Here is a 144179-nt window from a genome sequence, read left to right as displayed (position 1 = left end):
AGGACTGATGCTGAAGCTGAAACTCCAATACTTTGGCCACGAAGAACTGATCTTGGAAAAGACCCTGATGCTGGGAAAGATTGAAGGTGGGAGGAGAAGGGGACAGCAGAGGATGAGATGGTTGGATGGCATCATCGACTCAATGGAGATGACTTTGAGTAAATTCTGGGAGCTCATGATGGACAGGGAGGCCTGGCGTGCTGCAGTCCATGGGGTCGCAAAGAGTCAGCACAACTGAGCAACTGAACTGAACTGAACTGATGTACTTATTGTCATTTTGTTCATTGTTTTGAGGTTGTTTTTGTTGTTCTTTTTTGTTCCTTACTTCTTTTGTTCTCTGGGTTATCAATAGAAACAATTTCAGAAGGCTTGGCTCTTTTAACTGTGGAGACTGTCACAACAGGCTGGCTCCATATGACATCTGTCTGTATGCTTTGTTGCTATTTTCACCCTAGTTATTCTAAGACTGAACCACTTTTCTCCTTAAAATATCTCAATGTTCATAGTTTTATCATCTAGATCTCACATATTACTAGTTAAATTTATCCCCAAATATCTTTTTTTTATTGTTATCATGAATGGAATATTTTCATCCATTATGTTTTTTAACTTGTTATTTAAATAAAAGGGAGAGTTACTGATTTCCATACATACAGTTTTGTCTCATGTCCACTGTGATGGGTTGCAGTTTTTTCTTGATTCTAAAGGAATAGGAATAATATACAAAGAAGAGAGTATTCCTTCTCTAAGATTCCAAGAGAGCAGAACCAGAAACCCAACTCTGTTGCAAGCCTAACATATGAAGGAAGACAAAGCCATCTTACAGTTAAAAAATGGCTGAGTCCAGAACAGGATTGGGGAAAAGGAAAGAACAAAATTGCCTGTGAAAAGGCTTAATGTGTTGCTGAGTGAATTGCTCACCCATGTGGAGACTAATGTATATGAGACCTATTATGGGTTGAATTGTGTCCCCCCAAAAGATGCTGAAGTACCAATCCCTAGTACCTCAGGATAGGACCTTATTCAGAAACAGAGTCTTTGGAGAAAATCACATTAAGATATGTCTTTAGGGTAAGCCCAAATCCAATATGACTGATGTCCTTATGAAAACGGAAAATTTGGACACAGAGACAGGTACATCTTGTGAAGTGGGAGGTGAAATCTCAGTGATGCATCTACAAGTTAAGGGATGCCAAAGTTTGGTGGCAAACAACCAAAAGTTAGGGGAGAGGCATAGGACAGATTTTCCCTCACACCCTTCAGAAGGAACTGCTGCTGCTGCTGCTGCTAAGTCACTTCAGTCATGTCTGACTCTGTGCGACCCCATAGATGGCAGCCCACCAGGCTCCCCCATCCCTGGTATTCTCCAGGCAAGAACATTGGAGTGGGTTGCCATTTCCTTCTCCAATGCATGAAAGTGAAAAGTGAAAGTGAATTCACTCAGTTGTGTCCGACTCTTTGCGACCCCATGGACTGAAGCCTATCAGGCTCCTCCGTCCATGGACTTTTCCAGGCAAGAGTACCGGAGTGGGCTGCCATTGCCTTCTCCGTCAGAGGGAACTAGCCCTTCTGAAATCTTGATCTTAGACTTTCAGATTCCAGAACTATGAAACAACACATACACACTAGTCACTCAGTCGTGTTCAACTCTTTGAAACCTCATGAACTGTAGCACACCAGGCTCCCATCCATGGAATTTTCCAGGCAAGAATACTGGTGTGGGCTGCCATTTCCTTTTCCAAGGGATCTTCCTGACCCAGGGATCGAACCCAGGTCTCTTGCATTGCAGGCAAATTCTTCACCATCTCAGCCACTGTCTGCTGTCTGAGCCCGCAGTTTGTGGTGTTTTTCTACAGCAGCTCCAACAATCTGATACAAGATCCTCACTATAGAAAAGAAATTGTTCTCAAAGTGTAAGTGCTTCCAAGACCAGCAGCATCAGAATGACCTGGAACTTGCTACAAAAGCAAACTCCTGGGTCCTCCTCTGTATCTGCTGAATCAGCAACCTTGGGATGTTCTAAAGCACCTTCCACATTATTCTGATGCACTACAGTTTGAGAACCACAGCTCTGGAAAAATTCCACATTCCTGGGCAGTGGAAGGACTCTGAAAAATGGGAATCCGAAGCTGTTGGAATACACATAACAAAATTTACCATCTTTGGCCACCTCATGCGAAGAGTTGACTCATTGGAAAAGACTTTGATGCTGGGAGGGATTGGGGGCAGGAGGAGAAGGGGACGACAGAGGATGAGATGGCTGGATGGCATCACTGACTTGATGGACGTGAATCTGAGTGAACTCCAGGAGCTGGTGTTGGACAGGGAGGCCTGGCGTGCTGCGATTCATGGGGTCGCAAAGAGTCGGACACGACTGAGCGACTGAACTGAACTGAACTAGAACATTTTAAGAGTGTATTTCAGTGGTATTAATTACATTCTTACTGCTGTACAACAGTCGGCACTGTTTGTCTTGCAACACTGAAATTCTATACGTATTAAATAATAACTCTCCATTTCATCCTTCTTCCAGTCCCCAGGGACTGCCATTCTACTTTCTGTCTCTATGATTTAAACACATTTAAGTACCTAAGCAAAACTGTACAGAATTTTTTCTTTTCTCCACTGGCTTACATTACTTCACACGATGCCCTCAAGGTTCATCTATGTTGTAGCATTTCAGAATTTCCTTCCGTTTAGAGGTTGAGTAATATTCCGTTATCTGTATTTACCACATTCTTGCTTATTCATTTATCTATCAGTGGACATTTGGTTGTGTTCCTGTTTTGGCTACTATGCAGAATGCTTCTATGGACAAGATGTACATATGTCTTCAAGACCCTGCTTTCAATTCCTTGGGGTATATACCTAAAAGTAGAATTGCTATATCATATGGTAATTCTACCAATATTCTTTTGAGGAACTGCCATATTTTGTTCCATAGGGGCCATACCATTTTTTTTAATTTTATTTTTACTTTATTTTACTTTACAATACTGTACTGGTTTTGACATACATTAACATAAATCTGCCATGGGTGTATACGAGCTCCCGATCCCCCTCCCACCTCCCACCACATATCATCTCTCTGGATCATCCCCATGCACCAGCCCCAAGCATCCTGCATCCTGCATCGAACATAGACTGGCACCTCGTTTCCTACATGATAGTATACATCTTTCAATGCCATTCTCCCAAATCATCCCACCCTCTCCCTCTCCCTCACAGTCCAAAAGTCCGTTCTATACATCTGTGTCTCTTTTGCTGTCTCGCATACAAGGTCATCATTACCATCTTTCTAAATTCCGTATATATGTGTCAGTATACTGTATTGGTGTTTTTCTTTCTGGCTTACTTCACTCTGTATAATCGGCTCGAATTTCATCCATCTCATTAGAACTGATTCAAATGTATTCTTTTTAATGGCTGAGTAATACTCCATTGTGTATATGTACCACATCTTTCTTATCCATTCGTCTGCTGATGGACATCTAGGTTGTTTCCATGTCCTGGCTATTATAAACAGTGCTGCAGTGAACATTGGGGTACATGGGTCTCTTTCAATTCTGGTTTCCTCAGTGTGTATGCCCAGCAGTGGGATTGCTGGGTCATAAGACAGTTCTACTTGCAGTTTTTTAAGGAATCTCCACACTGTTTTCCATAGTGGGTGTACTAGTTTGCATTTCCACCAACAGTGTAAGAGGGTTCCCTTTTCTCCACACCCTCTCCAGCATTTATTGCTTGTAGTCTTTTGGATTGCTGCCATTCTGATTAGTGTGAAATGGTACCTCATTGTGGTCTTGATTTGCATTTCTCTGATAATGAGTGATGTTGAGCATCTTTTCATGTGTTTGTTAGCCATCCGTATGTCTTCTTTGGAGAAATGCCTATTTAGTTCTTTGGCCCATTTTTTTATTAGATCGTTTATTTTTCTGGAGTTGAGCTGTATAAGTTGCTTGTATATTTTTGAGATTAGTTGTTTGTCAGTTGCTTCATTTGCTATTGTTTTCTCCCATTCAGAAGGCTGTCTTTTCGCCTTACTTATAGTTTCCTTTGTTGTGCAGAAGCTTTTAATTTTAATTAGATCCCATTTGTTTACTTTTGCTTTTATTTCCAGTATTCTGGGAGGTGGATCATAGAGGATCCTGCTGTGATTTATGTCAGAGAGTGTTTTGCCTATGTTCTCCTCTAGGAGTTTTATAGTTTCTGGTCTTACATTTAGATCTTTAATCCATTTTGAGTTTATTTTTGTGTGTGGTGTTAGAAAGTGATCTAGTTTCATTCTTTTACAAGTAGTTGACCAGTTTTCCCAGCACCACTTGTTATAGAGATTGTCTTTACTCCATTGTATATTCTTGCCTCCTTTGTCGAAGATAAGGTGTCCATAGGTGTGTGGATTTATCTCTGGGCTTTCTATTTGGTTCCATTGATCTCTATTTTGTGTCTTTGTGCCAGTACCATACTGTCTTGATGACAGTGGCTTTGTAGTAGAGCCTGAAGTCAGGCAGGTTGATTCCCTCAGTTCCATTCCTCTTTCTCAAGATTGCTTTGGCTATTCGAGGTTTTTTGGATTTCCATACAAATTGTGAAATTATTTGTTCTAGCTCTGTGAAAAATACCGCTGGTAGCTTGATAGGGATTGTATTGAATCTGTAGATTGCTTTGGGTAGTATACTCATTTTGACTATATTGATTCTTCTGATCCATGAACATGGTATATTTCTACACCTATTAGTGTCCTCTTTGATTTCTTTCATCAGTGTTTTATAGTTTTCGATATATAGGTCTTTAGTTTCTTTAGGTAGGTATATTCCTAAGTATTTTATTCTTTTCGTTGCAATGGTGAATGGAATTGTTTCCTTAATTTCTTTTTCTACTTTCTAATTATTAGTGTATAGGAATGCAAGGGATTTCTGTGTGTTGATTTTATATCCTGCAACTTTACTATATTCATTGATGAGCTCTAGTAATTTTCTGGTGGAGTCTTTAGGATTTTCTATGTAGAGGTTCATGTCATCTGCAAACGGTGAGAGTTTTACTTCTTATTTTCCAATTTAGATTCCGTTTCTTTCTTTTTGTGCTCTGATTGCTGTGGCCAAAACTTCCAGAACTGTGTTGAATAGTAGCGGTGAAAGTGGGCACCCTTGTCTTGTTCCTGACTTTAGGGGAAATGCTTTCAGTTTTTCACCATTGAGGATAATGTTTGCTGTGGGTTTGTCACATATAGCTTTTATTATCTTGAGGTATGTTCCTTCTATTCCTGCTTTCTGGAGAGTTTTTATCATAAGTGGGTGTTGAATTTTGTCAAAGGCCTTCTCTGCATCTATTGAGATAATCATATGGCTTTTATTTTTCAATTTGTTAATGTGGTGAATTACATTGATTGATTTGTGGATATTGAAGAATCCTTGCATCCCTGGGATAAAGCCCACTTGGTCATGGTGTATGATCTTTTAAATGTGTTGTTGGATTCTGATTGCTAGAATTTTGTTGAGGATTTTTGCAACTATGTTCATCAGTGATATTGGCCTATAGTTTTCTTTTTTTGTGGCGTCTTTGTCAGGTTTTGGTATTAGGGTGATGGTGGCCTCATAGAATGAGTTTGGAAGTTTACCTTCCTCTGCAATTTTCTGGAAGACTTTGAGGAGGATAGGTGTTAGCTTTTCTTGAAATTTTTGGTAGAATTCAGCTGTGAAGCCGTCTGGACCTGGGCTTTTGTTTGCCGGAAGATTTCTGATAACAGTTTCAATTTCCGTGCTTGTGATGGGTCTGTTAAGATTTTCTATTTCTTCCTGGTTCAGTTTTGGAAAGTTGTACTTTTCTAAGAATTTGTCCATTTCTTCCACGTTGTCCATTTTATTGGCATATAATTGCTGATAGTAGTCTCTTATGATCCTTTGTATTTCTGTGTTGTCTGTTGTGATCTCTCCATTTTCATTTCTAATTTTATTGATTTGATTTTTCTCTCTTTGTTTCTTGATGAATCTGGCTAATAGTTTGTCAATTTTATTTATCCTTTCAAAGAACCAGCTTTTGGCTTTGTTGATTTTTGCTATGGTCTCTTTTGTTCCTTTTGCATTTATTTCTGCCCTAATTCTTAAGATTTCTTTCCTTCTACTAACTTTGGGGTTCTCCATTTCTTCCCTTTCTAGTTGCTTTAGGTGTAGAGTTAGGTTATTTATTTGACTTTTTTCTTGTTTCTTGAAGTAAAACTGTATTGCTATGAACCTTCCTCTTAGCACTGCTTTTATAGTGCCCCACAGGTGTGGGGTTGTTGTGTTTTCATTTTCATTAGTTTCTGTGCATAATTTTATTTCTTTTTTGATTTCTTCTGTGATTTGTTGGTTATTCAGCAGCGTGTTGTTCAGCCTCCATATGTTGGAATTTTTAATAGTTTTTCTCCTGTAATTGAGATCTAATCTTAATGGATTATGGTCAGAAAAGATGCTTGGAATGATCTCGATTTTTTTGAATTTATCAAGGTTAGATTAATGGCCCAGATGTGATCTATCCTGGAAAAGGTTCCGTGAGCCCTTGAGAAAAAAGGTGAACTTCATTGTTTTGGGGTGAAATGTCCTATAGATATCAATTAGGTCTAATTGATCTAATGTATCATTTAAAGTTTGCGTTTCTTTGTTGATTTTCTGTTTAGTTGATCTGTCCATAGGTGTGAGTGGGGTATTAAAATCTCCCACTATTATTGTGTTATTGTTGATTTCCCCTTTCATACTTGTTAGCATTTGTCTTACATATTGTGGTGCTCCTATGTTGGGTGCATATATATTTATAATTGTTATATCTTCTTCTTGGATTGATCTTTTGATCATTATGTAGTGACCTTCTTTGTCTCTTTTCACAGCCTTTGTTTTAAAGTCTATTTTATTGGAGATGAGTATTGCTACTGTTGCTTTCTTTTGGTCTCTATTTGTGTGGAATATCTTTTTCCAGCCTTTCACTTTCAGTCTGTATGTGTCCCTTGTTTTGAGGTGGGTCTCTTGTAGGCAGCATATATAGGAATCTTGTTTTTGTATCCATTCAGCCAGTCTTTGTCTTGTGGTTGGGGCATTCAACCCATTTACATTTAAGGTAATTGTTGATAAGTATGATCCCATTGCCATTTACTTTATTGTTTTGGATTCAGGTTTATATGCCCTTTTTGTGTTTCCTGTCTAAAGAATATCCTTTAGCATTTGCTGGAGAGCTGGTTTGGTGGTGTTGAATTCTCTCAGCTTTTGCTTGTCTGTAAAGCTTTTGATTTATCCTCCATATTTGAATGAGATCCTTGCTGGGTACCGTAATCTGGGCTGTAGGTTATTTTCTTTCATCACTTTAAGTATGTCTTGCCATTCCTTCCTGGCCTGAAGTGTCTCTATAGAAAGATCTGCAGTTATCCTTATGGGAATCGCCTTGTGTGTTATTTGTTGTTTTTCCCTTGCTGCTTTTAATATTTGTTCTTTGTGTTTGGTCTTTGTTAATTTGATTAATATATGTCTTGGGGTGTTTCGCCTTGGGTTTATCCTGTTTGGAACTCTCTGGGTTTCTTGGACTTGGGTGATTATTTCCTTCCCCACTTTAGGGAAATTTTCAACTATTAACTCCTCAAGGATTTTCTCATGGTCTTTCTTTTTGTCTTTTTCTTCTGGGACCCCTATGATTCGAATGTTGGAGCGTTTCATATTGTCCTGGAGGTCTCTTGAGGTTGTCCTCATTTCTTTTAATTCGTTTTTCTTGTTTCCTCTCTGATTCATTTATTTCTGCCATTCTATCTTCTACCTAACTAATCCTGTCTTCTGCCTCCATTATTCTACTATTTGTTCCCTCCAGAGTGTTTCTGATCTCACTTATTGCATTATTCATTATATATTGACTCTTTTTTATTTCTTCTAGGTCCTTGTTAAACCTTTCTTGCATCTTCTCAATCCTTGTCTCCAGGCTATTTATCTGTGATTCCATTTTGTGTTCAAGATTTTGGATCATTTTCACTATCAATATTCAGAATTCTTTATCATTTAGATTCCCTATCTCTTCCTCTTTTGTTTGGTTTGGTGGGCATTTATCCTGTTCCTTTACCTGCTGGGTATTCCTCTGTCTCTTCATCTTGGTTATATTGCTGCATTTGGGGTGGCCTTTCTATATTCTGGGAATTTGTGGAGTTCTCTTTATTATGGAGTTTCCTCACTGTGGGTGGGGTTGTATCAGGGGCTTGTCAAGGTTTCTTGGTTAGGGAGGCTTGTGTTGGAGTTCTGGTGGGTGAAGCTGGATTTCTTCTCTCTGGAGTGCTATGAATTGTCCAGTAATGGGTTATGAGACGTCAGTGGTTTTGGAGTAGTTTTGGGCTGCTCAGGGCTATGTTCCTGTGTTGCTGGAGAATTTGCGTGGTATGTCTGGCTCTGGAACTTGTTGGCCCTTGGGTGGTGCTTGGTTTCAGTGTAGGTATGGAGGCGTTTGATGAGTTCCTATCGAATAATGTTCCCTGGATTCAGGAGTTCTCTGGTGTCCTGAGGATTTGGACTAAAGCTTCCTGTTTCTGGTTTTCAGTTTTATTTTTACAGTAGCCTCAAGACTTCTCCATCTATACAGCACCGATGATAAAACATCTAGGTTAAAGATGAAATGTTTCTCCACATTGAGGGACACCCAGAGAGGTTCACTGAGTTACATGGAGAAGAGAAGAGGGAGGGGGTAGTTAGAGGTGACTGGAATGAGATGAGGTGGTATCAAAAGAGGAGAGAGCAAGCTAGCCAGTAGTCACTTCCTTATGTGCACTCCACAGTCTAGACCGCTCAGAGGTATTCACGGAGTTATACAGGGAAGAGGAGAGAGAGGAAGTAAACAGAGGTGGCCAGGAGGATAAAAGAGGGAAATGAAAAGGAGAGAGACAGATCCGGCCAGTAACCAGTTCTCTGAGTGTTCTCCACCGTCTGGAACACACAGAGATTCACAGAGTTGGGTAGAGAAGAGAAGGGGGAGGGAAGAGACAGAGGCCACCTGGTGGAGAAAAAGGAGAGTCCAAAGGAGGAGAGAGTGGTCAAGGTAGTAATCTCGCTCTCAGGTAAAATTGGGTACTGAAGATTGGGTTTTCAAATGTACAAAATTGACAACAAATACCAAAAAGCAAGGATTAAAAATCTGGAGTAGAGATTGGATTTTCAAAAATACAATATTAAAGAAAAGAAGAAGAAGAAAAATAAAAAACAAACAAACAAAAAGCCACAAGAATTATTAAACAACCACAACAACAACCACAAAAAGACTACATACAGCGTTTGCTTTAAAAATAGGGTCTTTTTTTTTGAGTAATAATAGGTTATAAAAATAATAATTAGAGAAATAGAGAACTTAAAAATTTAAGAAAGTTAAAAGAAAAAGAAGAAACAATCACGCAACCACATCAACTCAAAAAAAAAAAAGTGATCGTAAAAGTAGTAAAAGTATATTTGGCCCCTTCTCTGGTGTTGTGGGCTGTGTGCGGTCACTTCCAAGGCGGTTCCCTCTGTTTAACTTCCTCTGTTTGCTGGTCTCTTCAGTGTCTGATTTCCATCTTGACACAGGGAGGGTGGTGGTGGACACTTTTTTTTTCAGGCTCACTGTTCAGTCGTGCTTTAGGGAGGGAGGGATGCTGCAAACAAATACTACTGGCTTGTGCTTGCAGTATCTCATCCAGGCTGGGCTTGCCCCTGCTCGCGGCACACACTGCTCGGGCTCTACATTGCTCCACCGGGGAACCGTCTGAGGCTGGCCCTAGGCTGCATGCACCTCCCCGGTCTAAGCCGCTCAGGCTCGGCGCTCAGGAAGCCCTCAGAGGCACAGATTTGGTTGGGCCTGCATTTTGTGTCCTTCCCAGGTCCGAGTAGCTCAGGAGTTTGGCGAGCGCAATCGCTGCGGCTTATGGCCATAGGGGCCATACCATTTAACATCCTCACCAACGGAGCATAAGGGTTCAATTTCTCCACGTTTTTTTTTCATCATTTATTATTTTCTTCTTTTTTAATAAAGATCATCCTAAAGATATGAGGTGATATCTCATTATAGTTTTGATTAGCATTTTCCTAGTGATTAGTTGTGTAGGACATTTTTTCTTGTGCTTAATCAGATTTTTATATCTTCTTTAGAGAAATGTCTGTTCAAGTCTTATGCCCATCTTTGAATTGAGTTTGTTATTGTTGTTGCTGTTATTTAGGAGTTCTCTGTATATTGGACATTAATCTCATGTCAAATATAAGATTTGCAAATATTTTTCCCATTCTGACTTTTTTCGCTCTGTTAACAGTCTTATATAATTTTTTTTAATTTTCATGAAGTGCAATTTGTCTACTTCTTTTTTTCGCCTGTTCCTTTAGTATTCTATCCAAGAAATCATTGCCAAATTCAGCATTGTGAAGCTTTTGCCCTATAAACTCATATACATCTCTCAGCACTCAGCTCAGAAGTGCTGTGGTCACCAGCCCTTATACTCCAGCAGAATTAGGTGTCATGTAACCCCTCAGTAATATTCCGGTTATACCTAAGATCCTTCATATTATCCTTCTATTTTTGTGTGAAAGTCTGCCCTGCCAGACACTGAACAAAGCACGTGCAATCTTTGTGTCTCCCATACCAGCAGACTGTAGCTGCTCCTTGCATGCTTGTTAAAGCACATGGAGGTACATGTGCACACAATTTCACATCTGCTTTGGACCATGGTTGGAAGGAGCTATGGGGACCAGGCTGTCACAGGTAGGAGGAATGCACACGAATTTGGCTCCAGACTCTTTATTCCCCAACTTCAGCCCCTTGGTGACTTGTTAAGACCAGCCTGGAGTCATGTGCACAGAGCAGAATAACCAGCCCAATGGAGAGACCAGTTTATTTCTACTGTAATGGGTAATAGTTTATTTCAGTGAACCAGAAGTTGGCAGCATAATATCCTTCATGGGGGATGCCACACATGCATCACTGCCCCATCAGACCTGAGTTTCTCCCTGACAGGTGAGCTGCCTCATCTTGCCTGGGAGAGAGACAAGCTGAGGAGGAAGAAGAGACAGGATCTCAGCATCACATGCCAGCAGCTAAGGATCCTTGTCTCAGACTGTACACTTGTGGAGGGATGGGTCCTAAGTAAACTCGCTTACTCTTGACAACTCAGACCCTGAGCAGCCCAAGGGCTCCCTGCTCATCCTGCCTCTGGCCATGAGACATCCCACAGCGACTAGGAAAAACAGGAGTTGAGTGATGTCTGGCCTGGGCAGACGCGAAGGCTGCCACAGGTGAGAGCTGAGTCCACCTGCTCTTGGCATCAGGGCACATTGTGACTGACAACCGGAGAGAGAGCACACGGTTGGGAGGAGGGTGGCCTGCGTGAGGCCAGGGCTGTCCAGGATTCTTCCAGTAAGCCCCCGACCCAGTGAGAATCTGTGCAGACACTGGTCAGGAACGAAGAGGTCAAGTTTTGCTCTGAAAAGCTAAACCTCGGATCAAATATGACAACATCTTGTGTTTCTCAAGCAATCTCAGCTCCAAAAGTTTTCCACAGGATGCTCCTGCACACAAGCCTCACCCAGCTCACACAACTGAGCAGCTTATCCCAAGGTTGAGCAAAAACAGTGGTGCTTCTGAGGCCCCAACCCTTCCAGTTCAGTCCTCAAAGGTACACGATGTCAGTGCCTGGACAGAGGATCCTATAGCCCTGGCCCCGGAGACCCAGCAAGGAGTAGAGGAAATCACATTCCCACACACATTCACACCATGGTCATACCATACTCACACACACAGAGACACCCCGAAGCACCCAGTGAGCCCCTCAAGGATTCACATGATCCACATTACACCTGGCGACTCTGCCTCCAGCACACAAGGCTCTGACTACTCTCTCATTACTAAATACATGCACTAGACAAATCCATAGTGAATTCCTGTGAAAACAAGAGGCAGAAAACAGTATTAAGAAATGTGCTAGAAACAGCCTGTTTAGGTCGCCTTAGAGATTCTGTGCCCAGTACTCCAGCCTGACTTGGAACAATTCACTCTGTGGACAATGGTGGTGCATCTGGCCTCAGACTTGGACTGTTTCCACCCTGAGACCAAGAACCAGTCCTCAGAGAGGGCCTCTGGTCTGCCAGAAGCTTGAAAGGAGAAACTCACGTGTACAGGAAGAATATCCCCAAACACCTATGAAAGCGCCGTGACCATGTTAGCAGGTTTACTACTCTGACCCTGTCCACACTTTTCTTGTTCCCCTTTAAAGCCTCAGATTCTCAACAATAAATTATGACTGCTTTGCATTTTATATCAAAGGCTCAGCCCCCAAGAAGAATATTATGCTGCCTACTTCTGGTTCACTGAAATTAACTATCACTCATTACAGTAGAAATAAACCTGTCTCTCCATTGCGCTGGTTATTCTGCTCTGTGCACATGACTCCAGGCTGGTCTTAACAAGTTACCAAGGGGCTGAAGGTGAGGAATAAGGAGTCTGGAGCCAAATTTCTTCATTCCAAACCACGACTCTCCCATGTATACCCTGGAATGTGGGATGAGGTTCCTGAACCTCACAGTGCTTCAGCTTCCTCATCTATAAAATGGATCTGGTAAAAGCTCAGAGGTCAAGAGTAGATTAAATGAGACAATACACATATACCCATAGAGGAGAATCAGGCTGTAGTAAAATAAATGTTACCTAACATAACTGAATTTTATGCCTTTTCTATTATGAGTTCAGAAGGGCAAAATGACTCGCAATCGCCAAGGGGTAAGTAAAAAGATGCAGCTTTCTGGGCATCACAAAATCAGACCACAGGTATTGCCAGGCTGTGGTCAGTACATTTCCCCCCACATTTCACAGGGAGTTTTTACGAGGTACCAGTAAGTCATTACATGAGACCCTAGCTTTCATTCTCTGATACATTCTGCCATTCTTTGAGGGAAAAGGGGAAACAGTGCTTGCTCCGTAACTGATACCATTTCAAGACCAGTCAAAGTAAGATCTTTCCATTTTCCTGGATTCAGTCACTTAGCAGCTCTGCATTCCCAACAGCCTAGGGCACCATATATGCTCTTACTCGTCCTCAGCATGCTCTCTCTCTCCCCAACCCCCAGCCTCCACTGAATGCTTCTCTCTCACAGGTCTCTCCCCTTGCCTGGCTCAGAATTTCAGAGAGAAGCAGAACAGGAGCCATCAGAGAATCTAGGTCAGGGGAACATGGACCATAGGACCATATGCCCAGCCTTAGTCACTTCCTCAGTCTCTACACTCAGGAAATCACCCCGAGCCAGCAGCCCCATGTACCTGGGAGAACCAAACAGATTATGCCCCAGTCTCCGGAAGAAGCCAGTGTTGGTGTGGTACCTTAGCAGGGAGCTGTTCCTCCAGTGCTGCAGGGGGGATTTGTTGGGCACGTGCCAGATGCCCAGGTCCTGGGCCTGGATGTCATAGTAGCCAGGGTTCTGCAGAGGGACACACACTCAGCCTTACTGACCTGGGAGGTGCCACCAGCCAAAGACCCACACACACAGCCCTCACTTGAGCTGAGAGCTCAGGGCTCCAGGGGAGCAGGTGGCAGCAGTGACGGATACCCACCCTCCTCTAGCAGATGAGGAGACTGCACCACCCAAACAGCCTTGGTGGGAGGAAGCTGTGATTCAAGACATGGACTTCTGTCTTTCTTCTTCTCCAGCCCCACCTCCACATCCCCATCTCCCACCCTCCCTTCCACACGCTCTGTTCCAGCCGCACCCTGCTCCCCATCTTCTCTACCTGGAAACTCAGTCCACCCACCTTGTAGTCATCGCTGGTGGCTGCCTCTGCAGACCCAGACGTGTTGTAGTTGGCCTAGTTTCTGTCACCCTCTGTGTAGCCAACCGTGTTGCCCCACTGACTGGACCAGCAATCGTCCAATGTGCATTTCCCACGCATGTTGTTCTCATAGACGCTGGCCGCCAGGGTCCAGCTGCCACCCCCAGAGGTCATATCACAGAAGGTCTGGTAGATAACACCATTCTCAGTGTGGAGGTGATACAGGCCATCTGCAGAGGGAACGAGCCCAGAGACCCCCCTGTCTGAGAGCACAGGGTCCATCTCAGGCCCCCAACCAAATGATCCAGCAAACCAGAAACATGGCCAAAGGGTTCCTCTACTGAGTCTTATCACTGAGTGTCCCTACTGGCGCAAGAGTTTCCCTGAGTTCAGAAGACCATGCCCCATGACTGAGGCAGAGCATAGAGCTATCAAAACTTCCAGTGATATTCCTCAACAACTTAAACATGGAAACCCAGCAATTCCACTCCTAGATATAGACCCAAGGCAATTGGAAACAGCAACTGACATGCTTGTACACCAGTGTTCACTGCAGCATTATTCACAAGAACCCACCAACAGATGAGTGGATAAACAAGCTGTGGTGTATACATACAATGCATAGGAAGGAGGACTTCCCTGGTCATACAGTGGATAAGAATCCCCCTGCCAATATAGGGGACACAGGTTCAATCCCTGGTCTGGGAAGATTCCATATGTTGTTGTTGTTCAGTCACTAAGTTCTGTCCGATTCTTTGTGACCCCATGGACTGCAGCACACCAGGCTTTCCTGTCCTTCACTGTCTCCCGGAGTTTGCTCAGACTCAGGTCCATTGAGCTGATGATGCCATCCAACCATGTCATCCTCTGTTGCCCCCCTTCTCCTCCTGCCTTCAATCTTTCCCAGCATCAGGGTCTTTTCCAGTGAGTCAGCTCTTTGCATCAGGTGGCCAAAGTATTGGAGCTTCAGCTTCAGTATCAATCTTTCCAATGCTTTTCTTTGGGATTGACTGGTTTGATCTCCTTGCTGTTCAAGGGACCCTCAAGAGTCTTCTCCAACATCACAGTTCAAAAGCATCAAGATTCCACATAGCACAGAGGAACTAGGCCCATGTACCACAACTACTGAAGCCCAGACACCCAGAGCGTGTGCTCCACAATGAAAGAAGCCACCGCAGTGAAGAGCAGGCCCAGTTGCCACAGCTAGATAAAATCTGCTCAACAACAGAGACCCAGCATAATCAAAAGCAAGTAAATAAATTATTTTTAAAAAGGAATGAGGTTCTGACACTGCTACATGGGTAAGCCTTGAAAACATGAAGTAAAATGAGACATTAAAAGCAAGTGTTAGTCACTCAGTCGTGTCCAATTCTTTGTGACCCCATGAACTCTATAGCCTGCCAGACTCTTCTGTCCATGGAATTCCCCAGGCAAGAATACTGGCATGGGTTGCCATTTCCTTCTCCAAATACTCCATTATTCCATATATATGAGGTACTTAGAAAAGTCATCAAGAAATAAAGTAGAACAGAATTTACCAGGGACTGGGGTAGGAGAGGAATATGAAGTTATTGTGGATGAGTACAGAGTTTCTGTCTGAGGTGATGAAAAAGCATGGGAAATCGTGATGATAGCTGCACAACACTGTGTAGACAATGCTACTTAAAGTGATAAAATAGCGATTTTTAAGCTATCTAAACTTTATCACGATTTTAAAAAATCTCCTAGTGGGACTTCCCTGGTGGTCCAGTGGTTAAGAATCTGCCTACCAATGCAGGGGACACCAGTTCAGTCCCTGGTTCAGGAAGATTTTACATGCCGCGGAGCACTAAGACCATGTGCCACAACTGCTGAAGCCCCCATGCCCTAGAGCTCACGCTTCACAACAGGAGGAGCCACTGCGATGGGAAACTGGTGCTCCACAACTAGAGAGTAGCTCCCACTCACTGCAACTAGAGAAAGCCCTCACTCAGCAACAAAGATCAAAAATAAATAAATAGGCAAAATTAAAAAAAAACTCTCAGTGGACATAGACCTTACTGTCCTTCTGGGCTCAGTGTCAACACTCCATCACCTACCACACGCACTGCAGCACCTCACTCTGATTTTCTTGTAGCTTCTAGGTAGAGATGGAGAGAAAAATGACAGGTCTATTACTCTTCCCATGTCATAACCAAAGGGTTGACCACAACTAGATAATACACAGAGTTTTATTCCTACTACTGGTTTGACACATAGGCCTGGGCTCTCCTTGCTCCCACCCCGAACCCATTCCTCCACTGGAGCAAAGCCTCACTGCCTGGGATGTAAGGCCCTGCGGTGTCCAGCATCCCACTGGCCCAGCGTCCACCACAGGCTTATTGCATCCCTCCCTCCACATGACATCATGCTTCTTCTGGGCACTGCCCTGGGCACTGGGCTCTCAAAGAAATCATACATTCCCCCAAGAGTTTACGTCCACAGAAATATATGTTGAGAAGAATAAATTTAAAAAGAGAGACAAGCTGAGGAGAAAAAATGAGAGAATCTGAGATGAGACTGGACTGGCAGCCTGGGGACAGGGGATTGTCTGGGGAAAGGATGTCAGTGGTCATTAAGAGAAGGCCTCCTGGTCCTAGTAACACCTTAGCTAATTGTGAGAGAATGGGCATGACTTTACAGCAGAAAGAAAAGAGAATGCAAAGCAAGAAGTGTAGCATGCCCTCAGGCATGGAAAGAAATGATACAGCATAGTCCACCTGTCAGGAAGTATCAGTAGTTTGATGCAGCTGAAACAGGAGGTATAAGGTAGGAAGTGGTGAGAGCAGGCCAACAGGCTAATAGAGGTATTGGATGAAGAACTTTCCATGCTAGCCTAAATTCTAAAGAAACTGCAGACAATTCTGAAAGAATGGGAGGACAAAACATTCGGAGTTTTTTTGTTTCTGTTCTTTTCTCTGACGAAAAGAGGGTTGTGCTGGTCTTCACCGCTGCTTGGGCGTTTCTCTAGTAGCTGCGAGCGGGGGCTACTCTCTAGTCGCAGCGCTCGGGCTTCTCACTGTGGGGGCCTCTCTTGTTGTGGAGCACGGGCTCTAGGGCACACGGGCTTCAGTAATTGCAGCACATGGACTCAGCACTTGCAGCTCCTGGGCTCCATAGCACAGGCTCAGTAGTTGTGGCACACGGGCTTAGTTGCTCCGAGGCATGTAGGATCTTCCTGGATCAGGGATCGAACCCATGTCTCCTGCATTGACAGGCAGTTCTTTACCACTGAGTCACTTGAGAAGATCATTCCAAGCTTTTGAGGTCAGACGTATTCAATTATAAGTAGCTCAACACTTAGAGTTGAGAGTCCTCGTGATTATACCTAATATATCTGAGCCTGTTTGCTCATAACTAAAATGAAGCTAGTAAAGAGTGATTTCGTGAATATCAAATGAGATGATATTTAGGAACATGTTTTGCTTCTTTCTAAAGATGCATAAATGACAATGAAGAGGAAGACAAATTTCTTAATGCCATTATTATGCTTGTTGTGGGGAGGAAGACTGGGAAGACCGGAGTCCTGGGCACAAAAACAGACATTCAACTTCCTCTGAAAATTGCAAGACCAAGCCCACTGAAGTGGGGAGAGATTGGGAGGGGACACGATTCTTAACACAGGCCTCTGAAGGCCACTCTGAGGGTCACACAGAGGCACACAGCTGGGACCCAGGACATGCCTCAACCAACACCCAGATTAGATCCCACCCGACACAAGAAATCAGACCTCAGCCTACAGACATCTCAAGTCTGCAGCATGAAGTGGCCTCTCTGCAGCTCAAAGACATCCCCTCTGCCTCAGAGACACCAGGACCCTGGGGCCGCCCAGCCCAGTTCTGTTACTGACACTTAGAAGAGAGGGGAGGAAATGTTGCTCCAGGAGACAATGTCCTGCACCGCACCCTCTAGTGGCCAATATGAGAAATAGCAGGAACCTGGGCTGGATCTCTTGTGATCTAAGGAAGTGGAGAAGTGAATGGCAATCCACTCCAGTATTCTTGCCTGGAGAATCCCATGGACAGAGGAGCATGGGCAGGCTACAGTTCATAGGGTGGCAAAGAGTCAGACACGATTAAATGACTAACACACACACACACACACACACACACACACACACACACACACACACACACACTCTAAGGAAGACAAGATGCAAGTTACCTTCCTGATCATCATTTTTCTCTCAGTCTATGCCCTATTCCTATCATCCTATAAAGACTCAGAGACTAAGGACCCCTTGTTCTCCACTTGTCTCTGAGCTGGAATCCAGACTCCCGCAGTCACAGACCTTGTCTGAGTCTCAGCAGCACTCGCTTCTAGCACAGAGACCCCCTCTTTCTCTCCACACTGGGGCCAGGAGCTGAGCACTGTACCTCCAGGTGGACACTGGGAGCTTTCTCTGTAGAAGCTCCACAGGCTCTCAAAGACACATGTTAAAGGTCACTTCTTAGCACAGTGTTCAGATCTGGGGATTTCATGGACCTGGGTATCTTCCAAATGAAAATACATGAGGACAAGACTAATAAGAGTGGTGACGATTTGATTTTTTGCTTATGTCTCTCTTTCTGGCAAAATACAAACATAAAAAAATTATTTAAAATTAAACATTGTGGGGCGGTCCTAAGATGGCAGAAAATAGGACAGGGAGACCACTTTCTCTGCCACAAATTCATCAAAAGAACATTTGAACGCTGAGTAAATTCCACAAAACAACTTCTGAATGCCGGCAGAAAACATCAGGTACCCAGAAAAGCAGCCCATTGTCTTCGAAAGGAGGTAGGAAGAAATATAAAAGATAAAAAGAGAGACAAAAGAGGTAGGGATGGAGCTCTGTCCCGAGAAGGGAGTCTTAAAAAAGAGAGAAGTTTCCAAACACCAGGAAACACTCCCACTGCCGAATCTGTGGTGAGCCTTGGAACCACAGAGGGCAACATACCGGGAGGAAAATAAATAAATAATTAAAACCCACAGATTATGTGCCCAACGGTAACTCCCCCAGCAGAGAAGCAACGCAGATGCCTGCACCTGCCACTAGCAAGTGGGGGCTGGGCAGGGAGGCACAGGCTGCATCGCTTAGAGTAAGGACCGAGCCTGAATGCCCCAAGGGCAACCTGAGGGAACTAACTTGGGCTAGCACACCAGACTGTGGGATAGCTACCACGCGAAAACCCCTAAATTAAGACACCATCAGGCCCACTCACAGAACAAAGGACTGAGCAGACCTAGCTGACTGCAGGCCAGCCCATCCCCTTCCAGTGACAGGCAGGTGAGGGCAGCCAGAGCTGGAAGGGGGCAAGCGCGGCCCCAGAGAGGCATTATCTACCAAACTGCAAGCAGGCTTCGTTGCTCACCAAGACTTCTTGGGATTCTAGGCGGTCAACATCCTCCTGAGAAGGTGCGCCGGTTGTACACCCAGAAAACCGAGCAGCACGGAATGGGGGGTGGGGTGGGGGGGAGGGATGATAAGTGGCAGCAACCACACTCGCCAAACACCTGATCAGCTGAACTGCTCGGATCTGGGAAGGGCACACACACAGGCCCAACCGAGTCTGCGCCTCTGAGGAGTACCCCAGTACTTGAACCTGAGTGGCTTAGACCTGGGAGGTGCACGCAGCCCAGGGCCAGCCTCAGACAGTTCCTGGCAGAGCAACCTAGAGCCTAAGCAGTGTAGACAGGGAAAGCACACACTCCGTGAGTGGGGGCAAACCCAGTGTGGCCGAGACACTGCGAACACATGCCAGTGATATTTGTTTGCAGCATCCCAAGCATGACTGAACAAGGGAGCCTAAAAAAGTGTCCACCACCACCCCCTTGTATCAGGGTGGAAATCAGACACTGAAGAGACCAGCAAATAGAAGAAGCTAAACCAGAGGGAACCTCCTTGGAACTGACAGGGGCAATAGATTAAAACCCTGTCGTTAGTACTGACTACATAGGAAGGGGCCTATAGATCTTAAGAGATATAAGCCGGATCAAGGAACTATCTGAAAATGAACTGACCCCACACTGCCCACAACAACACCAGAGAAAGTCCTAGATATATTTTTACTATTTTTACTATCATTCTTTAAAGAACAATTTTTTTCTTTTAAGTCCACTATTACTCCTTTAATTTTCGTTTTTATAACCTACTATTACTTTGCAAAAAAAAAAAAAAAGGAGACCCTATTTTTTAAAAAAACTTCGTATATTGTTTTTTTTAATTTTTGTGACTTTGATTTTTTATCTTTAATATTGTATTTTTGAAAATCCAACCTCTACTCTAGATTTTTATTCTTTGCTCCTTGGTATTTGTTACCAATTTTGTACCTTTAAGAACCCAATCTTCAGTACCCATTTTTACTTGGGAGTGAGATTACTGGCTTGACTGCTCTCTCCCTCTTTGGACTCTCCTTTTTCTCCACCAGGTCGCCTCTGTCTCCTCCCAAGCCTTCTCTTCTCTAACCAACTCTGTGAATCTCTTTGTGTGTTCCGGACAGTGGAGACCGCTTCAGTTCAGTTCAGTCCAGTCGCTCAGTCGTGTCCAACTCTTTGCAACCCCATGAATCACAGCACACCAGGCCTCCCTCTTCATCACCAACTCCCGGAATTCACTCAGACTCACGTCCATCAAGTCAGTGATGCCATCTAGCGATCTCATCCTCTGTCATCCCCTTCTTGTGCCCTCAATGCCTCCCAGCATCAGAGTCTTTTCCAATGAGTCAACTCCTTGATGAGGTAGCCAAAATATTGGAGTTTCAGCTTTAGCATCATTCCCTCCAAAGAAATCCCAGGGTTGATCTCCTTTAGAATGGACTGGTTGGATCTCCTTGCAGTCCAAGGGACTCTCAAGAGTCTTCTCCAACACCACAGTTCAAAAGCATCAATTCTTTGACATTCAGCTTTCTTCACAGTTCAACTCACATCCATACATGACCACAGGCAAAACCATAGCCTTGATTAGATGGACATTTGTTGGCAAAGCAATGTCTCTGCTTTTGAATAGACTATCTAGGTTGGTCATAAATTTTCTTCCAAGGAGTAAGCGTCTTTTAATTTCATGGCTGCAGTCACCATTTGCAGTGATTTTGGAGCCCCAAAAAGTAGTCTGACAGTGTTTCCACTGTTTCCCCATCTATTGCCCATGAAGTGATGGGACCAAATGCCATGATCTTCATTTTCTGAATGTTGAGCTTTAAGCCAACTTTTTCCTCTCCACTTTCACTTTCATCAAGAGGCTTTTAAGTTCTTCTTCATTTTCTGCCACAAGGCTGGTGTCATCTGCATATCTGAGGTTATTGATATTTCTCCCGGCAATCTTGATTCCAGCTTGTGATTCTCCTAGCCCAGTGTTTCTCATGATGTACTCTGCATATAAGTTAAATAATCAGGGTGACAATATACAGCCTTGACGTATTCATTTTCCTATTTGTAACCAGTCTGTTGTTCCATGTCCAGTGCTAACTGTTGCTTCCTGACCTGCATATAGGTTTCTCAAATGGCAGGTTAGGTAGTCTGGTATTCCCATCTCTTTCAGAATTTTCCACAGTTTATTGTGATCCACATTTAGGGAACCAATTACTGGCTGGATCTATCTCTCTCCTTTTGATTACTCCCGTTATCCTCCTGGCCACCTCTGTCTCCTTCCTCCCACTTCTCTTCTCTGTGTAACTTCATGAACATCTCTGAGCAGTCCAGACTGTAGAGTGCACATTAGGAAGTGATTACTGGCTAGCTTGCTCTCTCCTCTTTTGATTGCACCTCATCTCATCCTGGTCACCTCTATCTCACTCCTCCCTCTTCTCTTCTCCATGTAATTCTGTGAAGCTCTCTGGGTGTGCCTCACTGTGGAGAAACTTTTCATCTTTAACCTAGATATTTTATCAATGGTGCTGTATAGATGGAGAAGTCTTGAGGCTACTGTAAAAATGAGACTGAAAACCAGAAGCAGGAGGCTTAAGTCCAAATCCTGAGAACACCAGAGAACTCCTGACTCCAGGGAACACTAATCAACAGGAGCTCATCAAACACCTCCATACCTACACTGAAACCAAGCACCACCCAAGGGCCAACAAGTTCCAGAGCAAGACATACCACGCAAATTCTCCAGCAACTCAGGAACATAGACCTGAGCTTCAATATAAATGTGGCCCAAAGTCACTCCAAACCCACTGACATCTCATAACTCATTACTGGACACTTCATTGCACTCCAGAGAGAAGAAATCCAGCTCCACCCACCAGAACACCAAAACAAGCTTCCCTAACCAGGAAACCTTCACAAGCCACCTGTACAACCTCTCTCACAGTGAGGAAACTCCACAATAAAGAGAACTCGACAAACTGCCAGAATACAGAAAGGACACCCCAAACACAGCAATATAAACAAGATGAAGATACAGAGGAATACCCAGCAGGTAAAGGAACAGGAGAAATGCCCACCAAACCAAACAAAAGAGGAAGAGATAGGGAATCTAAATGATAAAGAATTCCAAATATTGATAGTGAAAATGATCCAAAATCTTGAACACAAAATGGAATCACAGATAAATAGCCTGGAGACAAGGATTGAGAAGATGCAAGAAAGGTTTAACAAGGACCTAGAAGAAATAAAAAAGAGTCAATATATAATGAATAATGCAATAAATGAGATCAGAAACACTCTAAGGCAACAAATAGTAGAATAACGGAGGCAGAAGATAGGATTAGTGAGGTAGAAGATAGAATGGTAGAAATAAATGAAGCAGACAGGAAAAAAGAAAAACGAATTAAAAGAAATAAGGACAACCTCAGAGACCTCTAGGACAATGTTAAATGCCGCAACATTCGAATCATAGGAGTCCCAGAAGAAGAAGACGAAAGGGAAGACCATGAGAAAATACTTGAGGAGTTAATAGTTGAAAACTTCCCTAAAATGGGGAAAGAAATAATTACCCAAGTCCAAGAAACCCAGAGAGTCCCAAACAGGATAAACCTGAGGCGAAACACCCCAAGACACATATTAATCAAATTAACAAAGATCAAACACAAAGAACAAATATTAAAAGCAGCAAGGGAAAAACAACAAATAACACACAAGGCGATTCCCATAAGGATAACAGCTGATCTTTCAATAGAAACTCTTCAGGCCAGGAGGGAATGGCAAGACATACTTAAAGTGATGAAAGAAAATAACGTACAGCCCAGATTACTGTACCCAGCAAGGATCTCATTCAAATATGGAGGAGAAATTGAAAACTTTACAGACAAGCAAAAGCTGAGAGAATTCAACACCACCAAACCAGCTCTCCAGCAAATGCTAAAGGATCTTCTCTAGACAGGAAATACAAAATGCGTGTATAAACTCAAACTCAAAGCAATAAAGTAAATGGCAATGGGATCATACTTATCAATAATTACCTTAAACGTAAATGGGTTGAATGCCCCAACCACAAGACAAAGACTGGCTGAATGGATACAAAAACAAGACCCCTACAAATGTTGTCTACAAAAGACCCACCTTGAAACAAGGGACACATACAGACTGAAAGTGAAGGGCTGGAAAAAGATATTCCACGCAAATAGAGACCAAAAGAAAGTAGGAGTAGCAATATTCATATCAGATAAAATAGACTTTAAAACAAAGGTTGTGAAGAGACAAGGAAGGACACTACATAATGATCAAAGGATCAATCCAAGAAGATATGACAATTATAAATATATATGCACCCAACATAGGAGCACCGCGATATGTAAGACAAATGCTAACAAGTATGAAAGGGGAAATCAACAATAACACAATAATAGTGGGAGACTTTAATACCCCACTCACACCTATGAATAGATCAACTAAACAGAAAATTAACAAGGAAACACAAACTTTAAATGATACAATACCAGTTAGACCTAATTAACATCTATAGGACATTTCACCCCAAAACAATGAAGTTCACCTTTTTCTCAAGTGCACACTAAACCTTCTCCAGGATAGATCATATCCTGGGCCATAAATCGAGCCTTGGTAAATTCAAAAAAATTGGAATCATTCCAAGCATCTTTTCTGACCACAATGCAAAAGATTAGATCTCAATAACAGGAGAAAAACTATTAAAAATTCCAACATATGGAGGCTGAACAACACGCTGCTGAATAACCAACAAATCACAGAAGAAATCAAAAAAGAAATCAAAATATGCACAGAAACTAATGAAAATGAAAACACAACAACCCAAAACCTGTGGGACACTATAAAAGCAGTGCTAAGAGGAAGGTTCATAGCAATACAGGCATACTTCAAGAAACAAGAAAAAAGTCAAATAAATAACCTAACTCTACACCTAAAGCAACTAGAAAAGGAAGAAATGGAGAACCCCAGGGTTAGTAGAAGGAAAGAAATCTTAAAAATTAGGGCAGAAATAAATGCAAAAGAAACAAAAAAGACCATAGCAAAAATCAACAAAGCCAAAAGCTGGTTCTTTGAAAGGATAAACAAAATTGACAAACCATTAGACAGACTCGTCAAGAAACAAAGAGAGAAAAATCAAATCAATAAAATTAGAAATGAAAATGGAGAGATCACAACAGACAACACTGAAATACAAAGGATCATAAGAGACTACTATCAGCAATTATATGCCAATAAAATGGACAACGTGGAAGAAATGGACAAATTCTTAGAAAAGTACAACTTTCCAAAACTGAACCAGGAAGAAATAAAAAATCTTAACAGACCCATCACAAGCACAGAAATTGAAAATGTAATCAGAAATCTTCCAGCAAACAAAAGCCCAGGTCCAGACAGCTTCACAGATGAATTCTACCAAAATTTAGAGAAGAGCTAAATTTCCTACTCAAACTCTTCCAGAAAATTGCAGAGGAAGGTCAACTTCCAAACTCATTCTATGAGGCCATCATCACCCTAATACCAAAACCTGACAAGGATGCCACAAAAAAAGAACACTACAGGCCAATATCACTGATGAACATAGATGCAAAAATCCTCAACAAAATTCTAGCAATCAGAATCCAACAGCATATTAAAAAGATCATGCATCATAATCAAGTGGGCTTTATCCCAGGGATGCAAGGATTCTTCAATATCCACAAATCAATGTAATACACCACATTAACAAATTGGAAAATAAAAGCCATATGATTATCTCAATAGATGCAGAGAAAACCTTTGACAAAATTCAACATCCATTTATGACAAAAACTCTCCAGAAAGCAGGAATAGAAGGAACATACCTCAACATAATAAAAGCTATATATGACAAACCCACAGCAAACATTATTCTCAATGGTGAAAAATTGAAAGCATTTCTCCTGAAGTCACAAGCAAGACAAGGGTGCCCACTCTCACCACTACTATTCAACATAGTTGGAAGTTCTGGCCAGAGTAATCAGAGCAGAAAAAGAAATAAAAGGATTTCAAATTGGAAAAGAAGAAGTAAAACTCTCACTGTTTGCAGATGACATGATCCTCTACATAGAAAACCCTAAAAACTCCACCAGAAAATTACTAGAGCTAATCAATGAATATAGTAAAGTTGCAGGATATAAAATCAACACACAGAAATCCCTTGCATTCCTATACACTAACAATGAGAAAATAGAAAGATAAATTAAGAAAACAATTCCATTCACCATTGCAACGAAAAAAATAAAATACTTAGGAATATATCTACCTAAAGAAACAAAAGATCTATATATCAGATTGGTTCAGTCCAGTTCAGTCGCTCAGTTCTGTCCGATTCTTTGTGACCCCATTAAGTGCAGCACGCCAGGCCTCCCTGTCCATCACCAACTCCTGGAGCTCACTCAAACTCACATCCATCGAGTCGGTAATGCCATCCAGCCATCTCATCCTCCTGTCCCTTTCTCCTCCTGTCCCCAATCCCTCCCAGCACCAGAGTCTTTTCCAATGAGTCAACTCTTCACATGAGGTGGCCAAAGTGCTGGAGTTTCAGCTTTAGCGTCATTCCTTCCAAAGAACACCCAGGACTGATCTCCGTTAGAATGGACTGGTTGGATCTCCTTGCAGTCCAAGGGACACTCAAGAGATTCTCCAACACCACAATTCAAAAGAACCAATTCTTCAGCGCTCAGTTTTCTTCACAGTCCAACTCTCACATCCATACATGACCACAGGAAAAACCATACTTTCCTTCCAAGGAGTAAGTGTCTTTTAATTTCATGGCTGCAATCACCATCTGCAGTGATTTTGGAGATCCAAAAAATAAAGTCTGACACTGTTTCCACTGTTTCCCCATCTATCTCCATGAAGTGATGGGACCAGATGCCATGATCTTTTTTTTCTGAATGTTGAGCTTTAAGCCAACTTTTTCACTCTCTTCTTTGACTTTCATCAAGAGGCTTTTTAGTTCCTCTTCACTTTCTGCCATAAGGCTGGTGTCATCTGCATATCTGAGGTTATTGATATTTTTCCCAGCAATCTTGATTCCAGCTTGTGCTTCTTCCAGCCCAGTGTTTCTCATGATGTACTCTGCATATAAGTTAAATAATCAGGATGACAATATACAGCCTTGACAAACAACTTTTCCTATTTGTAATCAGTCTGTTGTTCCATGTCCAGTTCTAACTAATGCTTCCTGACCTTCATATAGGTTTCTCAAGAGGCAGGTCAGGTGGTCTGGGATTCCCATCTCTTGAAGAATTTTCCACAGTTTATTGTGATCCACACAGTCAAAGGCTTTGGCATAGTAAATACAGCAGAAATAGATGCTTTTCTGGAACTCTCTTGCTTTTTCCATGATCCAGCGGATGTAGGCAATTTGATCTCTGGTTCCTCTGCCTTTTCTAAAGCCAGATTGAACATCTGGAAGTTCACGGTTCACGTATTGAAAGCCTGACTAAGAGAATTTTGAGTATGACTGTACTAGTGTGTGAGATGTGTACAACTGTGCGGTAGTTTGAGCATTCTTTGGCATTGCCTTTCTTTGGGATTGGAATGAAAACTGACCTTTTCCAGCCCTGTGGCCACTGCTGAGTTTTCCAAATTTGCTGGCATGTTGAGTGCAGCACTTTCACAGCATTATCTTTCAGGATTTCAAATAGCTCAACTGGAATTCCATCACCTCTACTAGCTTTGTTCATAGTGATGCTTTCTAAGGCCCACTTGTCTTCACATTCCAGGATGTCTGGCTCTAGGTGAGTGATCACACCATCATGATTATCTGGGTCGTGAAGATCTTTTTTGTACAGTTTTTCTGTGTATTCTTGCCACCTGTTCTTAATATCTTCTGCTTCTGTTAGGTCCATACCATTGCTGTCCTTTATCAAGCCCATCTTTGCATGAAATATTCCCTCGGTGTGTCTAATTTTCTTGAAGAGATCTCTAGTCTTTCCCATTCTGTTGTTTTCCTCTATTTCTTTGCATTGATTGCTGAAGAAGGCTTTCTTATCTCTTCTTGCTATTCTTTAGAACTCTGCATTCAGATTCTTATATCTTTCCTTTTCTCCCTTGCTTTTCACATCTCTTCTTTTCACAGCTATTTGTAAGGCCTCCCCAGACAGCCATTTTGCTTTTTTGCATTTCTTTTCCATGGGGATGGTGTTGATCCCTGTCTCCTGTACAATGTCACAAACCTCATTCCATAGTTCATCAGGCACTCTATCTATCAGATCTAGGCCCTTAAATCTATTTCTCACTTCCGCTGTATAATCATAAGGGATTTGATTTAGGTCATACCTGAATGGTCTAGCGATTTTGCCTACTCTCTTCAGTTTCAGTTTGAATTTGGCAATAAGGAGTTCATCATCTGAGCCACAGTCAGCTTCCAGTCTTGTTTTTGCTGACTGTATAGAGCTTCTCCATCTTTGGCTGCAAAGAATATAATCAATCTGATTTCGGTGTTGGCCATCTGGTGATGTCCATGTGTAGAGTCTTCTCTTGTGTTGTTGGAAGAGGGTGTTTGCTATGACCAGTGCATTTTCTTGACAAAACTCTATTAGCCTTTGCCCTGCTTCATTCCATCTTCCAAGGCAAAATTTGCCTGTTACTCCAGGTGTTTCTTGACTTCCTACTTTTGCACTCCAGTCCCCTATAATTAAAAGGACATCTTTTTGGGGTGTTAGTTCTAAAAGATCTTGTAGGTCTTCATAAAACCGTTCAACTTCAGCTTCTCCAGCATTACTGGTTGGGGCATAGACTTGGATAACTGTGATACTGAATGGTTTGCCTTGGAAACAAACAGAGATCATTCTGTCATTTTTGAGATTGCATCCAAGTACTGCATTTTGGACTCTTCTGTTGACCATGATGGCTACTCCATTTCTTCTAAGGGATTCCTGCCCACAGTAGTGGATATAATGGTCATCGAAGTTAAATTCAACCATTCCAGTCCATTTTAGTTCACTGATTCCTAGAATGTCGATGTTCACTCTTGCCATCTCCTGTTTGACCACTTCCAATTTGCCTTGATTCACGGTCCTAACATTCCTGACAGAATGTGGTCCACTGGAGAAGGGACTGGAAAACCACTTCAGTATTCTTGCCTTGAGAACCCCATGAAGAGTATGAAAAGGCAAAATGATAGGATACTGAAAGAGGAACTCCCCCAGGTCGGTAGGTGCTGGGGCCCAGCCCCAGTGGATACAGGGAATTCGAAGCGGGGATGACGTCGGCGGGGAGAACTTATTTATTTATTAATATAGAAATATAAGATTAGATTAGGAAGAAATAGTGTAGTAGGAAAATTAAGTGGAGAAAGAAGGCTGAATAACTTAGCTTACGGGGAAGGCCAATAAAGTTCCAGACAAGTAGCTTGCACCATCTACATTGGGCCACTGGCGCCCACTTGAATATCAGGGGGTGCCCCACCTTGGGCTCCCCCTCGCATGGATCTTAAAAGCCGGGACAAGTAAGTATACATGGTGAGCCGCCCCGCTCCAGATGGTAATTCAGCCTGAAATTAGAGTAAAGAGGAGGCACGGGGGAAACCAGTCCAGCAACTGGCTCCGTCCTCTATTGTTCAGAGGGCCTTTTATACTTTTGATAAAACATGGAGATCAATGGGTAACACAAAGTTATGCAGTGTTAGCAGTCCAGACTCTTATCAAAACCAGGCTTTTCTCTCTGCATACTTAATTGTATACACAAGTCTTAGGTGATTTACATCATCTTCTGGCCAAAAAGGGCCAATTAACATTTTATAGCCTTTTTTCTGATAAGCATTTGCTAACTAGAAGACTTATTTTTGTTGATCTTCCCAAAGTCTGGTGCCACTCTCAGAAAGTACTAAATAAAGTTACATTCAGAGAGAAAAGTAATTAACTCAAAAGTCTAGTGTTGCTAACATCAAAACTACTCTTTATCTTTTTCCATATCCTGTTTACATTGATTAACATCCTCCCAGGTGCCTAAAAGATAAAGAATATGGAAGCCTGGCAACAGTCATTGAGTCAACAGTGAAAACCCTCTACCAATATGATTTTTAACTTTTTAGAAAAGGCTCTGATGCTTTAAGCTTTGTGTCTCTTACAGCTGGGGGTGCTGTAAGCAATTCACAAGCTGTAAGAGGTCTTGGGGAACCTGTTAGGCAAGCTAGAGAGTTATCAGAGGGGGTTTGAGCTGAAACATCTCTTTCAAATGCAGAAGACTAAAGCCCTGATTTGACTTTTTCCAGAGAATATCAGAAGAGTGGAAAAGCAGGCAGATTCTTATTTTTGGGGGGTGGATGCTCAGGAAATTCCAGGGGGGAAACCTGAGGTCTGACTAGCCTTGCCATCAGAGCTCTGCCGCATGACCTTGTCATGGGTGGAATTCCTCACACTGGCTCCTGGCAGGTAGGTGCCCAATATGCTACTGGAGATCAGTGGAGAACTAACTCCAGAAAGAGTGAAGAGATGGAGTCAAAACAAAAACAATACCCAGTTGTGGGTGTGACTGGTGATAGAAGCAAGTTCCTTTGCTATAAAGACCTATATTGCCGGGAGCCAGCATGGGAGATCCCATCCACGACAAGGTCATGTGGAGGAGACCTGACAAGCAAGGCGGATCAGGACTCAAGGGACTCCCTGGACCTGCTCGAGCATCTACCCCAAACCAAAATCTGTCTACTGTATACTATATTATGCCTTTCACCAACTCTTCTGACATTAACAGGGGGCTATCCCCGACCACCTTTCTCTGGAGAAAATCAACTTAGGGCTCTAGTTGATAAGTCTCCTGGGCATGAAAGGAGCATTTCAATTCAAACCCCCCTGTTAGCATTCTAGCTTGCTTGGCAGGTATATCCAGACTCTCGCAACTACACATATGCTTGTTCACAACATCCCAACCATGACACGGGAAGCCTAAACATTCTAAAAATATAGAGCCCTTCGAGGAGTAAAAAAGTTTTATTAAAATAATACTGGTGAAGGGTTTCATTGTTGAGCCAATGCTTGCTGCCAAATTCCCATATCCCTTATCCATTGTGTGCCTGGGCGTGAATTAATTAACATAGTTGGAATGTAATAAAAACAAGTAGTAGCCTTGGTATTAACCACATCAGACCTTTGAGCTAATAAGTTCTTTTTTTGTTGTAACCCACTGCACCTTTGTTCCATGAGAATGTAACTTTATTTAGTACTTTCTGAGGCTGACACAGATTAGAGGTATAAAGAAAAAACTCTTCAAGGGAAAACAAGTTTTCTGGTTGGTCAACCTTTATCAAAAAAGGGTCATAAAATGTCAACAGGGCCCTAGGCCAGAAGATAATGTACACAACATAGGACCCTTGTTTATGGGAAAGGTATGCAGAAAAAAATCCTGCTTTTGATAAGGGCAAAACTGCTGGAATGTTTGAGCTGACTCTGCATGACCTTGCATCTTTCATGCTCCTCTATGTACAATTCAGGATATAAAAGCCCCTTTTGAAAATAAAGTTACGGGCCTCGCTCACTGAAGCTTGGTCTCCCCGTGTCATTCATTCATTCGCCAATGCCGTTCATCCTGAGGGTATCCCTGGACTCTGCTGAGGCTGGACCCCAGCACTGTATATAGAAAACTATAAAACACTGGTGAAAGAAACCAAAGAGGACACTAATAGATGGGGAAATATACCATGTTCATGGATCGGAAGAATCAATATAGTGAAAATGAGTATACTACCCAAAGCAATCTATAGATTCAATGCACTACCTATCAAGCTACCAACGGCATTTTTCACAGAGCTAGAACAAGTGATTTCACAATTTGTATGGAAATCCAAAAAACCTCGAATAGCCAAAGCAATCTTGAGAAAGAAGAATGGAACTGGAGGAATCAACTTGCCTGACTTCAGGCTCTATTACAAAGCCACAGTCATCAAGACAGTATGGTACTGGCACAAAGACAGAAATAGAGATCAATGGAACAAAATAGAAAGCCCAGAGATAAATCCACACACCTATGAACAGCTTATCTTTGACAAAGGAGGCGAGAATATACAATGGAGAAAAGACAATCTCTTTAACAAGTGGTGCTGGGAAAACTGGTCAACCACTTGTAAAAGAATGAAACTAGATCACTTTCTAACACCATACACAAAAAGAAACTCAAAATGGATTAAAGATCTAAATGTAAGACCAGAAACTATAAAACTCCTAGAGGAGAACATAGGCAAAACACTCTCTGACATACATCACAGCAGGATCCTCTATGACACACCTCCCAGAATACTGGAAATAAAAGCAAAAATAAACAAATGGGATCTAATTAAAATTAAAAGTTTCTGCACAACAAAGGAAATGATAAGCAAGGTGAAAAGACAGCCTTCTGAATGGGAGAAAATAAAGGCAAATGAAGCAACTGACAAAGAATTAATCTCAAAAATATACAAGCAACTCCTGCAGCTCAATTCCAGAAAAATGACCCATTCAAAAAATGGGACAAAGAACTGAACAGACATTTCTCCAAAGAAGACATACAGATGTCTAACAAACACATGAAAAGATACTCAACATCACTCATTATCAGAGAAATGCAAATCAAGACCACAATGAGGTACCATTTCACACCAGTCAGAATGGCTGCGATCCAAAAGTCTACAAGCAATAAATGCTGGAGAGGATGTGGAGAAAAGGGAACCCTCTTACACTGTTGGTGGGAATGCAAACTAGTACAGCCACTATGGAGAACAGTATGGAGATTCCTTAAAAAACTGGAAATAGAACTGCCATATGACTCAGCAATCCCACTGCTGTGCATACACACTGAGGAAAACAGAATTGAAAGAGACACGTGTACCCCAATGTTCATCGCAGCACTGTTTATAATAGCCAGGACATGGAAACAACCTAGATGTCCATCAGCAGACGAATGGACAAGAAAGCTGTGGTACATACACACAATAGAATATTACTCAGCCATTAAAAAGAATACATTTGAATCAGTTCTAATGAGGTGGATGAAACTGGAGCCTATTATACAGAGTGAAGTAAGCCAGAAAGAAAAACACCAATACGGTATACTAACACATATATATGGAATTTAGAAAGATGGTAATGATAACCCTGTATGCAAGACAACAAAAGAGACACGAATGTATAGAACAGTCTTTTGAACTCTGGGGGCGAGGGCAAGGGTAGGATGATTTGGGAGACTGGCATTGAAACATGTATAATATCATATATGAAATGAATCGCCAGTCCAGGTTCGATGCATGATACAGGATGCTCGGGACTGGTGCACAGGGATGACCCAGCGGGATGGTATGGGGAGGGAGGTGGGAGGGGGTTCAGGACGGGGAACATGTGTACACCCACGGTGGATTCATGTTGATGTATGGCAAAACTAATACAATATTGTAAAGTAAAAAAAAAAAAATTGTGACATGACTGTTTAAAAAAATAAAAAATAATAGTAATAAATAAAATTAAACATTGATCATCATCACTTCCTAGAACAAAATTCTGATCATCTCAGAGTATGTAAAAATCTTCCATTGAAATAAATTTAGCTTTATACAGAGATATTACTTTGTCTATAAATGAAGAAATGATCTCACTTTCCCACAAACTAGTGAACATTTAAAAACACTCAGGGCTGGTGCAATGGGAGAGGGGTTCAGAATGGGGAACACATGTACACTCGTGGTGAATTCATGTTGATGTATGGCAAAACCAATACAATAAATAAATTTATATTTTAAAAAATACTACATGTGAGGATAAGTCAGTACAAACCAATCTGATGACTTAAGCTTATTCTATATTATTTCTCTCTCAGTGGCACTCTTCTGTTCTCAGATTCTTCCTTCAGCTATAATAGAATTGATCAGTTCCTCCACAGTGATACCACATACCTAATACATAATAACTTTATTATACTGCTGATCACATTTCAAGCCATAAGAGAAATTGAGCTTTTTTGTTGTCATTGTCATTAAGCTAACATTTTCTGTCTTTGTAGGTTCAAAGTACAATAAAAATACTAGATAGATTAAGGAAAATAAAACACTGTTAAGAAGAAAACCTCCAAAGAAAAGTTATGCTTCTTGTAGTACATTCTTTTATTTCTTCTAAGACATATTTTTTCATATTTTGACATATTTAATTTCACTGTGTATCTCATCATATGTGGTATGAAATTAAGCAATAACCTACAGTTAAATATAAATAACACATAGCACATAAATATCTGGGAAAATGGTACACCAGTGACCTACCTCCTACTTCCTCTAAAATCTGAATCCCACATCACTACCCTCAAGTCTTACTGCCCCTGACACTTAATTGGTTCAGGTCTAGATCAGTTATGAGGCTTTCAACTGGGACTAATACTAAACCCACCTCAAACTGGCTTAAGCAAAGAGTAAACACATCACCTCATGAAATAGGAAATTTAGAGGCAAGGCAGCTTCCAGCTTGATTGACTCCGCTCCAGCTCAGTGTCTTCAAAGACGGGGCACTTTCAGCCTCTCTGCCCTGGCTCATCCTCTGGCTGAGGATAAAATGTCCTCTGGTGTTCTAAGCAGCACATGTGCAGTAATTTTCTGGGTCTACCATAACAGAATACCACAGACAGGTGGGGACAACGGAGCCTAAACAGCAGCGTATTTTCTCAGTTCTAGAAGGTACAAATCCAGGGTCGAATGTTGACAGCTCTAGTTTCTTCAGAGGCCTCTTTCTTGGCTTGCAGATGGCCACCTTCTCTCTGTGTCCTCACAGGGTATTTCCTCTGTGCATGAATCCCTAGTGGTCTGTGTGTCATCAAAGTGCTTCCTCTAATAAGGATATGAATGAGAGTGGATTGGACCCTCACTTTAACTTCATAACCTCTTTAAAGGCCTGATTCCCCAAATGCAGTCATGTTCTGAGGTACTCAGAGTTAGGGTTCTGGCATGAATTGGGGGAGAACACACTTCAACCCATAATAATCTATAGTATTTTTTATATTTTTTATATTTTTTGAAGTATGGTTGATTTACAATGATGTGCCACTCTCTGTTGTGCAGGAAACTGACTCAGTTATACACACAGAGGTGATGTTTTAAATATTCTTTTGCATTGTGGTTTATCACAGGATATTGAATATAGTTTCCTGTGCTATACAGTAGTGCCTTTTTTTTATCCATCCTATACGTAACAGTTTAAAAGTGCTCTTCCCAAATTCCCAGCCCTTCCCTCGCCACACCTCTCCCCTTTGGCAACCACAGATGTGCTCTCTATGTCTGTGAGTCTGTTTCTGTTTTGTAAACATGTTCATTTATGCCATATTTTAGACTCCATATGTAAGTGGTGTCATATAGTACTTGTCTTTCTCTGAATTACTTCCCTTAGTGTAATCATCCCTAGATGGATCCATGTTGCTGCAAATGACAGTATTTCATTCTTTGTGTGGCTGAGTAGTATTTCATGGTGCATATGTACCTAATCTTCTTTATCTACTCGCCTGTGAATGGACATTTAAGATGTTTCCATGATCTGGCTATTGTGAATAGTGCTGCTGTGAACACAAGGGTGCATATATTTTTTTCAAATCAGTTTTGGGTATATTTTTTGATTACTTACTTATTATTTAGCTTCCTCAGATCTTAGGTGGGGCCAGCAGAATCTTCATTGCATTATGAGGGATCTTTCATTGTGGCACACAGGGTCAGAAGTTGTGGCATGCGGGCTCTCTAGTCGTGGCATGCAGGCCTAGTTGTTCTGTGGCATGTGGGGATCTTAGCTTCCTGACCAGGGATCAAGCCCACAGCCAGTTCATTGCAAGGTGGATTCTTAACCACTGGACCACCAGAGAAGTCGCAGGGATGCATGTATCCTTTTGAATTGTAGTTTTGTCCAGGTATACACCCAAGAGTGGGATTCTTGGATCATATGATAATTCGACTTCTAGTTTTCTGAGAAACCTTCACACTGTTTTCCATAGTGGCTGAACTAACTTACATTTCCATCAACAGTTTAGGAGGGTTCCTTTTTCTCCACACAGTCTCCAGGATTTGTTGTTTGTAGACTTTTTAATGATGACTGGTGTGATGTGGTACATCATTGTAGTTTTAGCTGCATTTTTCTAATAATTAGTGATATTGAGCATCTTTCCTTATGCTACCTGGCCATCTTCATGTCTTCTTTGGAGAAATGTCTATTAAGGTCTTCTGACCATTTTTCTATCAGACAACTTGTAATAAACTATAAGACTAAGGAATATCCAGAGCAAAAACAGGGATCACTTCCTCTGGCTCTTTTGCAGAAGTGAAGTTTTTCCCAGAGGCCCCAGCACACTTTTCGTCAGGTTTCATTGGGCAGAGACAGGACACACGCCTGCTCCTGAGCCAGTCTCTGGCCAGAAGGCTGGAACTATGTTGATTGCCTCAAACAAATCATCAGATGACGCTGGTGACCATAGAACAGAGTCCTGAGGAGGCCTCCATTCCTGAAATGGCCTCCTGCCCCTTCCCAATCCTGACTGTGTTCAGTGTTGGCCCCCTCCAAGCCCTTCCCCACATTGCTGCCAGTAAGGGTCCTTGTAAACCACAAGCTCCTCCACAGTCCTACTAAGAATATGCATGGCATCAGCTGAAGCACCAGGCTCAACCTCCACACCATGGAGTTGGATCAGTTACCAGCTGTGGCACAACAAGCCACTATAAACCCAGGGGCTTAACACAGTGAAGACCCTTTCTTTTGTTCATGAGACTACAGTTCAAGCAGAGCTCAGTGGGGACAGCTTGTTTCCGCCACATTTGGTGTCACTGGGACATTTGAAGGCCTTCTCACTCCTCTCTTCCCTCAGTGACCTTCCCCCAGCACCTCAACTGTGCCTTCTCCCTTCCTACTCTCCCTTCCTCTTTTCCTCCTTGCTCTCCTGACTCCTTCTACCTTTCCCCCTTCCTCTTTCTCTGGCCACCCTTGTCCCCGTTTCTCATAAGCAATCAGTTGTCATCACTCATTCAGCATCCCACCCTGGACAGTGCACCATGGGACCTGGGACAGATTTCAGATCAGGCCTCTGCCTCCTCCATATCTCTTCAAAAATTATTATAAAGAGACAGGTAGAGTGATCACAAATCACATAGCTTCTAGCTTTTGGTTTTTTCTCAATCTCTTCAATTTTTTCCCTAATCTTTATCTTTCTGAATTGGCAGCTCCTAACTCAAGTCTTAGTTAGCACTTTCATTTTTGCCTCAGGCTTTCATGTATGGAGGACCCAGGCTAAAACAAATAGCACTAGAATTGGTTCTGGAAACAGGCTGTCAGGATGGGCTTTAGAGTCAAGTGGCTCACATATCTGATAGGAAGACTAACCCGTTGCTGCTGGTCTCAGGGATTCTGTGAACGTCTGGTACTTGCCCTCTGTACCTTTCTCCTCCCCATTTTGTGCCTTTTATGAGTTTTAGATCAATTTCTCTCACACTGAACTTCCCTGTGAACCAGAAGATAGGAATCAGGGAGAGAAGTTAAGAGGGAAACTGTAGACCCAGCAGGGAACATTCGAGCACTGGCCATGAAAAGGGATAGACAGAGTGAGGGAAGTGTGAGGGGGTGGGGACTGTAGCCCCCGATCTTTCCACTACTGGACAACCTAACCTGGGGAGACAAGGAAACGTTTGAGACTGGATGGTGTCTGGGAACAAGCTGGAACTGTTGAAATGTACAGAAGAGTTAGTAAGAATGTAAAAGAAGGATAAAAATTGATTCTGGTATATTATTACTTTTGTGAATTTAAATTCACCATCAATCACCAGTCCATAGAAAGATAATTCAAAATGTACCTTAGGCAAAAGAAAAACTGATGTGTTTACATAGAAAGAGAATAGTGGGGATAAAAGCCCTGACCCCTGCCACCCTTTCCAGCCCAACCTCTCTAAGTGAATTGTTTATGCTTTATTGTTAAAAAAAAAAAAAAAGAGGGGGGCCGGTCCTAAGATGGCGGAGGAATAGGACGGGAAGACCACTTTCTCCCTCACAAATTCCTCAAAAGAACTTTTCAACACTGAGCAAACTCCACAAAACAACTTCTGTAGGCTGGCAGAGGACATCAGGCAACCAGAAAAGCAGACCATTGTCTTCAAAAACAGGTAAGAAAAAATATAAAAGACAAAAAAGGAGACAAAGGAGGTGGGGAGGGAGCTCCGCCCCGGGAAGGGAAGCCCGTCCCGGGAAGGGAATTTTAAGAAGAGAGGTTTCCAAACACCAGGAAACACTCTCCCTGCCGAGTCTGTGGCGAGCCTTGGAAACACAGAGGGCAACATAACAGGAAGGGGAAAATGAAGAAATAATTAAAACCAAGAGATTACAAGCCCAACAGTGACTCCCCCAGCGGAAAGGCAGCACAGACGCCTGCATCCGCCACTGGGAAGTGGGGGCAGGGCAGGGACGCGCGGGAGGCACGGGCTGCAGTGCTTTGTAAGAATCCGGCAGGAACGCCCCACACGCAACCAGAACGATCTAACTGGGGCCAGCTAACCAGACTGTGGGATAGCTACCATGCGAAAAGCTCGAACATAAGACACCTCCAGGACCGAGCACAGAACAAAGGACGGAGCGGAAAAAGCCGGCTGCAGACCATCCCCCGCCGGGGACAGGCAGCCAGAGCCATAAGGGCTGGAAAGGGGCAATTGCAGACCCGGAGAGACTTCACTTACCAAAGTGCAAGCAGGCTTCTTTGCTAAGACTTCTGGGGGTGCTGGACAGTCACCATCTGCCTCACAAGGGGCGCCAGCAGTCCACCCAGAAAACTGAGCAGCAGAGGCAGAAAAGGCGACAAGTCACAGCTATCATGCTTACCAAACTCCTGAGCTACTCGGACCCGGGAAGGGCACAAAACACAGTCCCAACTGAATCTGTGCCTCTGAGGGCTACCTGAGTGCCGAACCTGAGCGGCTTAGACCAGGGAAGTGCACGCAGCCTAGGGCCGGCCTCAGACGGTTCCCGGCTGAGCATCGTAGAGCCGGAGCGGTTTGTACGCCACGAGAAGGGACAGGTACAGCAGGGCTGAGACACTGTGTGCACACGACAGTGCTATTTGTTTGCAGCATCCCCCCTCCCCACAGCGCGACTGAACTAGTGAGCCTTAAAAACCAGCATAAAGAAGAAGTTAAACAGAGGGAACCGCCTTGGAAGTGACCCCACAATGCCCACAACATCAGAGAAGGGCCAGATATATTTTTACTATTTTTAAAATCATTCCTTTTTTTTTCTTTTTTTTTCTTTTTCTGACTTTTTTATAATAGTTGTCTTCTATTTTTTTTTTTTTTAAGGCAAACACCATATATAGTCTCTGGGTGGTTATTGGTGTTTGTTGTTGTTTTTTTTTAATAATTCTTATGGCTTTTTTTTTTTCTTTTTTCCTTTTTCCTTCTGCTTCTATTCTTTAATATTGTATTTTTGAAAATCCAACCTCTTCTCTAGATTTTTAATCTTTGCTCTTTGGTTTTTGTTGTCAATTTTGTACATTTAAAAACCCAATCTTCACTACCCAATTTTACCTGGGAGCGAGATTACTACCTTGACCACTCTCTCCTCTTTTGGACTCTCCTTTTTCTCCACCAGGTGGCCTCTGCCTCTTTTCTCCCCCATCTCTTCTCTATCCAACTCTGTGAATCTCTGTGTGTTCCAGATGGTGAACACCTAAGGAACTGGTTACTGGCAGGATTTGTCTCTCTCCTTCTCATTCCTCTCTCTTATCCTCCTGGCCACCTCTGTCTACTTCCTCCCTCCCCTCTTCCCTGTATAACTCCGTAAATACCTCTGAGCGGTCCAGACTATGGAGTGCACATAAGGAAGTGACTACTGGCTAGCTTGCTCTCTCCTCTTTTGATCTCACTGCATCTCATTCCAGTCACCTCTAACCACCCCCTCCCTCTTCTCTTCTCCTTGTAACTCAGTGAACCTCTCTGGGGGGATCCCTCAATGTGGAGAAACTTTTCATCTTTAACCTAGATGTTTTATCACCGGTGCTATATAGATGGAGAAGTCTAGAGGCTACTGTAAAAATAAAACTGAAAACCAGAAGCAGGAGGCTTAAGTCCAAAGCCTGAAAACATCAGAGAACTCCTGAATTCAGGGAACATTAAGCAATAGGAGCTCATCAAATGCCTCCATACCTACAGTGAAACCAAGCTCCACCCAAGGACCAAGAAGTTCCAGAACAAGACATACCACACAAATTCTCCAGCAACACAGGAACACACTCCTGAACTTCAATATACAGGCAGCTCAAAGTTACTCCAAAACCTTTGACGTCTCATAACCCATTACTGATCACTCCACTGCACTCCAGAGAGAAGAAAGCCAGCTCCACCCACCAGAACACCAACACAAGCCTCCCTAACCAGGAAACCTAGACAAGCCACTGATACAACCCCACCCACAGTGAGGAAGCTCCATAATAAAGAGAACTCCACAAATTACCAGAATATAAAAAGGCCACCCCAAACGCAGCAATATAACCAAGATGAAGAGACAGAGGAATACTCAGCAGGTAAAGGAACAGGAGGGTTGCCCACCAAAACAAACAAAAGAGGAAGAGGTAGGGAATCTACCTGAGAAAGAATTCCAAATATTGATGGTGAAAATGATCCAAAATCTTGAAATCAAAATGGAATCACAGATAAATAGCCTAGAGACAAGGATTGAGAAGATGCAAGAAAGGTTTAACAAGGACCCAGAAGAAATAAAAAAGAGTCAATATATAATGAATAACGCAATAAATGAGATCACAAACACTCTGGAAGCAACAAATAGCAGAATAACGGAGGCAGAAGATAGGATTAGTGAAATAGAAGATAGAATGGCAGAAATAAATGAATCAGAGAAGAAACAAGAAAAACGAATTAAAAGAAATGAGGACAATCTCAGAAACCTCCAGGACAATATGAAACGCTCCAACATTCGAATTATAGGAGTCCCAGAAGAAGAAGACAAAAAGAAAGACCATGAGAAAATCCTTGAGGAGATAATAGTTGAAAACTTCCCTAAAATGGGGAAGGAAATAATCACCCAAGTCCAAGACACACGGAGAGTTCCAAATAGGATAAACCCAAGGCAAAACACCCCAAGACACATATTAATCAAATTAACAAAGGTCAAACAAAGAACAAATATTAAAAGCAGCAAGGGAAAAACAACAAATAACACACAAGGGGATTCCCATAAGGATAACAGCTGATCTTTCAATAAAAACTCTTCAGGCCAGGAGGGAATGGCAAGACATACTTAAAGTGATGAAAGAAAATAACCTACAGCCCAGATTACTGTACCCAGCAAGGATCTCATTCAAATACAAAGGAGAAATCAAAAGCTTTACAGACAAGCAAAAGCTGAGAGAATTCAACACCACCAAACCAGCTCTCCAGCAAATTTTAAAGGATATTCTCTAGACAGGAAATACAAAATGCATGTATAAACCCGAAACCAAAACAATAAAGTAAATGGTAGCAGGATCATACTTATCAATAATTACCTTAAATGTAAATGGGTTGAATGCCCCAACCAAAAGACAAAGACTGGCCGAATGGATACAAAAACAAGACCCCTCTATATGCTGCTTACAAGAGACCCACCTCAAAACAAGGGACACATACAGACTGAAAGTGAAAGGCTGGAAAAAGATATACCATGCAAATAGAGACCAAAAGAAAGCAGGAGTGGCAATACTCATTTCCGATAAAATAGACTTTAAAACAAAGGCTGTGAAAAGAGACAAAGAAGGCCACTAATAATCATCAAAGGATCAATCCAAGAAGAAGATATAACAATTATAAATATATATGCACCCAATATAGGAGCACCGCAATATGTAAGACAAATGCTAACAAGTATGAAAGGGGAAATCAACAATAACACAATAATAGTGGGAGACTTTAATACCCCACTCACACCTATGGACAATTCAACTAAACAGAAAATCAACAAAGAAACGCAAACTTTAAATGATACAATAGACCCGTTAGACCTAATTGATATCTATAGGACATTTCACCCCAAAACAATGAATTTCACCGTATTCTCAAGTGCTCATGGAATATTCTCCAGGATAGATCACATCCTGGGCCATAAATCTAAACTTGATAAATTCAAAAAAATCGAAATCATTCCAAGCATCTTTTCTGACCATAATGCATTAAGATTAGATCTCAATTTCAGGAGAAAAACTATTAAAAATTCCAACATATGGAGGTTGAACAACACACTTCTGAATAACCAACAAATCACAGAAGAAATCAAAAAAGAAATCAAAATATGCATAGAAACTAATGAAAATGAAAACACAACAACCCAAAACCTGTGGGACACTATAAAAGCAGTGCTAAGAGAAAAATTCATAGCAATATAGGCATACCTTAGGAAACAAGAAAAAAGTCAAATAAATAACCTAATTCTACACCTAAAGCAACTAGAAAAGAAAGAATTGGAGAACCCCAGAGTTAGTAGAAGGAAAGAAATCTTAACAATTAGGGCAGAAATAAATGCAAAAGAAACAAAAGAGACCATAGCAAAAATCAACAAAGCCAAAAGCTGGTTCTTTGAAAGGATAAATAAAATTGATAAACCATTAGCCAGACTCATCAAGAAGCAAAGAGACAAAAATCAAATCAATAAAATTAGAAATGAAAATGGAGAAATCACAACAGACAACACAGAAATACAAAGGATCATAAGAGACTACTATCAGCAGTTATATGCCAATAAAATGGACAATGTGGAAGAAATGGACAAATTCTTAGATAAGTACAATCTTCCAAAACTGAACCAGGAAGAAATAGAAAATCTTAACAGACCCATCACAAGCACGGAAATTGAAACTGTAATCAGAAATCTTCCAGCAAACAAAAGCCCAGGTCCAGACAGCTTCACAGATGAATTCTACCAAAAATTTCGAGAAGAGCTAACACCTATCCTCCTCAAACTCTTCCAGAAAATTGCAGAGGAAGGTCAACTTCCAAACTCATTCTGTGAGGCCACCATCACCCTAATACCAAAACCTGACAAAGATGCCACAAAAAAAGAAAACTACAGGCCAATATCACTGATGAACATAGATGCAAAAATCCTCAACAAAATTCTAGCAATCAGAGTCCAACAACACATTAAAAAGATCATACACCATGACCAAGTGGGCTTTATCCCAGGGATGCAAGGATTCTTCAATATCCACAAATCAATCAATGTAATTCACCACATTAACAAATTGAAAAATAAAAGCCATATGATTATCTCAATAGATGCAGAGAAGGCCTTTGACAAAATTCAACATCCATTTATGATAAAAACTCTCCAGAAAGCAGGAATAGAAGGAACATACCTCAAGATAATAAAAGCTATATGTGACAAACCCACAGCAAACATTATTCTCAATGGTGAAAAATTGAAAGCATTTCCCCTAAAGTCAGAAACAAGACAAGGGTGCCCACTTTCACCGCTACTATTCAACATAGTTTTGGAAGTTTTAGCCACAGCAATCAGAGCACAAAAAGAAATAAAAGGAATCCCAATTGGAAAAGAAGAAGTAAAACTTTCACTGTTTGCAGATGACATGATCCTCTACATAGAAAACCCTAAAGACTCCACCAGAAAATTACTAGACCTAATCAATGAATATAGTAAAGTTGCAGGATATAAAATCAACACACAGAAATCCCTTGCATTCCTATACACCAATAATGAGAAAGTAGAAAAAGAAATTAAGGAAACAATTCCATTCACCATTGCAACGAAAAGAATAAAATACTTAGGAATATACCTACCTAAAGAAACTAAAGACCTATACATAGAAAACTATAAAACACTGGTGAAAGAAATCAAAGAGGACACTAATAGGTGTAGAAATATACCATGTTCATGGAATGGAAGAATCAATATAGTGAAAATTAGTATACTACCCAAAGCAATTTACAAATTCAACGCAATCCCTATTAAGCTACTGGCCATATTTTTCACAGAACTAAAACAAATAATTTCAAGATTTGTATGGAAATACAAAAAACCTCGAATAGCCAAAGCAATCTTGAGAAAGAAGATTGGAACTGGAGGAATCAACTTGCCTGACTTCAGGCTCTACTACAAAGCCACAGTCATCAAGACAGTATGGTACTGGCACAAAGACAGAAATAGAGATCAATGGAACAAAATAGAAAGCCTAGAGATAAATCCACACACATATGGACAGCTTATCATTGACAAAGGAGGCAAGAATATACAGTGGAGTAAACACAATCTCCTTAACAAGTGGTGCTGGGGAAACTGGTCAACCACTTGTAAAAGAATGAAACTAGATCACTTTCTAATACCACACACAAAAAGAAACTCAAAATGGATTAAAGATCTAAACATAAGACCAGAAACTATAAAACTCCTAGAGGAGAACATAGGCAAAACACTCTCAGACATAAATCACAGCAGGATCCTCTATGATCCACCTCCCAGAATTCTGGAAATAAGAGCAAAAATAAACAAATGGGATCTAATTAAAATTAAAAGCTTCTGCACAACAAAGGAAAATATAAGCAAGGTGAAAAGACAGCCTTCTGAATGGGAGAAAATAACAGCAAATGAAGCAACTGACAAACAACTAATCTCAAAAATATACAAGCAACTTATGCAGCTCAATTCCAGAAAAATAAATGACCCAATCAAAAAATGGGCCAAAGAACTAAATAGACATTTCTCCAAAGAAGACATACGGATGGCTAACAAACACATGAAAAGATGCTCAACATCACTCATTATTAGAGAAAAGCAAATCAAAACCACAATGAGGTAACACTTCACACCAGTCAGAATGTCTGCGATCCAAAAATCTGCAAGCAATAAATGCTGGAGAGGGTGTGGAGAAAAGGGAACCCTCCTACACTGTTGGTGGGAATGCAAACTAGTACAGCCACTTTGGAGAACAGTGTGGAGATTCCTTAAAAAATTGCAAATAGAACTACCTTATGACCCAGCAATCCCACTGCTGGGCATACACACTGAGGAAACCAGAATTGAAAGAGACACATGTACCCCAATGTTCATCTCAGCACTGTTTATAATAGCCAGGACATGGAAACAACCTAGATGTCCATCAGCAGATGAATGGATAAGAAAGCTGTGGTACCTATACACAATGGAGTATTACTCAGCTGTTAAAAAGAATACATTTGAATCAGTTTTGATGAGATGGATGAAACTGGAGCTGATTATACAGAGTGAAGTAAGCCAGAAAGAAAAACACCAATACAGTATACTAACACATATATATGGAATTTAGAAAGATGGCAATGACGACCCTGTATGCAAGACAGCAAAAAAGACACAGATGTGTATAACGGACTTTTGGACTCAGAGGGAGAGGGAGAGGGTGGGATGATTTGGGAGAATGGCATTGTAACATGTATACTATCATGTAAGAATTGAATCGCCAGTCTATGTCTGACGCAGGATACAGCATGCTTGGGGCTGGTGCACGGTGATGACCCAGTGAGACGTTATGGGGAGGGAGGTGGGTGGGGGGTTCATGTTTGGGAACGCATGTACACCCGTGGTGGATTCATGTCAAAACCATTACAGTATTGTAAATTAAAATAAAGGAAAAAAAAAAGAATAACAAAAAGAATTATAAAAATTAACACAAATACAGGAAAGGATATAAGGCATAAATATACAGTTTAGTAAATTATTAAAAAAAAGCAAAGACTTATGAAACTACCACCCTGCTTAAGAAACAAAAGGTTTCCAGAGCTCCAAAAATAGTATTTCCAGATAACAAACCCCTTCTAAGTCATACCTTGGAGCTGTTTTGCAGATACTGAAACTCCACCAGGTGGAAGAAGTTAACTGTATGCCAACCACAAGCACACTGACCCCAGACCAGCTGGAACCAGAAGGTGGATAATGCTGATTTCCAATAGCCTCACCATCAACCGATTAGATGAAAGTCCACTTGCTGATCCTGCACACTGCAACTCCCTTCCTCACCCTGTCTTTAAAACTTTTCCCTGAAAGCCACTGGGGAATTCGGGCATTTTGTGGGCATTAGCAACCTAAACTTGCTGGGCACTTGCAGTAAATGTTGTACTTTCCTTCATCACAGCTCCACGTCAGTAGATCGGCTTCCCCGCACACAGGCCAGCAGACTCAAGTTTGGTTTTATAACACCCTGACATGAGGAGAGAGAAAAAAGGCAAGAGGTAACAAAAATGAGGAGAGAAAGAAAGAATAAAGGAGCGAAAAATGAAGTCAGGAATGTGCTAGTAAGGGACAAAGATTTACTAAGGAGGTGAAAGCAAAAGAAGATACTAGAAAAAGAGCAAACACAGGTGACTCTTGAACAATACAGATTTGATTCGTGTTGGTCAACTTATATGCACGTTTCCTTGACACAATATTACACCATCCATGACTCACTGAATCTGCAGTTGCTGACCACAAACTCAGAAACCACAGATATGGAGGAACCATGGTACAGAGGGCCAAGTATGAGCTTTTCAACTATGCAGGGGATTGGTGCCCACAGGTTATTCAAGGGTCAACTATATATTAACAGTAGATGACCTAGTACCATACAAACCAGGTTTAGCCAAGAACAACCACAGGGCTTTCACTTCACCCTCCAGCCAGGACAGCGTCTGCCCAAACCAAAAAAAAAAAAAGCCCCAGGGCCTCAGCTGTGGCTGCAGTTCTCCCCTCAGAAGGATTCAAGGGGCAGACTTGTAGGGCTCAGCCTTTCACGTGGGGATCTGACACTGTCTCCCGGTAGTTAGGTTGAAATTGAGTTGACTTGGAGGACTCCCAGCGACTTTTCAGTGAATTTCTTGGTATTGTGAGAACCCTCCCCAACACACACACACATTGCAACATGTACTAGAATCATTGCAGGGACACTTCCTGAGTGTCAAAGCTGGAGAAATAAAGGAAATGGACAGCTGTGACCTTAGTCTCTTTTTTCCTACTGAATCTATCTATTATTCTTTAAGATGTTTATATGAGAACTTTATCTGATTAGCTAATAAAGGTATGTTACAAAAAATTCATAAGAATCATTTTCCTCTGCCTTTCAGTCTCACACTAGTCTCCAGAAATGGGCAAACTTGTGTTCAAGAACTTGACGTTGCGACTTGAAGTTTGAAACTCAGACTGTTCAAAGAGGTATTCACCAGAATGAGAGGTATTGTTTCAAAACATCCCTTCAGGTCTTCAGGTCTTGGCCAATTTGTAAATAGACTCAAAGAAATTCAAAACCACAAAGTGCACAAAGTGATATGATTTATTCCCCTCCCCTCTTTGTTAGCATTCTATTTTTCCATATCTGAGGGTCTGGGCTTAGGAGCTGGGTTCCACGTCTCACACCACAGCTCTCAGTGGTAGAACAGGAGCACAGCTGCCTCAGTGATCTCCCGGCTGAAGCTATAACCCCAGTGAGCTCCATACCCATCCCAGTCAAAGGAGGAGAAATGCCCACACTGCAAGGGACTGCTCTCTGGGAAGAATCCTCCTCCACTGAGGCAGTGCTGGGGGACAGGGAGAAGACACAGCGTGGGGTTGGCTGTGGACACACCAGTGAGCTCTTAATGGTTGAATCCCCTGTAATTTCTGGCCTTCTCCTACTTGGTGTTGACCCCTCCCCTGCACAGAGCTCACTTTCCAGTGGACTCTGAAATCATGCTCTCCTGAATTCCTTTTTACCTTCTTTCCCATTTATTCTCAGGCCCCTCAGCTCACCTCTTTTCCTAAATCAATCCCCCAAATGCTATTCCTCACAGCTCTGTCCACTTCTCACTCTCCCAGTGAGGCTCATCTTCTCCCATGACTTTTGCTAACACCAGCATAATCATGCATTGTCATGATGCTCCTAAATTCACAGGGCAGCCAGTTATTTTCTGCGTTTGAAACCCCATATCCAACTGTCTCATGGATGTCTCCACCTACATATCTTTAGATCTATACAGAGTGAAGTAAGCCAGAAAGAAAAACACCTATACAGTATACTAACACATATATATGGAATTTAGAAAGATGGCAATGACGACCCTGTATGCAAGACAGCAAAAAAGACACAGATGTGTGTAACGGACTTTTGGACTCAGAGGGAGAGGGAGAGGGTGGGATGATTTGGGAGAATGGCATTGTAACATGTATACTATCATGTAAGAATTGAATCGCCAGTCTATGTCTGACGCAGGATACAGCATGCTTGGGGCTGGTGCATGGGGATAACCCACAGAGATGTTATGGGGAGGGAGGGGGGAGGGGGGGTTCATGTTTGGGAACGCATGTAAGAATTAAAGATTTTAAAATTTAAAAAAAATAAATAAATAATAAATAAATAAAACTCCACTTGAGCAAAACAAAACTAATTCTCCCTTGCTGTCCTTGAATCTATTCCTCTCTCATCACACATCTTAACTGATAGCATCCAGTCACCCAAAACAAAACCCTGAAGTCTGTTCAGTCTTCATCACATGCCATCTCCCATATTCGTTTAATCATCAAGAACTGTTGATTCTACCATCTATGCACCCATCCTTATTCTTTCGGCTTTATCAACAACACCCTAGCTCAAGTCCTTGGTGTCTCACGTCTGCACCTTTACACCTGCCTCATGGTCTGGTTGACTCTTGTTTCCCTGCTCTTGAATCCATGCCCCCCTCCTTGCTAAACCAAAGTGATCAGGTCACTAATCTGGTCAAACTCCTCTGATGTGTCCCATTACCTATAACATAAACTCTATGTCCTGAACATAATGCAAAAGCCCCCCCTTGCCCTACTTCCTGCAAATATTTTCAGCTCTTGATTCTACACCATGTGCATATCATGATACAATTTACACAACAGCTCACTGCCCCCTCAACACACCATGTCTATCAAATCCCAGTGATTTTGGACATGTTAGTCATTCATCCTCAAAGGACACTATTTGCCCCTTGCTGCCTCTACACACATCTTTTGATATTCACCAAAAATGTCACCTTCCTGCAGAATCAACTGTGTGCCATTAGTAGAGGTAGAAGCTCCTGTATTGCCTCCCCAGGGCCCTTTGTTTATGTAGCTATCTCAGGTCATACCACATGAAATTGCAATCGTGCGTTTACAAATCTGTCCCTAACCACTTGAGTTCCTTAAGATGACTCTGTCAGCTTACAGTTCTAATACCCAGCACTTTGTAGGTACCCTCCCATGTATTTTTGAGTCAGTACATACAGGGGTAAATGCAAATGGGAACTTATGAACAGAATAAGGATTCATGGAATCCAGAGTAAGGGGGGGAACACACCCAACCCCACTCCCAGGACCAACACACACATTATCCTCCAGATCAGCATCTAGGGGCCTTGTCATGAGGGCACAGCTGCCTCTTTCTGACTGACACATGGACAAACTGATCATTGCAGGGGGAGGTGAAGATGTCCTTGACTTCAGGGTCGCATTTCTCAGACTGACAGGTGTGGAAGGAAACGTTGTGAGTGAGCATGCTCGTCCTTAGAGCTCTGACTCCCTTTTCCTCCTGCCCCTCCAGTCACAAAACGTCCCTCAAAGACACTCCAGCTGGCACACCTCTGCTGCTCACTTCTACAAGACTGAACATACAACAAAAACATAAAGATTCTAGACGTTAGTAAGAATATTAGATAATATTTTTGTGATTTCAATATATGAAAATACTTCCTAAACACAATATAAAAGTACTAATCATACATGAGAATATAGATAAGTTGTACTTTGATGAAGTAAATTATGTCTAATGGTTAAAGGTACAAACTATCATTTATAAAGTAAGTTCCTGGGTATGTAATATACAGTATGCTTCCGATAGTCATAATATTATGGTGTACATTGAAAAATTATAAAAGAGTAGATGTTAAAAGTTTTCCTCAGAAGAAAAAAGAATTTGTAGCTATGTGTGGTAGTGGATGTTGACTAGACTTATTCTGATGATCATTTCACAATACATAAAAATATAAAATCATTATGGTACACACCTGAAACTAACATAATATTACATACTGATTACATCTCAAGTTAAAATAATAGTAACAATTTTAAAATTATGTCCACAAAATACCAGTGAAAGAAGAAAAATGCAAGCTACAGAGACATACACCAATATACCCCAGAAGGGGTTGTACACACAAACACAGACACACACACACATAAGCCATGATTCTCCCCAAAACTCACGAACTCAGTGTTGCAGCCAGTGATTCTCATCCCAGCACACAGGGCATGAGCTGCTCTCACTGTTAAACACCCTGAACTGGACAAATCCTTCAACAAATTCTCCTGGAAAAGAAGAGGCAGAGAAAGGCCTAAGTATTCAAAGGATGAACTGAAAACAGCTTCCTTTTGACCAGCCCAGGGATTCCCTAAATCAGGGATAGCCCAGCACTCCAACCTGCGTGAATGAAACCCAGCACCTCTGTGGACAGCAGCTGCTACATCCTGGCTCTGAACTTCACTGGAAGAGACCTTCCTCCATCTGGAGTAACAGGACCAAGGCTCGTGTTCACAAGAGTCACTTGTCTGCCTAAAGCTCATAGGTGAAATTAATAATCCACTGAGAGATCAGCAAGAAGACATTCAGAGGTCCAGCAGGAATAAGCAATTATCAGAAGTGGCCATCTGTTTCTGCTAGCACACTTCTCGTGCAATTACCATGACGTTAACATAAAATGACTCATTTTCCCACCAAAAACTTAAGTCTGTGCCTTCTTTAAAATAATAGCTATCCATCATTTGTTGTTCAGTCACTAAATCATGTCGGACTCTTTACAACCCAATAGACTGCAGCACACCAAGCTTCCCTGTCCTTCGCCATCTCCCAGAGTTTGCTCAAACTCATATCCATTGAGTAGATGATGCCATCCAACCATCTCATCCTCTGTTGCTCCCTTCTGTTCTTGCTCTCAATCTTTCCCCAAATCAGAGTCTTTTCCAATGAATCAGCTCTTCCCATCAAATGGCCAAAGTATTGGAACTCCAGCTTCAGCATCAGTCCTTCCAATGAATATTCAGGGCTGATTTCCTTTAGGATTCATTGGTTTTATCTCCTTGCTGCCCAAGGGACTTTCAAGAGTCTTCTCCAACACCACAGCACGAAAGCATCAATTCTTTGGCACTCAGCCTTCTTTGTAGTCCAACTCTCACAACCGTACATGACTACTGGAAAAATTAGAGCTTTGATTGTACAGATGTCTGTCTGCAAAGCTATGTCTCTGCTTTTTAATACACTGTCTAGGTTTGTCATAGCTTTCCTTCTTCCAAGGAGCAAGCGTCTTTTAATTCCATGGCTGCAGTTACTGTCTGTAATGATTTGGGAGCCCAAGAAAATAAAGTCTATCACTGTTTCCACTTTTTCTCCTTCTATTTGCCATGAAGTAATAGGACAGAATGGCATAATCTTAGTGTTTTGAATGCTGAGCTTTAAGCCAGCTTTTTTACTCTCCTCTTTCACCTTCATCAAAAGGTTCTTTAGTTCCTCTTCACTTTATGCCATTAAAGTAGTATCATCTACATAACTGAGGTTGTTGATAATTCTCAGGTAATTTGATTTCAGTTTGTTTATTCATCCAGCTTGGCATTTCACATGATGCACCCTATATAAAAGCTAAATAAGCAGGATGACAATATATAGCCTTGACCTACTCCTTTCCCAATTTTGAACCAGGCTGTTGTTCCATATCTGGTTCTAACTGTTGCTTCTTGATCTTCGTACAGGTTTCTCAGGAGACAGGTAAGGTGATCTGGTGTTCCCATTTCTTTAAATATTTTCCACAGTTTCTGTGATCCACACTAAGGCTTTAGCATAGTCGATGAAGCAGAAGTAGATGTTTTTCTGGAATTCCATTACTTTTTTTATGATGCAGTGGCTGTTGGCAGTTTGATCTCTGGTTCCTCTGCCTTTCCTAAATCTAGTTTGTATATCTGGAATTTCTCAGTTCAAGTACTATTGAAGCCTAGCTTGAAGGATTTTGAGCACTACCTTGTTAGCATGTGAAATGAGCACAACTGTGCAGTAACTTGAATATTTTTGGCATTGCCTTTCTTTGGGATTGGAATGAAAATTGGCCATTTCCAGTCCCATGGCCAATGCTGAGTTATTCAAATTTGTGGGCATGTTGAGTGCAGCACTTTAACAGCATCATCTTTTAAGATTTCAAATAGCTCAGCTGGAATTCTAACACCTCCACTAGCTTTGTATATAGTAATGCTTCCTAAGACCTATGTAACTTTGCACTCTATGATTTCTGCTTCCAGGTGAGTGATGACACCATCATGGTTTTCCAGATCATTAAGACCTTTTTAATATAGTTTTTCTATGTATTCTTGCCACCCCTTCTTAATCTCTTCTCTTTTTATTAGGTCCTTGTCATTTCCATCCTTTATTGTGCCCATCTTTGCATGAAATGTTTCCTTAAAGAGACCTTTAATCTTTTCCATTCTGTTGGTTTTCTCTATTTCTTTGCATTGTTCCCTTAAGAAGGCTTTCTTATCTCTTCTTACTATTCTTTGTACCTCTGCATTCAGTTGGGTATATTGTTCCCTTTCTCCTTTGCCTTTCGCTTCTCTTTTTTCTCATCTTTTTCCTGAACAAAAATGTTCAAATTACTGCACAATTATACTCATTTCGCATGCTAGCAAGGTAATGCTTAACATCCTTCAAGCAAGGCTTCATCAGTACATGAACCGAGAACTTCCAGATGTACAAGCTGGATTTAGAAAAGGCCTCCTCAGACAACCATTTTGCCTTCTTGCATTTCTTTTTCTTTGAGATGATTTTGGTCATCACCTTTGCGACAATGTTATAAACATCCGTCCATAGTTCTTTAGGCACTCTGTCTATCAGATCTAATCTCTTGAATCTATTTGTAACTTCCACTGTATAATCATAAGGAATCCTATTTAAATCATACCTGAATGTCTTGATGTTTTTCCTACTTTCTTCAAGTTAAGCCTTAAGTTTACAATAAGGAGCTGACGATCTGACCCACAGTCAGTCTTCTTTTTGCTGACTGTGTAGAGCTTCTCCATCTTTGGCTGCAAATAACATAATCTGATTTTGGTATTGACAAACTGGTGATATCCATGTGCAGAGCTGTGTTCCGTGTCATTGGAAGAGAGTGTTTGCTATGACCAGTGTGTTCTTTTGGCAAAACTCTGTTAGCTTTTGCCCTGCTTCATTTTGTACTCCAAGGCCAAACTTGCCTGTTACTCCAGTTATCTCTTGACTTCCTACTGTTGCATTCCAATGCCCATGATGAAAAGTACATCTTTTTTGGTGTTAGTTCTAGAAGGTCTTGTAGGTCTTCATGGAACTGGTCAACTTCAGCTTCTTTGGTATTCTATTCATCATTACAAAAACAAATTTTTCTCACCACTTGGCTATTTGTTTTCGCCTCTGAACTTTAACTTACCTCTTTCCTTAACTATTATAAGAGTCATACAGGGTACTGATTAGGAAGACTGAGCTTGTATCCTCTACAATGGAGAAGAGTAATACTAACTTCATTCTTTTCTCATGATGATAAAATGACACAAAATCATGTTAAGTTCCTATATTATACCATGGTACATTGTATGTGTTCAATAAATGCTAACAATCGTTAACTGTTGCTAGTTACACTTTCCCTAAGAGAGCAAGGAAGAGCTGATGACGTGGGCTTGGGAAGGAGGTACTCACGCTGACCATCTGGTGAGTAATAAGATGCAGTTTTATCAGCATCACCAAAGTCATAGTCAACAGGAATGGCTGGGCTATTGTCAGTCCAGCACTTCCCTGCTCCATATTTCACGAGGTATTTCTAGAGACCAAAATATAGGTTGTGTGAGGACAAGCAGGAGATTTAATACCCTCAGGTGTCGTTTTCAGATCAGCTTTAAAATACTAATTCCTCCCCACCCACCCGCTATCATAACTATGGCCAACAACCTCGAGTTCCTCTCTCTTCCCCCATATGCTTCTTCCCTTGCTTGGCTCAGAGCTCCCAAGAGAGGTAGACTGTGAGTTCACTTGACCCAGAGGGAGAATAAAGAGCCAAGAACAAGCACCTGCTAGGGATATGGGACCCAGACCAGATTTATTCTCACTCAAAACTCCTAGCTCTCAGCTCACCAAAAGAAGTGCCCCCACTCCCAGCCAGCAGCCCCAGGTACCTGGTAGAGTCCAAACAGATTATGCCCCAGTCTCCGGAAGAAGCCCGTGTTGGTGTGGTACCTCAGCAGGGAGCTCTTCCTCCAGTGCTGCAGGGGGGACTTGTTGGGCACGTGCCAGATGCCCAGGTCTCGAGCTTGAATGTCGTAGTAGCCAGGGTTCTGCAGAGGGACACACACTCAGCCTGACCAGCCCAGGAGGTGCTACCAGCCAAAGACCCACACACACAGTCCTCAGTGGAGCTGAGAGCTCAGGTCTCCAGGAGGCCAGGTGCCCAGCAGTGCTCAGACCGCCCCCCCCCCTTCCAGTAGATGATGAGGTCCCACCACCCAAACAGCCTTGGTGGAAGGAAACTGTGATTCAAGACTTGGGCTTCTGTCTGTCATCTTCTCCAGCCCCACCTCCAGCTCCCCGTCTCCCACCCTCCCTTCCACATGCTCTGCTCCAGCCACACCCTGCTCCCCATCCTTCCCACCTGGGTGCTCAGTACCTTGTAGTCATCACTGGTGGCAGCCTCTGCAGACCCAAACGTGTTGTAATTGGCCCAGTTGCCATCGCCCTCTGGGTAGTCAGCCCTGTTGCCCTGCTGACTGGACCAGCAATCGCCCACCGTGCATTTCCCAAGCATGCGGTTCTCATGCACATTGGCCACCAGGGTCCAGCCGCCACCCCCAGAGGTCGTGTCACAGAAGGTCTGGTAGATGACACCATTCTCAGTGCAGAGGTGATACAGGCCATCTGCAGAGGGAACCAACCCAGAGACCCCCTTTCTGAGACGACAGGGTCTATCTCAGACCTCACAATCAGAAAGACTCTGGGAAGTCAGAAATGTATCCTGAAGGCTCTCAAACATACCTGCTTATTAGAAGACAATTCTCTATGGGTCATCTAAGAGCAGAAATACTGACTGCCTTTGTTCAAAGCTATCTTTTCAAAAACTTTGTAGAGCAAATATCCAAGAAGACAGAGATGATATCTCCCTCTGGATAGAGCCTCCTTCTGACCACTCAAGGCCTGATAATAGCACCCAATCACATCTCAAGTCTACATCAGGATGTGGCCTCTGCAACTCAGAGCAAAGGAGAGGCATGGTCACTGGCCATTTTATGAGATTCAGATTCCCTAAGTGTAGAGTTCCCTTCCTGGACCTAGCCCTAAAGGAAAATAAACTTTCTGATATGAATTTGGAATTCCAGTTGAGCTGTTTCAAATCCTGAAAGATGATGCTGTCAAAGTGATGCACTCAATATGCCAGCAAATTTGGAAAATTCAGCAGTGGCCACAGGACTGGAAAAGGTCAGTTTTCATTCCAATTCCAAAGAAAGGCAATGCCAAAGAATGCTCAAACTACCACACAATTGCACTCATCTCACATGCTAGTAAAGTAATGCTCAAAATTCTCCAAGCCAGGCTTCAGCAATACGTGAACCGTGAACTCCCTGATGTTCAAGCTGGTTTTAGAAAAGGCAGAAGAACCAGAGATCAAATTTCCAACATCCGCTGGATCATGGAAAAAGCAGGAGAGTTCCAGAAAAACATCTATTTCTGCTTTCTTGACTATGCCAAAGCCTTTGACTGTGTGGATCACAATAAACTGTGGAAAATTCTGAATGAGATGGGAATACCAGACCACCTGACCTGCCTCTTGAGAAATCTGTATGCAGGTCAGGAAGCAACAGTTAGAACTGGACATGGAACAGCAGACTGGTTCCAAATAGGAAAAGGAGTACGTCAAGGCTGTATATTGTCACCCTGCTTATTTAACTTATATGCACAGAACATCATGAGAAACGCTGGACTGGAAGAAACACAAGCTGGAATCAAGATTGCCGGGAGAAATATCAATAACCTCAGATATGCAGATGACACCACCCTTATGGCAGAAAGTGAAGAGGAGCTAAAAAGCCTCTTGATGAAAGTGAAAGAGGAGAGCGAAAAAGTTGGCTTAAAGCTCAACATTCAGAAAACGAAAATCATGGCATCTGGTCCCATCACTTCATGGGAAATAGATGGGGAAACAGTGGAAATAGTGTCAGACTTTATTTTGGGGGCTCCAAGATCACTGCAGATGGTGATTGCAGCCATGAAATTAAGAGACGCTTACTCCTTGGAAGAAAAGTTATGACCAACCTAGATAGTATATTCAAAAGCAGAGACATTACTTTGCCGACTAAGGTCCGTCTAGTCAAGGCTATGGTTTTTCCTGTGGTCATGTATGGATGTGAGAGTTGGACTGTGAAGAAGGCTGAGTGCCGAAGAATTGATGCTTTTCAACTGTGGTGTTGGAGAAGACTCTTGAGAGTCCCTTGGACTGCAAGGAGATCCAACCAGTCCATTCTGAAGGAGATCAGCCCTGGGATTTCTTTGGAAGGAATGATGCTAAAGCTGAAGCTCCAGTACTTTGGCCACCTCATGCGAAGAGTTGACTCATTGGAAAAGACTCTGCTGCTGGGAGGGATTGGGGGCAGGAGGAGAAGGGGACGACAGAGGATGAGATGGCTGGATGGCATCACGGACTCTATGGACATGAGTCTGAGTGAACTCTGGGAGATGGTGATGAACCAGGAGGCCTGGCGTGATGCAATTCATGGGGTTGCAAAGAATCAGACACGACTGAGCGACTGAACTGAACTGAGAGAGCTTCAGGTTTGGTGAATATGTGGAGATTGGGAAGAAACGCTTCAGGGCAAGGAAGCTCTGCTCCCCTCACCTGAACTGACTCCAGCTGTCTCTTCCATGTGGCTGTTCCTGAGTTATACCCTTTTCTAATAAACTCATCATCTAGTAGATAAAATGTTTCATTGAGTTTTCTGAGCCACTCTAACAATTTAATTGAACCCAAGGAGGGATTCACTGGAACCTCCAATCTATAGCCAGTCAGTCAAAGCACAGGTGACAATCTGGACTTGCAACCGGTGTCTGGAGTAGGGGATTCAAGGGACAGACTTGTAGAACTGAGCCCTTCACATGGGGATCTGACGCTGTCTCCTGGTAGACTGGGTCAAAATGGAGTTGAGTTGTAGGACATCCCAGTAGGTGTCAGTGAATTCCTTGGTATTGTGAGAACCCTCCCGAAAACAGAGATGTTGCAAATAGTACCAAATCATTTTAGAGACACTGTCCCAACTGTCAAAATTGGAGGAATAAAGGAAATGGACAGCTGTGACCTCAATTTCTTTTTTTCCTACTGAAACTAAATAATAATCAGCTTTTCCTCTTTAAGATACTTATGCAGAGAGCTTAATTTCACTAACCAATAATAGAATGGTAGGAAAATTAAGAATGATTTTTCCCTGCTCCTCAGTCTCCCATAGGGGTTCCCTAGAAAGAGAAGCAAATGTGTGTCTTGGATACCTGAGACTAGAAGTTCCAAACTCCGAAAGTCTAAAGTAGAAATCACCAGCTTACAAGGTTTTATTGTAAAACATCACTCCAGGTTTCAATTTGTAAAAGGAATTAAAAGGCACTGAGTCACAAAGTGCACAAAGTGATGTAATTTATTCCCTTCCCCTCCTTGTTAGCATTCCATTTTTCCCTTTCTGAGGGTCTGGGCTTAGGAGCTGGCTTTCTGTCTCACACCACACAGCTCTCAGCGGTAGAACAGGAGCACAGCTGCCTCAGTGATCTCCCGGCTGGAGCTGTAACCCCGGTGAGCTCCGTATCCGTTCCAATCAAAGGAGGAGAAATCCCCACACTGCCAGGGACTGCTCTCTGGGAAGTATCCTCCTCCACCGATGCAGTGCTGGGGGGCAGGGAAAAGACACAACAAGGGGTTGGCTGTGGACACGCCAGAGAGCTCTTAATGGTCAAATCCCCTGTAAATGTGGTCTTCTTTCTACTTGCCTTGACCCCTCCCCTGAAAAAACCTTTCCCTCCAGTGGACTCTGAAGCCATGCTTTCCTGAATTCCTTTCTACTTTCCTTCATGCTTATTCTCAGACCCCCTCAACCATGCTTTTTCCTCAATGGATCCCCTAAAAGCTATTGATTCCTCACAATTTTGTCCACACCTCACTCTCCTGATGATGGTCTGTCTTCTCCCATGACTTTTGCTAGGACCAGCATAATCACCTATTGCCAAGATATACTCCTAAATCTGAATGACCAGCCAGGTATTTTCTGGGCTTGAAACCCCATATCCAGCTGCCCTGTGAATGTCTCCACCTACATACCACTAAATCTAAAACTCCACTTAAGCAAAACAAAACTAATTCGCTCTCTTGCTGCCCTTGAATCTGTTTCTCCTGTCACCCATCTTAATTGATAGCACTCAACCACCCAAAACAAAACCCTGAAGTCTGTTGCCTCTTTCACTTCCCGTCCCCCACGTTCATTTAATCATCAAGAACTGCTGATTTCACTGTCTAGGCATCCATGCTTGCTCTTTTAAATTTATCAAGGCCACACTGGCTCAGGTCCTCAGTATTTCACACCTGTACCTTTACCTGTACCTGCCTCATGGTCTCACTGGAGAAGGCAATGGCACCCCACTCCAGTTCTCTTGCCTGGAAAATCCCATGGACGGAGGAGCCTGGTAGGCTGCAGTCCATGGGGTCGCTAAGAGTTGGGCACGACTGAGCGACCTCACTTTCACTTTTCACTTTCATGCATTGGAGAAGGAAATGGCAACCCACTCCAGTGTTCCTGCCTGAAGAATCCCAGAGACGGAGAAGCCTAGTAGGCTGCCATCTGTGGGGTCGCAGAGTTGGACATGGCCGAAGCGACTTAGCAGCAGCAGCATGGTCTCACTAACTCATTTCCCTTCTCTTGAATGATCAGGTCACTAATCTGTTCAAACTCCTCTGATGTGTCCCCTAACATCAGACTATAGGTGTCCCATCACCTATAACATAAACTCTGTGTCCTGAACATAATTCAAAAGCCCCTCCTTGCCTTACTTCTTGCAAGTATTTCCAGCATCAACTCTTGATTCTACACCATGTGCATACCATGATACAATTTACACAACAGCTCACTGCCCCCTCAACACACCATGGTCTATTAAATCCCAGTGATTTTGAACATGTCAGTCACTCATGCTCAAGGACACTACTCTGTCCCTTGCTGCCTATTGAATTTTACACACATCTTCCCACATTCAGCAAAGATCTCACCTTCCTTCAGAATCAACTGTGTGCCATTAGCACAGGTAGCAGCTCCTGTACTGTGTTCCTGGAGCCCCTTGTTTGTGTTGCTGTCACAGGCGATACCACATAAGGCTGCAATCGTGCATTTATATCTCTCTCCCACTCAGTCTGAGCTCCTTAGGATGACTCTGTCAGCTTTGCATCTCTAATAGCTGCACTTTGTAGGTTCCCTAGCCTGTATTTTTAAGGAATCAGTGCTTGCAAGGGTACATGCAAATGAGCATTAATGAGCAAGATAAGGCTCCTTGGAAGCCAGTGTAGGGGGAACACGTCTCACCCTACTCCCAGAGCCCACACCTGCATCATCCTCCAAATCATAATCTAGGGACCCTTCCATGAAGACACAGCTATCACACCTCCACCAAGAAATGGACAACTGGTAACTGAACGGGGAAGTGAAGATGTCCTTGACTTCAGGGTCACGTTTCTCAGACTGACAGGTGTGGAAGGAAAAGGTACTGAATGAATATTCTTGTTCTTAGAACTCTGACTCTCTCTTCCTCCTGCCCCCCAGCCATAAATGTCCTTCAGAGATAGTCTCCACTAACCACAACTACGGTGCTCTCTTCTCAATACTGGGAAAAAATAAAAACATAAAGTTTCTACATTGAATGTAGAATAGCATCATGATCTCGACATAGGAAAATACTTCTTAAATACAGCATCAAAGTACTAATCATACATGAGAATACAAATAAATTGGACTTCAATACAGGAAATTATATCCATTAGACAAAGGTACAAACTTTCAGTTATAAAATAAGTCCTGGGGATGTAAAGTATAGACTAGTGACTATAGTTAATAATACTGATTGGTACACTGAAAAGTTACTAAGAGAGTAGATATTAAAAATTTTTATCACAAGACAAAAGAATTTGAAACTATTTGTGATGGTGGGTGTTGACTAGAGTTACTGTGATGATCATTTCAAAATACATAAAAATATAGAATCATTATGTTATATACTTGAAGCTAATAAAATGTCTTATGTCCATTGAATCTCAATTTAAAGCAATGCTGCTACTGCTGCTAAGGTGCTTCAGTTGTGTCCAACTCTGTGAGACCCCATAGACAAACGCCCCCATAGACGAGGCTCCCTAGTCCCTGGGATTCTCCAGGCAAGAAGTTGGGAGTGGGTTGCCATTTCCTTCTCCAATGCATGAAACTGAAAAGTGAAAGTGAAGACATTCAGTTGTATCTGATTCTTCACAACCCCATGGACTGCAGCCTACCAGGCTCCTCAATAGTAACAATTTTAAAAGTATGTCCACAAAATACCAGCAAAAAGAATAAAATGCAAGCCAAGGAGATTTACATTAAAACATCCCAATCAAGTGTTCCCCTGCACACGTAGACACACATGCACAAGCCAGGGATCATCCCTAAACTCACAAACTCAGTGTTGCAGCCAGTGACTCTCATCCCAGCACACAGGGCATTGGCAGCTCCCTCTTTGTTAAACACCCTGAACTGGACAAATCCTGCAACAAATTCTCCTGGAAAAGAGAGGCAGAGAAAGGCCCAAGTATTCAAAAGATGAACTGGAAACAATTTCCCTTTGACCAGCCCAGGGATTTCCTAAATCAACAGGTCAGGTTACAGCCCAGCACTCCAAGCTTAGGGGATGAAACCCAGCACTTCTGTGGACAGCGGCTGCTACATGCTGGCTCTGAATTTGGCTGGAAGGGAACCTCCTTCCATCTGAGCTAACAAGACCAAGGCTTATGTTCACAAGAGTCACTTATCTGCCTAGGGCTCATAGGAGAAATTAGAGTCCACTGAGAGGTCAGCAAGAAGACCTCCAGAGGTCCAGCAGGAATAAGCAATGATCAGAAGTGGCCATCGATTCATGTCAATGTATGGCAAAACCAATACAGTATTGTAAAGTAAAATAAAGTAAAAATTAAAAAAAAAAAGAAGAAGTTGCCATTGGTTTCTGCTGGCACACTTCTCATCCAATTACCATGACTTTATTTGCCCTACCTACCATTACCTGCTCTCATTGAAACAGTAAATGTAAAAACTGATGGTTCACATTTTCCCACCAAACATTAACTTTAGTAGTGTTAGTCTCAGTCGTGGTCAACTCTTTGTGACGCCACAGAATGCAGCCCGCCAGGTTCCTCTGTCCTAGAGATTTTCCCGGCAAGAATACTGGAGTGGGTTTCCATTTCCTTCTCCAGGGGACCTTCCCTACTGAGGTATCAAACCCACGTCTCCTGTTTTATCATGCTGAAAAAATGTCTTCTTTCAAATAATAGCTATCCATCATAACAAAAACAAATTTTTCTCACTACTTTCCAAGTAGTTCTCACCTGGGAACATTAGCCTGCCTTTTTTCGTGTAACTATTATGTCACACAGTATACTGATTAAGAAGTCTGGCTTTATATTCTCTACAATGGAGAGGACAGTAATTCTAACTCCATAGATTTCTCAGGATGATTAAATGACACAAAACCATGTCAAGTTTCCAGAAAACAGTTTGGTGTGTTGTATTGATATGCATTCCATAAATGCCGGCAATCATTAATTGTTGTTATTTACCCTTCCCCCAAGAGTGCAGCAAAGGACTGATGACTGGGTTTGGAAGCAGATACTCACGCTGACCATTTGGTGAGTAATAAGATGCAGTTTTCTCAGCATCACCAAAGTCATAGTCGACAGGAATGGCTGGGCCGTTGTCAGTCCAGCACTTCCCTGCTCCATACTTCACTGGGAATTTCTACAGGGACGAAAATACAGATTGAGGAGAGTAGAGATACTGCTGTACTGGGAAGTAGAGGATTTCATGCCCTCAGGTGGCATTATTCAGACAACAGTCTGAATGATAGCGATTCTTTGCCATCCCTACTCATAGCTCAGAACCTAACCAGCCTCAAGACCCTTGTTTTTCTCCTTCTTTACCCACTCCCTTCTTCCCCGGAGCTTCTTGTGCTCCCTGGCTCACAGTTCCTCTGAGAGGCAGCACCTTAGTTCACAGGGACCCAGAGGTAGGAGAAAGCCAAGCAGAGGTTCCTCTTAGTGCAATGACCAGAGCAGACTTACTCCTCATTCAAAACATTAGTTCTCTGTTCACCAAAAGACCACCCCCTACCCCCAGCCAGCAGCCCCATGTACCTGGTAGAGTCCAAACAGATTATGCCCCAGTCTCCGGAAGAAGCCCGTGTTGGTGTGGTACCTCAGCAGGGAGCTGTTCCTCCAGTGCTGCAGGGGGGACTTGTTGGGCACATGCCAGATGCCCAGGTCCTGGGCCTGGATGTCGTAGTAGCCAGGGTTCTGCAGAGGGACACACACTCAGCCTTACTGACCTGGGAGGTACCACCAGCCAAAGACAGACATACACAACCCTCACTTGAGCTGAGAGCCGTGGACTTCAGGAGGCCAGGTGCCCAGCAGTGCTCAGAAACCCAGCCTCCTCCAGCAGACGATGAGGCCCCACCACCCAAACAGCCTTGGTGGGAGGAAGCTGTGATTCAAGACATGGGCTTCTGTCTTTCTTCTCCAGCCCCACCTTCACCTCCCCGTCTCCCGCCCTCCCTTCCACATGCTCTGCTTCGGCCGCACCCCGCTCCCCATCCTTCCCACCTGGGTGCTCAGTACCTTGTAGTCATCACTGGTGGCGGCCTCTGCAGACCCAAACGTGTTGTAATTGGCCCAGTTGCCATCGCCCTCTGGGTAGTCAGCCCTGTTGCCCTGCTGACTGGACCAGCGATCACCCAGTGTGCATTTCCCACGCATGTTGTTCTCATGGATGCTGGCCACCAGGGTCCAGCCGCCAACCCCAGAGGTCATGTCACAGAAGGTCTGGTAGACGACACCATTCTCAGTGCAGAGGTGATACAGGCCATCTGCAGAGGAAACCAGCCAGAGACCCCCTGTCTGAGAACAGGGAATCCCTGTCAGGCCCCATCACCAGAAAGAATTTGAGAAGTCAGAAATGTATCCTGAAGGCTCCTACACACACCCATTTCTTGAGGACAATTCTCTGTGGGTAATCTTAGAGCAGAAACACTGACTGCCTTTGTTCCAGGCTTCCTTTTCAAAAAGGCTTTATAAAGCAAACATCCAAGAAGACAGAGATGGTATCTCCCTCTGGATAGAGCCTCCTTCTGACCACCCGAGGCCTGATAAGAGCACCTGACCACATCTCAAGTCCACATCAGGATGTGGCCTCTGCAACTCAGAGCTAAGGGCAGACATGGTCACTGCCCATTTTATGAGATTCGGATTCCCTAAGTGCAGAGTTCCTCCTCATACTCAGCCCCAAAGAAAATAAGCTGTAATATCAGAAAAGACTTGTACTTGCTTGATGATTCCAATTTATGAGCTGCTTGGCAAACAAATTACATGTGCAGATATCTCCTGGACCTCTTCACATCACTGTGATGGGACAGGACCAGGGAAACAGCACAGGAAAAAGCTGATGCTCTGGCTACTTCTGCATTAGCGAGTAATAAAGGACTATGTCTCTGCCTGCCAGAATCTATGACACTGGGGCAGACTAACTATTTAGCTTACTTACAAGAAGGAGAAAATCTTAAGTCATCAGAGCTCTGGTCGCCAAACTAAGAGTCACCAGGAACACCAGCAACATTCTCCCTGTGTTCAGAAAATCATGTCTCCTACAACTAGATGGGACCCAAAAGCCTCAAAATTCCCACTGGAAATATCCTAGACTGGAACCTGGAGTCAGAGCAGACAGGAGTGGTAGGCACACCCCTTTTGATCTCCATGACCAGGATCTGTAGCGAAAAAGGGGCCAAAAGGAGAGGATGCTGAGTTGGTTTATTACTCACCACCTGCGCTATGGCAAATTTCTTTGATTTCCTTGCAGGTTCTGGGCAGGAAAGACAGGAAAGGGGCACAGATTTCGTTCCCCCAGAACTTCCCAACAGAAGGGGTCACTGTAGAGGATGTGAGGATAATTCTCATTAATAGTGTTGCACGGCTCACTCCAGCCTTCCTGGTCATTGACTCCCAGCTCCTTTCTCCTTCACAGGCTCATCACTGGGCTTTGCAGGCCCAGAGGTCAGTGTCTTCTCTGCTAAGACTAGCTGAGCCACCATCTAGTACAGGCTTAACTCAACCTGCATTCTTCTCCACAACTAATTAAACACGAAAATTCTCTTTATGCCTATTGTGATAAATGGAATTGTGAGGATGAGGATTAGGGAAGAATGTTCCCTGGACACAACCCTGACCACCAAGCACCCTCTGGAAATCCCAAAGCCAAGGCCATGGGAGCAGGAGCAGCTAGAAGAAAACAGTCTTCGTCTCTATAACTCCCCTGAGCCCCCTCAGCCATACAGAGACACAGACTGGGGCCCCAGGACAGGGCTTAGCTTCAGACCAAACATCCAGAGAGACAACAACCAACACTAGGCCACAGCTCAATTTGGCTGCAAAGCGCGGCTTCTCTGCATCTCCACGACTCCCCTCTGGGCCAGAACATCAGCATCCAGCCCAGCTCCACTCCTTCTGCTCCGCTGTGCACCTGGGTGAGCTCATGAAACTGCTGCTCCTGAGTGACCTACCTGCACCCCGCCCTCTGGCGGCCAGAGCGAGGAACAGCAGGAGGCAGAATCTGGCACCTGGCTCCTAAAGAAAGCAGGTGCAGAACATCATTGGCGGGTTCATTCTTTCTCTCCCTTCCACCCTTGTTGATCCATCGTTTTTCATCTTCGCATTATGATCTCTGAACTTTCTGCATATGGAAACCTCAAATGGAAAGTGATGGGATTCTGAGCATTCTCGAACCCCCTCGAATAGACCCCACCTCATCCAAGAGACTTTGCAGCAGCATCCCATCCTCAAATCCTTAAGGGCCCACAGGTTCCTTTCTCTGAAACTCTGCATCCCTGAGACCAAGATCAGACCTGAGCGGGCATCGTGGCTCCCCACACACTCGGATCTTGTCTCAGACTCAGTTTCCTCACAGCATGGAGAGCTATCCCCTTCCTTCCTCGCAGATGCCAGGAGCTGAGACTTCCCTGCCAGGTGCAGACTCAGAGCTACTGCCTCTGCAGAGAGTCCTGACATGAGTGAAGTGCTGAGCCTTTATGGGGAGAGCAAAGCATGTGGGCCCTGCCCATCCCAGGCCACTTTGAGCTGCAAGCCCCTCCCTCAGGCTTTCTTCCCTTGAAGGTTCCTAAGCCTCGGCTCCAGCAATGAGAAGGATTGTGTAACTGTCTGGAGGGGCAGGAGGCAGCAGTCTTGGTCACACAGGTGACACTCACCATGAGGAGGGCGAGCCCTGCAGGGTTAGAGCACACACAGTGTTGCCTTCCGTAACAGACTCTCGGGATGGATGGGACCTCAGGGTTCTCCCCTGCAGCCTATCCTGCTCCCACCTCAGTCAGATGCCCCAGGGCCTCACACACCTCCATCAGGTTGTCATCCTTCCAGTCTCTCCTGAAACTTCTCCATGAAGCCCGCCCTGACACCCCCACCCCAGGCAAGGCTGACGGATACTCCCCTGGCCTAATAGGGACTTTGTCACCCGAAATATGACATGTGCCACACTGTCACATCATTCGGTTTTAATTTGGAGGCTGAAATCATTGAAAATTTACAGAATATTGCGAAAATAAGAGCAGTGCAAAGACACACATATAGCCTCTACCCAGATCCCCTGTTAGTTTGTATTCTACCCAATTTGCTTTATCATGCATGCCTTCTCTCTTTATGCACACAAAAACTCACACAGCCTTTCTTTCTTCAACATATTGAGGATAAGCTACATATATGAAGGCCTTTTCCCTAGAGAAGTATGTCCTTTCCCAATACAGATATTCTCATATTAACCACAGTGCAATTATCAACTTCTATCATTAATTCTTTTTAATGTAACTGGTACTTTGCTAGGGCCCACTAGCCTGGGAGTTCTACTCAGCTCAGCCAGCATTCATCAGACTAAATTTTCTCTGGCTTTCATTACCTACCATTATTAGGAGATTTCCTGTCCACACTGAAGCCCAAAATCCCCAGGGGATGTTCTTGTTATTCAGTCACTCAGTGATGTCCGACTCTGTGATCCCATGAACTGCAGCAAGCCAGGCTCCCCTGTCCCTCAGTATCTCCCAGAATTTGCTCAAACTCATCTCTATTGAATCAGAAATGCCATCCAACCATCTCATCCTCCATCATCCCCTTTTCCACCTGCCTTCCTCCTTTCCCAGCATCAGGGTCTTTTCCAATGAGCCAGCTCTTTGCATCAGGTAGCCAAAGTATTGGCGTTTCAGCTTCAGCATCGTCTTTCCAATGAATAGTCAAGGTTGATTTCCTTTAGGATTGATTGGCTTTATCTCCTTGCAGTCCAAGGGATTCTCAAGAGCCTTCTCCAGCACCACAGTTCAAAAGCACCAATCCTTCAGTGCTCAGCCTTTTTTATGGTCCAACTCTCACATCTATACATGACTACTGGAAAAACCATAGCTTTGACTATATGGACATTTGACCATATTTTACTATATGGACTACAGGGTCAGAAAACTGATATCTCTGCTTTTTAATACACTGTCTAGGTTCATCATAGCTTACAACTAGATTTCACCATTCCACACCCATGTCAGCCTGACTCCTTTCAGCTCTGTCCACTGCCCAGGCTCTGGCTGACCACTGATACCTCATTTCCATCACCTCTGCTGCTGGGGCTGCTCTTGGGGTCAGATGCTGATGTTTAGGGTCCTGCTTCCTCTCACTCCTAGGCCTCCAGCCCTACATCTCTTTGCTGTCCAAGGTGCAGAAACCATCCAGCCTGTTCAGTGCAGAGGAAACCAAATGCCTTACACACATATAAACCACTATCTAATCCAAGGCTTGGAATGTTATTAATAACTTACACTTACCCGTGCACTCTACTACATCATAACCACCTGAATTTGTTTTCAGAGAGGACAGAGTTGGAGGGAGAGATGGAGAGAGGACTGACCTGTCTCCCATACATCTCTGCTGTTTGCTACAGCCATAGGGAAATGACCACTAATACAACCACTTAATCAGGCAATTTCTCAGGTAGTCATTTGGGTTGTTCACTGTGATTAACTCCCTTCTTTTTGGAGGCACAGGAAAGACTGCACCTCTCCTCTGTGAAGTTAAGTGGGCCATGGGACTTGTTCTAGCCAAGAAATGTGAGCAGAAAGGGTCACTTTCAGGCTGAAGCCTTAACCAGGCAGGGCACAAGTCCACACCATCCTTTTTCCAGCCTCAGGAAATGACCCCATAAAATATGGGGCCCTGGCTTGGTGGTATGTTTATGTCTGATGAGGAAACTAATCTTCAAGGTTGGAAGGATGGCATTCTGTGTTCTGTTTTAGGGGAAATGCTAAATGTGTTGCCTGTGGTGTCTCAGAAGGTGTGTGATGTACTGACTGCACCGGGGCCTTAAAGGAAGACCTCAGGGAAACAATGTCAGCACTATGTGTCAGGTGTCTTAGTTCTGTATAACAAAACAGATGGTCTGGGAGAAAAAACAGTCTGTTTTGCAAGGAGAGATGAAAGGAATAACAGATTCTGGGTCTTCAGCAGGCAAATAGTGTGGAAAATTTTCGTCATAAATCATCTTCAACAAGGACACACACACATGAACACACATAATAGCTCCCGAAACATTTTCCCATATGCACCTCAGTAACGAGCAAGTATTTTTCTATTTGGTATCCCATGTACAGGGCTTCCCTGGTGGCTCAGACAGTAAAGAATCTGTCTGCTGTGTGCGAGACCTGGGATCGATCCCTGAGTTGGAAAGATCCCCTGGAGGAGGTATGGCAACCCACTCCAGTATTCTTGCCTGGAGAATCCCCTTGGACAGAGAAGTCTGTGACACCTACAGTTCACGGTGTCACAAAGAGTCAGACACGACTGAATGACTAAGCACAGCATATTCCATGTAAAATAAGCTGACTAGTTACACAGAACCAACCTAGCAGCTGAGAAATGTTGCTGCTACATGATATCAAACTTCTAAAATTTGACTAGTAAAATTTGAGGGAATAAAGCAATATATTTGGATTGAGTCACCTTCCAGATGTTCATTCTTTGGCCATCAACACATGGTATCATCCTCTGCTGAATACTGTCTCTAACATGAGACAATTGAGAATATGTGGCCAAAGGCATATTCAGTAACCTCTACCAAAAGGATATGTAACTACTAGATGACACCTTAGAAAGTCCAAAAACCTCGGCCAGGGAAGGAAGGGTTGTGTCTGTAACTGACATTCTGAAATAAAGTGTGGCTAATATCCAAAATCCTAATATTTGGAGTAATAACATGTATTACTGTCTTTTTAAAAATTATGAAATCTGATTTTATGTAACAGTATATATCTTGAGGATCATTTTGTATTAAATTTTCAAACTGAATAATTCTACACGCCTTTAAAAAAATGTTATCATATCTATTCTCACTTAAAAGCCCATCCTGATTTTATCCCAGTAAGTACACTAGCATTTCAACCTTACAGAATATCACAGTGTCAGAGAGTGTTTTGCCTAGGTTCTCCTCTAGGATTTTTATACTTTCTGGTCTTACGTTTAGATCTTTAATCCATTTTCAGTTTATTTTTATGTATGGTGTTAGAAAGTGATCTAGTTTCATTCTTTTACAAGTGGTTGACCAGTTTTCCCAGCACCACTTGTTAAAGAGATTGTCTTTAATCCATTGTATATTCTTGCCTCCTTTGTCGAAGATAAGGTGTCCGTAGGTGTGTGGGTTTATCTCTGGGCTTTCTATTTTGTTCCATTGATCTATATTTCTCTCTTTGTGCCAGGACCATACTGTCTTGATGACAGTGGCTTTGTAGTAGAGCCTGAAGTCAGGCAGGTTGATTCCTCCAGTTCCATTCTTCTTTCTCAAGATTGCTTTGGCTATTCGAGGTTTTTTGGATTTCAATACAAATCGTGAAATTATTTGTTCTAGCTCTGTGAAAAATACCGCTGGTAGCTTGGTAGGGATTGCATTGAATCTGTAGATTGCTTTTGGTAGTATACTCATTTTCACTATATTGATTCTTCCAATCCATAAACATGGTATATTTCTCCACCTATTAGTGTCTTCTTTGATTTCTTTCACCAGTGTTTTATAATTTTCTATATATAGGTCTTTAGTTTCTTTAGGTAGGTATATTCCTAAGTATTTTATTCTTTTCGTTGCAATGGTGAATGGAATTGTTTCCTTAATTTCTTTTTCTACTTTCTCATTATTAGTGTATAGGAATGCAAGGGATTTCTGCGTGTTGATTTTATATCCTGAAACTTTACTATATTCATTGATTAGGTCTAGTAATTTTCTGGTGGAGTCTTGAGGGTTTTCTATGTAGAGGATCATGTCATCTGCAAACAGTGAGAGTTTTACTTCTTCTTTTCCAGTTGGATTCCTCTTATTTCTTTTTCTGCTCTGATTGCTGTGGCTAAAACTTCCAGAACTATGTTGAATAGTAGTGGTAAAGGTGGGCACCCTTGTCTTGTTCCTGACTTTAGGGGAAATGCTTTCAATTTTTCACCATTGAGGATAATGTTTGCTGTGGCTTTGTCCTATATAGCTTTTATTATGTTGAGGTATGTTCCTTCTATTCCTGCTTTGTGGAGAGTTTTTATCATAAATGGATGTTGAATTTTGTCAAAGGCCTTCTCTACATCTATTGAGATAACCATATGGCTTTTATTTTTCAATTTGTTAATGTGGTGAATTATATTGATTGATTTGCAGATATTGAAGAATACTTGCATCCCTGGGATAAAGCCCACTTGGTCATGGTGTATGATCTTTTTAATGTTTTGTTGGATTCTGAATGCTAGAATTTTGTTGAAGATTTGTCTTCTATGTTCATCAGTGACACTGGCCTGTAATTTTCTTTTTTTGTGGCATCTTTGTCAGGTTTTGGTATTAGGGTGATGGTGGCCTCATAGAATGAGTTTGGAAGTTTACCTTCCTCTGCAATTTTCTGGAAGAGTTTGAGTAGGATAGGTGTTAGCTCTTCTCTAAATTTTTGGTAGAATTCAACTGTGAAGCCATCTGGACCTGGGCTTTTGTTTGCTGGAAGATTTCTGATTACAGTTTCAATTTCCATGTTTGTGATGGGTCTGTTAAGATTTTCTATTTCTTCCTGGTTCAGTTTTGGAAAGTTGTACTTATCTAAGAATTTGTCCATTTCTTCCACGTTGTCCATTTTATTGGCATATAATTGCTGATAGTAGTCTCTTATGATCCTTTGTATTTCTGTGTTGTCTGTTGTGATCTCTCCATTTTCATTTCTAATTTTATTGATTTGATTTTTCTCCCTTTGTTTCTTGATGAGTCTGGCTAATGGTTTATCAATTTTATTTATCCTTTCAAAGAACCAGCTTTTGGCTTTGTTGATTGTTGCTCTGGTCTCTTTTGTCCATCACCAGATGAATGGATAAGAAAGCTGTGGTACATATACACAGTGGAGTATTACTCAGCCATTAAAAAGAATACATTTGAATCAGTTCTAATGAGGTGGATGAAACTGGAGTCTATTATACAGAGTAAAGTAAGCCAGAAAGAAAAACACCAATACAGTATACTAACACATATATACATGGAATTTAGAAAGATGGTAATGATAACCCTGTATGTAAGACAGCAAAAGAGACACAGATGTATAGAACAGACTTTTGAACTCTGTGGGAGAAGGCGAGGGTGGGATGATTTGGGAGAATGGCATTGAAACGTGTAAACGATCATGTAAGAAACAAATCGCCAGTCTATGTTCAATACAGGATACAGGATGTTTGGGGCTGGTGCACGGGGATGATCCGGAGAGATGATATGGGGTGGGAGGTGGGAGGGGGTTCATGATTGGGAACTCATGTACACCCATGGCTGATTCATGTCAATGTATGGCAAAACAAATACAGTATTGTAAAGCAAAATAAAGTAAAAATAAAAACAATTTTTTAACAAAAAAAATGAATAAAATAAAATAAAATCACATTTCACAGGACACATATACATGAAAAACTAAAAAATAATAATAATATCACAGTGTACTGGGATACTGAGAGCTTGTTTTGTAAAGAAGGCTGAGAGTCAAGGAATTGATGCTTTTGAATTGTGGTGCTAGAAAAGACTTTTGAGAGTCCCTAGGACAGCAAGAAGATCACCAGTCAATCCTGAAGGAAATCAACCCTGAATGTTCATTGGAAGGACTGATGCTGAAGGTGCAGGTCCAATACTTTGGCCACTTGATGGGAAAAGTGGACTCATTGGAAAAGACCCTGATGCTGGGAAAGATTAAAGACAGAAGAAGAAGAGGGCAGCAGAGGATGAGATGGTTGGATAGCATCACCAACCCAATGGACATGAGTTTGAGCAAATTCTGGGAGATAGTGAGGGACAGGGAAGCATGGCTTGCTGTTGTCCATGGGGTTGCAAAGAGTCAGACACGACTTAGTGACTGAACAATGGCAACAATGGGTTACTGAAAGCTTGTTTTGTAGTCACAACTTCCTGGTGGCAGACCCAGGTTTTAGACCTACAAGTAGTCTATTCTTGCAGTTGCTAAATATTCTTACTCCCAGATGCCTGTCTTTTTCTTTTGTAATTAATCTGTATATATTGAGTAATTCATTCTTTGACATTCTCAAAATATAAAATATTAGCTTACGGATATGGGAAGCCATCAACCCTTTCCTGGGAATTGCTATAAGAGAAAAATAAATATTTGATTGCACTGTTATCAATTATATAATAAAGGCTTGCCTCAAAATTATGAAATTATATTGGAGGAAGTGGTTGATTCTGTCATGGGGAAAGGGAGGTCAATCTTTTTCTCAAAGAAATCATTGACTCCAGTGTATGAACAATATCAAATATTTAGACTATAAGGGGAATTTAAACTGAATCAAATATTAACAAAATGTCATCTAAAGATTGTGGCAGGTAATAATACTTCAATTGCTTGACATACAACATACAAAATTCTTTCCCCAAGAACTAGATATATTGAAGCTAAAGAAGTATATTTATTCTGTGGTTATGGCCTTTCCATTCTGTTAGTGTTAAAATTCTTTCCACTTTGCTATACACCTAAACTAACACAACAGTGTAGATCAACTATACTCCAATATAATTTTTTTTAATGTCTTTCATGTAAAATGATATGGATTATAGATGACTGCCGGGGGCCAGCGTGACGAACTCTGCCCATGGCAAAGGTCATGAGGAAGGAGGCTTGGCATACGCAAAGGCGTGATCAAGCCTCAGGAAACCCCCTGTTCCTGAGCATCTAACCCCAAAACCAGAGTCTGTTTTATGCTCTCACCTACACCTCTGACTTTACGGGGGGCTCTCCCCCATAACCGTTTCTCTTGGAGAAGGAGTAAACGTGCAGCTCCAAGGCAATAAAAATTCTTGGGCGTGACAAGAGTGTTTCAGCTTACGGACTCCTCTGAAGGTTATCTAGCCCACCTGTATAGGTTCGTCCGGCCACATGTGATTTACAGCCTCCCAATCTGAGAGGCACGAGATGTTTTAGACTTACTAAAGGCAAATTATTTGGGGGAGTTAGAAATTATTACTATAGTGGGTTGGCTAGGAATTATATTGGTGAAGGGTTTTTTCATTTGTTGTGTCAATAATTGCTGCTAATTCCCTGCTCTGGTTGGGACAAGGATGTCTCAGGTCAAACCTCTCTGCTGACAGACTAGCTTGTGTGACAGGATTATCCATACTCCTGCCACGTGATTGTTTACTACCTCTTAACCATAAACAGCACAGAGTTTTGGAGTATTTTGAGAGTCTTAATTAGCATAGGGCTTTTTCTTCTTGTTGAGTCAATGATTGCCGCCAGGCCTCCATATCCTTAGGCACTTGGGAATATATTAATCAATGTATTTGGAATATAGAAAAGGAAATACAGTAGTTTTTGATGTTAGCAATACTAGACTTTTTGAGTTAATGGATTTTCTCTTTTGTAATAGATCACTGTACTTTGTTATAAATCACTGTGTCCTTGCTATGTAAAAATGTAACTTTATCATATCTTAAGACTAAATAGATCTTAAGGGGAACATTGGTGAATGGATTTTCATTTGTTGGGCTGATGTTTGCTGCTAAATCTCCATGTTCCCTACCCTTATAATGAATATAACTAACATATAGGAGAAATAAGTATTGACCTTTAAGCATATAGGAGAAATAAGTATTAACCTTGGGTTAAATAAATTCCTTTCTTGATTGTAACTCACTACACCCTCACCCTATAGGAATGTAACTTTATTTGGAGGGTGATGCCTGGTTTAAGAAACAATACCCTTGGAAGAAATAAGTTTTTTGGTTATCAGAAAGAAAGGATCATAAAATGTCAGCAGGTCTCACTCATGGCCAGAAGATGATGTACCTTTTTTTATACATTTATGTGAAGCACCTGATTTTGGTAAAGGTCAGGACTGCTGACCCCCGCGTGACTCTATTCATCCCTATGTGTAACAAAAGGTATATAAGCAAACCCAAAAATAAAGAAATCGGATCAGTTTCCAGAAAGACTGATTCCCCCATGTAGCTTCTTTCTTGCTCCCGTTTTTTCTGGCTGAATTCCCATCTGGAGCATGGTTGCTATTCCACGTAATCCAAGTTATGCAGCCTCCTTTTCTCCACTAATCTTCCTACTACACTATCCATTTCTAATCTCTCTATATCTGTGATTAAATATGTATTTTTCCAAAGACGCCGACTCCGTCCCCACCTTCGAATCACCCTGGATCCACCGGGGCTGGATCCCGGCAGATGACCAATATTAGCTTCTTAGCCTTTGACAAATTCGGTAACATTATATTGTTTCTCATGAAGTAAATGAATTTTATATAAGTGGTAAGTTTATGATTCTGTGCTGAGCCTAATCTAGTCCTGAGAAAACCAAAGTCTTCATCTCTAATGAGCCAGTATTTGGGCAGGAGCACAACTAAACTGTCCTCCTAAATGACACAGAAGCAACCCTAGAGAATTTAGAAAACAAGCAAAATTCTCAGCTTCGCAGGGAACACTTCATTCCAATAAGCTCATGGAAGGAGAGAAAGATAAGGCAAAGCTCCTTCACTCCTTACAAGGAAAATTCAGGGGCTGTTACAGTTTTGCGAAAAGTCTCCCATCCCTTTCCCTTTGGGGTTACATGCTTATTGTACAACTCTCTCTTCTTTCAGTGATGTCCATCTTTGCTTTATATATTTTGAAGGTCTGTTGTTAGTTGCATAAACGTTTATAATTGCTGTATCTTCTTGCCATATTGAACCATTGTTAATAAATAATGTACTTTACTTCCTACAAATTTTTAAGTCTAATTTATCTGATGATACTATACCATCCCTGCTCTCTTTTTATTGTCTTTTTTACTGTTGTTCAGTCACTCGATCCTGTCCAACTCTTTAAGACCCCATGGACTGCAGCAAGCCAGGCTTCCCTATCCTTCACCATTTCCCAGAGATTGCTCAAACTCGTGTCCATTGAGTTAGTGATGACATGCAAACATCTTGCCCTCTGTCATTCCCTTCTCCTCCTGCCTTCAATCTTTCCCATCATTGGGATCTTTTCCAATGAGTCAGTTCTTCCCATCAGGTGACCAAAGTATAGGAACTTCAGCTTCAGCATCAGTCCTTTCAATGAATATTCAGGATTGACTTCCTTTAGGATTGACTAGTTTGATCCCCTTGCAGTCCAAGGGACTCCCAAGAGTCTTCTCCAACACTATAGTTCAAAAGCATCAATTCTTAAATGCTCAGCTTTCTTTATGGTCCAACTCTCACATCCATACATGACTACGGGAAAAACCATAGCTTTGACTAGATGGAACTTCGTCTGCAGAGTAATGTCTTTGCTTTTTAATATGCTGTCTAGGTTTGTCATAGCTTTCTTTCTAAGATGCAAGCGTCTTTTAGTTTCATGGCTGCAGTCACCATCTGCAGTGATTTGGGAGCCCAAGAAAATAAAGTCTCTCATGGTTCCCTTTGTTTCCCCATCTATTTGCCAAGAAGTGATGGAATGGATGCCATGATCTTTGTTTTTAGAATGTTGAGTTCAAAGCCAGCTTTTTCACTCTCCTCTCTTTTACTTTCATCAAGAGGCTCTTTAGTTTCTCTTTGCTTTCTGCCATAAGAGTGATGTCATCTGCATATCTGAGGTTATTGATATTTCTTCCAGCAGTCGTGATACCAGCTTGCACCTCATCCAGCCTGGCATTTTGCATGATGTACCCTGTATATAAGTTAAATAAGCAGGGTAACAATATACAGCCATGATGTACACCTTTCCCAACTTTGAACAAGTCCATTGTTCCATGTCCAGTTCTAACAGTTGCATCTTAACATGCAAACAGATTTCTCAGGAGGTAGGTAAGGCGGTCTGGTATTCCCATCTCTTTAAGAATTTTCCACAGTTTGTTTCATCCACACAGCAAAGGCTTTAGCATAGTCAATAAAGAAGAAGTACATATTTGTCTGTAATTCTCTTGCTTTTTCTATGATCCAACAGACATTAGCTATTTAATCTCTACTTCCTAAATTGAACTTAATGGATATTTATAGAGCCACAAGTTGAGCCTTGGTAAATTTAAGAAAATCGAAATCATCTCAAGCATCTTTTCTGATGACAGGACTACGAGATTAGAAATAAACCACAAGAAAAAATTTCTGAGAAATACAAAGTTGTGGTGGCTAAACAATATGCTACTAAACAACCACTGGATCACTGAAGGAATAAAAAGATGCCTAGAGACAAATTAAAACAAAAGCTAAACGGTCCAAAACTTACAGGATGCAGCAAAAGCAGTTCAAAGAAGGAGGTTTATAGCAATACAATCTTACGTCAAGAGAAATTTGAAATAGACAACTTAACCTCACACCTAAAACAACTAGAGAAAGTAGAACAAACAAAATCTAAAATTAGCAGAAGGAAGGAAATCATAAATATCATAGTAGAAATAAATGACATAGAGACAAAGAAAACAATTGCAAAGATAAATGAAACTAAAAGCTGGTTCTCTGAAAAGATAAACAAGACTGATAAACATTTAGCCAGACTCATCAAGAAAAAAAAGGGAGAGGACTCAGATCAGTAAAATTAGAAATGAAAACGGTTAAGTTACAACCGACTCAATAGAAATACCAAGAGTAAGAGACTACTGTGAACAACTGTATGCCAATAAAATGGACAACCTGGAAGAAACGGACAAGCTCTTAGAAGGGTACAGTCTCCCAAGACTGGACCAGTAAGAAACAGAAAATATATGAACAGACCAAGCACTGAAATTGAAAACTTCCCAGCAAACAAAACTCTAGGACCTGACGGCTTCATGGGTAAATTGTATCAAACATTTAGGGAAGAGTTATTAAACCTTTATCCCTCTGAAATTGTTTAAAAAGGTTACAGAGAAAGGAAAACTTTCCAATTCATTTCATGAGGCCACCATCACCCTTGTACCAAAAACAGACTAAGATACCACAAAAAAAAAAAAGAAAATTACGGGCTAATATCATTGATGAAGATAGATGTAAAAATCCTCCACAAAATACTAGCAATCTGTATCCAACAATACATTAAAAAGATCATACACCATGATCAAGTGGCATTCATCCCAGGGATGCAAGGAACTTTCAACAACCACAAATCAGTCAGTGTGATGCACCATATCAACAATTTGAATAATGCCACATGATCATCTCAATAGATGCAGAAAAGGCTGTCGACAAAACTCAGCACCCATTTGTGATAACTCTCCAGAAAGTGGGCCTAGAGAGTACATCTGCTCTGCTAAGTCACTTCAGTCGTGTCCGACTCTTTGTGACCCCATAGATGGCAGCCCACCAGGCTCCCCCGTCCCTGATATTCCACAGGCAAGAACACTGGAGTGGGTTGCCATTTCCTTCTACAATGCATGAAAGTGAAAAGTGAAAGTGAAGTCGCTCAGCCGTATCCGACTTTTCACGACCCAATTGACTGCAGCCTACCAGGCTTCTCTGTCCATGGGATTTTCCAGGCAAGAGTACTGGAATGGGGTGCTATCATCCATAGCTCAACATAATAAAGGTCATGTATGACAAACCTACAGCTAGCATCATCAGTTCAGATCAGTTCAGTCTCTGAGTCACGCCCAACTCTTTGCAACCCCATAGACTGCAGCACGCCAAGCCCCCGTGTCCATCACCAACTCCCAGAGTTTACTCAAATTCATGTCCACTGAGTCAGTGATGCCATCCAACCATCTCATTCTCTGTCATCCCCCTCTCCTCCAGCCTTCAATCTTTCCTAGCATCAGGGTCTTTTCCAAGGAGTTAGTTCGCATCAGGTGGCTAAAGTATTGGAGCTTCAGCTTCAGCATCAGTCCTTCCAATGAATATTCAGGACTGATCTCCCTTAGAATGGACTGGTTGGATCTCCTTGCAGTCCAAAGGACTCTCAAGAGTCTTCTCCAACACACAGTTCAAAAGCATTAATTCTTCAGTGCTCAGCTTTCTTTATAGTCCAACTCTCACATCCATACAACACTACTGGAGAAACCATAGCCTTGACTAGATGGACCTTTGCTGGCAATGTCTCTGCTTTTTAATATGCAATCAAGGTTGGTCATAACTTTCCTTCCAGGGAGTAAGCGTCTTTTAACTTCATGGCTGCAGTCACAATCTGAAGTGATTTTGGAGCCCCCAAAAAATAAAGTCTGACACTGTTTCCACTGTTTCTGCATCTATTTCCCATGAAGTGAAGGGACCAGATGCCATGATCTTCGTTTTCTGAATGTTGAGCTTTAAGCCAACTTTTTCACTCTCCTCTTTCACTTTCATCAAGAGGCTCTTTGGTTCTTCTTCACTTTCTGCCATGAGTGATGTCATCTGCATATCTGAGGTTATTGATATTTCTCCCAGCAATCTTGATTCTAGCTTCTGCTTCATCCAGCTCAGCATTTCTCATGATGTATTCTGCATATAAGTTAAATAAGCAGGGTGACAATATACAGCCTTGATGTACTCCTTTTCCTATTTGGAACCAGTCTGTTGTGCCATGTCCAGTTCTAACTGTTGATTCCTGACCTGTATACAGATTTCTCAAGAGGCAGGTCAGGTGGTCTGGTATTCCCATCTCTTTCAGAATTTTCCACAGTTTATTGTGATCCACACAGTCAAAGTCTTTGGCATAGTCAATAAAGCAGAAATAGATATTTTTCTGGAATTCTCTTGCTTTTTCAATGATCCAGCAGATATTGGCAATTTGATCTCTGGTTCCCCTGCCTTTTCTAAATCCATCTTGAACATCTGGAAGTTCACGGTTCACATATTGTTAAAGCTTGGCTTGGAGAATTTTGAGCATTACTTTACTAGCCTGTGAGATGGGTGCAATTGGACGGTAGTCTGAGCATTCTTTGGCATTGCCTTTCATTAGGATTAGGATGAAAACTGCCCTTTTCCAGTCCTGTAGCCACTGCTGAGATTTCCAAATTTGCTGGCATATTAAGTCAGCAGTTCCACAGCATCATCTTTCAGGATTTGAAATAGCTCCACTGGAATTCCATCACCTCCACTAGCTTTGTTCATAGTGATGCTTCCTAAGGCCCACTTGACTTCACATTCCAGGATGTCTGGGTCTAGGTGAGTGATCACACCATCGTGGTTATCTGAGTCATGAAGATTTTTCCTGTATACTTCCTCTGTGTATTCTTGCCACCTCTTCTTAATATCTTCTGCTTCTATTAGGTCCATACCATTTCTGTCCTTTTCTGAGCCCATCTTTGCATGAAATGTTCCCTTGGTATCTCTAATTTTCTTGAATTAGAGCTAGCATCGTACTCAGTGGTGAAAAGCTGAAAGCATTCCCTCTGAGTTCACGAACAAGATAAGACAGGACAAGGATGTCCATTCTCACCACTTTTATTCAGCACAGTTTTGGAGGTTAGCTGTAGCAGTCAGAGAAGAAAAAGAAGTAATGGGAATCCAAATTGGAAAAGAAGAATTTGAACTGTCAACTTTTGCAGAGGACATGATACTCTACATAGAAGATCCTAAAGATGCTATCAGAAAACTACTAGAGCTCATCAGTGAATTTGGTAAAGTTGCAGGCTACAAAATTAATACATAGAAATCTATTGTATTTTTATACACTAACAGAGAAAGATCAAAAAGAGAAATTCAAGAAGCAATTCCATTTACCATTGCATCAAACAAATAAAATACCTAGGAATAAACCTACCTAAGGAGACAAAAACCTGTGCTTCGAAAACTATAAGATGCTGATGAAAAAAATCAAAGAAGACATAAACAAATGGAAAGATACATCATGATCATGGATTGGGAGAATCAATATTTGCAAAATGACTATTCTACCCAAGGAAATCTATAGATTCAAAGCAACCCCTATCAAATTACCAATGGCAGTTTTCACAGAACTAGAACCAAAAAAAGTCTCAAAATTTATATGGAAACACATAAGACCCCAAATAGCCAAAGCAATCTTGAAAAAAGAAAAATGGAACTGTAGGAATCAAGCTCCCTGATTTCAGGCTTTGTAGAGCTACAGTCATCAAAACAGTATGGTACTGGCACAAAAATAGAAATATAGCTCAATGGAACAGGATAGAAAACCCAGAAATAAGCTCATGCACCTATAGTCTAGCTAATTAATCAGATTAAATTAATCTATGATAAAGGAGCCAAGACTACACAATGTTGGAAAGACATGGAAAAAACATAAATGTCCATCCACAGAGGAATGGATAAAGAAGGTATATGTGATAGATAGATAGACACAGATATAGATAGACAGAGATATAGATAGGATGTCATACATATATATATGTATACACACACACAATGGAATATTACTCAGCCATTAAAAAGGATGAAATAATGCCATTTTCAGAAACATTGATGGACCTAGAGAGTGTCATATTGAGTGAAGTAAGTCAGACAGAGAAGGAGAAATATCATATCCCTTATATGTGGAATCGAAGCAACATTGCATAGGAACCTGGAATGTTAGGTCCATGAACCAAGGCAAATTGAAAGTGGTCAAACAGGAGATGGCAAGAGTGAACATCGACATTCTAGGAATCAGCAAACTAAAATGGACTGAAATGGGTAAATTTAACTCAGATGACCATTACATCTAAGAATTGATGCTTTTGAACTGTGGTGTTGGAGAAGACTCCTGAGAGTCCCTTGGACTGCAAGGAGATCCAACCAGTCCATTCTAAAGGAGATCAGTCCTGGGTGCTCTTTGGAAGGAATGATGCTAAAATTGAAACTTCAGTATTTTGGCCACCTCATGCAAAGATTTGACTCGTTGGAAAAGACTCTGCTACTGGGAGCGATTGGGGACAGGAGGAAAAGGGGACGACAGAGGATGAGATGGCTGGATGGCATCACTGACTCGATGGACATGAGTTTGAGGGAACTCCGGGAATTGGTGATGGACAGGGAGGCCTGGTGTGCTGCAATTCATGGGGTTGCAAAGAGTTGGACATGACTGAGCAACTGAATTGAACTGAAAAAGAAATTATACAAATGAACTTATTTACAAAATAGGAAGAGACAGAAAATGAACTCATGGTTGCTGTCCCCTACAGTAAATGCTGCACTTTCCTTCACCACAACCATGTGTCAGTAGACAGGTTTTTCTGCACACAAGGCATAAGACTCAATCTCAGTTCAGCAACACCTTGACATGTGGAGAGAGAAATAAGGCAAGCAATAACAAAAATAAGTAGAGAAAGAAAAAATAAATGAGCAGTAAGGAAAATTAGGAATGAGCTAATAAGGAATAAAGATTTAATAAAGAGGTGAAAAAAAGAAGATACTAGGGAGGGAAATGCAATTGACCCTGGAACAAAGCAGGTTTGAACTAGACTGGTCCACTGACACACAGATTTTTTTCCCAATATTAAATAATATAGACTACACAATTTGTGACTCATTGAATCTGCAGATGTTGGCCACAAACACAGAGGAACCTTAGATATGGAGGTCCTATGGGTACAGATGATCAACTATAATTTATATGTAGATTTTAGACTGTGAGGAGAGTTGGCCCACAACCCACACATAGTTCAAGGGTCAACTGTACATGAATAGTGGGTGATTAACTACCATACAAATCAGGTTTAGCCAAGAGCAATCACAAGGCTTTCAGTTCACCCTCCAGCCAGGGCAGCTGCTGCCCAGCCCATAACAAGCCCATGGCCTCAGCTGTGGCTGCAGCTCCCCCTCAGTAGACACCCAGACGACTTCTCACACTCTAGCCCTTGAGACCTACACACTGAGCTGTATGTAAACGATGTGTATTCCTCTGTCATGAGGTGACATTGGAAATCTGTCAAGACATTTTCAAGGGAGGACTGGTTTGGGATTGTCTGGATATGAAAACAAAATCACGCACTGCCACGACATTCTCAACATTTGGATCATCTAACACAGACACGGGCCACGTGCCCGGCAGCTTAGAGCCAATATCCATCCTGCATGATCCATCACAGAGCAGTGCAACACTGATGGCACTCTGAGAGCAGAATCCAAGTAAAATGAAAACCAGATTTGTCAAGGCCTGGATCTGAGTTTGGTACTACCTTCTCTCACTAACACAGTAAAGAAAAAGGGCAAAATCAAGTCTTCTTACAAGAGAGAGTCAATAAACCTTGGTTGTGATATTAACTTGGATTTTGCTGGACCTGCCAATCCATGGTTCAGTTCTCTTTGACGGTGAGGGCTGTTTTGACTGTGAGGGCTGGCTTGCTCGGTTCCAGCCCATGACCTAGTACAGTGCCAAATCCAACCTGACAAGGAATAACTTTGCAGTGCAGTACAGGACTGGGGACTTCCAGCTGCATGCTACTGAGTGATTCAGGGGACAGAATTTGGAGGATCAGTTTAACAAAAAGAATACAAAGATCTTGACAGTCAAGTGAATATTGCTTGGATACTAGGTATCAGCTGCACTCATTTGGGTATTCCAGCTAAATGTCAGTTGGATCTCATTACTTCTGTTTCTGCACAAGTCAACAATTCTGGTTCACATGGAATGAGCTACATTTAGATGGTGTGTCTGGTGTGAAGCTGACGTGTCTTCTGGTAAACAGGAAGAGCATTACTGTTGGAGGCCATAAACATGGAGTTTCTCTGGGGTGGGAGGTTTATCTAAATGTAGAAACCTCTAGGAAGAGATATCAGAAGATGGGTCTTGATACAATTCCCCTGTGACCAGTAGGCTTCGTTTTCCCTCTCCTGATCCGCAGTCATCAAAACAAAGGATAATCTACAAAAGAACTGTATTTTTAAAGTGTGGACAATTTTAAGTAAAACGGCTATCTAGCTAAATAGAAATTACCTATCTAGTTATCAAAGATGCAGTCCTCCAGTCACCTATGCATTATTTAGTCAGTGAAGAAATTAATCAGATGATCTATGAAAGAAATGGAGATTTATTCAAGCTAAACTGAGGATGGTAACTCAGGAACAGCCTCTCAAAAAGCTCCAGAAACTTTTCTACCAGTTTTAGGTCCACGCCTGGTTGTACAGGTTTTCTCTTTTCATTTATTTACTTATTCTGGCTGTGCTGGGCCTTGGTTGCTGCTCACAGGCCTTTTGCTGCAGCGGCCAGTGGGGGCTGCCCTCTAGTGGTGGTGCACAGGCTTCTCACTGTGGTGGCAGCTCGAGCTGTGGAGCATGGACGCTGGAGCATGCGGGCTTCGGTAGTTGCCGCTCTAGGCTCAGAAGGCGCAGCTCCCAGGCTCCAGAGCTTGGGCTCGGTAGTTGTGGCACATGGCTTAATTGGCCCATAGCAAGTGAAATCTTCCTGGAGCAGGGATCAAACCCATGTCCTCTGCATTGGCAGGCAGATTCTTTACCACTGGCCCACCAAGGAAGTCCTATATAGGTTTATGAGATAGACGGCTGTACATTAAACTAGAGAGTTTGCAAACTCCTGATCTCTAAGTGCAAAGTGATGGGTCATGGTGATCCGTTATGAGTTCAAGAAGGAATGTTGCCTATTGAGGAGTTGCCTTGGTGCTAGGAGAATGACTGAGCAAGTATTTCTGCCAAGACAGAGGTTTGGTGGATGCGTAAGGCAGATAAACAATGCACAGTAGAGGAGACCAAGGAGGCCAAGGGGTGGAGAAAGTATTATGCTTAAATTTTCTTGACTTCTCTTAGAATATGAATTTCCATTTCATCAACTTGAATGCAGAAAATTATTAAATACTTGAGGCCAATAATGAAATAAATTGGGGGAAATTTTTAAATTAAACACATTTTCTTAAATTTTTCTTTTTGCCCTCAGCTACAAATGTTCAGAAACTCAGAATATCAATACTCTACAAATAAAGCAAGTCCTGTGTCCAGGGTTTCTCAAACACACTACTGACATTTCAGATCACATCACTCTCCATTTGAGGGAGGGGTCCTGTGCAACGGACGGTGTTTCACAGCAGCCATGGCCTCTATCCAGCGGCACTCCAGCCCCACAGCATCACCTCCCAGTCCAGAAAATGTCTCCAAATGTTCCCAGGTGTTCACTGGGGGTAGTCTCCAGGTAAATATTGTGGGAGACACATTTAATACTAAAAACATTATTCATTATTTATCTCAAATTAAGTGTAGGTGAGTCTTCTTTTTTTTTATTTGCTAAATCTGGCAATCCTCCTGAGAGACAACAGCACCTTCATCTCCATCTCCCACCCTATTTGAGAATCACTGCTCTAATCCACAAGGAGCAATGGAGAAAGAGTACAGTGATGGGAGGTGAGGAAAGTTATGATCAGATTTGCGTTTTGAACAAAACACAATAAAATATTGCACTCGGCTCATAGCCAGAACTGCTGTCATCGAATTCACATTGTACAGATGCTGCTGCTGCTGCTGCTGCTGCTAAGTCACTCCAGTTGTGTCCAACTCTATGCAACCCCATGGACGGCAGCCCACCAGGCTCCCCCCATCCCTAGGATTCTCATGCAGAGACCTGATTCAATGTGTGGCTCTGTTGTTGAGTAAGCAACTGACGACGGGAGCCCAGATCCTGCCATTCACAACCTTGGGGAGTGTGATACTGATTTACACGAACTATCAATTTTGTTTTCTTTTTTTTTTTTTTTCAATTTTGTTTTCATTGTGTTTCTGGCACTGAGTTCCTAAAACTCTTGGATTTCTTAAGTGATCAGAGCAAAAAGGCAAAAAACAAAAACAAAAAAAAAGGTTTCTTGTGTTATGTGAATGAAGTAACTTTTGGATCACACCTAAGGAGGTAGGCTGGTTGCCAGGTGACTAACCACATGTTGAAAGGGTTAGAACTATCAGTACTACAAACCCTTACCCTCTTGAAGGGAAGAAGGGCTGGAGATGGAAACAATTGACCTGGTAAATGATTAAATCAATCATGCCTATGTAATGAAGACTTTGTTAAAAAAGAAAAGAAACCCAAAGAAGTGTGTTCAGAGGGTTCTGGATTGGAGAACAGATAGGAGAATCGGGATTGGTGATGCACTGAAAGGGCATGGCATCTCCTTACACTGTCGCCATACTGCACCCTGAGCATCTCTTACATAGGGCAGCTCCCAGTTTTTATCTTTTTATAATACACCATTCACCAGTTGTTTCTGAGTTCTGAGAGCCACTCTAACAAATTAGTGGAACCAAAGAAGGGATTCACTGGACCTTCAAATATATAGCCAGTCCTTCCGGACTTGCAACTGGTGTCTGAATTGGGGGATCCAGGGGGCGGATCCAAGGACTGAGCCATTCACACGTGGGATCTGAGGACTTCTCATAGTAGACTGGGTCAACACTCAGTGGAATTGTACGACTTCCACCTAGCTGTCAGTGCATTTCTTGGAGCTGAGACAACCCTCCCCAACACACACACATTGCAGTTCATACTGGAATCATTTTAGGGACAATGTCTTAACTGTCAAAGCTAGAGAAATAAAGGAAATGGGTACTCTCAACTATCCAACTTTTTTCCTACAGAATCTAAATAATATTCATCTTTTCTTCATTATGTTTCCTTTGAGAGCTTGATTTGACTAGCCAATAACCATATGGCAGGAAAAATTAATGAGAAAAATTTTGCCTTGCTCCTCAGTCTTACTCAGGATTTGCCAAGAAAGACGGGCAAACTTGTGTTCTGGGACCTGAGACTAGGAGTTCCCAACTCAGAAAGTCTAAATCAAAAGTCACCAGAATAAGAGGCATTATTTTAATACAGCTTCCAGGGGTCAGTCAATTTGTAAAAAGAATTCAAAAAAACTTAAGAGTCACAAATGATGTAATTTATTCTCCTTTCCTTGTTGGAGAAAATGGAAGTATTTTTCCAACTCTGAGTTTCTGGACTTAGGAGCTGGGTTCCACATCTCATAGATTCAAGTCTCAGCGGTAGAACAGGAGCACAGCTGCCTCAGTGATCTCCCGGCTGGAGCTGTAACCCTGGTGAGTTCCGTATCCATCCCAGTCAAAGGCAGAGAAATCCCCACACTGCGAGGGATTGCCCTCTGGGAAGAATCCTCCTCCACCGATGCAGTGCTGGGGGACAGAGAGAGAAGACATAGTGAGGGGTTGGCTGTGGACACCATGGAGATCTTAATCTTTAAATCCCCTGGAATCTTTGGTCCTCCTCCTGCTTGGCCTTGACCACTCCCCTGCCAGAAATCCTCCCTCCAGTGGACTCTGAAATCATGTTCTTTCCTGAATCCCTTTCTACCTTCCTTCATATTTATTCTCAGGCCTTTTAGCTCACCCTTTTCCCTCAACTGATTCTCCCAAATGCTATTCCCCACGGTTCTGGCCACGCCACAGTCCCTGATGATGGCTCATCCTCTCCTATGACTTCCGCTAGTAGCAGCATAATCATACATTGTCAAGAGACTCCTAAATCTCGGAAGTCAGGTCCATATTGTCTGTGCTTGAAACCCCACAGCAACTGCAGCCGCATGTCTCCATCTACATATCGCTAGATCTGACACTCCAGTTGAGCAACACAAAGCTAATTCTCTCTCTTATTGGCCTTGAACACCCTGGCTCAGGTCCTCAGCATTTCACATCTGCAGCTTTACACCTGCCTCATTGCCTCCCTGCCCCTAATTCCCCTGCTCTTGGATCCGTGTCCTCCACCTGGTTATACATCATATTAGAAACATCAAAGCAGGTCAGGTCACTCCTTCATTCAAAATCCTCCTATGAGTCACACCTTCTACCACATGAAATCTATACCCTGGACAGAATGGAAAAAGGCCCTGCTTACCCTGCCTCCTTGGACTTTTCCAGCTTCGGCTCCTGCTTCGAAATAAATGCACAAGACGCTCCAAAAGCAAACGACAGCTCAAGGGCCCTTCAACACCCCCATGGTCTCTCAAACACCAGTGATTCTGAAAACGCTAGTCACTCATGCTAGACAGCCATCTTTCTGCCCTTGTTACTTGCTGAACTCTACACACAGCTTTGGAGATTCAACGAAAATGTCACCAACTTGGAGAATCAGCTCTGTGCCATCATTAGAGGTAGAAGCTCCTACATTTTGCGCCCCGGGCCCCTTGTTTATGTTGCTGTCACAGGTGACACCACATTGCAATCGTGCACTTATGTCTCCATCCCATTCAGTCTGATTGCCGTAAAATGACTGTCAGCTTTGCATGTCTAATATCAAGCACTTTGTGGGTACCCTATCATGTGTTTTTACGGAATCAGTGCTTGCAAGGGTACATGCAAATGAGCACGAATCAACACGATAAGGCCCCATGGAAGCCAATGTCGGGGGCGACACATCCCACCCCACTCCCAGGGCCCACACCTGCATTATCCTCAGAATCATAACCTAAGGGCTCTTTCATGAGGACACAGTTGCCTCACTTTGACTGACAAATGGGCAAACATATTTGACGGGGGAAATGAAGACATCCTTCAGGGTCACACTTCTTAGACTGACAGGCATGAAAGGAAGAAGGCCTAAGTGAATGTTCTCCCCCCATACTTCTGACAGCCTCTTCTTCTTGCCCCTCCAGCCTCCAGCCAACACACCTATGGTGTTCTCTTCTACAAGACTGGAAAAAAACAAAAACCTAAACTTCTAGAATTTACTAAGAATATTTGAGAATGTCTTTGTGACCTCAACAAAGAGAAATGCTTCTTAAACACAACATAAAAATGCTAATATACTTATTATGAGAATATACTTATATTGAACTTCAATACAGTAAATTATGTCCAGTGGTCAAAAGGTATAAACTTTCAGTTCTTTTTTCTTGTTCATGCCACGCATGTTACAGATCTCAGTTCCCCAACTAGGGATCCAGTTGGGCCCCCTACCGTGGGAAATTGATCTTCAAAGCATCAGGAATATAAATATGAAGATGCCGGCAGCGGAACAGCTCCACGGTAGACTCTTGGTTCCAGGGTGGCCAGCGGCAGTGGTGAAGGCTAGTGCCCCCTGCTCCTGGGAGTTCTCCAGCATCCGCTCCAGCCTGCTCCAGACCCACTTCTCAACCACTTCAGCAGGGCCTTTGCCTCTACCCCCAGCCATGTACTGACCGACATCTGATAGCCCGTGAAGGTTTAAACGTTCGGTGTGGACTAGCAGTAGCACAGCCAGGGCACTGAGCATGTCATCCAGCTACGCTGAGCGGCTAAAGCACATGTCCCTGCTAATAAGGGCCTGAGAAACGTAGTCCACTGGAGAAGGGAATGGCAAACCACTTCAGAGTTCTTGCCTTGAGAACACCATAAGCAGTATGAAAAGCAAAAAGACATAACACTGAAAGATGAACCCCCCCAGGTCGGTAGCTGGCCAATATACTATTGAGAAGATGGAGAAATAGCTCCAGAAAGAACAAAGAGGCTGAGCCAAAGCGGAAATGACACCCAGCTGTGGTTGTATCTGGTGGTGAAGGCAAAGCTCAAAGCTGTAAAGAACAATACTGCATAGGAAGCTGAAATGTTAGGTCCATGTGGTCAAACAGGAGATGACAAGAGTGAACATGGACATTTTAGGAATCAGTGAACTAACATGGATGGGAATAAGAGAATTTAATTTAGATGACCATTATATCTACTACTGTGGGTTAGAATCCCTTAGGAGAAATGGAGTAGACCTCAGATAAATGAAAGAGTCTGAAATGCAGTACTTAGGCGCAATCTCACAAATGACAGAATGATCTCATTTCGTTTCCAAGGCAAATCATTCAGCATCACGGCAATCCAAGTCTATCTCCCAACTACTAATGCCAAAGAAGCTGAAGTTGAATGATTCTATGAAGACCTACAAGACTTCCTAAAACTAAAACCAAAAAAAGATGTCTTTTTCATCATGGGGACTGGAATGCAAATCTAGGAAGTCAACAGATATCTGCAATAATAGGCAAGTTTGACTTTGGAGTACAAAATGAAGCAGGGCAAAGGCTAACAGACTTTTCCCAAGGGAGCACACTCATCATAGCAAACACTCTCTTCCAACAACACAAGAGACAACTCTGCACATGGACATCACCCAATGGTCAGTACCAAAATCAGACTGATTATATTCTTTGCAGCCAAAGGTGGAGGAGCTCTGTACAGTCAGCAAAAACAAGACCTGGAGCTGATCATGATCAGATCATGAGCTCCTTATGGCAAAATTCAGGCTCAAATTGAAGAAGTAGGGAAAACCACTAGGCCATTCAGGTTTGACCTAAATCAAATCCTTTATGATTATACGGCAGAAGTGACAAACAAATTCAAGGAATTGGATCTGATAGAGTGCCTGAAGAACTATGGATGGAGGTTCGTAACATTTACCAGAAGTGGTGACCAAAACCATCCCAAAGAAAAAGAAAGGCAAAGGCAACATGGTTGCTGAGGAGCCCTGACAAACAGCTGAGAAAAGAAGAGAAGCAAAAGGCGAAGGAGAAAAGGAAAGATAGACCCATCTGAATGCAGAGTTCCAAAGAATAGCAAGGAGAGATAAGAAAGCCTTAAGGGCCTTCGAAGCATCACCACAGACAAAGTTGGAGGTGATGGAATTCCTGCTGACCTATTTCATATCCTAAAAGGTGATGCTGTTAAAATGCTGCACTCATTATGCAAGCAAATTTGGAAAATTCAGCAGTGGCCACAGGACTGAAAAGGTGAGTTTTCATTCCAATCCCAAAGAAAGGCAGTGCCAAAGAATGATCCAATTACCCTACAATTACATTCATTTCACATGCCAGCAAGATATGCTCCAAATCCTTCAAGTTAGGCTTCAGCAGTATGAGAACTGAGAACTTCCAGAGATGTACAAGCTGGGTTTAGAGAAGGCAGAGGAACCAGAGATCAAATTGCCGACATAACGCTGGATCATAGAAAGCAAGGCAATTTCAAAAAAAAAAAAAAAACCTATGCTGCTTCATTGACTATGCTAAAGCCTTTGACTGTGTGGATCACCACAAACTGTGAACTATTCTTAATGAAATGGGAATATCAGACCACCTTACCTGCCTCCTGAGAAACCTGCATGCAGGACAAAAAGCCACAGTTAGAACTGGACATGGAATGATGGACTGGTTCAAAATTGGGAAAGGAGTACATCAAGCCTGTATGCTGTCACCCTGCTTATTTAAGTTATACCCAGAGTACATCATGCAAAACGCAAGCCTTCATAATGCACAAGCTGGAATCAATATTGCCAGAAGAAATGTCAACAACCTCAGATATACAGATGACATGACTTTAATGGCAGAAAGTGAAGCGGAACTAAAGAGCCTCTTGACAAAGGGGAAAGAGGAGAGTGAAAAAACTGGCTTAAAACTCAACATTCAGAAAACAAAGATCATGGGATCTGATCCTACCACTTGATGGCAAATAGATAGGGAAAATGTGGGAACAGCGTCAGATTTCATTTTCTTGGACTCCATAATCACTACAGTGACTGCAGCCACAAAATTAAAAGACGCTTGCTCCTTGGAAGAAAACCTATGACAAACCTAGACAGTGTGTTAAAAAGCAAAGGGTCACTTTGCTGACAAAGGTCCCTGTAGTCAAAGCTGTGGTTTTTCCAGTAATCATTTATGGATGTGAAAGCTGAACTATAAAGAAGGCTGCAAAGCAAAGAATTGATGCTTTTGAACTGTGATGCTGGAGAAGACTTTTGAGAGTCCCTTGGACAGTAAGAAGAGCAAAGCACTCAGTTCTAAATGAAATCAACCCTAAATTTTCATTGAAAGGATTGGTGCTGAAGCTGAAGCTACAATACTTTGGCCACCTAATGCAAAGACCTGACTCATTGGGAAAGACCCTATGCTGGTAAAGATTGAGGGCAAGAGGAGACGGGGACGACAGAGGATGAGATGGCTGGATGGCATCACTGACTCAATGGACATGAACTGGAGCAAACTCTGAGAGATAGTGAAGGACAGGGAAGCCTGGCATGCTGCAGTTCATGGGCTCACAAGGAGAGGGACATGAGTTAGCAACTGAACACCAACAACAGCGGAATTCCAGAGTCCTCATCACTGGACCACCAGTGATGTTCCAAACCTTCATGTATAAAATAAGCCCTGGGGGTGTAATGTAGAGCAGAGTGCCACTAGTCTAATACTATATTATACACTGAAAAGTTACTAAGAAGGTAGATGGTAAACCTTCTCATCACAAGAAAAAAGAATTTGCAGCTGTGAGTAGTGCTGGGTGTTGGCTAGACTTGTCACAGTAATCATTTCATAATATATAAAAATATAAAATCACTATGCTATATACCAGAAACTAATATAATGTTATAGATCAATTGAATCTCAATTGAAAAAATAATAGCTACAATTTAAAAAGTATGTCTACAAAATGCCAGAAAAGAGTAAAAATGCAAGCTCCATGAAACATCCCAGACAGGTACACACACACACACAAACATACACACACAAACATACACACACACACACACAAACATACACACACACACACTCGCCCGCACAAGCCAGGGATCATCCCCAGACTCACGTGCTCAGTGTTGCAGCCAGTGACTCTCACCCCAGCACACAGGGCATGGGCTGCTCTCTCATTATTAAACACCCTGAACTGGACAAATCCTGCAACAAATTCTCCTGGAAAAGAAGAAGCAGAGAAAAGGCCAAGGACTCAAAGGACGAACTAGAAATATCTTCCCTTTGACAGGCCCCAGAATTCCCTAAATCAACAGGTCAGGTCACAGCCAATCTATGGGCATAGAGCCCAGCACTTTTTCACAGTGGCGGCTGTATCCTGGCCTTGAAAAGGGAAAGAAGAGACCCTCCCTCCATCTGGGGCAAGAAGACCAAGGCTCGGGCTCACAAAAGTCACTTGTCTGTCTAAGGCTCATAGGAGAAATGAGAGTCCCCTGACAGATCAGCAAGAAGACCTCCAGAGGTTCAGCAGGAATAAGCAATGATCAGAAGTGGCCATCGGTCTCTGTTGGCACACTTCTCATCCAATTACCATGACTTTAAAGTAAAATGACTCTTATTTTCCCACCAAAGACAAGTTCTGTGGCTTGATCATGCTTAAAAAGGTCTTCTTACAGTAACAGCTATCCATCATAACAAACACAATTTTCCTCATTACTTTGCAAGTTGTTCTCACCTGTGCACATTAATTAGCTTTTAACTTTGAAAGATTCTTACAGTGACTGAGGAAACTCAAACCAGGACTCTGTGACATCCTAGAGGGGCAGAATGGGGTGGGAGGTTCAAGAGGGAGGGGACTTATGTATACCTATGGTTGATTCATGTTGATGCATGGCAGAAACCAACACAATATGGTATTGGTTTAAAATAAATAAACTAAGGGGAAATTAAAAATAAATAAACTAAGGGAAAAGAAGAATCAAACCGGGTTATTAGTTAAGAAGCCTGAGCTTATAGTTTTTTCATGATGGCTACATAAGAAAAATCCATGTCACATTCCTAGAACACAGCTTGGTATATTGTACTTGTTTAATAAATGCTAAGGATCATTAGGGTTACAGGAGATCAGCCCTGGGATTTCTCTGGAAGGAATGATGCTAAAGCTGAAACGCCAGTACTTTGGCCACTTCATGCGAAGAATTGACTCTTGGAAAAGACTCTGATGGGGGGAGGGATTGGAGGCAGGAGGAGAAGGGGATGACAGAGGATGGAATGGCTGGATGGCATCACTGACTCAATGGACATGAGTTTGAGGGAACTCCGGGAGACGGTGATGGACAGGGAGGCCTGGTGTGCTGCGATTCATGGGGTGGCAAAGAGTCAGACACAATTGAACGACTGAACTGAACTGAACTGAACTGAACTGAAGGATCATTAACTTTTCTTATTTACACTTTCCCGTAGAGTGCAGAGAAGGGTTGACGACTGGGCTTTGGAAGCAGATACTCACCCTGACAATATGGTGAGTAATAAGATGCAGTTTTCTTAGCATCACCAAAGTCATAGTCAACAGGAATGGCTGGGCCATTGTCAGTCAAGCAATTCCCTGCTCCGTATTTCACTGGGTATTTCTGCAGGGATCCAAAATACAGTTTGTGGAAAACAATAGAGATACTGCCATTCTGGGCAGTAGAGGCTTTAATACCCTCATGTGGCATTATTCAGGAATCAGCATGAATAATACTGGTGTATTTCCCCCCTGCCACCTATAGCTAGGACCCTAACCAGCCTCAAGACCTCTGTCCTTTTCACTCTCTGCCCGCCCCCAATCCTCTCCCCTAGGCTTCTTCCCCTGTCTGGCTCACAGTTCCTCTGGAAAAGTCAGCACACTAGTTCATAGTGACCCAGAGGTAGTAGAAAGACAAGCAGAGGCCCTTAGTGATACGGACAGAGCAGACTTACACCCCATCCCAAACACTTGACTCCCTGCTCACCAAAGGCAGGGTCCCCAACCCCCAGCCAGCAGCTCCATGTACCTGGTAGAGTCCAAACAGATTATGCCCCAGGCTCCGGAAGAAGGCCGTGTTGGTGTGGTACCTCAGCAGGGAGCTGTTCCTCCAGTGCTGCAGAGGGGACTTGTTGGGCACGTGCCAGATGCCCAGGTCCTGAGCTTGAATGTCGTAGTAGCCAGGGTTCTGCAGAGGGACACACACTCAGCCTGACCAGCCCAAGAGGTGCTACCAGCCAAAGACCCACACACACAGTCCTCAGTGGAGCTGAGAGCTCAGGTCTGCAGGGAAGAGGTGCCCGGCAGTGCCCAGACCCCCACTTCCCTCCAGCAGACATGAGACCCCACCACACAAACAGCCTTGGTGGGAGGAGGCTGTCATTCAAGACATGGGATTCTGTCTGTCATCTTTTCCAGCCCCACCTCCACCTCCCCGTCTCTCGCCCTCCCTTCCACAGGCTCTGCTCCGGCCACACAGCTCCCCATCCTTTCCACCTGGGTGCTCAGTACCTTGTAGTCATCGCTGGTGGCGGCCTCTGCAGACCCAAACGTGTTGTAATTGGCCCAGTTGCCATCCCCCTCTGGGTAGTCAGCCCTGTTGCCCTGCTGACTAGACCAGCGATCGCCCACCGTGCATTTCCCACGCATGTTGTTCTCATGGATGCTGGCCACCAGGGTCCAGCCGCCACCCCCAGAGGTCATGTCACAGAAGGTCTGGTAGACGACACCATTCTCAGTGCGGAGTTGATATAGGCCATCTGCAGAGGAAACCAGCCAGAGACCCCTTGTCTGAGAGCACAGGGTCCATCTCAGACTCACAACCACAAAGACTCTGGGAAGTCAGAATGTACCCTGAAGGCTCCCACACACATCCGCTTGTTGAGGACAGTTCTCTGTGGACACTGACTGCCTTTGTTCCATGCTACCTTTTCAAAGACTTTGGTGAGCAAACATCCTAGGAGACAGAGATCTATCTCCCTCGGGACAGAGCCTTCTTCTGGCCAGAAGAGGCCAGAAATCACACCTGACCACATCTCAAGTCTACATCAGGATGTGGCCTCTGCAACTCAGAGGTAAGGGCAGGCATGGTCGCTGCCCATTATATGAGATTCAGATTCCCTAACTGCAGAGTTCTTCCTTGTACTCAGCCCCAGAGAAAATAAACTGTCTTATCCAAAAAGGCTTACATTTGCTTGATGAACCCAGTTTAGGAGCTGCTTGAAAAACAAACTACATGGCCAGATATCTCCTGACCCTTTTCACATCACTGGGATGGGACGGGACCCAGAACATCACCACAGGAAAAGGCTGATGCCCTGGCTACTTCTGTCATTGTGAGTAATCAAGCTCTGTGTCTCTGCCTCTGGAGGCTTGTGTTTTCTACCAGAATCTATGACACTAGGGCAGAACTAACTTCTCAGCTTACAAGCAGGGAAAAATCTTACACTCACTGGAGCTATAGTCATCAGGCTAAGACTCACCAGAAACACCACATTCTCCTTGTGTTCAGAAGATCATGTCTCCGACAACTAGGTTGGACCCAAAAGCCTCAACATTCTCAATAGAAATCTCCTAGGCTGGAATTGGAGTAAGGGCAGACAGGAGCGGTAGGCACATCCCTTCTTGATCTCCATGACCAAGATGTGTTTAGCTAAAAAGTGGTTAAAAGGAAAGGATGCTGAGTTGGGTTATTACTCACCACCTGCTTTATGGCATCTTTCTTTGATTTCCTTTCAGCTTCTTGGAAGGAAAGACAGGTAAGGAGCACGGATTTCCTCCTCCCAGCTCTTCACAACAGAAAGCGTCCCTGCTAGAGGATGTGAGGATAATTCTGTTTCATGCCGCTCACACCAGCCTTCTTGGCCATTGGCCCCTAGCCCCTTCCCACTTCACAGGCTCATCACTAGGCTGTGAGGCCCCAGGGGTCAGGAGACTCGCTGACCACAGTCTACTACATCCTCAACACTTGCATTGTGGAGAAGAATTAAACCCAAAAGCTCTCATTATGCCTACTGTGATCATCGGAATTGGGAGGATGAAGACTAGGGAAGGGCATTCCCTGAACACAGCCCTGACCACCAGGCACCCTCTGGGAACCCCAAGGCCAAGGCTATAGGAGCAGGAGCCGCTAGAAGGAAGCACAATTTCACCACCATGGCTCCCCTGAGCCCCCTCGGCCACACAGAGGCACAGATGGAGCCCCAGAACAGGCCTTAGCCTCAGACCACACATCCAGAGAGACAGCAATCAGCACTCTGGCCACAGCTCAATTTTACTGCAAAGTGTGGCTTCTCTGCACCTCCACAACTCCCCCTCTAGGCCAGGACTTCAGCATCCAGCCTGGTTCTACTCTCTGCTCCACTGCACATCTAAGCTGATGAAACTGCTGCTCCTGAGTGACTTACCTGCACGCGGCCCTCTGGTGGCCACAGAGAGGAAAAGCAGGAGGTAAAACCTGACTCCTGTCCCCTAAGTAGAAAGGAGATGCACACGGTCATTGGCTGGTTCATCCTTTCGCTCCCTTCCATCCTGTCTCTTTGAACTCTCTGAGTAAGGAGAACTCAGATGGAAAGTAATGGGATTCTGGGCACTCTGGAACCTCCTGGATTAGACCCCACCCCATCCAATCCTCAAATCCTTAAGGGGCCACAGGCTCCTTTCTCTGAAACTCCCCATCCCTAAGACCAAGACCAGACCTCAGCTGGCATTGTGGCTCCCCACACACTGGGATCCTGTCTCGGGCTCAGCACAGAGAGCTAGCTCTCTGCTTCCTTCCTCACAGATGCCAGGAGCTGAGAGCACCCAACCAGGAGCAGTCTCCGAGCTACTGCCTCTGCTGGGAGGTCGGAGGTAGATAAAGTGCTGAGCATATGAGCCCTGCCCATCCCAGCCTACTTTGGGCTGCAGGCCCCGCCCTCAAGCATTCTTCCTTTGGAGGTTCCTGAGCCTCAGGCCCAAGCAATGAGAAGGATTGTGTGACTGGCTGGAGGGGCAGGAGGCAGCACTCTGGGTCACACAGGCGACACTCACACGGTGCTCCCTTCCATAGCAGCCTCTCGGGATGGACGGGACCTCACGGTTCTCCCCTGCAGCCTGTGCTGCTCCCGCCTCAGTCAGATGCTCCCGGGCCTCACACACCTCCGTCAGGTCGCATCCTTCCAGTCTCTCCTGAGACTTTTCCATGAAGCCCACCCTGACACCCCCACCCCCTGGAGAAGCTGATGGATACTCTCCTATCCTACTAAGGCCTTTTTCCAACCCCTAATTATGTGATGTCACACTGTCATCTCATTGTTTTATTTGTTAGGGGTTAGAAATAATTGAAAATTTACAGAATGTGGTAAAAATAAAAATAGTTCATAAACACAAATATAGCTTTTACCTAGATCCACCTGTGGTTTATGTTATCATATATACCCTCTCTCTGTATTCATACACAAACTTACACAACACTTTTTTTCTGAGCAAAGGCTCTTTCCCATAGGTAAGTCTGTATTTTATTAATAGAGATATTCTCGTATATCACCACAGTGCAATTACCATTCACTCTTTTCAGTGGAGCAGTGTAACTTGCTAGGGTCCACCAGCCTGGGAGTTCCACTCAGTTCAACTAGCATCCATAGTAAACTGAAATTTCTCTGGCTTTCATTCCCTCCCAGTATTAGGAGATTTCTTGTCCACATTTGAAGCCCACAATCCCCAGGGTATGTTCTACACCTGCTTACAATGTTCTACAGCCCCATTCCACACCCATGCCAGCCCAGCTCCTTTCAGCACTGTCCACTGCCCAGACTCTGGCTGACCACTGACCCTATGATACCTCATTTCCACCGCCTCTGCTGCTGCGGCTGCTCTGAGGGATCAGTTGCTGGTGTTCAGGACATTACTTCCTCTCATTCCTGGGCCTTCAGCAGCATCTCTCTTTGCTGTCCAAGATACAGGAGCCATCATGCCTTACACATACAAACCACCATCTAATCCCAGGCCTGGAATGTTATTAATAACTTACGCTTACCTGTGCACTCTACTATGTCACAACCATCTGAATTTGTTTTCAGAGAGGACAGAGGTGAAGAGAGAGATGGAGAGAGGACTGACCTATCTCCCATATATCTCTGCTGTTTGCTACAGCCATAGGGAAATGACCACTAATATGGCAGAATGTGAAGAGGAACTATAAATCCTCTTGATGAAAGTGAAAGTGGAGAGTTTAAAAGTTGCCTTAAAGCTCAACATTCAGAAAATGAAGATCATGGCATCCAGTCCCATCACTTCATGGCAAATAGATGGAGAAACAGTGGAAACATTGGCTGACTTTATTTTTCAGGGCTCCAAAATCATTGCAGATGGTGATTGCAGCCATGAAATTAAAAGACGCTTACTCCTTGGAAGAAAAGTTATGACCAACCTAGATAGCATATTGAAAAGCAGAGACATTACTTTGCTGACTAAGGTCCGTCTAGTCAAGGCTATGGTTTTTCTAGTGGTCATGTATGGATGTGAGAGTTGGACTGTGAAGAAGGCTGAGCACCAAAAAATTGATGCTTTTGAACTGCGGAGTTGGAGAGGACTCTTGAGAGTCCCTTGGACTGCAAGGAGATCCAACCAGTCCATTCTGAAGGAGATCAGCCCCGGGATTTCTTTGGAAGGAAGGATGTCAAAGCTGAAACTCCAGTACTTTGGCCACCTCATGTGAAGAATTGACTCATTAGAAAAGATTCTGATTCTGGGAAGGATTGGGGGCAGGAGGGGAAGGGGACTACAGAGGATGAGATGGCTGCATGGCATCACTAACTCGATGGATGTGAGTCTGAGTGAACTCGGGGAGTTGGTGATGGACAGGGAGGCCTGGCGTGCTGCTATTCATGGGGTCGCAAAGAGTCGCACACAACTGAGTGACTGAACTGACCTGAACCACTTAATCAGGGAATTTCTCAGGTAGTCATTTGGGTTGTTCACTGTGATTAATTCTCTTCTTTCTGGAGGCACAAGAAAGACTATGCCACTTCTCTATGAAGTTAAATGGGCCATGGACTTGTTCTAGCCAAATAATGTGAGCAGAAAGGGTCAGTTTCAGCGAGACCTGGGATCGATCCCTGAGTTGGAAAGATCCCCTGGAGGAAGGTATGGCAACCCACCCCAGTATCCTTGCCTGGAGAATCGCCTTGGACAGAGAAGTCTGTGACATCCACAGTTCACGGTGTCACAAAGAGTCAGACACGACTGAGTGACTAAGCACAGCATATTCCATGTAGAATAAGCTGACTAGTTACACAGACCCAACCTAGCAGCTGAGAAATGTTGCTGCTACATGATATCAAACTTCTAAAATTTGACTAGTAAACTTTGAGGGAATAAAGCTACATATTTGGATTGAGTCACCTTCCAGATGTTCATTCTTTGGCCATCAACACATGGTATCATCCTCTGCTGAATACTGTCTCTAATATGACACAGTTGAGAATATGTGGCCAAAGGCATATTCAGTGACCTCTACCGAAAGGATAGGTATGTAGATGGGGGAAAAAAAAAAGGATACGTAGCTACTAGATGACACCTTAGAAAGTCCAAAAACCTCGGCCAGGGAAGGAAGGGTTGTGTCTATAACTGACATTCTGAAATACAGTGTGCCTAATATCCAAAATCCTAATATTTGGGGTAATAACATGTATTACTGGCTTTTTAAAAACTATGAAATCTGAATTTATGTAACAGTATATATCTTGATGATCACTTTGCATTAAATTTTCAAACTGAAAATTCTACAGGCCTTTAAAATAATGTTACCATATCTATTCTCACTTAAAAGCCCATCCTGATTTTATCTCAGTAAGTACACTAGCATTTCAACGTTACAGAATATCACAGTGTACTGGGATACTGAGAGCTTGTTTTGTAAAGAAGGCTGAGAGTCAAAGAATTGATGCTTTTGAATTGTGGTGCTAGAAAAGACTTTTGAGAGTCCCTAGGACAACAAGGAGATCACCAGTCATTCCTGAAGGAAATCAACCCTGAATGTTCTTGGAAGGACTGATGCTGAAGGTGCAGGTCCAATACTTTGGCCACTTGATGGGAACAGTGGACTCATTGGAAAAGACCCTGATGCTGGGAAAGATTAAAGGCAGAAGAAGAAGAGGGCAGCAGAGGATGAGATGGTTGGATAGCATCACCAACCCAATGGACATGAGTTTGAGCAAATTCTGGGAGATAGTGAGGGACAGGGAAGCATGGCTTGCTGTTGTCCATGGGGTTGCAAAGAGTCAGACATGACCTAGTGACTGAACAACGGCAACAATGGGTTACTGAAAGCTTGTTTTGTAGTCACAACTTCCTGGTGGCAGACCCAGGTTTTAGACCTACATGTAGTCTGTTCTTGCAGTTGCCAAATATTCTTACTCCCAGATGCCTGTCTTTTTCTTTTGCAATTAATCTGTATCTATTGAGTAATGCATTTCCTTGACATTCTCAAAATATAAAATATTAGCTTATAGATATGGGAAGCTATCAACCCTTTCCTGGGAATTGCTATAAGAGAAAAATAAATATTTGACTGCAATGTTATCAATTATAAAATAAAGGCTTGCCTCGAAATTATGAAAATATATTGGAGGAAGTGGTTGATTCTGTCATGGGGAAAGGGAGGTAAATCTTTTTTCGCAAAGAAATCATTGACTCCAGTGTATGAACAATATCAAATATTTAGACTATAATCTTCAAGACCCAGATAATCATGATGATGTGATCACTCATCTAGAGCCAGACATCTTGGAATGTGAAGTCAAGTGGGCCTTAGAAAGCATCACTATGAGCAAAGCTAGTGGAGGTGATGGAATTCCAGTTGAGCTGTATGAAATCCTGAAAATTGATGCTGTAAAAGTGCTGCACTCAATATGCCAGCAAGTTTGGAACACTCAGCAGTGGCCACAGGACTGGAAAAGGTCAGTTTTCATTCCAATTCCAAAGAAACACAATGCAAAAGAATGCTCAAACTACCGCACAATTGCACTCATCTCACATGCTAGTAAAGTAATGCTCAAAATTCTCCAAGCCAGACTTCAGCAATACATGAACCATGAAGTCCCTGATGTTCAAGCTGGTTTTAGAAAAGGCAGAGGAACCAGAGATCAAATTGCCAACATCCGCTGGATCATGGACAAAGCAAGAGAGTTCCAGAAAAACATCTATTTCTGCTTTATTGACTATGCCAAAGCCTTTGACTGTGTGGATCACAATAAACTGTGGAAAATCCTGAAAGAGATGGGAATACCAGACCACCTAACCTGCCTCTTGAGAAATCTGTATGCAGGTCAGGAAGCAACAGTTAGAACTGGACATGGAAAAACAGACTGGTTCCAAACAGGAAAAGGAGTACGTCAAAGCTGCATATTGTTACCCTGCTTATTTAACTTCTATGCAGAGTACATCATGAGAAACGCTGGACTGGAAGAAACACAAGCTGCAATCAAGATTGCCTGGAGAAATATCAATAACCTCAGATATGCAGAAGACACCACCCTTATGGCAGAAAGTGAAGAGGAGTTAAAAAGCCTCCTGATGAAAGTGAAAGAGGAGAGCGAAAAAGTTGGCTTAAAGCTCAACATTCAGAAAACGAAGATCATAGCATCTGGTCCCATACTTCATGGGAAATAGATGGGGAAACAGTAGAAACAGTGTCAGACTTTATTTTGGGGGGCTTCAAAATCACTGCAGATGGTGACTGCAGCCATGAAATGAATAGACGCTTACTCCTTGGAAGAAAAGTTATGACCAACCTAGATAGTATATTTGAAAGCAGAGACATTATTTGCCGTCTAAGGTCTGCCTTGTCAAGGCTATGGTTTTTCCTGTGGTCATGTATGGATGTGAGAGTTGGACTGTGAAGAAGGCTGAGTGCCAAAGAATCGATGCATTTGAACTGTGGTGTTGGAGAAGACTCTTGAGAATCCCTTGGACTGCAAGGAGATCCAAACAGTCCATTCTGAAGGAGATCAACCCTGGGATTTCTTTGGAAGGAATGATGTTAAGCTGAAGCTCCAGTACTTTGGACACCTCATGCAAAGAGCTGACTCATTAGAAAAGACTCTGATGCTGGGAGAGATTGGGGGCAGGAGGAGAAGGGGACGACCCAGGATGAGATGGCTGGATGGCATCATGGTTTTTATAACGTGAGTCTGAGTGAACTCTGGGAGATGGGGATGGACAGGGAGGCCTGGCGTGCTGCAATTCATGGCGTCGCAAAGAGTCGGACACGAATGAGCGACTGAAATGAACTGAACTGAACTGAGACTATAAGGGGAATTTAAACTGAATCAAATATTAACAAAATGTCATCTAAAGATTGTGGCAGGTAATAATACTTCAATTGCTTGACATACAACATACAAAATTCTTTTCCCAAGAACTAGATATATTGAAGCTAAAGAAGTATATTTATTCTGTTGTTATGGCCTTTCTATTTTGTTAGTGTTAAAATTCTTTCCAATTTGCTGTACACCTAAACTAACACAACAATGTAGATCAACTATACTCCAATGTAATTTTTTAATGTCTTTCATGTAAAATGGTATGGATTATAGATGGTCAATTTTAACTTCTTAGTCTTTAACTGACAAATTCGGTAACTTTATATTGTTTCTTATGAAGTAAATGAATTTTATGTAAGTGGTAAGTTTATGATTCTGTGCTGAGCCTAATCTAGCCCTGAGAAAACCAAAGTCTTCATCTCTAATGACCCAGTATTTGGGCAGGAGCACAACTAAACTGTCCTCCTAAAAGACACAGAAGCAACTCTATAGAATTTAGAAAACAAGCGAAATTCTCAGCTTGGCAGGGACCAGTTCATTCCAAGAAGCTCATGGAAGGAGAGAAAGATAAGGGAAAGCTCCTTCACTCCTTACAAGGAAAATTCAGGGGCTGTTACAGTTTTGCAAAAAGTCTCCCATCCCTTTCCCTTTGGGGTTACATGCTTATTGTACAACTCTCTCTTCTTTCAGTGACGTCTATCTTTGCTTTATGTATTTTGAAAGTCTGTTGTTCATTGCATGTTTCTAATTGCTGTATCTTCTTGCCATATTGAACCATTGTTAATAAATAATGTACTTTGCCTCTTACAAATTTTTAAGTCTAATTTGTCTGATGATACGATACCATCCCTGCTCTCTTTTTATTGTCATTTTCATTGTTGTTCAGTCACTCGATCCTGTCCAACTCTTCTTTAAGACTCTATGAACTGCAGCAAGCCAGCCTTCCCTGTCCTTCACCATTTCTCAGAGATTGCTCAAACTCATTTCCACTGAGTCAGTGATGACATGCAAACATCTTGCCCTCTGTCATTCCCTTCTCCTCCTGCCTTCAGTCTTTCCCAGCATCAGGGTCTTTACCAATGAGTCAGTTCTTCCCATCAGGTGACCAAAGTATAGGAACTTCAGCTTCAGCATCAGTCCTTTCAATGAATATTCAGGATTGACTTCCTTTAGGATTCACTGGTTTGGCCCCCTTGCAGTCCAAGGGACTCCCAAGAGTCTTCTCCAACACTATAGTTCAAAAGCATCAACTCTTAAATGCTCAGCTTTCTTTATGGTCCAACTCTCACATCCATACATGACTACGGGAAAAACCATAGCTTTGACTAGATGGACCTTTGTCCGCAAAGTAATGTCTTTGCTTTTTAATATGCTGTCTAGGTTTGTCATAGCTTTCTTTCTAAGATGCAAGCGTCTTTTAATTTCATGGCTGCAGTCACCATCTGCAGTGATTTGGGAGCCCAAGAAAATAAAGTCTTTCACAATTTCCTTTGTTTCCCCATCTATTTGCCAAGAAGTGATGGAATGGATGCCATGATCTTTGTTTTTAGAATGTTGAGTTCAAAGCCAGCTTTTTCACTCTCCTCTCTTTTACTTTCATCAAGAGGCTCTTTAGTTTCTCTTTGCTTTCTGCCATAAGAGTGATGTCATCTGCATATCTGAGGTTATTGATATTTCTTCCAGCAGTCTTGATACCAGCTTGCACCTCATCCAGCCTGGCATTTTGCATGATGTACCCTGTATATAAGTTAAATAAGCAGGGTAACAATATACAGCTGTGATGTACACCTTTCCCAACTTTGAACTAGTCCGTTGTTCCATGTCCGGTTCTAACAGTTGCATCTTAACCTGCAAACAGATTTCTCAGGAGGTAGGTAAGGTGGTCTGGTATTCCCATCTCTTTAAATATTTTCCACAGGTTGTTTCATCCACATATTAAAGGCTTTAGCATAGTCAATTAAGCAGAAGTACATGTTTGTCTGTAATTCTCTTGCTTTTTCTATGATCCAACAGATGTTAGCTATTTAATCTCTGCTTCCTAAATTGAACTTAATTGATATTTATAGAGCCAAAGGTTGAGCCTTGGTAAATTTAAGAAAATCGAAATCATCTCAAGCATCTTTTCTGATGACAGGACTACGAGATTAGAAATAAACCACAAGAAAAAAACGCTGAGAATTCCAAAGTTGTGGTGGCTAAACAACATGCTACTAAACAACCACTGGATCACTGAAGGAATGAAAAAATGCCTAGAGACAAATTAAAACAAAAGCTGAATGATCCAAAACTCACAGGATGCAGCAAAAGCCGTTCAAAGAAGGAGGTTTATAGCAATACAATCTTACGTCAAGAGAAATTTGAAATAGACAACTTAACCTCACACCTAAAACCACTGGAGAAAGAAGAACAAACAAAACCGAAAATTAGCAGAAGGAAGGAATCATCATAGTAGAAATAAATGAAACAGAGACAAAGAAAACAATTGCAAAGATCAATGAAACTAAGAGCTGGTTCTCTGAAAAGATAAACAAGACTGATAAACATTTAGCCAGACTCATCAAGAAAAAAAAAGGGGGAGGACTCAGATCAGTAAAATCAGAAATGAAAACGGTTCAGTTACAACCGACTCAATAGAAATACCAAGATTAAGAGACTACTGTGAACAACTGTATGCCAATAAAATGGACAACCTGGAAGAAACGGACAAGTTCTTAGAAGGGTACAGTCTCCCAAGACTGGACCAGTAAGAAACAGAAAATATATGAACAGACCAAGCACTGATATTGAAAACTTCCCAATAAACAAAAGTCTAGGACCTGACGGCTTCACGGGTGAATTGTATCAAACATTTAGGGAAGAGTTATCAAACCTTTATCCCTCTGAAACTGTTCCAAAAAGTTGCAGAGAAAGGAAAACTTCCCAGTTCATTTCATGAGGACACCGTCACCCTTGTATCAAAACCAGACAAAGATACGACACAAAAAAAGAAAATTACAGGCTAATATCACTGAAGAAGACAGATGTAAAAATCCTCCACAAAAGACTAGCAATCTGTATCCAACAATACATTAAAAAGATCATACACCATGATCAAGTGGCATTCATCCCAGGGATGCAAGGAACTTGCAACAACAACAATTCAGTCAATGTGATGCACCATATCAATAATTTGAATAATACCTCATGATCATCTCAATAGATGCAGAAAAGGCTGTCAACAAAATTCAGCACCCATTTATGATAAAACTCTCCAGAAAGTGGGCCTAGAGGGTACATAGCTCAACATAATAAAGGTCATGTATGACAACCGTACAGCTAGCATCATCAGTTCAGTTCAGTTCAGTCTCTGAGCCATGCCCAACTCTTTGCAACCCCATGGACTGCAGCACGCCAAGCCCCCCTGTCCATCACCAACTCCCAGAGTTTACTCAAATTCATGTCCATTGAGTCAGTGATGCCATTCAACCATCTCATTCTCTGTCATTCCCTTCTCCTTTGGCCCTCAAACTTTCCCAGCATCAGGGTCTTTTCCGAGGAGTCAGTTTGCATCAGGTGGCCAAAGTATTGGAGCTTCAGCTTCAGCATCAGTCCTTCCAATGAATATTCAGGACTGATCGTCCTTAGGATGGACTGCTTGGATCTCCTTGCAGTCCAAGGGACTCTCAAGAGTCTTCTCCAACACCACAGTTCAAAAGCATCAATTCTTCAGTGCTCAGCTTTCTTTATAGTCCAACTCTCACATCCATACAACACTACTGGAAAAACCATAGCCTTGACTAGACGGATCTTTCTTGGCAAAATAATGTCTCTGCTTTTGAATATCCTATCTAGGTTGGTCATAACTTTCCTTCCAAGGAGCAAGTGTCTTCTACTTTCATGGCTGAAGTCACCATCAGCAGTGATTTTGGGGACCCAAAAAATAAAGTCTGACACTGTTTCCACTGTTTCCCCATCTATTTCCCATGAAGTGATGGGACCAGATGCCATGATCTTCATTTTCTGAATGTTGAGCTTTAAGCCAACTTTTTCACTCTCCTCTTTCACTTTCATCAAGAGGCTCTTTGGTTCTTCTTCACTTTCTGCCATGAGTGATGTCATCTGCATATCTGAGGTTATTGATATTTCTCCCAGCAATCTTGATTCTAGCTTCTGCTTCATCCAGCTCAGCATTTCTCATGATGTATTCTGCATATAAGTTAAATAAGCAGGGTGACAATATGCAGCCTTGACATACACCTTTTCCTATTTGGACCCAGTCTGTTGTTCCATCTCCAGTTCTAACTGTTGCTTCCTGGCCTGCATACAGATTTCTCAAGAGGCAGGTTAGGTGGTCTGGTATTCCCATCTCTTTCAGAATTTTCCACAGTTTATTATGATCCACACATTCAGGGGCTTTGGCATAGTCAACAAAGCAGAAATAGATATTTTTCTGGAACTCTCTTGCTTTTTCCATGATCCAGTGGATGCTGGCAATTTGATCTCTGATTCCTCTGCCTTTTCTAAATCCATCTTGAATATCTGGAAGTTCATGGTTCATGTATTGTTAAAGCTTGCTTTGGAGAATTTTGAGCATTACTCTACTAGTGTGTGAGATGGGTGCAATTGGGTGGTAGTCTGAGCATTCTTTGGCATTGCCTTTCATTGGGATTAGGATGAAAACTGACATTTTCCAGTCAGTTTTCCAAATTTGCTGGCATATTAAGTCAGCAGTTCCACAGCATCATCTTCCAGGATCTGAAATAGCTCAATTGGAATGCCATCACCTCCACTAGCTTTGTTCATAGTGATGCTTCCTAACGTCCACTTGATTTCACATTCCAGGATGTCTGGGTCTAGGTGAGTGATCACACCATCGTGATTATCTGGGTCATGAAGATCTTTTCTGTATACTTCTGTGTATTCTTGCCACCTCTTCTTAATATCTTCTGCTTCTGTTAGGTCCATACCATTTCTGTCCTTTATCGAGCCCATCTTTGCATGAAAAGTTCCCTTGGTATCCCTAATTTTCTTGCATTAGAACTAGCATCATACTCAGTGGTGAAAAGCTGAAAGCATTCCCTCTGAGATCAGGAACAAGACAAGACAGGACAAGGATGTCCATTCTCACCACCTTTATTCAGCACAGTTTTGGAGGTTAGCTATAGCAATCAGAGAAGAAAAAGAAGTAAAGGGAATCCAAACTGGAAAAGAAGAAGTTGAAATGTCAATTTTTGCAGAGGACATGATACTCTACATAGAAGATCCTAAAGATGCTATCATAAAACTACTAGAGCTCATCAATGAATTTGGTAAAGTTGCAGGCTACAAAATTAATACACAGAAATCTATTGTATTTTTATACACTAACAGCGAAAGATCAAAAAGCGAAATTCAAGAAGCAATTCCATTTACCATTGCATCAAAAAAATAAAATACCTAGGAATAAACCTACTTAAGGAGACAAAAACCTGTGCTTCGAAAACTATAAGATGCTGATAAAAAAAAAATCAAAGAAGACATAAACAAATGGAAAGAAACACCATGATCATGGATTGGGAGAATCAATATTCGCAAAATGACTACACTACCCAAGGAAATCTATAGATTCAAAGCAACCCCTATCAAATTACCAATGGCAGTTTTCACAGAACATGAACCAAAAAAAGTCTCAAAATTTATATGGAAACACATAAGACCCCAAATAGCCAAAGCAATCTTGAAAAAAGAAAAATGGAACTGTAGGAATCAAGCTCCCTGATTTCAGGCTTTGCAGAGCTACAGTCATCAAAACAGTATGGTACTGGCACAAAAATAGAAATATAGCTCAATGGAACAGGATAGAAAACCCAGAAATAAGCTCATGCACCTATAGTCTAGCTAATTAATCAGATTAAATTAATCTATGATAAAGGAGCCAAGACTACACAATGTTGGAAAGACATGGAAAAAACATAAATGTCCATCCACAGAGGAATGGATAAAGAAGGTATATGTGATAGATAGATAGACACAGATATAGATAGACAGAGATATAGATAGGATGTCATACATATATATATGTATACACACACACAATGGAATATTACTCAGCCATTAAAAAGGATGAAATAATGCCATTTTCAGAAACATTGATGGACCTAGAGAGTGTCATATTGAGTGAAGTAAGTCAGACAGAGAAGGAGAAATATCATATCCCTTATATGTGGAATCGAAGCAACATTGCATAGGAACCTGGAATGTTAGGTCCATGAACCAAGGCAAATTGGAAGTGGTCAAACAGGAGATGGCAAGAGTGAACATCGACATTCTAGGAATCAGCAAACTAAAATGGACTGAAATGGGTAAATTTAACTCAGATGACCATTACATCTAAGAATTGATGCTTTTGAACTGTGGTGTTGGAGAAGACTCCTGAGAGTCCCTTGGACTGCAAGGAGATCCAACCAGTCCATTCAGAAGGAGATCAGTCCTGGGTGTTCTTTGGAAGGAAAGATCCTAAGCTGAAACTCCAGTACGATGGCCACCTCACGCGAAGAGTTGACTCATTGGAAAAGATTCTGCTGCTGGGAGGGATTGGGGGCAGGAGGAGAAGGGGACGACAGAGGATGAGACAGCTGGATGGCATCACTGACTCGATGGACGTGAGTTTGAGGGAACTCCGGAGTTGGTGATAGACAGGGAGGCTTAGCATGCTGCAATTCATGGGGTCGCAAAGAGTCGGACACGACAGAGCAACTGAATTGAACTGAAAAAGAAATTATACGAATGAACTTATTTACAAAATAGGAAGAGACAGACTTAGAAAATGAATTCATGGTTGCTATCGCCTACAGTAAATGCTGCACTTTCCTTCACCACAACCATGTGTCAGTAGACAGGTTTTTCTGCACACAAGGCATAAGACTCAATCTCGGTTCAGCAACACCTTGACTTGTGGAGAGAGAAATAAGGCAAGAAATAACAAAAATAAGTAGAGAAAGGAAAAATAAATGAGCAGTAAGGAAAATCAGGAATGAGCTAATAAGGAATAAAGATTTAATAAAGAGGTGAAAAAAAGAAGATACTAGGGAGGGAAATGCAATTGACCCTGGAACAAAGCAGGTTTGAACTAGACTGGTCCACTTACACACAGATTTTTTTTCCAATATTAAATAATATAGACTACACAATTTGTGACTCATTGAATCTGCGGATGTTGGCCACAAACACAGAGGAACCTCAGATATGGAGGTACTATGGGTACAGATGATCAACTATAATTTATATGTAGATTTTAGACTGTGAGGAGAGTTGGCCCACAACCCACACATAGTTCAAGTGTCGATTGTACATGACGGCAACCCACTCCAGTATTCTTGCCTGGAGAATCCCATGGACGGAGGAGCTGGGTGGGCTAGAGTCCATGGGTCGCAAAGAGTCGGACACGACCAAGCGACTTTTCAACTACCATTCAAATCAGGTTTAGCCAAGAGCAACCACAAGGCTTTCACTTCACCCTCCAGCGAGGACAGCTGCCGCCCAGCCCATAACAAGCCCATGGCCTCAGCTGTGGCTGCAGCTCCCCCTCAGTAGACACCAGATGACTTCTCACAGTCTTGCCATTGAGACCTACACGCTGAGCTGTGTGTAAACTGCCGGGGTCCAGACCCGGTGGATCCAGGGAATTCGAAGGTGGGGACGGCGTTGGCATCTTTGGAAAAATACATATTTAATTACAGATATAGAGAGAGATTAGAAACGGATAGTGTAGTAGGAGATAGTGTAGTGGAGAAAAGGAGGCTGAATCCAGATGGGAATTCAGCCAGAGAGAACGGGAACAAGAAGGAAGTGACATGGGGGAATCAGTCTTTCCGGAAACTGATCCCATTTCTTTATTTTTGGGTTTGCTTATATACCTTTTGTTACACATAGGGATGAATACAGAGTCACACGGGGGTCAGCAGTCCTGACCTTTATCAAAATCAGGTGCTTCACATAAAAAGGTCTTCGGGATTTTATGATCCTTTCTTTCTGATAACCAAAAAATTATTTTTTCCAAGGGTGTTTTTTCTTAAACCAGGCACCACCCTCCAAATTAAGTTACATTCCTATAGGGTGAGGTTGTAGTGAGTTACAATCAAGAAAGGAATTTATTTAACCCAAGGTTAACATGATTAATCTTAAAGGTTAATGCTTATTTCTCCTATATGCTTAAAGGTTAATAATTACTTCTTCCTATATGCTAGTCATATTCATTATAAGGGTAGGGAACATGGAGATTTAGCAGCAAACATCAGCCCAACAAATGAAAATCCTTCCACCAATGCTCCCCTTAAGATCTGTTTAGTCTTAAGATAGTGATAAAGTTACATTTTTACATAACAAGGACACAGTGATTTATAACAAAGCACAGTGATCTATTACAAAAGAGAAAATTCATTAACTCAAAAATTCTAGTATTGCTAACCTTAAAAACTACTATATTTCCTTTTCTATAGTCCAAATACATTGATTAATATATTCCCAGGTGCCTAAGGATATGGAGGCCTGGTGGCAATCATTGACTCAACAAGAAGAAAAAGCCCTATGCTAATTAAGACTCTCAAAATACTCCAAAACTCTCTGTGCTGTTTATGGTTGAGAGGTAGTAAACAATCATGTGGGTAGTGGCAGGAGTATGGATAATCCTGTCACACAAGCTAGTCTGTTAGCAGAGAGGTTTGACCCGAGACATCCTTGTCCCACCCAGAGCAGGGAATTAGCAGCAATTATTGACACAACAAATGAAAAACCCTTCGCCAATATAATTCCTAACCAACCCACTATACTAATAATTTCCAGCTCCCCAAAAGAATTTGCCTTTAGTAAGTCTAAAACATCTCGTGCCTCTCAGATTGGGAGGCTGTAAACAATGACATGTGGCCGGACGAACCTATACAGGCAGGCTAGATAACCTTCAGAGGAGTCCGTAAGCTGAAACACTCTTGTCACGCCCAGGAATTTTTATTGCCTTGGAGCTGCACGTTTACTCCTTCTCCGAGAGAAACGGTTATGGGGGAGAGCCCCCCGTGAAGTCAGAGGTGTACGTGAGAGCATAAAACAGATTCGGGTTTGGGGGTAGATGCTCGGGAACAGGGGGTTTCCTGAGGCTTGATCACGCCTTTGCGAATGCCAAGCCTCCTTCCTCACGACCTTTTCCATGGGCGGAGTTCCTCATGCTCTGTCATGAGGTGACATTGGAAAATCTGTCAGAGACATTTTCAAGGGAGGACTGGTTTGGGGTTGTCTGGATGTGGAAACAAAATCACGCACTGCCACGACATTCTCAACATTTGGATCATCTAACACAGACACGGGCCACGTGCCTGGCAGCTAGAGCCAGTATCCATCCTGCATGACCCATCACAGAGCCGTGCAATACTGATGGCACTCTGAGAGCAGAATCAAAGTAAAATGAAGACCAGATTTGTCAAGGCCTGAATCTGAGTTTGGTACTACCTTCTCTCACCAACACGGTAAAGAGAAATGGCAAAATCAAGTCTTCTTACAAGAGAGAGTCAATAAACCTTGGTTGTGATATTAACTTGGATTTTGCTGGACCTGCGATCCATGATTCAGCTCTCTTTGACGGTGAGGGCTGTTTTGACTGTGAGGGCTGGCTTGCTGGGTTCCAGCCCATGACCTGGTACAGTGCCAAATGCAACCTGACAAGGAATAACTTTGCAATGCAGTGAAGGACTGGGGACTTCCAGCTGCATGATACGGAGTGATTCGGGGGACAGAATTTGGAGGACCAGTTTAACAAAAAGAATACGAAGATCTTGACAGTCAAGTGAATGTTGCTTGGATACTAGGTATCAGCTGCACTCATGTGGGTATTCCAGCTAAATATCAGTTGGATCCCATTACTTCTGTTTCTGCAAAAGTCAACAATTCTGGTTCACATGGAATGAGCTACATTTAGATGGTGTGTCTGGTGTGAAGTTGACGTGTCTTCTGGTAAACAGGAAGAGCATTACTGTCGGAGGCCATAAACTTGGAGTTTCTCTGGGGTGGGAGGTTTATCTAAATGTAGAAACCTCTAGGAAGAGATATCAGAAGATGGGTCTTGATACAATTCCCCTGTGACCAGTAGGCTTCATTTTCCCTCTCCTGATCCCCAGTCATCAAAAGGATAATCAAAGGATAATCTACGAAAGAACTGTATTTTAAAAGTGTGGACAATTTTAAGTAAAACGGCTATCTAGCTAAATAGAAATTACCTATCTAGTTATCAAGGCTGCAATCCTCCAGTCACCTATGCATTATTTAGTCAGTGAAGAAATTAATCAGATGATCTATGAAAGAAATGGAGATTTATTCAAGCTAAACTGAGGATGGTAACCCAGGAACAGCCTCTCAAAAAGCTCCAGAAACTGTTCTACCAGTTTTAGGTCCACGCCTGGTTGTACAGGTTTTCTCTTTTCATTTATTTACTTATTCTGGCTGTGCTGGGCCTTGGTTGCTGCTCACAGGCCTTCTCTTGCTGCAGAGGCCAGTGGGGGCTGCCCTCTAGTGGTGGTGCACAGGCTTCTCACTGTGGTGGCAGCTCGGGTTGTGGAGCATGGGCGCTGGAGCATGCGGGCTTCAGTAGTTGCGACTCTCAGGCTCAGAAGGCACAGCTCCCAGGCTCCAGAGCTTGGGCTCAGTAGTTGTGGCACATGGCTTAATTGGCCCATAGCAAGTGAAATCTTCCTGGAGCAGGGATCAAACCCATGTCCTCTGCATTGGCAGGCAGATTCTTTACCACTGGCCCACCAAGGAAGTCCTATATAGGTTTATGAGATAGACGGCTGTACATTAAATGATGTAGAGAGTTGGCAAACTCCTGATCTCTAAGTGCAAAGTGATGGGTCATGGTGACCCCTTAAGAGTTCAAGAAGGAATGTTGCCTATTGAGGAGTTGCCTTGGTGCTAGGAGAATGACTGAGCAAGTATTTCTGCCAAGATAGAGGTTTGGTGGATGCGTAAGGCAGATAAACAATGCACAGTAGAGGAGACCAAGGAGGCCAAGGGGTGGAGAAAGTATTATGCTTAAATTTTCTTGACTTCTCTTAGAATATGAATTTCCATTTCATCAACTTGAATGCAGAAAATTATTAAATACTTGGGGCCAATAATGAAATAAATTTGGGGGAAATTTTTAAATTAAACACATTTTCTTAAATTTTTCTTTTTGCCCTCAGCTACAAATGTTCAGAAACTCAGAATATCAATACTCTACAAATAAAGCAAGTCCTGTGTCCAGGGTTTCTCAAACACACTACTGACATTTCAGATCACATCACTCTCCATTTGAGGGAGGGGTCCTGTGCAACAGACGGTGTTTCACAGCAGCCATGGCCTCTGTCCAGCGGCACTCCAGCCCCACAGCATCACCTCCCAGTCCAGAAAATGTCTCCAAATGTTCCCAGGTGTTCGCTGGGGGTAGGGTCTCCAGGTAAATATTGTGGGAGACACATTTAATACTAAAAACATTATTCATTATTTATCTCAAATTAAGTGTAGGTGAGTCTTCTATATTTTTATTTGCTAAATCTGGCAATCCTCCTGAGAGACAACAGCACCTTCATCTCCTCCATCTCCCACCCTATTTGAGAATCACTGCTCTAATCCACAAGGAGCAATGGAGAAAGAGTACAGTGATGGGAGGTGAGGAAAGTTATGATCAGATTTGCGTTTTGAACAAAACAGAATAAAATACTGCACTCGGCTCATAGCCAGAACTGCTGTCATCGAATTCACATTGTACAGATGCTGCTGCTGCTAAGTCACTCCAGTCGTCTCCAATTCTATGCAACCCCATGGACGGCAGCCCACCAAGCTCCCCCCATCCCTGGGATTCTCATGCACTGAGACCTGATTCAATGTGTGGCTCTGTTGTTGAGTAAGCAACTGAAGACGGGAGACCAGATCCTGCCATTCACATCCTTGGGGAGTGTGATACTGATTTACACTAAGTATCAATTTTGTTTTCATTGTGTTTCTGGCACTGAGTTCCTAAAACTCTTGGATTTCTTAAGTGATCAGAGCAAAATGGCAAAAAACAAAACAAAAAAAGAAAGGTTTCTTGTGTTATGTGAATGAAAGAACTTTTGGATCACACCTAAGGAGGTAGGCTGGTTGCCAGGTGACTAACCACATGATTAAAGGGTTAGAACTATCAGTACCACCAACTCTGACCCTCCTGGAGGGAAGAAGGGCTGGAGATGGAAACAGTTGCCCTGGTAAATGATTAAATCAATCGTGCCTGTGTAATGAAGCCTTTGTTAAAAAAGAAAAAAAAAAGAAACGCAAAGAAGTGGGTTCAGAGGGTTTCTGGACAGGAGAACAGATGGGAGAATCGGGATTGGTGATGCGCTGAGAGGGCATTGCACCTCCTTACACTGTCCCATACTGCACCCTAAGCATCTCTTACATAGAGCAGCTCCCAATTTTTATCTTTTTATAATACACCAATCACCAGCTGTTTCTGAGTTCTGTGAGCCACTCTAACAAATTAGTGGAACCAAAGAAGGACCTTCAAATATATAGCCGGTCCTTCCGGACTTGCAACTGGTGTCTGAATTGGGGGATCCAGGGGGCAGATCCAAGGACTGAGCCATTCACATGTGGGATCTGAGGACTTCTCATAGTAGACTGGGACAACACTGAGTGGAATTGTACGACCTCCACCTAGCTGTCAGTGCATTTCTTGGAGCTGAGACAACCCTCCCCAACACACACACATTGCAGTTCACACTAGAATCGTTTTAGGGACAATGTCTTAACTGTCAAAGCTAGAGAAATAAAGGAAATGGGTACTCTCAACTATCCAACTTTTTTCCTACAGAATCTAAATAATATTCATCTTTTCTTCATTATGTTTCCTTTGAGAGCTTGATTTGACTAGCCAATAACCATATGGCAGGAAAAATTAATGAGAAAAACTTTCCCTTGCCCCTCAGTCTTGCTCAGGATTTGCCTAGAAAGATGGGCAAACTTGTGTTCTGGGACCTGAGACTAGGAGTTCCCAACTCAGAAAGTCTAAATCAAAAGTCACCAGAATAAGAGGCATTATTTTAATACAGCTTCCACGGGTCAGTCAATTTGTAAAAAGAATTCAAAAAATCTTAAGAGTCACAAATGATGTAATTTATTCTCCTTTCCTTGTTGGAGAAAATGGAAGCATTTTTCCATCTCTGAGTTTCTGGACTTAGGAGCTGGGTTCCACGTCTCATACACTCAGGTCTCAGCGGTAGAACAGGAGCACAGCTGCCTCAGTGATCTCCCGGCTGGAGCTGGAACCCCGGTGAGTTCCGTATCCATCCCAGTCAAAGGCGGAGAAATCCCCACACTGCGAGGGATTGCGCTCTGGGAAGAATCCTCCTCCACCGATGCAGTGCTGGGGGACAGAGAGAGAAGACACAGTGAGGGGTTGGCTGTGGACACCACGGAGATCTTAATCTTTAAATCCCCTGGAATCTTTGGTCCTCCTCCTACTTGGCCTTGACCACTCCCCTGCCAGAAATCCTCCCTCCAGTGGACTCTGAAATCATATTCTTTCCTGAATCCCTTTCTGACTTCCTTCATATTTATTCTCAGGCCTTTTAGCTCACCCTTTTCCCTCAACTGATTCTCCCAAATGCTATTCCCCACGGTTCTGGCCACGCCACAGTCCCTGATGATGGCTCATCCTCTCCTATGACTTCTGCTAGTAGCAGCACAATCATACATTGTCAAGAGACTCCTAAATCTCGGAAGTCAGGTCCATATTGTCTGTGCTTGAAACCCCACAGCAACTGCAGCCGCATGTCTCCATCTACATATCGCTAGATCTGACACTCCAGTTGAGCAAAACAAAGCTAATTCTCTCTCTTATTGGCCTTGAACACCCTGGCTCAGGTCCTCAGCATTTCACATCTGCAGCTTTACACCTGCCTCATTGCCTCCCTGCCCCTAATTCCCCTGCTCTTGGATCCGTGTCCTCCACCTGGCTGGACATCATATTAGAAACATCAAAGCTGGTCAGGTCACTCCTCCATTCAAAATCCTCCTATGAGTCACACCTTCTACCACATGAAATCTACATCCTGGACAGAATGGAAAAAGGCCTTGCTTACCCTGCCTCCTTGGACTTTTCCAGCTTCGGCTCCTGCTTCGAAATAAATGCACAAGACGCTCCAAAAGCAAACGACAGCTCAAGGGCCCTTCAACACCTCCATGGTCTCTCAAACACCAGTGATTCTGAAAATGCTAGTCACTCATGCTAGACAGCCATCTTTCTGCCCTTGTTACTTGCTGAACTCTACACACAGCTTTGGAGATTCAACGAAAATGTCACCAACTTGGAGAATCAGCTCTGTGCCATCATTAGAGGTAGAAGCTCCTACATTTTGTGCCCCGGGCCCCTTGTTTATGTTGCTGTCACAGGTGACACCACATTGCAATCGTGCACTTATGTTTCCAACCCATTCAGTCTGATTGCCGTAAAATGACTGTCAGCTTTGCATGTCTAATATCAAGCACTTTGTGGGTACCCTATCATGTGTTTTTATGGAATCAGTGCTTGCAAGGGTACATGCAAATGAGCATGAATGAACACGATAAGGCCCCATGGAAGCCAATGTCGGGGGCGACACATCCCACCCCACTCCCAGGGCCCACACCTGCATTATCCTCAGAATCATAACCTAAGGGCTCTTTCATGAGGACACAGTTGCCTCACTTTGACTGACAAATGGGCAAACATATTTGACGGGGGAAATGAAGAAGTCCTTCAGGGTCACATTTCTTAGACTGACAGGCATGAAAGGAAGAAGGCCTAAGTGAATGTTCTCCCCCCATACTTCTGACAGCCTCTTCTTCTTGCCCTCCAGTCACAAAATACCCATCAAAGACAGTCTCCAGCCAACGCACCTTTGGTGTTCTCTTCTACAAGACTGGAAAAACAACAAAAACAAAAACCTTCTAGAATTTACTAAGAATATTTGAGAATGTCTTTGTGACCTCAACAAACAGAAATACTTCTTAAACACAACATAAAAATGCTAATCATCTATGAGAATATACTTAAATTGAACTTCAATACAGTAAATTATGTCCAGTGGTCAAAAGGTATAAACTTTCAGTTCTGTTTTCCTGTTCATGCCACACATGTTACAGATCTCAGTTCCCCAACTAGGGATCCAGTTGGGCCCCCTACCATGGGAAATTGATCTTCAAAGCATCAGGAATATAAATATGAAGATGCAGGCAGCGGATCAGCTCCACGGTAGACACTTGGCTCCAGGGTGGCGGACTGGTTCCCGGGTGGCCAGCGGCAGTGGTGAAGGTTAGTGCCCCCTGCTCCTGGGAGTCCTCCAGCATCCGCTCCAGCCTGCTCTGGACCCACTTCTCAACCACTTCAGCCGGGCCTTTGCCTCTACCCCCAGCCATGAACTGACCAACGTCTGATGGCCCGTGAAGGTTTAAACGTTCAGTGTGGACTAGCAGTAGCACAGCCAGGGCACTGAGCATGTCATCCAGCTACGCTGAGCGGCTAAAGCACATGTCCCTGCTAATTAGGGCCTAAGAAACATAGTCCACTGGAGAAGGGAATGGCAAACCACTTCAGAGTTCTTGCCTTGAGAACACCATGAGCAGTATGAAAAGGCAAAAAGACATAACACTGAAAGATGAACCCCGCCAGGTCGGTAGCTGGCCAATATACTACTGAGAAGATGGAGAAATAGCTCCAGAAAGAACGAAGAGGCTGAGCCAAAGCGGAAATGACGCCCAGTTGTGGTTGTATCTGGTGGTGAAGGCAAAGCTCAAGGCTGTAAAGAACAATACTGGATAGGAAGCTGAAATGTTAGGTCCATGTGATCAAACAGGAGATGACAAGAGTGAACATGGACATTTTAGGAATCAGTGAACTAACATGGACGGGAATAGGAGAATTTAATTTAGATGACCATTATATCTACTACTGTGGGTAAGAATCCCTTAGAAGAAATGGGGTAGACCTCAGAGTAAATGAAAGAGTCTGAAATGCAGTACTTAGGCGCAATCTCACAAATGACAGAATGATCTCATTTCGTTTCCAAGGCAAATCATTCAGCATCACGGCAATCCAAGTCTATCTCCCAACTACTAATGCCAAAGAAGCTGAAGTTGAATGATTCTATGAAGACCTACAAGACTTCCTAAAACTAAAACCAAAAAAAGATGTCTTTTTCATCATGGGGACTGGAATGCAAATCTAGGAAGTCAACAGATATCTGCAATAATAGGCAAGTTTGGCTTTGGAGTACAAAATGAAGCAGGGCAAAGGCTAACAGACTTTTCCCAAGGGAGCGCACTCATCATAGCAAACACTCTCTTCCAACAACACAAGAGACAACTCTGCACATGGACATCACCCAATGGTCAGTACCAAAATCAGATTGATTATATTCTTTGCAGCCAAAGGTGGAGGAGCTCTGTACAGTCAGCAAAAACAAGACCTGGAGCTGATCATGATCAGATCATGAGCTCCTTATGGCAAAATTCAGGCTCAAATTGAAGAAGTAGGGAAAACCACTAGGCCATTCAGGTTTGACCTAAATCAAATCCTTTATGATTATACGGCAGAAGTGACAAACAAATTCAAGGAATTGGATCTGATAGAGTGCCTGAAGAACTATGGATGGAGGTTCGTAACATTTACCAGAAGTGGTGACCAAAACCATCCCAAAGAAAAAGAAAGGCAAAGGCAACATGGTTGCTGAGGAGCCCTGACAAACAGCTGAGAAAAGAAGAGAAGCAAAAGGCGAAGGAGAAAAGGAAAGATAGACCCATCTGAATGCAGAGTTCCAAAGAATAGCAAGGAGAGATAAGAAAGCCTTAAGGGCCTTCGAAGCATCACCACAGACAAAGTTGGAGGTGATGGAATTCCTGCTGACCTATTTCATATCCTAAAAGGTGATGCTGTTAAAATGCTGCACTCATTATGCAAGCAAATTTGGAAAATTCAGCAGTGGCCACAGGACTGAAAAGGTGAGTTTTCATTCCAATCCCAAAGAAAGGCAGTGCCAAAGAATGATCCAATTACCCTACAATTACATTCATTTCACATGCCAGCAAGATATGCTCCAAATCCTTCAAGTTAGGCTTCAGCAGTATGAGAACTGAGAACTTCCAGAGATGTACAAGCTGGGTTTAGAGAAGGCAGAGGAACCAGAGATCAAATTGCCGACATAACGCTGGATCATAGAAAGCAAGGCAATTTCAAAAAAAAAAAAAACCTATGCTGCTTCATTGACTATGCTAAAGCCTTTGACTGTGTGGATCACCACAAACTGTGAACTATTCTTAATGAAATGGGAATATCAGACCACCTTACCTGCCTCCTGAGAAACCTGCATGCAGGACAAAAAGCCACAGTTAGAACTGGACATGGAACTATGGACTGGTTCAAAATTGGGAAAGGAGTACATCAAGCCTGTATGTTGTCACCCTGCTTATTTAAGTTATACCCAGAGTACATCATGCAAAATTCAAGCCTGGATAAAGCACAAGCTGGAATCAATATTGCCAGAAGAAATGTCAACAACCTCAGATATACAGATGACACGACTTTAATGGCAGAAAGTGAAGAGGAACTAAAGAGCCTCTTAACAAAGGGGAAAGAGGAGAGTGAAAAAACTGGCTTAAAACTCAACATTCAAAAAACAAAGATCATGGCATCTGATCCTACCACTTGATGGCAAATAGATGGGGAAAATGTGGGAACAGCGTCAGATTTCATTTTCTTGGACTCCATAATCACTACAGTGACTGCAGCCACAAAATTAAAAGACGCTTGCTCCTTGGAAGAAAACCTATGACAAACCTAGACAGTGTGTTAAAAAGCAAAGGGTCACTTTGCCGACAAAGGTCCCTGTAGTCAAAGCTGTGGTTTTTCCAGTAGTCATTTATGGATGTGAGAGCTGAACTATAAAGAAGGCTGCGAAGCAAAGAATTGATGCTTTTGAACTGTGATGCTGGAGAAGACTTTTGAGAGTCCCTTGGACAGTAAGAAGAGCAAAGCACTCAGTTCTAAATGAAATCAACACTAAATTTTCATTGAAAGGATTGGTGCTGAAGCTGAAGCTCCAATACTTTGGCCACCTAATGCAAAGACCTGACTCATTGGGAAAGACCCTATGCTGGTAAAGATTGAGGGCAAGAGGAGAAGGGGACGACAGAGGATGAGATGGCTGGATGGCATCACTGACTCAATGGACATGAACTGGAGCAAACTCTGAGAGATAGTGAAGGACAGGGAAGCCTGGCATGCTGCAGTTCATGGGCTCACAAGGAGAGGGACATGAGTTAGCAACTGAACACCAACAACAGTAGAATTCCAGAGTCTTCATCACTGGACCACCAGCGATGTTCCAAACCTTCATGTATAAAATAAGCCCTGGGGGTGTAATGTAGAGCAGAGTGCCACTAGTCTAATACTATATTATACACTGAAAAGTTACTAAGAAGGTAGATGGTAAACCTTCTCATCACAAGAAAAAAGAATTTGCAGCTATGAATAGTGCTGGGTGTTGGCTAGACTTGTCACAGTAATCATTTCATAATATATAAAAATATAGAATCACTATGCTCTATACCAGAAACTAATATAATGTTATAGATTAATTGAATCTCAATTAAAAAATAATAGCTACAATTTTAAAATTATGTCTACAAAATGCCAGAAAAGAGTAAAAATGCAAGCTCCATGAAACATCCCAGACAGGTACACACACACACACTCGCCCGCACAAGCCAGGGATCATCCCCAGACTCACGTGCTCTGTGTTGCAGCCAGTGACTCTCACCCCAGCACACAGGGCATGGGCTGCTCTCTCGTTATTAAACACCCTGAACTGGACAAATCCTGCAACAAATTCTCCTGGAAAAGAAGAGGCAGAGAAAAGGCCAAGGACTCAAAGGACGAACTGGAAATATCTTCCCTTTGACCAGCCCCGGAATTCCCTAAATCAACAGGTCAGGTCACAGCCAATCTGTGGGCATAGAGCCCAGCACTTTTTCACAGTGGCGGCTGCATCCTGGCCTGAAAAGGGAAAGAAGAGACCCTCCCTCCATCTGGGGCAAGAAGACCAAGGCTCGGGCTCACAAAAATCCCTTGTCTGTCTAAGGCTCATAGGAGAAATGAGAGTCCCCTGACAGATCAGCAAGAAGACCTCCAGAGGTTCAGCAGGAATAAGCAATGATCAGAAGTGGCCATCGGTCTCTGTTGGCACACTTCTCATCCAATTACCATGACTTTAAAGTAAAATGACTCTTATTTTCCCACCAAAGACAAGTTCTGTGGCTTGATCATGCTTAAAAAGGTCTTCTTACAATAACAGCTATCCATCATAATAAAAACAAATTTTTCTCATTACTTTGCAAGTTGTTCTCACCTGTGCACATTAATTAGCTTTTAACTTTGTAAGATTCTTACAGTGACTGAGGAAACTCAAACCAGGGCTCTGTGACATCCTAGAGGGGCAGAATGGGGTGGGAGGTTCAAGAGGGAGGGGACTTATGTATACCTATGGTTGATTCATGTTGATGCATGGCAGAAACCAACACAATATGGTATTGGTTTAAAATAAATAAACTAAGGGGAAATTAAAAATAAATAAACTAAGGGAAAAAAAGAATCAAACCGGGTTATTAGTTAAGAAGCCTGAGCTTATAGTTTTTTCATGATGGCTACATAAGAAAAATCCATGTCACACCTAGAACACAGCTTGGCATATTGTACTTGTTTAATAAATGCTAAGGATCATTAGGGTTACAGGAGATCAGCCCTGGGATTTCTCTGGAAGGAATGATGCTAAAGCTGAAACGTGAGTACTTTGGCCACTTCATGCGAAGAGTTGACTCATTGGAAAAGACTCTGATGTGGGGAGGGATTGGAGGCAGGAGGAGAAGGGAATGCAGAGGATGAGAAGGCTGGATGGCATCACTGACTCGATGGACGTTGAGTTTGAGTGAACTCCGGGAGACGGTGTTGGACAGGGAGGCCTGGCGTGCTGCGATTCATGGGGTCGCAAACAGTCGGACACAACTGAACAACTGAACTGAACTGAACTGAACTGAAGGATCATTAACTTTTCTTATTTACACTTTCCCGGAGAGCACAGAGAAGGGCTGACGAATGGGCTTTGGAAGCAGATACTCACGCTGACTATCCGGTGAGTAATAAGATGCAGTTTTCTTAGCATCACCAAAGTCATAGTCAACAGGAATGGCTGGGCCATTGTCAGTCCAGCACTTCCCTGCTCCATATTTCACTGGGTATTTCTGCAGGGATCCAAAATACAGTTTGTGGAAGACAATAGAGATACTGCCATTCTGGGCAGTAGAGGCTTTAATACCCTCATGTGGCATTATTCAGGAATCAGCATGAATAATACTGGTGTGTTTCCCCCCTGCCACCCATAGCTAGGACCCTAACCAGCCTCAAGACCTCTGTCCTTTTCACTCTCTGCCCGCCCCTAATCCTCTCCCCTAGGCTTCTTCCCCTGTCTGGCTCACAGTTCCTCTGGAAGAGGCAGCACACTAGTTCATAGCGACCCAGAGGTAGTAGACAAGCAGAGGCCCTTAGTGATATGGACAGAGCAGACTTACTCCCCAACCCAAATACTTGACTCCCTGCTCACCAAAGGCAGGATCCCCAACCCCCAGCCAGTAGCCCCATGTACCTGGTAGAGTCCGAACAGATTATGCCCCAGTCTCCGGAAGAAGCCCGTGTTGGTGTGGTACCTCAGCAGGGAGCTCTTCCTCCAGTGCTTCAGGGGGGACTTGTTGGGCACGTGCCATATGCCCAGGTCACGAGCTTGAATGTCGTAGTAGCCAGGGTTCTGCAGAGGGACACACACTCAGCCTGACCAGCCCAGGAGGTCCTACCAGCCAAAGACCCACACACACACTCCTCAGTGGAGCTGAGAGCTCAGGTCTGCAGGGAACAGGTGCCCAGCAGTGCCCAGACCCCCACTTCCCTCCAGCAGACATGAGACCCCACCACACAAACAGCCTTGGTGGGAGGAATTTGTCATTCAAGACATGGGCTTCTGTCTGTCATCTTCTCCAGCCCCACTTCCAGCTCCCCGTCCCCCGCCCACCCTTCCACATGCTCTGCTCCGGCCGCACCCCGCTCCCCATCCTTCCCACCTGGCTGCTCAGTACCTTGTAGTCATCGCTGGTGGCGGCCTCTGCAGACCCAAACGTGTTGTAATTGGCCCAGTTGCCGTCCCCCTCTGGGTAGTCAGCCCTGTTGCCCTGCTGACTGGACCAGCGATCGCCCACCGTGCATTTCCCATGCATGTTGTTCTCATGGACGCTGGCCACCAGGGTCCAGCCGCCACCCCCAGAGGTCATGTCACAGAAGGTCTGGTAGACGACACCATTCTCAGTGCGGAGTTGATACAGGCCATCTGCAGAGGGAAACAGCCAGAGACCCCCTGTCTGAGAGCACAGGTTCCATCTTGGACTCACAACCACAAAGACCCTGGGAAGTCAGAAATGTATCCTGAAGGCTCCCACACACATCCGCTTGTTGAGGACAGTTCTCTGTGGACACTGACTGCCTTTGTTCCATGCTACCTTTTCAAAGACTTTGGTGAGCAAACATCCTAGGAGACAGAGATCTATCTCCCTCGGGACAGAGCCTTCTTCTGGCCAGAAGAGGCCAGAAATCACACCTGACCACATCTCAAGTCTACATCAGGATGTGGCCTCTGCAACTCAGAGGTAAGGGCAGGCATGGTCGCTGCCCATTATATGAGATTCAGATTCCCTAACTGCAGAGTTCTTCCTTGTACTCAGCCCCAGAGAAAATAAACTGTCTTATCCAAAAAGGCTTACATTTGCTTGATGAACCCAGTTTAGGAGCTGCTTGGCAAACAAACTACATGGCCAGATATCTCCTGGCCCTTTTCACATCACTGGGATAGGACGAGACCCAGAACATCACCACAGGAAAAGGCTGATGCCCTGGCTACTTCTGTAATTGTGAGTAATCAAGCTCTGTGTCTCTGCCTCTGGAGGCTTGTGTTTTCTACCAGAATCTATGACACTAGGGCAGAACTAACTTCTCAGCTTACAAGCAGGGAAAAATCTTACACTCACTGGAGCTATAGTCATCAGGCTAAGACTCACCAGAAACACCACATTCTCCTTGTGTACAGAAGATCATGTCTCTGACAACTAGGTTGGACCCAAAAGCCTCAACATTCTCAATAGAAATCTCCTAGGCTGGAATTGGAGTAAGGGCAGACAGGAGCGGTAGGCACATCCCTTCTTGATCTCCATGACCAAGATGTGTTTAGCTAAAAAGTGGTTAAAAGGGAAGGATGCTGAGTTGGGTTATTACTCACCACCTGCTTTATGGCATCTTTCTTTGATTTCCTTGCAGCTTCTTGGAAGGAAAGACAGGTAAGGAGCACAGGTTTCCTCCTTCCGGAACTTGTCAACAGAAAGCGTCCCTGCTAGAGGATGTGAGGATAATTCTGTTTCATGCCACTCACACCAGCCTTCTTGGCCATTGGCTCCTAGCCCCTTCCCACTTCACAGGCTCATCACTAGGCTGTGAGGCCCCAGGGGTCAGGAGACTCGCTGACCACAATCTACTACATACTCAGCACTTGCATTCTTCTCCACGACCAATTAAACCCAAAAGCTCTCATTATGCCTACTGTGATCAACGGAATTGGGGGGATGAAGACTAGGGAAGGGCGTTCCCTGAACACAGCCCTGACCACCAGGCACCCTCTGGGAACCCCAAGGCCAAGGCCATAGGAGCAGGAGCTGCTAGAAGGAAGCACAGTCTTCACCACCATGGCTCCTCTGAGCCCCCTCAGCCACACAGAGGCACAGATGGAGCCCCAGGACAGGCCTTAGCCTCAGACCACACATCCAGAGAGACCAGCAATCAGCACTCTGGCCACAGCTCAATTTGGCTGCAAAGTACGGCTTCTCTGCACCTCCACGACTCCCCCTCTAGGCCAGGACTTCAGCATCCAGCCTGGTTCTACTCTCTGCTCCACTGCACATCTGAGCTGATGAAACTGCTGCTCCTGAGTGACTTACCTGCACGCGGCCCTCTGGTGGCCACAGAGAGGAACAACAGGAGGTAAAACCTGACTCCTGTCCCCTAAGTAGAAAGGAGATGCACACTGTCATTGGCTGGTTCATCCTTTCGCTCCTTCCATCCTGTCTCTTTGAACTCTCTGAGTAAGGAGAACTCAGATGGAAAGTAATGGGATTCTGGGCACTCTGGAACCTCCTGGAATAGACCCCACCCCATCCAACCCTCAAATCCTTAAGGGGCCACATGCTCCTTTCTCTGAAACTCCCCATCCCTAAGACCAAGACCAGACCTCAGCTGGCATTGTGGCTCCCCACACACTGGGATCCTGTCTCGGGCTCAGCACAGAGAGCTAGCTCTCTGCTTCCTTCCTCACAGATGCCAGGAGCGGAGAGCACCCAACCAGGAGCAGTCTCCGAGCTACTGCCTCTGCAGGGAGGTCGGAGGTAGATAAAGTGCTGAGCATATGAGCCCTGCCCATCCCAGCCTACTTTGGGCTGCAGGCCCCGCCCTCAAGCATTCTTCCTTTGGAGGTTCCTGAGCCTCAGGCCCAAGCAATGAGAAGGATTGTGTGACTGGCTGGAGGGGCAGGAGGCAGCACTCTGGGTCACACAGGCGACACTCACATGGTGCTCCCTTCCATAGCAGCCTCTCGGGATGGACGGGACCTCACGGTTCTCCCCTGCAGCCTGTGCTGCTCCCGCCTCAGTCAGATGCTCCCGGGCCTCACACACCTCCGTCAGGTCGCATCCTTCCAGTCTCTCCTGAGACTTCTCCATGAAGCCCGCCCTGACACCCCCACCCCCTGGAGAAGCTGATGGATACTCTCCTGTCCTACTAAGGCCTTTTTCCAACCCCTAATTATGTGATGTCACACTGTCATCTCATTGTTTTATTTGTTAGGGGTTAGAAATAATTGAAAATTTACAGAATGTGGTAAAAATAAAAATAGTTCATTAACACAAACATAGCTTTTACCTAGATCCACCTGTGGTTTACGTTATCATATATACCCTCTCTCTGTATTCATACACAAACTTACACAACACTTTTTTTCTGAGCAAAGGCTCTTTCCCATAGGTAAGTCTGTATTTTATTAATAGAGATATTCTCGTATATCACCACAGTGCAATTACCATTCACTCTTTTCAGTGGAGCAGTGTAACTTGCTAGGGTCCACCAGCCTGGGAGTTCCACTCAGCTCAACTAGCATCCATAGTAAACTGAAATTTCTCTGGCGTTCATTCCCTCCCATTATTAGGAGATTTCTTGTCCACATTTGAAGCCCACAATCCCCAGGGTATGTTCTACACCTGCTTACAATGTTCTACAGCCCCATTTCACACCCATGCCAGCACAATTCCTTTCAGCACTGTCCACTGCCCAGACTCTGGCTGACCACTGACCCTATGATACCTCATTTCCACCGCCTCTGCTGCTGCGGCTGCTCTGAGGGATCAGTTGCTGGTGTTCAGGACATTACTTCCTCTCATTCCTGGGCCTTCAGCAGCATCTCTCTTTGCTGTCCAAGATACAGGAGCCATCATGCTTGTTCAGTGCAGAGGAAGGCAAATGCCTTACACATACAAACCACTATCTAATCCCAGGCCTGGAATGTTATTAATAACTTACCCTTACCCGTGCACTCTACTATATCACAACCATCTAATTTGTTTTCAGAGAGGACAGGGTAAAGAGAGAGATGGAGAGAGGACTGACCTATCTCCCATATATCTCTGCTGTTTGCTACAGCCATAGGGAAATGACCAGTAATACCACTTAATCAGGCAATTTCTCAGGTAGTCATTTGGGTTGTTCACTGTGATTAATTCTCTTCCTTCTGGAGGTGCCAGAAAGACGATGCCACTTCTCTATGAAGTTAAGTGGGCCATGGGACTTGTGCTAGCCAAGAAATGTGAGCAGAAAGGGTCAGTTTCAGGCTGAAGCCTTTACCAGGCAGGGCACAAGTCCACCTCATCCTTTTTCCAGCCTCAGGAAATAACGCAAATATGGGGCCCTGGTTTGGTGGTATGTTTATGTCTGATGAGGAAACTAATCTTTAAGGTGGAAAGGATGGCATTCTGTGTTCTTTTTTAGGGGAAATGCTAAATGTGTTGCCTGTGGTATCTCAAGAGGTGTGAGATGTACAGACTGCACTGGGGCCTTAAAGGCAGACCTCAGGGAAACAACGTCAGCACTGCGAGAGTCGGCTGCCTTGGTTCTGTATTACAAAGGGCAGGGTCTGGGAGAAAAGGCGGTCATTTTGCAAGCAGGAGTTAAAAGAATAATTAATTCTGGGTCTTCAACAGGCAAATAATATGGAAAATTTTCCTTGATAAATTATCTTCTATCAGGACACAGACACACAGCAGCACTGTATGTGTGTGTGTGTGTGTGTGTGTGTGTGTGTTAGTGGTTCAGTCGTGTCCGACCCTTTGTGACTCATAGACTATAGCCTCGGGGGCTCCTCTGTCCATGGAATTTTCCAGGTAAGAATACTGGAGTTGGTTGCCATTTCCTCCTCCAGACAGATAGATACAGATACATACCACTCCCAAAATCTTTGTCTCTGTCCGCTTTAGTCAAGAACAAGCATATACTATTTAGTATCTCACGCACAATATAGTAGTGAGTGAGTGAGTGAGTGAAGCCGCTCAGTCATGTCCGACTCTTTGCGACCCCATGGACTGTAGCCTACCAAGCTCCTCTGTCCATGGGATTTTCCAGGCAATAGTACTGGAGTGGATTGCCATTTCCTTCTTCAGGGGATCTTCATGACCCAGGGATTGAACCTGGGTCTCCCGCATTATAGACAGATGCTTTACCGTCTGAGCCACCAGGGAAGTCCACAGTATAGTAAGTAGTGGTAAAAACACAACCTAGCAACTGAGGCAGCTGAGAAATATTATTACTGCACTACATATCAAACTTTTAAAATTTTACTAGTAAAATTTGGGAGAATAAAGCAATACCTTTTTAATTACGTTTAGACTGAGTATGTTTCCAGACATTCATTCATGTACTGACATTCTGAATTACTGTGCTCTCAAGTTCCAAAATACCAATACTTGGGGTATAATAATGAGCAACGCTGGACTGGAAGAAACACAAGCTGAAAGCAAGATTGTCGGGAGAAATATCAATAACCTCAGATATGCAGATGACACCACCCTTATGGCAGAAAGTGAAGAGGAACTAAAAAGCCTCTTGATGAAAGTGAAAGTGGAGAGTGAAAAAGTTGCCTTAAAGCTCAACATTCAGAAAACGAAGATCATGGCATCCGGTCCCATCACTTCATGGGAAATAGATGGAGAAACAGTGGAAACAGTGTCAGACTTCATTTTGGGGGGCTCCAAAATCACTGCAGATGGTGACTGCAGCCATGAAATTAAAAGATGCTTACTCCTTGGAAGAAAAGTTATGACCAACCTAGATAGCATATTCCAAACCAGAGACATTACTTTCCCGACTAAGGTCCATCTAGTCAAGGCTATGGTTTTTCCTGTGGTCATGTATGGATGTGAGAGTTGGACTGTGAAGAAGGCAGAGTGCCGAAGAATTGATGCTTTTGAACTGTGGTGTTGGAGAAGACTCTTGAGAGTCCCTTGGACTGCAAGGAGATCCAACCAGTCCATTCTGAAGGAGATCAGCCCTGGGATTTCTTTGGAAGGAATGATGCTAAAGCTGAAACTCCAGTACTTTGGGCACCTCATGCGAAGAGTTGACTCATTGGAAAAGACTCTGCTGCTGGGAGGGATTGGGGGCAGGAGGAGAAGGAGACGACAGAGGATGAGATGGCTGGATGGCATCACTGACTCGATGGACGTGATTCTGAGTGAACTCCAGGAGTTGGTGATGGACAGGGAGGCCTGGTGTGCTGCGATTCATGGAGTCACAGAGAGTCGGACACAACTCAGTGACTGAACTGAACTGAACTGAACATATTTCAGTGTTTTTCAAGAATATGAAATCTGATTTTTACATCTTAATTTATATATCCAAAGGAACAGTTTGCATTAAAATTTCAAATTAAAACTACACTCCTTTAAAAAATTGTCACCATACCCATTGCTCACTTAAAACCCCATCTTGGTTTTACCCTATGCTAGAATTTCAGTCTTACAGAATATAACAGTGTATGGGGTACTGAAAGCTTGTTTTTTAGTCACTACATCCTGGTGGTAGACCCAAGTTTTAGGCCTAGTTATGGTCTATTCTTGCAACTCTTTTAATTCTTACTCCTATACATCTGAGAACTCTTTTTTTATGTTAGTTCACCCGGACTTATTAAGTAATTCATTTCCTTCATGTCCTCAAAACAGAAAATGTTAGCTTAGTAAACAAGGGAAACAACCAACTTTTTCTTAATAATTGCATACAAGATAAATAAATATTTGAAATGCAGTAAAATCAGGTACATAATAAAAGCTTATCTTAAAATTATGAAATTATATACAAGGAAGTAGTTGAGTTTGTTACTGGAAAAGGGAGATAAAAATTTGTTCTTGAAGAGCTCACTGTCTCCAGAGTATGAATAATGCCACACTTTTTGATCATGAGAGGGGTTTGTACTAAACCAAAGATTCACAAATTGACATCTGAAGATTGGGGCAGGTCATGACAGTATTAGGTATACAACATAAAAAATATAAGAACAAAAATATAGGTTTTCTATGGAATTAGATATATTCAAGCTAAAAAACTATATTTACTCTGTGACTATGGCCTTTCTATTTTGGTGTTGTTAAAATACCTTTCATGTAAAATAATACTGATGACATATGTTCTATTTTTGCTTTTTAATTTTTAATGAGAAATTTTTTTTTAATTTTGTAACAACTTTTTATATTTCCCATAGAAGTAAATAAACTTTGTGACAAGTTCTAAGTTATGATTCTGTGTTGAGCCTTTTCTAGTCCAGAGAAAACCTGTTTTCATCTCCATGGGGCAAAATATGTGGTCAGAGGCACCGCTGGGTTTTCCTCCTAAAAGACCCAGCAGCAATCCCCAGGGACTTTATAAAACAAGGAAAGGAACCCAACTTAACAGGGAATAGGGAGAGATAAGGGAAAGTTCCTCTGCTCTTTGGAAGGAGAACTCAGGGGCTGTTCTGGTTTGTTATTAAGTTTCCCACCTCTTTCCCTTTGGGGCTGCCTGCCTGTTGTAGAACTCTCTCTTAGTTATGTCCATCTTTGCTTTATATATTATAATGGTATGTTATTAGTTGTATCAGTGTTTATAATTGCTGTATCATTTTGCTGTACTGAACTTTATAAATGTATAATGTCCTTTGTCTCTTGCTACTTTTTTTTAATCTATTTTGTCTGATATTAGTATTAATATTGTCATGGAATATCTTTTTCCTGCCTTTCACTTTTATTCACTTTCAGTCTCTTTGCATCTTCAGATCTAAAATGAGTCTCTTGGAGACATCATAGAGTTGGATCATGACCTCTTTTTAGCTTTTAGCTGCTGGGTCTTTGCTGCTGTGCACAGGCTTTCTCCAGGTGCAGCAAGCGAGGGCTGCTTTCTGCTTGTGGTGTGCAGGCTTCTCATTGCGGCGGCTTCTCTTGTGGAACAAAGGCTCTAGGTGTGTGGGCTTCAGTAGGTGTGGCACACAGGTTTAGTTGCTCCATGGAATGTGGTGTCTTTCTGTACCAGGGATCGAACCTATGTCCCCTGCACTGGCAGGCAGATTCTTAACCACTAGACCACTGGGGAAGTCCTGATCATGATGTATTCATTCATTCTGCCATCTCTGTCTTTTTACTGGAAAATTTCACTCATTAATATTTAAAGTAATTGCTGACAAGGGGGGATTTACTTCTTTCATTTTGTTTTGTTTTCTATACACCTTACCAGTTTTCATTTCTCCATTGTTGTACAGCAGAATCCAACACAACATTGTAAAGCAAATCTCCTCCAACTAAAAAGAAAAAAAAGATTCTCCTTTCTCATCACCTGCATTACTATCTTCTTTTGTGTTCAGTTGGTATTTTTTTTGGAGTGAAACATTTAAATTCTTTTCTCATGTTCTTTTGTGTATATTCTATACTATTTGTGCTCAACATAAAGATTACATGTAACCTGCTAAAGTTATAAGGCCATATTTGAATTTTAACAGCTTGACTCAATATTATACAACTCTGTTTCTTTATAGCTCTGCCCCCACCCCTTTCTGTTGCTGATGTCACAAAATTACATCTTCATACATTGCGTGTCCTAAAACTTACACTAATAATGTTTTTAATGCATTAATCTCTTGGATTGTGTAGAAAAAAAGTGTGCTCACAGTGTTTGGATAATTTGCTTACATGTATGTCTCTCCCTGCCATTCCCTTGACTTCACCCTCCATCCCACTGTACTCTACAACCCAGTGAACATACTGTTTTCATCTGTTTCAGAGTTTACCACAATTCACAGTATAGTGATTATTCAGCAAAAGTGTCCCAAAATCTCTTTAATAATTGAGTAAAACAGAATTGAAGGAGACTTTTCAAAACTCTTGAGAATATAATAATAGTTAACAAGTATCAAGCAGTTATTACAATCCAGGCAGTCTTTTAAGGGCTGTAATGCTATTTCATTTAATATTTATAAAAACAACAAGTGAGGACTTTACTATTATTATCTATACTTTATTAATGTCTGTATGACCTGTATTCAGTTAAAAAAAAAACTAAGACTCTGATATATTAATAAATTTCTAAGGGCCAGGTGAATTTCAGGAACCATGATTTGGACTAAATACACTTATGAACATTTTTTAATGTATTGTACACCTGGAACTTTCTGCCAGTTTTTCTTTCTACCTGTAGAGGATCTATTTATTTCTCTTTTTTTAAGAGGCATAATTGACATACTCTATTAGTTTTAGATATACAACATAGCAATTTAAAAATTATGGTCTGCAATATCAACTGCAATATGGTCACCACAGTAAGTCTAGTTACCATCTGTTACCTTACAAAGTTAACAAATGCCCTACATTATATCCCCATGACTTACTTTTTTTTATAACTGGAAATTTATACATCTTAATCCCCTTCATCTGTTTCACTCTCCCAACCCACTCCTCCTCTGGCAACTACCACTCTTTCCTAAAAGAGTCCATTGTTTTTGTTTTGTTTTGTTTTCTTTTTCTTTTTTACTTCACTGTGTGGCTTGAAGGATCTTAGTTCCTTAACCAGGGAGAGAACCCATGCCCCCTGCAGTGGAAGCATGATGTCGTAACCACTAGACCACCAGGCCATTCGACCACCAGCGCATTTCCTAAGAGTCCATTTCCTGAACCTCTTGTCAAAGATTACATTTGGCTGCAAATAATAGAAAAACCTATGACAGCAGCTTAAATAATTCAGTGGATTTATTTATCACAAAATAAAAATGCCAGGGGTAGGCAATGAAGGACTAGTGTGAGACTCAACTACTTTAAGAGGGTACTTGACTTCTCTGATATTCCTCCTTCACCTTCTATTGCACATAATTTTTTTCAGCCTCCTGATCACAGAATGGCTACTGTCTCTCCAATCATCCTATCTGTTTCCAGGGATAAAGAAGAATAAAGGATGAACAAAGAACATTTAGACTTCTACTCACTAGCACTTGTATCATGGCAACTCTAGATACTAAGGAGTCTGAGAATTTTAGTATTTTGTACTGACTTAGAAGAAAGGGGAAAAACTGGGATTGGAATGATGCACTGAGTTCACTACTATGATTTATCATGTTTTTGTGAGTTTCCATTTTTTTAAAAAAAGCAAACTTGTCATCTACATTTCTTTGATTATTAATGAAACTGAACAATGGTGACTTTGTGGAATCTTGATCTTAGTTTTACTAAACCTAGAAAATAATTTAGAAATAATGGTAATGTAATCACCTCTGCCTCCCCGGCCATGCCACATGGCTTGCAGGATCTTAGCTCCCCAACCCGGGCCCTCGACAGTGAAAACTTGGAGTCCTAACCACTGGACCACCAGAGAATTCCCAACCTTTAAATATGTAAACCCATGCTCAGCTCACTGGCCATAAAAAAACAGATCATGGGCAATGGTTTGTCAACCCCTGATCTTGACAAGAATAAAGCATTAGTGTTATTCCCCTCTGTTTTCAAATCTACCTGCCTTCTTCTGGAATTTATCATGTGACTTGGTGTGGGTAAAATCTCAGTATATTATTATCAAATCAGTGAATCTGACCTCTGCTTGTGAGTTAATTCTCTACCTCCCAAGACTAGTTATTCCACTTGGGCCCTCTTGATTGCAAAAAATAATTTTATGTTCTTTTGTGTTAAATATCTTCTTCATTAGTAATATTTCTGGGATGTATTATGAGAATTGCAAAATTCCCAGGAGGTACGCACACCTGCAGGGGTGGGCCATTCCTACTGGAAGTCTTATGGCTTTGTGTCTAATGGCTTGTGGGCTTGAGAGGAGAGAAGAGGGCTCAGATGACAACAGGATCTGGGGATGCCACCACTGCCCAAAACGTCCCTGCTTCCAGGGATCACCAGTTGGTCCTTTAGTTTTTAAAGTCAATGCCTACCCACACTATAAATTATCATGGTGGTATATATTCAAATTTCAAGACATTTCTCTGGCAATACTACAAAATTTTAGCAGAACTAATTTTAAAGAGCTATTCTGCAATAGTAAATATTTCTAAAAACTAAAGTGATGGAGGAGATGATGGCAGAGGAGTAGGTGGACATGGACTACATCTCTCTCCATGGAAACATCAGGAATACACCTTCAGACACAGAACTGCATACAGAACACCAGCTCAGAGTGGCCATGCGTACCTGACTAGCGGAAAAGAATACATAGGACCACACAAAACTCAGTAGGATGAAGGAACCAGGGGGAGAAACAGGAGTGTTAGTAGGACTGGACCTGCCCTTGGAGGGTGGGGGAACTGAAGCGGGGGTCCCATCCCCACATCGGGGCATCTGAGTCAGAGGAGAAACATTTAAGGCTGAGAGTGAAACAGCTGATCTGCGGTAAAATCAGACAGTCCTTGCCACAGCCATACATACCCCAGACGGGGACACAGGTCCCCTGGGAAGGCACACCAGCTGGGAGCTGGAATTTAGGGATTGTGGAGCAATCCCAGGGCGAGGGCTGCTGTTGACTGCAGAGAGACGGATCGAGGGGATGTGGGGGAGGAGACTGTGGTGGGAAATGCCTGTGGAGAAAAGCCGGGCAGCCATGGAAGCAAGATGATACTGCTGAGTCATGCATAGGGGGTGGGGCCATCACCATAGCCTCTCTCTCCCCACACCCGCCATCAGCAGCTGAACAATAGAGAGGCTGGCCCGTCAAATGCCTGACGCACTGAACTTCAGAGTAGGACACCACCCAGGGTGCCCCTTTAAGTGACTAATGAGCCGATCTACAGAGCAGGACCCCAGCCAGGGGGACCACTCTATGTGCCTGACGCGCCAAACAACAGAGAAGGACCCCAGGCAAGGAAGCCCTCTAAGTGCCTGAACAAGCAGAGCTATGGAGAAAGACTGGCCAAAGAGCCCTTCTGATCGCCAGCTACAAAAGGCTTGAAAAAAGACTCTGATAGGGTCATAACTCCTGCAGCAGAGGCAGTCCATGTCCCTGCACACTTGGCGCCACCAGGGTCCCTGCAAGCCAAGCAGCTGTGTCACCTTCATGCTCAACTCTCACTGGGGCAGAGCTGCCACTGGCAAAAAACGCCTTGCGTCTATGCACACAGGGTTGCTTGGGTCATGTCCAGCTCTGTGACCCTGTAGACTGTGGCCTGCCAGGCGTCTCTGTCAGGGAGAGGTGTTCTCCAGGCAAGAATACTGGAGGGTTTCAGCCATTACTGGTTGCCATGCCCTCCTAGAGCACTATATTCCCTGCTGCCCTAGCCGCCAACCCCCCGGAGTACCTGGTGCTGCCAGAACCCCTGTGACCCAAGTAGCTGCACCACCTCCACACCTGGCCCTGACAGAGGCAAACCCAAGCCCTCCAGGGCAGCCTTAGGAGGAAACTCCAGTGGACGACCCACATGTAGAGGTGGAAATAAAACCACAACTGAAACTCAGGAGCAGTGTGGCTAAGGAAGAAGACCCAAAACCTTCCCGCCAGCTGTACAAGCTGCATATTAAATCCACACGATCAACTAGGCAGACTCTGTGTCTACGGAATATACAAAAGGTCATTGAGAGCTCCCACAAAAGAAGTTCTGATAGCTATGGACATTGGAGGCAAGAACACACAGGAGTAGGACCAGATTAGAATCTGAGCTGCCCTCACAGCAGGTCCAGAGATCAGCACAGTGTTGGAGGGCATCCTAGGGAGGTGAGGTGGACTGTGACTCCCAGAGAGGGGAACGACTCTGACAGCAGTGACTCAAGAAAAACATTTACTGTTATTCTTATGTTTTGACTTGTTCTGTAGATTCTTTTGGATTTCCACCCCCCTTCTTTTTTCCCCTCTGTTGTGGTTGTTGGTTTTATTGGCGTTATGAAATCTAATCAAGATTTGAGCTTCTTTTTCCTCAGTCACATTTTTTACCATTGTTATAAACCTCTGCCTCTACATTGGGCTTTTGCAGTTCTGTGGAGTGTTCCTCTTTTTTCTCTCTCTTTTTCTAATTTTTAAGTTTTCAAATCTATTATTTTTCTACATTTATTCCTTTGTTTACTTTTCCTCCTGTTCTTTTCCCCTTGCAGTCAGTCTTTCATGTATATAAATCTTCTTTATCTACCTCTTTTTGACATTGTATATCCATTCTTTCTTTCTTTCCTTTCTTCTCAACATTTGTTAGTTTTATTTTCATTGCTTTATCCCCCAGTTGGCACCTTGCTTTAGTTTGGTTTTCCAGTGTGTGCTTTAGTTAGTTTTGTTCTGATAGATATACTTTTTGGTTTCCTTTGTTATCCAGGTCAGTCTATTGTACTTTACTTTTGTTGGACTGTTTTGATTTTACTTATGGGTGTATATGTATATATGTACATTCAGTCACACTTTTTATTGCTGTTATAAACCTTTGCCTCTACGCTGGGCTTTTGCACTTCTGTGAAGTTTTCCTTTTTTTTCTTTTTTCTTTCTTCTTCCTTTTTTTTCATTTCTGTTTTTTATAAATTTAATTTTTAATTTTTTTAACCTATTAAACTCTTTCTATATTTATTCCTTTGTTTGCCTTTCCTACTGTCCTTTTCCCCTTGCAGTTAATCTTTAATGTATATAAATCTCCTTCATCTACCTCTATTTAACTTTGGATATCTGTTCTTTCTTATTTTCTTTCTTTCCTTTCCTCTCAGTGTATTTGTTAATTTTGTCTTCATTCTTTTATTCGCCACTTGGCACCTTGCTTTAGTTTTGTTTTCCAGTTTGTGCTTCGGTTAGTTTTCTTCTTAACTGGTAAATATGATTTTTTATTTCCTTTGTTTGCCAGGTCAATCTACAGTACATTTTTTATTGTTGTTGTTGGACTGTTTTGACCTCGCTTATGGGAGTATATGTATATGTGTATATTCCATTATTTTAATTATTACTTGTCTGATTTTGTAACTGCCATTTGTCTGGGGTTCATCTTTGGTTTCTTGTTTTTGGATATTTGTTTTAATCTCACTTAACGCCATAACAAACCATTTGTGGAACATCATTCCTAACCAAAGATCCAGCCCTGAGACTTTGGAGTGGGAGCACTGACTCCAAGACCCTAGACTACCAGAGAACTAACCCTCAGTTCAGTTCAGTCACTCAGTCGTACCCGACTCTTTGTGACCCCATGAACTGCAGCACGCCAGGCCTCCCTGTGCATCACCAACTTCCGGAGTTTACCCAAACTCATGTCCATTGAGTCAGTAAAGCCATCCAGCCATCTCATCTTCTGTCGTCCCCTTCTCATCCTGCCCCCAATCCCTCCCAGCATCAGGGTCTTTTCCAATGAGTCAACTCTTCGCATTAGGTGGCCAAAGTATTGGAGTTTCAGCTTCAGCATCAGTCCTTCCAATGAACACCCAGGACTGATCTTTAGAATGGACTGGTTGGATCTCCTTGCAGTCCAAGGGACTCTCAAAAGTCTTCTCCAACACCACAGTTCAAAAGCATCAATTCTTCGGTGCTCAGCCTTCTTCACAGTCCAACTCTCACATCCATACATGACCACTGGAAAAACCATAGCCTTGACTAGATGGACCTTTCTTGGCAAAGTCATGTCTCTGCTTTTCAATATGCAATCTAGGTTGATCATAACTTTCCTTCCAAGGAGTAAGCGTCTTTTAATTTCCTGGCTGCAATCACCATCTGCAGTGATTTTGGAGCCCCCCCAAAATAAAGTCTGACACTGTTTCCACTGTTTCCCCATCTATTTCCCATGAAGCAATGGGACTGGATGCCATGATCTTAGTTTTCTGAATGTTGAGCTTTAAGCCAACTTTTTCGCTCTCCTCTTTCACTTTCACCTAGAGGCTTTTTAATTCCTCTTCACTTTCTGCCATAAGGGTGGTGTCATCTGCATATCTGAGGTTATTGATATTTCTCCCCGCAATCTTGATTCCAGCTTGTGCTTCTTCCAGCCCAGCGTTTCTCATGATGTACTCTGCATAGAAGTTAAATAAGCAGGGTGACAACCATAAGAGATGATAAACACTTTTTTCTTTGGTGATGTTCCTAACCAAAGAAATGGTGATGAATCAGACTTAGGAAACGAACTTATGGTTGCTGACAGCTGAAGAGATAGTCAGGGAGTTTGGGAAGGACATGTACACATTGCTATATTCAAAATGTATAACCAACAAGGACCTACTGCGTAGCACATGCAACTACTCAAGCTTCTGTGCCAGCCTGGATGGGAGAGGGGTTTGAGGGAGAACAGATACATATATATGTATGGCTGAGTCCCTCCACTGTTCACCTGAAACTATCACAACATTGTTAATCAGCTATACCTCAATACAAAATACAAAGTTTAAAGTTTGAGAAAAAGAAAAAAAAAAAAAAAAGAAATGGTAATGAGTGATGTTCCTCTTAGAGGAAGGGCTAGAAATGCTGTACAGGCCTGTGTACAACCTACAGGCCTAATGATTGGCAGTATGCCTTCAGCCTGAGACTCTCGCATTCTGCCGTTTAAAGAAGGAGTCTGATCCTGATCCAATTGAAAGGAATGCTTAGTCCTGCAACAGAATATTGTCACATCTGGCTCTAGTGAACCTGAAGTGCCTAAATGCAGAGTGCTGTTACTTCACTGAACTCCAAAGAACAAGTTGTGTATCTGGTTTGCACCTCTTCCATAATGAATAATATGGTAGATTTCAGTTTGAGATTTGCTTTCCTTGTAATATATCAGTTCAGCAGGGGAGGCTGTGGAAAGGGAGACCCATAGCCTTCACTGCCTCAAATCAAGATCACTTACACCTGCCAAAAAGAACTTGACAACTGTGAACAACCAATTTTGGTTAGGTCAGTTTACAAACACATCCTTGCTGACTCATCGTCTATAAATAATCTCAAACCATGGTTTTCTCTCAAGGGTGATATTTCAGACAGTCTTATTGGATAGATCCCTTTGACATCTCTATATAGTCATGAGTTGAAGAACACTCTAAGGTACCTGAGACCACATCTGTTTTTACCCACTATTCTATCCTCTGTGTGTGCCATGTAGTAGGTGTTCAATAAAAACTATTAAGTGTATGCTTTAATAAATGAATATGTAACACATTTTAGCCAGAATGTCCCCAAGTCCAAATCTTCCAACTTTCATTGGACAAAAAAAAAAAAAAAAAAAATCTGCTGACTCAATTTCCTGCACTACATACTCTGGAAAAACCCCATGCCTTCTCTGAGATTTCAAGAGATTCCCAGGGGCCCCTCATGGCTACCTCTGGCTCTGACTTCTTGTTCTTGCTGAATTCTCTCACGTCTCTCCTCCCACACAGTTCTCATCCTTACACTATATGTAGGACCAAGTATGAAGCCTTCCCTTTTATCTGCAAAACATCGCCAATCCAAGGCAGTTGTTGAGATTGCTACTAAAGCAATCTACTGAAGGTTTTTGAATAATAGAGAGGAATTACTGCCAGCCCCAAAAAATAAATAAAAATTAGATATTAGACATCTCTGTTCTCATGTTCCTCAGCATCTCTGAAACAAGGAACTTCCTACTGCTGAATTTCCTTCTCAGAAGAGTGACCCTGCCTCTGGCTCCCAGAGCTATAACAGCCTCTCACTAACTTCCCAACGTTGTCTTATACAGGGAAGCCTAACTCTTTTTGATGCACCATCTCCTGTCTAGGCTGAGTTTTTGCAAGCAAACTGGCCTGTTTAGATGTTTTATCTAACCCAGGAATTTATATCTCTCCCTCTAGGCCGTGCTCTATACCAGAGCACTTACTGTATATATTCTATGAGCCAGGTGTCCTAATAGATGCCAGGATATAAAATGAATAAGAGCTTTCATGGTGGCTCAGTGGTAAAGAATCCACCTGCCAATGTAGGAGACACAGAAGATGCAGATTTGATCCCTGGGTTGGGAAGATCCCTTGGAGAAAGAAATGACAACCCACTCCAGTATTCTTGCCTGAGAAATCCCACAGACAGAGGAGCCTGGTGGGCTGAGATCCATGGGGTCACAAAAGAGTAGGAAGACCTAGCAACTAAATAACAAAAAAAGATGAATAAAATATAGTTTCTAGGAATTCCCTACCCGTCCAATGGTTAGGACTCTGAGCTTTCACAGCTGAGGGACTGGGTTCAATTCCTGGTCAGGAAACTAATATCCCACAAGCCACACAGTGCAGTCAAAACAGAAATATACATATATAGTTTCTATATTAAAGAGACTCAGTTATCATTTCTTAATCTCAATATCTCATTTCCATGACCCAGCTGTCCACTTACATTAAAATGAAGTAAAATGAAGTCAGTCTCCATCTTCAGCTTCAACATGTTGTACTTTGTTAATAGCAGTCAGATTGGTTATACATGTTAATCTCCAAACCTCCCTATCCCTCCCCTCCACCCTTCCCCGCTGGTAACCATAAATTTGTTCTTTAAGTCTGTGAGTCTATTTCTATTTTTGTATATAAGTATATTTGTATCATTTCTTTTTAGATTCTACATATAAGGGATATGGGATATCATACTTTCCTTTCTCTGTCTGACTTACTTCTCTGTCACTGAATATCACAATCTCTAGGTACATCCATGTTGTTGCAAATGGCATTACTTCACTGGTTTTAATGGCTGGGTAATATTCCACTGTATACATGTACCACTTCTTCCTTATCCATTCCTTTATCAATGGGCATTTAGGTTTCTTCCATGTCTTGGCTACTGTAAACATATTGCAATAAACACTGGGGTGCATGCATCCTTCCGGACCATGTTTTCCTCCAGAAGTATACCCAGGAGTGGGATTGCAGAGTCATGTGGCAACTCTAGTTTTAGCTTTTTTAAGGAACCTCCATACTATTCTCCATAGTAGCTATACCAATTTACATTCCCACCAACAGTGCAGGAGGGTTCTCTTCTCTCCACACCCTCTTCAGCACTTAATGTGTGAATTTTTTGATGATAACCATTTTACTGGTGTGAGTTGATATCTCATTGTAGTTTTGATTTGCATTTCTCTAATAACTAGCAACGGCGGACATCTTTTCGTGTGTCTCTTGGCCGTCTATATGTATTCTTTGGAGAAATGTCTATTTTGGTCTTCTGCCCATTTTTTGATTGGATTGTTTGTTTTGATGGTATTAAGCTTCATGAGCCGTTGCCAGATTTTGGAGACTAACCCCTCATCAGTCACATCATTTGCAAATATTTACTCCAAGTCTGTGGGTTGTCTTTTGTTTTGTTTCTGGATTTCTTTGCTGTGCCAAAGCTTTTAGGCTTAATTAAGTCCCACTTATTTATTCTTGTTTCTTATTTCCATTATTCTAGAAAATAGATCAAAAAAGATACTGCTGCCATCTATGTTTGGAGTGCTCTGCCTATGTTTTCCTCTAGGAATTTTATAGTGTTTAGTCTCAACTTTAGGTATTTAATCCACTGTGAGCTTATTTTTTGTATAGTATTAAAGAATGATCTAATTTGATTTTTTTTCCATGTTGTAGTCCAGTTTTCCCACCACCATTTGTTGAAGAGACTGTCTTTTCAAAATTGTGTAGTCATGCCTCCTTCATCATAGATTAATTGACCATGGGTGCATGGGTTTATTTCTGGGCTCTTGATCTTGTTCCATTGATCTATATTTCTATTTTTGTGAGAGTACCACACTGTTTTGATGACTATAGCTTTGTAGGATAGTCTGAAGTCAGGGAACCTGCTTCCTCTAGCTCTGTTTTTCCTTCCTCAAGATTGTTTTGGCTTTCCCTGAAGCATTTTCAGGAATGGAGGACAAGAGACCAAACGTTATCTCAGTGCTCTTATCACTCAATGAACTCCAAGGGTTTAGGGAACTGTAAGACAGGAACTATGGATGAAGACCAATATATATTTCTCATATATTCTGATTATCACCTGAATGATCAGATACACTTTTATAAATCACAATATCATAGGTACTCTTCTAACTTCCATATCTTTCATCATAATATTTGGTTTGGGGTTTGACCCTGATGTCCACCATGATCCTAGTTCCACCTGGTCCACCAGCTGCAGCTCCCCTTCTTCCCGTTGCTGTTGCTGCTTGTACATCTCTTTGGGTTGTGCTTTTTTTTTTTTTTTAATTTACTCATCACATCCCACTGCTGCCAAGCGTTCCTTGGACTTCCCTGGTGGCTCAGATGGTAAAGCATCTGTCTACAATGTGGGAGACCTGGGTTTGAGCCCTGGGTTGGGAAGATCCCCTGGAGAAGGAAATGGCAATCCACTCCAGTACTATTGACTAGAAAATCCCATGGACAGAGGAGCCTAGCAGGCTGCAGTCTATGGGGTCCCAAAGAGTTGGACATGACTGAGTGACTTCACTTCATCATAGAACCAATTTGATAATAGGTGCTTTCTAACAATTTCTTTACTGGCTCTTCATCTGTATATGTGATAAAACAAATCCTCATTTTTTTCATTTATTTTTGTATCCATGGGGAGTTCAATATTTCAACCCTTCCAAAATCTCCAACCTATTATTTAATTTGTTCTTCAGAAGTATCTGGGCTCAAGCTACCCACAAAAATCTTTTTAGGAGATTTCTTGCCTCTTAAAGCATTGACTTTTGGGGGTCTATCAATTTGCCATCTAAGTAGTGTTCTTTCACTTCCAAAGTCTTATTAACACTAGCAGCATCTCTGAAAAGCACAAATCCAGGTCCTCTTGATCTTTGAGTAATCGGATCTGTTTTGATTATGCAGCCTACAGCTTACCAAGTGAGATAAGTATTCAGTCAGGTCTTTCTTGTTTATATACCAACTCAAGGCTCCAATAAACATTTTACTATCATCCTGCTGATCCTTCCTGATGTTGATCTTGTAGCCCTCTGCAAATTCTTCTGGGTCATCATACTTATTTACATGCTGCATGGTGGGGGTGCAGCACCAGCTCAGCCTGAGTCCAGGCAGCAGCGATGATGGTGCATTTTATGGAGTTGAATTGAAAATGATGGCAGAAGGGCCCATTCCTTGAATTTTTTAATATTTTGACTTATTGGGGCCTTACCTGCCCTGGAAGAACTATCCCTGTCAGGGTTAGCTAATTCCTAAGGGTAGCAAACAACTTGCCTGTGAACTTTTCTGTCATGTGCAAACCAACCAATACAGGGCTGGTACCCTCAGCCTCCTGTCTGTGAGGGTCTCACAGTCCAGGACACTATCAACCTGCCCCAGTCACCAAAGACCTGAAATCAGACAACTAGAGACAGCCCCTGTGCCCCAGAGCCCACTGAAATTATCAAACTAGCCAATCCTAAACCTGCTTATCCTGCTTTACCTCTTCCTGTGGAAACCACAATAAGGGCTCTTGCATAAGATTTCCCCTCACTATCTCTGCCTCCTGATTGACCCTGGTTTCTGCCCTTTGTGGCCCCCTCCACCCTGATGCTGGGAAAGACTGAATGCAAAAAGAGAAGAGGGTGGCAGAGGGTAAGATGGTTAGATAACATCACCTACTCAAAGGACATGAATCTGAGCAAACTCTGGGAAATAGTGAAGGACATGGAAGCCTGGCTTGCTGCAGTCCATGGGGTCACAGAGTCGGACATGACTTAGTGATCAAACAACTACAGCTTGTGGGACTGAGCACTTTACCTGTGGAATCTGATTCTATCTCTGGGCAGGAAGTGTCAAAATTGAGTCAAATGCTCAGACACCCTGTGGCATCCAAATATTGCTTGCTTGTATGGGGAAGCCTATACACACACACACAGGAACTGAGTCTCAGAACCTTGCTTAGTGCCTGTAGTGCTGATCACAACTATAGTGGCTATGGGTGGCATGAAGATACTGCGTAGAACTATGGGAAAGCTGGATAGGGACTAGCATAGGCAGATATTGGCAAACAAAGCACGTATGGCAATGCATCTCAAGCAGGAGACAACCACCAAAACGATTTCCAGCCATACTAGTGGGGGCATCAGAGAAAACAAGAGTAGTGCTAAGCTATTAATGATTAGCCTTCTCTTGATTTAGAATGATTATTTTGTAAAAGATTTTCTACTGTACAAGACAAAACTATGTCCTACTGTTTAGAATTGAAACAGGAGGGAAGGGGGCAAAGCACATTCTTTAAAAAAGTAACATAGCCTGAGGACATGACATAAGATAATAGAACCAAATAGGCCCAAGATGGAAGACAAGTTGACTTCCTTGAGCCTTCAGGATATGTTCATTGTAACAGATCAGCAAGCTAAATGACATACCTACCAGGGAAAACCACGAGACCATTCAGGTATGACCTAAATCAAATCCCTTATGATTATACAGTGGAAGTGACAAATAGATTCAAGGGAATAGATCTGACAGAGTGCCTGAAGAACTATGGACGGAGGTTCATAGCATTGTACACGAAGCAGTGATCAAAACCATCCCCAAGAAAAAGGAATCCAAGAAGGCAAAATGTTTGTCTGAGGAGGCCTTACAAATAGCTGAGAAAAGAAGAGACGTGAAAGGCAAAGGACAAAAGTGGGAAAGATATACCCATCTGAATGCAGAGTTCCAAAGAACAGCAAGAAAAGATAAGACAGTCTTCTTCAGTGATCAATGCAAAGAAATAGAGGCAAACACAGAATGGGAAAGACTAGAGATCTCTTCAAGAAAATTAGAGATACCAAGGGAACATTTCATGCAAAGATGGGCTCAATAAAGGACAGAAATGGTACGGACCTAACAGAAGCAGAAGATATTAAGAAGAGGTAGCAAGAATACACAGAAGAACTGTACAAAAAAGATCTTAATGACCCAGATAACCATGATGGTTTGATCACTCACCGACAGCCAAACATTCCTGGAGTGAAAAGTCAAATGGACCTTGGGAAGCGTCACAAAGTTAGTGGAGGTGATGGAATTCTAGCTGAGCTATTTCAAATCCTAAAAGATGATGCTGTGTAAGTGCTGCACTCAATGTGCCAGCAAATTTGGAAAAGTCAGCAGTAGCCACAGGCCTGGAAAAAGTCGGTTTTCATTACAATACAAAAGAAAGGCAATGCCAAAATATGTTCAAACAACCTCACAATTGCACTCATCTCATATGCTAGCAAAGTAATGCTCAAAATTCTGCAAGCCAGGCTTCAACAGTACATGAACCATGAACTTCCAGATGTACAAGCTGATTTAGAAAAGGCAGAGGAACCAGAGATCAAATTGCCAACGTCCATTGGATGATCAAAAAAGCAAGAGAGTTCCAGAAAAACATCTGCTTTATTGACTACACCAAAGCCTTTATGTGGATCACAACAAACTGTGGATTCTTCAAGAGATGGGAATACCAGCCCACCTGACCTGCCTCTTGAGAAATCTGTATGCAGGTCAGGAAGCAACAGTTAGAACTGGGCATGGAACAACAGACTAGTTCCAAATTGGATAAGGAGTATATCAAGGCTGTTTATTGTCACCCCACTTATTTAACTTATATTCAGAGTACATCACGCAAAATGCCAGGCTGGATGAAGCACAAGCTGGACTCAAGTTGATATTGAGAAATATCAATAACTGCAGATATACAGATGACACCACCCTTATGTCAGAATGTGAAGAGAAACTAAAGAGTCTCTTGATAAAAGTGAAAGAGGAGAGTGAAAAAGTTGGCTTAAAACTCAACATTCAAAAAATGAAGATCACGGCATCTGGTCCCATCACTTCATGGGAAATAGATGGGGAAACAAAAGAAACAGTGAGAGATTTGATTTGGGGGAGCTCCAAAATAAATGCAGATGGTGACTGCAGCCATAAAATTAAAAGATGCTTGCTCCTTGGAAGAAAAGCTATGACCAACCTAGATAGCATATTAAGAGGCAGAGACGTTACTTTGCTGACAAAGGTCTGTCTAGTCAAAGCTATGGTTTTTCCAGTAGTCATGTATGGATGTGAGAGCTGGCCTATCAGGAAAGCTGAGTGCCAAAGAACTGATGCTTTTGAAC

General features: G+C 42.7%; 3 protein-coding genes and 5 pseudogenes across 4 annotated transcripts; 2 read left to right on the top strand and 6 right to left on the bottom strand.

Annotated features, from left to right (window-relative positions):
- Positions 1 to 12670: 12670 nt before the first annotated feature.
- LOC138097580 (intelectin-1-like) lies at positions 12671 to 15936 on the bottom strand (annotated as a pseudogene).
- A 30577-nt stretch (positions 15937 to 46513) lies between these two features.
- On the bottom strand, positions 46514 to 56082 carry LOC138097572 (intelectin-1-like; annotated as a pseudogene).
- Positions 56083 to 56893: 811 nt separating this feature from the next.
- Positions 56894 to 64341, bottom strand: LOC138073152 (intelectin-1-like). The gene is made up of 8 exons (XM_068964666.1): positions 64330 to 64341; positions 63988 to 64051; positions 63250 to 63357; positions 62054 to 62301; positions 61571 to 61729; positions 61055 to 61175; positions 59844 to 59947; positions 56894 to 57046 (listed from the first exon to the last, which is right to left on the bottom strand). The coding sequence occupies exons 1-8, from the start codon at positions 64339 to 64341 to the stop codon at positions 56894 to 56896; spliced, it is 969 nt and encodes a 322-aa protein (XP_068820767.1).
- A 14039-nt stretch (positions 64342 to 78380) lies between these two features.
- Positions 78381 to 81646, top strand: LOC138097565 (voltage-dependent anion-selective channel protein 2 pseudogene; annotated as a pseudogene).
- A 3162-nt stretch (positions 81647 to 84808) lies between these two features.
- Positions 84809 to 94977, bottom strand: LOC138073146 (intelectin-2-like). The gene is given in 8 exon segments (XM_068964656.1): positions 84809 to 84961; positions 90380 to 90483; positions 91772 to 91892; positions 92298 to 92456; positions 92780 to 93027; positions 93969 to 94079; positions 94675 to 94738; positions 94966 to 94977. Coding segments are annotated over 8 exon segments (972 nt in total).
- A 10795-nt stretch (positions 94978 to 105772) lies between these two features.
- LOC138097564 (voltage-dependent anion-selective channel protein 2 pseudogene) lies at positions 105773 to 110658 on the top strand (annotated as a pseudogene).
- A 3142-nt stretch (positions 110659 to 113800) lies between these two features.
- LOC138073144 (intelectin-2-like) lies at positions 113801 to 123950 on the bottom strand. 2 transcript variants are annotated; one of them, XM_068964653.1, is made up of 8 exons: positions 123939 to 123950; positions 123649 to 123712; positions 122937 to 123047; positions 121747 to 121994; positions 121263 to 121421; positions 120741 to 120861; positions 119355 to 119458; positions 113801 to 113953 (listed from the first exon to the last, which is right to left on the bottom strand). In XM_068964653.1, the coding sequence occupies exons 1-8, from the start codon at positions 123948 to 123950 to the stop codon at positions 113801 to 113803; spliced, it is 972 nt and encodes a 323-aa protein (XP_068820754.1). The 2 variants fall into 2 exon arrangements, with proteins under 2 accessions (XP_068820754.1, XP_068820755.1); XM_068964654.1 differs by having other exon boundaries at positions 122937 to 123044.
- Positions 123951 to 140180: 16230 nt separating this feature from the next.
- On the bottom strand, positions 140181 to 141129 carry LOC138097562 (heterogeneous nuclear ribonucleoprotein D-like pseudogene; annotated as a pseudogene).
- Positions 141130 to 144179: the final 3050 nt, after the last annotated feature.

This window comes from Capricornis sumatraensis, chromosome 2 (genome assembly GCF_032405125.1).
Source record: "Capricornis sumatraensis isolate serow.1 chromosome 2, serow.2, whole genome shotgun sequence".
NCBI lineage: Eukaryota > Metazoa > Chordata > Mammalia > Artiodactyla > Bovidae > Capricornis > Capricornis sumatraensis.
This window is presented reverse-complemented; position numbering and strand designations above follow the sequence as displayed.

Bases quoted from the DNA above. Each gene is read 5' to 3' on its own strand.
- LOC138073144 (XM_068964653.1), bottom strand. The intron at 121,422-121,746 runs GTACTGAGCAGC...GTCCCTCTGCAG, and splicing joins CCACCAGCGATGACTACAAG to AACCCTGGCTACTACGACAT. The intron at 113,954-119,354 runs GTGAGTCTGGGG...TCTGTCCCCCAG, and splicing joins CTGGCTGCAACACAGAGCAC to CACTGCATCGGTGGAGGAGG.
- LOC138073152 (XM_068964666.1), bottom strand. The intron at 63,358-63,987 runs GTAGGTCACTCA...CATCCTCTACAG, and splicing joins CGCCAGAGGGCGGGGTGCAG to TGACCCCTTCTGTTGGGAAG. The intron at 57,047-59,843 runs GTGAGTTTAGGG...CCTGCCCCCCAG, and splicing joins CTGGCTGCAACACTGAGTTT to CACTGCATCGGTGGAGGAGG.